This window comes from Anoplopoma fimbria, chromosome 4 (assembly GCF_027596085.1).
Source record: "Anoplopoma fimbria isolate UVic2021 breed Golden Eagle Sablefish chromosome 4, Afim_UVic_2022, whole genome shotgun sequence".
In the NCBI taxonomy this organism is placed as follows: Eukaryota; Metazoa; Chordata; class Actinopteri; order Perciformes; family Anoplopomatidae; genus Anoplopoma; species Anoplopoma fimbria.
In genome coordinates, this window is record NC_072452.1 from 24,893,442 (window position 1) to 25,023,346 (window position 129,905).

Sequence of the window (129,905 nt, forward strand, 5' to 3'; positions counted from 1 at the left end):
CTCCCATTCTCTTTCCCCTTCTGGCTCATTGAATTGTTCATAAATTCATAGGGAGCGTAATTATGTCTTCTACTGTACTCACTCGAGGATCTCCTCATATCTGTATCTCTGGTTTTATTAGGCCATTGTGGGAATTAATGTCGCAAATCAATGAGCCGGGCTGCTTTATGGTAATATTGGATTTGTTTAGAATGTATTATATCACAATATACAGTATATTGATATTTCAATATAAAAAGATATAGACAGTGAAGATTTCGTCTATATTGCCAACCTCTCATCAAAAACTGCAGATGACTGGAAACAAGTGTTCATGGACGCTCAGAATACACAACATGTTACATGGCATTTTGTTTTTATTGAAAACAAATATTCTAATTGAATAAAAGAGGCAGAAAGAAAGACACAAACCCTGAGCTCTAAGTTTCAACACCTGAACCTAAGTTCACTAACATGAATAAAAACATAACGTACAACTTCTTCTGTGGCAGCACTGTGTGATTCATCAAACATGATGATTTTAAAGATGATGTGACGATGGATAAATTCTAAGAAGAAGAAGAAGAAGAAGTGTAACCTCATATGTTGCCATGCATTAATTCTCGATGAGTCCTCGTACTCTCCATTTCTCCTCCTTGACCTCACAGAGCCTTGGCCGTCATTAGTGAACCATTCAAACACGATCTTCTTCTGTTCTTCCTTTCTACTTCTTCATGCTGTGACTTAAATGTCTGTCAGCATAGACTTTACGTCTTGAATCCGAAGGTGTTACTGAGGACCTCTGAAGTGAAAGTTGAATAGCTTGTAGGTCCTTGAGACCCCCTCGCTTTTTTCCATAACACATACAACGGCTGCTAGTTATTTTTATTTAATTATTTAGACTGAAGTGTCCGTTATGCATTTGAGAAAAAGCTGCAAAGCTTTAGAATCAGCTTCTTCTGATCAAAGGAAAAACAAGGTTAAATTGAACACCAAGTTACCAAAAAGTGATTATTTCAATTGTTAAAAACATAGAATTGATTTAAATGTAGGTCTTTGTTAGAGGTAACATAAATACTCTATTTGTTACCCACCTCCCACTGGAATATGAATCCTGTCCAAGTGGGACAAACAATAAAAAGGTGTTCTTACTTTAGAGAGGATTATATTTCTCAAGTAAGCTTCAAGTCTTTGCGTGTTGATTTTGGCACCATATTGTCATTAGTGACAGATTTGAAGGCAGGAAAGTGGTCTAAAAACCACTCGGTATGCTTTGAAATCCTCTCTCCTGATGTAACAGATGTGGAGGTACACATCAGCCCACAGTGAAGTGATTGTACTGGGAAGTACCTTTGTGTCAAAGTGTACAACCAGGTGAATGTTAGGGAGGACCTCACTCAGTCAGGCTTCACAGTTAAGATAACAACATAAACCATTTATTTTCATGTAGATAATGTTGCACTAATGTTGTGATAGATGTGAGGGTGGGTCCATACAAACCGAGGCCGAATGAGTTGGTTCTGGTTTCTGCATTAAGTCACTTTGACAGGAGCTGTCGGGGAGTGAAGGTCGGCTCATGATCTGCATTTAAACTGCGACATAACGCAACAGATTAACTTTTTTTATTACGGCTCGCCTCGCACTAATGGGAACCAGAGGTGACAGACGAGAAGGAAGCTCTTTGGGTGGCGTAGTGTGTGTTTATGTGTTGGTGTTCCACTAAAAACAAAATACAGCTGTTTTGATCTGAAAACCTGAAATGAAATTTTAGTTTTTACAGTATATTCATTCATTTGTCATGTTTGAAATTTACTTTGAATCAAATCATACAGTGTTGGCAGGGGCGCTCAGATCCTGTTATATCCCCTCCAACTGAGTCCAATCCAAATATTTAAACTACTTTATATGTATTTTTTCTAACCCTACAGTAGCTGTATTAGGTAAGTTGGCTAGTAAGCTCTAAGTAGCAAATACAATCCATCAATCAGCCGCTTCCCTATTCAATATTATAAACGAAAACAAAGCTGGTCTCATGCTGCATTCAAAAGCAATGAAAAAAATGGTTGTAATGCGTAGATATCCCACAAAATGATTTGTATGTTATTCACGTTATCATGAATGGTGAAGTGTAAAAACTGCAAATGAATGCACAGGGTTGAGAGGAAGGGGAAGTGAATAGATCCAAAAAATAGCCATCTTTCCCCATGTGAAACGATAAGTCAACATTGATGTTTTTGTCAGGTAACTTGCGTTCTTCATTAACTCCACTTTCGTGGTTATTTTAACCCAATCGACGATCTTTTCCTAAACCTAACTTAGTAGTTTTGTTGCCTTAACTTAACTTAGTACTTCACATCTTTTCCTCAACGTAACCAAGTAGTTTTAAAGTGGAAGTTTATTTTGAAAAGGCCGTATATATTTAACAACCAAACACTGGCACGTTGTTTTTTTTCCGTAGGATTTTTCATCAGATATATTTGACAATACATACAAACATTTAAACCAACCAATTATTTGCTGCTAATGTTTTGGTTGTCCAGTATAGACTGTAAGTCTGAGTTTGACTAGTGTGACTGAAAAAAAAAGTGGAAGATCAAACATTTAATGTGCCAGATGTTTGTCTCAGGAGTTGGTGGAGACCAAACTAGAGCTAGAAAGGAGAGTTAATATTGGACATTCAGCATGTGGACACAACAAATGACTCCAATGTGGTGATGAAGTTGCTCTGTGTCTTTCAGCCAGGGGCGTATCAGGGACATGTTTATGAGAATTTATGTTCAGAGATAGTAAAATAAAAGTGTGTGTTTGAACTCTGACTTTTATTTTCTCCTTTCAAGCAGTTTTTAATTGGTTTATTATTTTAATTAGTCATTAAAATGCCAAAATTCACCTTGCAAATAATTTATGACACCATACTCATAAACTTTAACATGAGGTATATAATCTCTTGCAGACCATAAATCATTATATATCCCATGACCTTGACTCAAACCTTTGAGCACCACAAACTATGAAGGCCTGAATGGTGTAATAGTGTGAATTTTTTGGTAAAACACTCCTAATCAAGTTTTATCAAAATTCTTAATTTTTCTAATACAACTTAGAATATTTAGACTCCTATGAACAGAACATGAAATATCAATATATTCATGCATATTTGTGTTGAATCTGATTTATTATTAACTATTATCAGTAAAATGTGTTAATGTTAATGTACAGAAAATATTTGTAACATTTCAGAAGAAATATGAGTAAACTAGTAGTAAAATGTCATGCAAAATATAAAGAAATGTTTTATTAAGTTTCCAAAAAATATTTTTTCCTCCTTTAATTTGTCTTTTACCTTTTCATTTTATTTCATCTCCACCATTTCTCTCCTCCCACAGTCACATGTTATCCTCTTCTCTTTCCTCTCATCCTTTCTTTCTCTTTTCTTTGCTCTTCCTACCATCCAAACACTCTCCTTCTCATCTTTCGACACCGGCTGATTGGCATCTAGCTCTCTGGATTCAAGCGTGCGATTGACAGATGACAGATGTTAACAGCAGGTCAGTGTGGATAAACAGATCCCACCAATCACAATGACTGGTGAGAGACAAAGATGACTTGCCAACAAACTGTTGGCCTTGAGTACTTAAGTGTCAGCATATATACCTGATCTCCCACCGTCTTTTTTTTTCTTTGATAGTTTAGGGTTTGAACAGTCTTTGGAGACTACATCTTGTACCTTCATGCTGACTTCACACCAGACAAAGAGACAAAGTCAATGCAAAGACTTCATAAGTTGCAAATTTAAGCCGGGGAATGCAAACGGAAATGGTGGAAAGAAATATTGTAGCTGTTTATACTATTGTTTTTTTAGTGAAATTCATGTTTTGCACAGATTTCAAGTGTTAAAGTGGAGTCCAGCTAAGCCAAACCACAGGTCTTTGACCAGTCTCCATTGGTTACCATGCTGGTACATGCTGCTTTGTTGAAAGTCTATTTGTGACCCTGACAGTAGCAGTTTGTCAAAGTAATGTTAGCTCAAGGTCCACTAGCTTTTTCCAGAGTTGGAAGATATTTTTGCATAGATTCAATTATTGTCATTCTTCAACAAAGGGTTGCGCATCACAATGCAAGTTGTTACTATATCTTGCTGCATAAGTCATTGATTGAGGTTCACGCAAACGGCATTTTTGTTCATCAAATTAAAGAAAATGCGTTAGCTTTTCTTTGGATCAAGCCATTCATTTCTGCCATTAATAGCATGATGATTAAAAAAAAGTAACTCATCAAACATTTTAAATGCATATTATCTAAAGAATTTCAGATTGGTGATTTGAGCTGATAGGTGTAACTTTTCTAACACTTGGAAGCAGGTGAGAGGAAGCATCATAGCATCTGATTTCACCGTGTTGGAGACACAAAAAGCTTTGATAAAGGTAAAGTGAGAGGAGTGCCGGTAAATGATTGAGTGTGAAAGTAATCCTCTAACTACTAAGTGAGAGTGTGTGTGAGTTCAAAGTGGGGGAAAATGTGCATTCATGCATGTAGAGAACACAAAGACTATAGAGGGGACAGATGCAGTGGGTGAATGCGGTAAATACTTTTCATACTTTGGACTTTATTGTCCTCTAGGAGAAATGAATCTCCACAGCACTGTACGCGTCAGACAACAATACATCAATACATCACGCAATGCCAGACAACAGGACACACTCAGCCTGCTGTTTAGGCCGGCTATGGCTGCAGGGATCAGGTTTTTCCCCAAAGTGAGCACCTCTGAACCTCTATACCTGGGCCCGGAGGGCAGATGGGGTGAGGTGTTGATTGAGAGGGCGTGTGATGTTCTGTTCTGTTCGCAATGCGTGCAATGGCCTTTATTGTTCACCTCCTTAAGGTTGGGTGTGTGGGCGCCAATTATCCTCACAACCGAGTTGGTTGTTCGTAAGTTTTAGCTCTGGGTAGCAGCGGATAACATGTTAAATGAAGCAGGTTGAACAGTACAGAAGAATGGTCTTAATAATGCTCAACAAGAGGAGATGGGGTGACAACGTAGAGTCCTTTAAGTTTACAGATGGCTGTTTTTTGTGGGTCCTTTTTTGGATGTTGTTAGTATGCTAGTTGAGTCTATTTTCCAAATCCCCTACAAGGTATTTAAAAAGGTCAACATTTGGGATAATGACAGGATGATGAAGTGAGGAGGGACCAATCATAATATCTTTTGTTTTGCTGACATCTAGGTGTAGATGGATACCAAGTGTGTAACTGTTTTAGGATAGTCCAGAGTAGAGTGGTTATCTGTAAGTATAGTGCTCAACACACGACCCTGAGGCGCTCTGGTGTTAATGGTGAGTGCAGGTGATGCCGTCGCACAGCTTGCAGGAAGTTGTAAATACAAAGTAGTTAGAGTTCAAGCTTGTACGTTCCCGAGGCCTGTGTAGTAAAATTGCAATAATTTGGTAATCATCATTTTGTGAAAAATACAACCTTTTGAGACCTAACAATAGTTCTATTGTGAGGAGAAAACCGTGAAAATGTGCTTGTCTATCTCGTGAAAATAATGCAGATGTTCTTCTCTTCCTTCTGTTTGAAAATGAAAGAGACTGCTAAGATATGCCAGGTCTGTCATCTTTTAAATCATCTGTCTGAACTGAAAAATAACAAGACATATGATAAGGCACGTTTTTTCACGTAATCTTTGAAAAAGCCCTCCTCCAAAGGACAAAAGAAAAAGAAAAGAGAGCCACTTTCTATTTTCACCAAACAAGACCCAACTGAAAACTCAGGGGAGGGATAAAATTGGTTTTCTCTGAAGATATTCTTTTCATTGTCAGAGACAGAGTCTGGCCCAGGTGCTTTGGCAGCTCATGACATGTTGACCAACTCTGCTGAATCTGTACACGCTGCTTTTGTCTGGAATGGCGATGGTGTGACGTGTGAAGAAATAATTAACTTTTTGAATCCTGCAGATCTCGTACAACGTGGGTTCCAACGTGTTTTGCACTGAGTACCAGTTGAATATTAACCTTGTTGTTTCCGACCAAGAGGTTGTGTAACGACTAAACTAAGCTAACTACTAGTTTTGCAACTCATTATGTTAATTTTCCATCACTATGGGGTCATTTTGCATCAATTTGTGGTTGTTTTGTGTCACTTTGTGGTCATTTTTAGGGATGCACAGATGCTAGTACTGACTCAAATAGTTCAAATATCCCTGAAAATGAAGCCAATTATATGTTTATATACTATGCATATTATATATACTGGAATTTAAAAAAAAAGATTTACACCTGAATTATAATTTATGTTTATTTTTTTATTTTATTTTTAAAAGCTACTTTATTATTTATTATTTGAATAATGTATAACAATTTAGTACATTTATGTACATTTTTTATTTATATTTTATATTTTGTTTTAGAAAGTTAGAAAAAGCATTTTTTAAGTCAAGCCTGATGTTGCCTTACAAATATAAGAATGATCCCAGTTAGGCATGGGATGATATGAAAATGTCATAACACAATTATCCTGATCAAATATTTGCCACTAATCCCGATAATCATCAAATTATGCTTAAAACTTTAATAAAAATGTAACTAAAACATGCAGCTATCAGATACATTTTACTGTATTGGACACACATCTTTATGTAATGAACAAAAAAACCTTGATATTGATATTTCCTCCAAGTTTTACTGTTTACAAGGTTTTTCCATTTGGGTAAGAGAATAAACCGAGAAATAAAAGTAAAAACATTGGTAACATTTAAATATACTGATTTTCAGTTTGAAATTTCATATTATTCGCATCAACCTTATGTTGGTCGTACTAATCCATGTTCCGATCCTGCACAACAACAAAAAAAAATTTACAGCAAGAAACTATATTGCTCTCTGACAGCACATCACTGATCTAACACATCGAAATCCTTAGATGGTCGTTACAAAATATAATTTAAGGCATGCCAAGCACAATGCCATTACATTTCTTTTAAGAAGGGATTTTCCAGATCTCTGCACCATATCTCTTGGTGGAGCATACTTCAAACATAAGCTGTTGCCAGTTACGTTGTTTTTTATCAAGAGTAACACGTAAACTGATGACTCAAAACTTGGACTTATGAAGATAAAAACCAAGTGCAGGGAAAGATGCTACTGTAGATGTAGGTGAGAATAGATACGTGTTTTTTATTGTACTTGAAAGTACCTTTTGACGTAGGTGTGAGGGGGATCATGGAGCAAAAGAGAAACATTATAAATGGGCCTTCCAAAGAAAACAGTCCAAAAGAGATTTGTACAGTTACAGACAGATAGAAACATGAGGAAGTAGACTGAGAGAAGATCAATCAAGGAAACAAGCGCTAAATCTTTTTCTTTCATCATGTCTAACAGACAGCTCCCATAACTTAACAGGTTTGAACAAACCCGTCACGCCTGGAAATGCTTGGTTTGCCAAAATACCTACTCTCGATATTGTCTCCGAGTTCTGGGGATCAGAATCAACTTGTCGACATCTAAGCTCTTCACCACAGCATCAACAACGTAACAATGAGACTCATGCAACTTCGAAAAAGCTGATTATTCATCTTTGGGAAAGATAGTGTTTAGGGATTGCCAAAATTACAGCTTTCTATTGTGAAATTCCACCCTAAAATTTAATTTTAAGTCATGCTGACAAGCATCCTTGTTCAGGTTAGAGCTTTCTGATGTGAGTGCCAAAAGTCGGTAAAGTTACAAGAAGTTCAAACTGGCATCCTTGTTACTTTGCTAAGCTTCTAGCTGACATTGCCCCCTTTATGTTCTACTGACTAACTTGATTTAGCATTTAATAAGGTAAAGGAGCAGGAAAACTGTAATCTGTAAATCAGACAGCAAGGTCTCATCTGGTTGCAGCACCATGTACTCTGTATATATTATGCTCATTAGGTTGCCATGCAACTATTGGCTAACCTCTTAAGAAATAGAAGCTCAAAGATGATGAGGGGTTGACTGATGGCGTTAAAGAAAGTTGTTTCCAACTGTAAACACACAGGTCTGTGGATTATCTTGAGTAGCAGGGTCATGCTTCCTTGAAAGATTTTTAAATGAATTTGTTTTTGTGCTTTGAGGACAAGTGCCATCTAGTTCCATTATTTTGGAGAGAAGACAGACAGATATCTCTACAGAGGATAGTTCCTAATATTGGCAACTCACACCAAAACCGCCGATATATATCGAAGTGTGATTTTTCGATTTGGGTCAAAGAAACAAAATCAACTTGGATAAATGTCTCTTTTAGCTTAATTTAATAAGAATTAAGATTAAACTTGGAGTGCAAGAAAGTGTCCCAAAACACCGTAACAGCAACTCGCAGTAATGTGGTTCATTCTGCTTTCGATAGCACGACAGCCATTAACCATTAACCATTAACCATTAACCATTAACAAACGCATAATGACATGAAATACAAGATGAGCTTTCCTTTTACTTTGGCGTTGGCTTTGGAGCCGCATTTCAAAACGCTATATCCATCCAATTTGAATGATTTGCGTTGTTAATTTCTTGCCTTTTTTTTTATTTGCTGTGTGCTTTGCTGACGTTTATTGACGAATCTGGTCACTGATGCTCCTATTGATCAGCCACCAATTGTCATTAGCTGGTATTCATTATATCTTTGGTGGTCTCAACTTGAGTTGACGCATCAGTCTGAATTAAAACAAATACAGTAATCATTTGTCTGCTTTCTAGTCTCCTCGTTATTTCGACTAAGGGCGACCTGCTCAATGGGCCAGACACCGCGAAGCTCTGCGTTTCGTCCTCTCTGAACAGCTCAATTGGTTAACAAATAAACTGTAAATTATGTTATTGACATGACATGTGTAACCGGTCAAAAATATCCTCAGTGGTTAAAGTAAACTTCCCAATATAGCGTATTTTCTGGTAATAACCACTAGGAAAACTACTGGACCAAAAGAGGTTGATGAACCATTATGACAACCTATAAAGCTCAGCTGAGGGATGTAATTTTTTTTCAGTTTTCTCGTCTTTCTCTTGGAACAATGTGAAAAATACTTTGACTCATTAATAGATATATTATTCTGGACCTAATCCTTTGGACCGATTTCATTGAAATATTCATTATACTCGTGTTGTGGACCTATTTGGAAAGTCCTGTCTTAGATTTAGTAATTTAAAAGCCTGACATTTGAATGTTTCTGCTAAATTATTGTCGTAAATATCTGACAACTGCTTTATCCCACCCTTAGTCATCGGATGTCTCTGAGATTTTACCCTTGTTTTCTGTCTGAGCTGCTGAGCCCGTTGAAAAGTTTCATGTCATAAGTTATGATGCTTATTTTTTTATGATGGATAATGCTGTTAGGATTTCAGTTTAGAAGATTTAAAGGATAATCCATCGTTGATCTCGTCGGAGAAACTTCAGCTAAAAAACCATGACGTCGACTCTTTCAAAACAGACTGGTTAAGCATGTGGTTTGCATTTCACATTCTGCTAATCATATGTGGTGACTTGGGAATGTGTGTGTTTTGGCTAAATGTTTCTCTCAATGATCTGAGTTCACAGCACCTTAATGCAAAAGAAATCCGACTAATCTTGTGAGTCTGGATGGATTAAAGACGAGGATAAAACAGAGGTGGATTGGTTTTCTTTGGAGCAGACTGCAGAAAAGAAAATATGGGCAAGGTTATTCATGAGTAACTATACAATGTGAAACATTTCTTCAAAGAAATATGTTCTTTGCTTTCATCAGAAGATGTTTTTACTCTAATATAGGAACATATTAGATCAAGGAAAATAGAAACACAGCAGAAACTTCAGACAATCTTTATACACCATCCGCAAACCAATTTTACATTCTTTGCTTTTTATTGTTATTTATTGTTCTTCAATGTTTTCCCTCCCTTTCTTCGTCCTTTGTTGTTTTTACCAGTGATGGATGTTTAAAATGGACGTTGGGTAACTACAACTGTAAATTGTCAAGATGAATGTTAGTGTCATTGACTACTCTATACATGGATAAAGCATTGTCCTTTTTTTTTTATAGAAGTATCCTTTTAAATTAATGTAATAATGTAAATTAATTACTTGTCAAGAATAATTGGTGTAGATCCTCAATTTAGCTGCCACTCAGTATAAACCAATGCAAATCATATAGCTTTGACACCCGAGTGAAGAAGATGGAGCTTCGTTGGAATTAAATGAATTGTTTAAAAGTAAATCAACCAAAATGACCGAAACAGTAAAAGAATAAATAATTAAAAAACATGCTGTTGTAGAACATAATAAGCATTCATAACCTAAACGTTGATTTTTTTTTCCCGCAGTTGTCTAATAATTTAAATATGATATAATATAATACTAACAATCATTCTGTTTCTTTATATAATACTTTAGTTATTTAGTTATTTCTTATTTTTTTTTAACTTTTTACTCATTTATTATACTTCTTTTGATCGTGTTTTTTACTTATGTCTCTTGTTTGCACTATCCACTGTGCTGCTGTAATCCTGTAAATTTCCCCGCTTTGGGACTAATAAAGGATTATCTTATCTTATCTTGTCTTATTTTAACCACAAACCCACTCTGTTTCATCTTCTATAGTCTGTTTCTCTGTTTGTTGTGTTAGTGAGAAAGCCAAAGAGTAATTGAGGAAATAACAGCCATTCAGCTGTAGTGAACTAAAGAGAAAGAAAGTTTGTAGCCTCATAAAAAGGCTAATTTGCATGTTGGAACGGGTTGTTGTGGGTATTTATGCTCCAATATTTAAGCTTAGTTGAGCTGAGTTAAAAGATACAAGCTAATATCCTAACTGAAATGACTCCCAATAAAACTGTCAGGAGGTGTTTGTGTGCGTCTGCAGTGAAAGTGTTTGTGTGTCAGAAAGAAACAGTTGTAACATGATATGATAATGATGAAGCGATTACGGACTATAAAACAAATCTGCTGCAGGATAAATCCTAAAACCTGGTAATGAGTCAGCCTTTTTGCACTTCTGGTTCTCTTGTCTCAATGGGCTTTACTTGGTTTGTCAGCCTGAGTTAACAACAGACCTTATTTCAGGCATCTAACCAAAGAAACCCACTAAAAAGTCCATTATTTTACATTTGACATTAAATCATTTTTTAATGGGTTTTAGGACAGATGCCTGGAATAAGGTCCGTGGTTAACACAAGCTTACGAACCGAGTAAAGGTAAATCTGAGATTTGTTTCAAAACACATCATATATGTAAGAAAATAATGCTGAAAACATATGAATAGACTGAACTATATCAGAATGTGCCTTAAGAAAGTGTCTAAATGAGACCTGATGATCTTGCTAGATAAAAGGTCAGAGGATCAATGGATCTTCTCCACCATATTTCACAACAATCCATCCAATAGTAATAGTTGAGATATCTTCTGAGAACCATGCATGTTTCTCACTAAATTTGCAGCCAATCCATCAGGAAAATACAAAACAATAAGAAGGTCTATAGAGAGAGAGAGAGAGAGAGAGAGAGAGAGAGGCTATTTTCTTCAAATGAACTGTGCTTAGAAATGTTTTGTTTGCTGAAACCAAATTTCTGTCAGTGCCAATATATTTTAGCATCAGCCAGCAATCAATTTGAAGAAAAACAATACTCCATACTACCAAAACGTAACCAGAAGTACCAGTGAGACTTTTTAAACAGGTTTAATAATAACAACAGTGACCTCTTATAATAAAGAGATTAACACGGTTAAGAGAGAAAGAGGAGGCAGATGGTGCTGAGGCAGGAGATGAAGACCGCCCAGATCTCCTGTATGTATGTTAGAGTGTGTGTTTGTGTGTGTGTGTGTGTGTGTGTGTGTGTGTGTGTGTGTGTGTGTGTGTGTGTGTGTGTGTGTGTGTGTGTGTGTGTGTGTGTGTGAACCCAGCAGGTCCCAGGAAGCAGGAGCAAATTCCCAGCAGATCTGCTGGTTCAGACACAGCTATGCTCCACTTAAATGCACAACACACTGTCTCTCTGTCCACCCGTCCATCTGTCTCTCTCTCCTGTCTGTCTGTCTACCTAATACTCTCTGTCTGTCTTCTGTCCCCCTCCCTCTCTGTTCTGCTGGTCCTGCTGGTATTATTATGTTCCCATTCATTCACTGTTAAATATTTTTGTGATTCGCCGCTACTGTTGTCACCTTCACAGCCTGCAAAGACACTCTACTCCACTGTGTTTGTGTGTAAACAGTATCTCACTTATGGGTGGGTAAGATAAAAATCATAACAATTGTACTGAAAATACAAGAATATTTAAAAGAGTAAATATGCAGCTTCACGAACATATCTACAAATATTAGAAATAAAAACACAGTCTCAGTGTTCTTCAATGTTCTCAATATGGAGTCGAGGGTTTCTCCATGAGCCTGAAGACATATTGACACACACATGTTACTGACATCTCTAAGTTAAAAACAGCACTGCCATTTTAATAAATAAAGGTTGTAAAAAGATCTTTAAAATGAGTTGGAATTTACCAGAGCCTACATTTTTTTCCCATTAGTTTTAAACACATTGTTGTCAGTAATTTGGAAGAAAAGTTGACAAGCGCAACATCCGCCCGGAAACTCTTAACCGTATGCCTTTAACAACATTTAGAACAACAAGCAGATCTGCATTCGAGTCAGTCAGAGTATGGCGAGCGCAAAATGAAAAGCCAGAACCTAAAGACCCGTCTGCGGGCTCCTGGTAAGCGACAACAACAACGAAGTAAGACTGGGGAAGACTTGCTCCAGAGTAGTAGGGGATGAGAATTGAAAAGCATCCAACATGCTCACATAGCCAAGATGGAACTAATTTAAACAATGCACACATTTTATTTTTTTATTATTCTATGTATTTTTCATGTTTTCAAATTTCTAGCATGAGAGATATAATTGTGACTTTTTAGAAAGTGTTCGTACAGTGTAGGGCTACACAATTTTACAATATATATCATCAAAACTATGTAAAATGTTGTATATATTTTTATATTTTGTTTCTAACGAGATGATAAAAAACCAGTGGCTGAACTGACATGACACTAAGAGGACCAGAGAAAGAGAGAGGTCTGGTGTTTCCTAGACTCTGGGTACACAGCCCTATCTGAAACAAACAGATTTGCCTAAGAATGAGTTGATCGCCGTCACACATGAAGGGAACTGAGCAACCGAAGGAAGAATAAAGCGTTCATTGTTGTGTTTTAAACTTTTTAAACTGTGCTGTGCAGTTAGCTTTATCAGCACGGAGTCTGCTCTGTGACAAAAAAAGCAGAGAGTGGAGACGATCACAAACATGCACTTTGTTTTATTTTTGCTTTCGCTTCCTTATCAGAAGGGGAAATGTGGACAGTTGCGCTATCTTCTGCCACACAGTGGAAGTGTTGTTCTGGAGCAACAATGCTTTTGCTCATATCACAGACTGTCAGAGTTTGGCATTAAAAACTTTGACGCCGTTTTGCATAGTTTCACTCCAGCAGATTTGCTTTTCAGTGCCGCTGTAGAAGCCCTAATCAGATGTTAACCATCAGTATGACGGAGCAGTGAAGCACACAATGAGAACGCATAACCTGGAAGATAAAAATAAGCTAAATTGATTTAATTGACCTTACGTTAAATATGTTATAATTTAAGCTTCTCCATTAGTTGCAATCACAATTGCATGTATTAAAACACAGCTGGTCAGACTTTGATGAGACTTAAAGTGATAATGTATGTGGTGCCATGTTGTAATGTGTGAGAACTGGTCTGAATCTTGTTTAACTTTATCGTAAATACCCAAATCATGGGATGTGAGCGATAGGAGAATAAAAGAGTGTGTCAGTCATTTAAATTCGGGCAACCCTTCCCCTGGGAGGAAGAGTAGCTCGGTTTTGTCCAGGTTGAGCTTCAGGTGGTGTGTCGCCATCCACTTCGAGATGTCAGCCAAGCACGCAGCAATGCGTGCCTCCACTTGGGTGTCACCGGGAGGAAATGACAAGACCAGCTGGGTGTCATCGGCATAACAATGGTAAGAGAAGTCATGCGAGCGAATAACAGAACCCAGAGATGTTGTGTAGAGCGAGAAGAGAAGGGGGCCCAGAACTGAGCCTTGTGGAACCCCCGTAGACAGCGTGCGTGGTTCTGACACGGCCCCCCTCCATGTCACCTGGTAGGATCGGCCTGTCAGGTAGGATGCAAGCAGGGAGAGTGCAGAGCCTGAGACGCCCATCCCCCTCGAGGGTGGAGAGGAGGATCTGGTGGTTCACCGTGTCATACATACAGATGTATCAACCAAAGACCATTTTGCATCTTCTCCGTGGAATTCATGACTGGGAATTTATGTGCAGGTGGCTGAAATGTGGGTTGGTGATAAGTAAAAAAGTATTTCTTGTCTTGTGCAGGAGCACAAGGCTGCAGCGAGGACATGATAACGCCTGAAAGAGAGTCTTTGTTAGAAACTGGAACAGACAGCAGGGAGGAAAGTGATGAGCCTGCAGAGACACAAGACTTGGCCTTGATGTGTGAGGTACAAACACACACACAAACACACAAACACACACACATTTGTTTGGTTGTTAGTTTGCAGGATATCTAAAAATTCTAACATAGTTCATTAAAATAGACTTCTTCTCCAATTGAATTTGAGGTTTTAATCAGATATAGTAGATCAATTACCCATTTACTTTCTAATATATTACATTTTTCTGGAATTATTTGTGAATTTCTTGTTGACTTGCCCTGTAAAATTCAATACTTGTCACAGTGCAAATACAAACAAATTACTGAGACGGACTTCTGTTGACATTTTCTTTACAAAGACCTCTGGCAGCAGGAATTATTACTCTTGTTGTCAGGAAAAAAGGTTAAGGTAGCGTTATGTTTGAGCCAAAAAACTTTAATTAAAGCAAAGTAGTAGTAAAGATAAGTAAAGATACTTAAATCATCAGCCGAAATTGGTACCAGTCTGCACTGATTGCCTCACGATGTAGTGTGAAAACGCACAAATGATCTATTTATTGCCTCCCACTTATTTCAATTTCATCCTCCGTTTCCAGCTGTCACTCCCAACATCCGACAGCGGGAAGACCGTGTTTATACAGGCGATTTCCCATTGCAATGGCTGTTTAACTTAAGTTTTTATTTTCTAAATAACTATTGTAAACAGTCATGTCAATCTTCCTGTGCATGCATTTGATTGATTGATTTTGGATCGGGCTGATGGAGTTGTCAGACTACATTCCGTTTGTAGATGATTACAGCTGCATAACAGCCGGAGACAATAAATAAATGCTGCTTTCCGGTGTTATACAAAAGAGGGTCAAACACACACAGACATTCACACGACACATATAAACGCAGTAAACATGAAACCTGCAAATATTAGCAGTGAGAAAAACAGTTTCTCTAGGAGTATGTGTCAGTATTGGTTCTGTATGTTAAAGTATAAAAACACGTTTGCTCCGGTGATTGAATGTATTCGTGTTTCCCGTGTTCTCGGTCCGTAACCTTTCCCCTACTGTTGACAGAACAGTCCCCAACGTTTCTGTTCCTAGGAACCAGCTCGCGATCTGTCCCAGCATGCCTCAGTTGACTGTCCTTCACTCCCTCCCCCGTCTCTTTTATCCTGACTCAATCCTTCAGTTTTTCAACAAACGGTATTTTAAAGTTTCAGAATAGATGTGGTATTTTGTTTATTGTCGTCAGGAAAATTGGCACAACAACAAAAACCTTTCCGGGAAACGGCGCACCCGTTAGCTTTTTTTGGCTGCTTTCATAATGTGACTAATTCTCTTTTGCATTGTAGAGTTTCCAAACCCAGTCTGGTCGCGCTGCCGTCCCCTACTTCTGCTACATTGTTATAGCCGATGACAGATACCCTACTGAGCTTTGATTTTCTGCCCAAACCTGATTGTGAAATTCCCCCGGGCTTGAACACGTTTGGGTTCCCAAGAACTACAAAACAATACTTCATATCTATTTTAGGTCTGCACAAAATACTTTGAAGCTTCATACAAGACATTGACATTCAAATTAAATCACAAATTCCATGTCGTGCAGCTGCACTGTTTTTAGGTTTCTTTCAAATCCGGTATTTCTGCCCAGTTGTAGATAATGATCAGGCTACAAAGTCAAGTCCAAAAGTAAAAATGTATTGAAAGAAAAGATAGATGTAATCATTCCATAAAATGAGTTTTTATCCAATGAAATATTCCACTTTAATCCACAATTTCACTGCGGTCAAAAAACTGTTTGCTCTTATGCATTGCTGCGCTGGTGGTCATTATGGTGTCATTATTCTATAGTACATTGTGCAATAATCATTTACTTCATAGTGAAAAGTTCATCCAAACAAAACTTTAAACTCTAAAATGATTAGGCTCAATTTAAACCCCGGTTTGTGCATAAATTGAATCAGTTTATAAAGTGAGCCAACGGCAAATTTCTTATTTTCCCATGAATGAATGCCGGCTCTGTCTTCCAGAGAGCTTCCTCTTCATGTTGGGTGAACAGGGAACACTTCAGCCTGCTGCTGCCTGTATGATCCTTATCAGCCAGCCATGGCAGGCGTTAAGTGAGTTGGGGACAAACACTGTAAATCAAACCTACCCCAATGGGGGTTATTACTTCACAACCTTCAGGGGGTGGGGGGAGGTTAAAGAAATTGAGAAACTGAGGCACCACATGGAGAATTCCTTCACTGCTTTAAGGGTTGATTTTATAAAAACTTTTTACTACTTTTACTTGCTTTCAATATTAGGTACCAGGAAGTGTTTTTGGAGGGTTAACCGGCTCAGATTAGTCAGTTGCATATCCTGTTTTTTTATCGTTGTGTCTCATCGTAGTTTATTTGCACAGGGAAAAGATCTAGAAATGGAATTTCATAAAAGGCTAAGACCACGCACTTTTAATATCATGATCTGCTTTTGTTTGGAGGAATTCAGGTTAACAGCGCTCCAATCTTTATTAGTCTGCAGCAGGGATTTAACTGTTGCATCGCCACAGGAACTAGAATCTACTGTGCACGAAGTTGTGCAACACATGCCAGCGAAAGTATCAGCTCAACTTAAGTTCTGAAGGGAAAGTGGAGCAACGTGTTTGATGGAAGACTATCATTTGGTCCGTGAAATTAAGTCTCTGTTTAAAGAGGAAGATAAGGCTCCAAAATCTTAGAGAGACTTTTGATCTATATGGTGCCATGAAGCATACATTGCAGTTCACATTTTTATTGTCTGTTTTTCTGTAAAAGCGTTCAAACTGTCTTTTCATTTTCTCCTCTGACCCTTGTCCTTTTCGCGGCCCCAAATTCCTCGCCACTTCTGTGTGGAGAGAGCAAAGACATGAAATTGTTGATGGACACGTTGACACGTTTCGAAAAAGGTCAGCGGAGGACTATACGTGACCCTGCAGCCCCAGTCCATTAATGCACCTGCAAACTGGTTCGGTCGACAAGTGGCGACAGTTTTCCTTTCACTATCCATCGATCTGGAGGCGACGGGGTGGAACATGAACAGGACGTAGTCGAACCGATGAACTCGGAGCTGACCCTGCATTCACACTGAGAGCAGCTCAGATGATGGGTTGCTCCTCTCTGATTTGTTGCCGGCTCCAGTTGCATTCTTTTAAAATGGTCTGTCATTCCAGTCAATCTCAAGTTGTGTGTTTTGCTGCTCTTAGGACCTCTTACATGACGTTTACAATTCAACAAATTGCCATAGCTTGTTATTAAGTTCCTTTTTACTTATAGCCTTAGGAGACACAAAGAAGCACTCAAGTTCTTGAGCAATTTCAAAAATATCGCGACCAATCTTGCACGCCAGCCCTTTGGATGGCAGAGTCAATGTTTCAGTCAGCTGTCTTGATAAAGAGCAAACTATCTTGATGCCTATTGGATAAATGTGGCATGAACTTTGGAACAGTCATGGTCCTCAGAGGATAAATCCTCATGACTGGTGAAGCCCTGACGTGTCATCAAACACCAGCATGAAGCCAATATTTTCAATTGACCATCTTGTTCGACTCAGCTGGGTTTTGAGATCAGTGCTAACGTAGCATGCTAACACAAACATGGTAATAGTTGCACATGTTGCACTACCCATGTTGCCATGTTAATTGCAGCCTGATAATCAGACTGAATTCTCTTTCTATTCACTTCATTCAGCATGACTTTGCATTCATGTTGGTTTCATTCAGTTTGGGAGGGTGTTTGTTTCATCTTGCCCAAACCATTTGGCAGAAGCTAGTGGTTGCTAGGAGCAGTTAATGTTTTCATGACAGTCAATAATTATGCTTATTTAAGGATCATTTCTCGAAACCAATTTAAACCTATAAAGCTGTGCTTGTCTAATCCAAACAGCCCTTTTTGTAGCAAATTCAGTCACCAATCCCCATCTTATAAAGCTCCAGTTGATTGTTTCTCCACCCAGGTGGAACAGCAGTCAGAGGGTGTAATTTGAATCTTTGAACAAATTGGAGATGTTGGCAGTGATTCAGAAGTCTGGAAACATGATGTAATCCTACAATTAGCAACTATTTAATTCAACTACTATAGCTAACATGTTAACGGTTACATGCTTCAAGTCGGCATGTTTGGGATGCTGAAAAAGGCTCTCTTTGTTATGTGCATTGTGTCCATTAAGTGTTGTTCCACTATGGCTGGATGTGTGTGTGTGTGTGTGTGTGTGTGTGTGTGTGTGTGTGTGTGTGTGTGTGTGTGTGTGTGTGTGTGTGTGTGTGTGTGTGTGTGTGTGTGCTCTGCTATTCAGACTCATTGCCCTGTCGAGAGAGAGGAATTAGTCTGTCTGCTCTGTTTAATTCCAGAGCCATCACACAGAAAGTGTTATACACATAAATTGTGTGAAATTACTATCATTTTGCGAAAATGTAGCTCTTCTTCTCAAGCTATTTTATTGTATAATTTACCAATTTAGCAAATAAAAAATGATCAAAGATGTTACCGTGTCGATTGAGGACATTTTCTTTCAGTGTAACTGTTTATACAAAAGGAGACTACATCAAAAGCTTGGATGCTGTTTAAACGTCTCTCTCCAACAAATGGAAAATGGTGCGTTTTACGTTTAACAAGCATTTTATTTAAATAACTGTAGCATGCTAAAAAGTAGAGAGTAGTAGATGGTATTCAGTTTGAAAAGCTACAAATGAAAACAGTGTTAGTTTTGATATTTTCAGTTCAATTCCAAAGGGTTCAGGGTGTAAACTTAAAGAAATACAGTTCCTCACCCTGTGTATCCTTGATTTCTGAAAGAACATTTAGTTTGTGAAAGGAGAATCAAAAAGTCCAAGGTGTCCCAAAGAAATACTTGACAAAAAAGACTTTCACAAAAAGAAAATCTCACCTTCGTTGCAAAATATACTTATGAGAAAACAAAACAATACAAACCAACCTTTCCTCTCTTGCATCTCTTCTCTCAAGCAAGTTCTTTGTTTTCATCAGTGGTTTCAATCACTCAACAAACTCTAAATGAGGGAATTTTGTTCCATAAAAAAGTTTATAAATCAATTCACACGTACTTACTCTTAGAAAATGATTGATGCAACAAAATTGAAACAAATCACAGTCCGAAGGTTGATGAAATTACAGCAGTTGTACCCACTCGAGTTTTTTTTTAAAATACTTGATGATGGAGGGTTTTATTCAATTTTTAAAGTAAACAGATATGAGAGTGTAAGTTTCAAGCCTGGACCAGAAATGTGATTTCCCCCATTGCTTTGTTTAACCTCAGTTTGCCTCAGGATGCCTGCAGCACTGCTTCAACAGTCTCTATGTGTGTGCATGTGTGTGTGTGTGTGTGTGTGTGTGTGTGTGTGTGTGTGTGTGTGTGTGTGTGTGTGTGTGTGTGTGTGTGTGTGTACAGTGTGTGTTTGTGTGTACAGTGTGTTTCTGTAATGCACCACCCTGCAGGCTGCAGGGAGTTGCTGGTAAATGATGTCACAAAGTAACACAATAACAGCAAGCATATTAGAGCGACACATTTTGGGTCAAATTATCATCTTCAAGTTTCTTAATAAAACTCCCCGCTGGAAGGTAGGGAATCATATTAGAAACCTAAAAATTATTGATGGTTAGTAGCAACAAAATATGTTGGTTAGCTCACTTTTACCCCAGCAGTCATTTAATATTTAATAGATGATTTATAACACGCTCTACTGTATTTGCAAGCAAATATAAGTGTTTATTAATGTGTAACAAAAGCTCCAAATTGGAGGCTGCTGTGTGAAACAGATAATGAATGACAGTAATAGTAGTAATATACAATATGTCTTCATGGGATAGGGTATAATTGTTGATAAATACTTTACATGAATAAACACATATCTGCTTACAACAACTTCATAATGTGTAGTGATATATTTATTACAACATTCATAAAGATCTCATGAATGCTAAATAGGTGCTTAAAGTTGATGACATTGCGATAAAACGTTAAACTGTCACGGCTACAATAATAATCCCTCAGTCACTACAATATCAATGCATACATTTCCAATATGTGTTGAATCTTGTTTTATTATATGGTGGCATGAGATTTATAGGATCTGCTCCTGTGTGGGTTCCTGGTGGTGTTCAGGCCGTGACTGCGTTAACTCCACCTCTTTCATCGCTGCTGTAACTTTAGGTTACATCTCCTATAGTTTCCAGTTCAGCCTATACTGCTTGTCCTAACAGGTTAGATCTGCTCAGGCTGTAAAGATGATTTTCCTAGAGTAAGAAAGATGATTGAAATGCTTGGGAACGTTTTTACGTTTGTTGCATTCATGCGCCTAATTATTTAATTGAGGTGCACCCAAAAGGCTCGTCTCTCCCACCTGTCTCGTCACAGGACTCTACTTCTCTCTTGATTTATTCCCTCAGTAAACATTGTAAACATGAGTTTATGGTCTCAATCTCTAGTTTCAAGTCTTCTTCAATACAGCATGATGTTCATTTAGTAAATGATGCTCCATTTAGAGTCAAACAGACCATAAAGCAGGGGATGCTTTAGGGCGGGGCTTACTGTGATTGACAGGTCGACACCAGAGACGTATACGGCGTCTCTACGTCACTCCTCTGTATTCCTGATATGGAAACTTTTGTTTATTGGTTGCAAAATAGCCAAGATGGCGACAACCGTAATCCAAGGTGACTCCGCCAAACTCATGGCTTCATGACATCAGTCCACCAACCAATGGGTGACATCACGATGACTACGTCCACTTCCTATACACAGTCTATGATTTCAATACATAAAGCCGATGCTCATGGAGCAAAAAGCACTATTCCCGAACATTTGGGAAAAATTTGAAAAGCCACTCTTTGCAAAAGGCATATATATCTGGCTCTTTTTGTATCTGGTATAAGCTCTTTTAAGACAAATGTTACATATTTTGAATGAAGTTCAGAGTCTCTGAAACTCTGGCTCAGAGTCAGATGAGGCCATCTCCGCCAAAGATGTTGTGTTTCTTAACGATCAATAGTTCTTTTTCAATTTTTAAACTACCAGGATGTTTTAAGGTTGCGACTATTTTGTCCCCTCATCACTGATGGATTTACCCTTTAATGTCAAAACCAACACCATGAGTCACAACTCTTTGATTCTGGGAGACAAAAATCTGACATTTACTTTGTTTAGGTTTTTAGATTTCTCCGTGCGTTGTCACTGTGAATGTAAATGTTGAGCAGTGTGGATGGAACAGCATGACGCAGCAGCAGCAGCAGGTTGCGTAAGGTGGATTTGAGCTTTTCATTTCCTCCAGGCTCTCGTGCTCTTTGCTCAGGTTCACCTGCTGCTGTCGGCTTCGTGCCCACCTTCTGTTGGTGTTTATTTCTGGACCGGCCCTCCTTCCACCTCTCTTACTCCCCTTTATCACCCCCCCCCCCACACCTTCATCCATCTCTTTTGTATCTTACAAAGCCTTTTCCTTCTGATTAATTCCACTGCTTTCTGTTTCCTTTCTGTGCCTCCTCCTCCTCTTCTGATCTTCTCTCTTCACCTCATCCTTCCTCGATACTCCCTCCATCCTCCCTCTTACATTCCGCATAGTCGTTCATTCTTCATCAGCAGTGTTTCGCATCTTTTCTCACCTCTCTTTTCTATCATCACCCTCCAACAGCACATTTATTTTTCTCTTTACACTCCATTGCTCTCCACCTCTTCCATTTCTTCCTAATTTTTCCATTGATACATCTTTCATTGCTTTTCCCTCCATTTACACCATCACCTCTCTCCTCCACCCCCCCACCCTCTCTCTCTCTCTATCTCCACAGGTCCATGTGTTCTCTCCCTCTCTCTCTCTTCTGTATCATCATGTCGCTCTACTTTGGCCTGGAAATACTGGACACGGAGCCTCAGGGAAGCTTCTGCTCACCTTCTGTTGCAGCTTTAAAGGGATAATGCAACGTTCAATACAGGCAATTTTTTAAGGACATTAATCATGGAGTGCAAACATGTCAAACATGTCTCGCTCCTACATGTTTGCAGAGATAATTGTAAGGTTTAAATGTAAAAACTGATTGCTTTAAATATGCGTTAAGGCCTTTTTTTACATAAAGAATGTCAAGGGAAGTTTATTTCTACAGCACATTTCAGCAGCAAAGAAATTCAAAGAGCTTTACATAAAACATCAAAAGACAAAAAGCAGAAAAAAAACACATTATAAAAAGGATATTGAATTATAAAATTGTTCAAATTAAAACTCTTCTTCTGTCATTTTAGACAGAAGAAGAGAATAAAAAATTAAAACAAGCTATAATATAATAAGACAGGTATAAAATACAAGAATGAAAGTTGCAGTGCAATGTCAGACATATTTTAATACGTTTTCAGTCTTTATTTAAAAGAAGTGAGAGTTGCAGATGATCTGCAGTTTTCTGGGAGTTTGTTCCAGAGATAACGAGCATGAAAAACTGAACCATTTTAAGTTTTAACAAAATGACAAATCCTATTTATTATTCCAGTATGTATCACAATGATTATTACCTTTTAGATAATATTTGTTTAGGACCCCTACTTGAATCTTACGTCTCAGTCATCAACAGATTTTTTTCTTGATAAGAGAGAAATTACCTAAAATGACTTAATGCCTTTTAATTGAGCCCTGGTGGTACTGTAGATCAGATACCAGCGCCCACATTACACTCCCTCCTGTTTCTGACCACATTCATGGCCCAGGGGTCGGGTGTTAGAGAGCTGTCTGCAGTGAGTTTATGTGTGGTGTTTACACAACATCAGCACAAAGACTGATTCTGCTCCAAACTACCAAACCATAGCGGCTAATTACCCCTTTCTATTAGGGTGAGATGATTAAAAGTACTATTAGTTACTGGTGGGTCAACATAAACTGAAGTCTGGGCAACACCCAGACTTCAGTTTATTGAATGCAGGAGAAAAACATATCTGCATGGCCAGACGCTACCAAGGGTAAGTGGAATGTTTTCTTTGTCTGTAGTTTGGTTGAACTGATGCTTTTTAAGTGTTTTTTTATTGCTGTAGTTCTATTTGTTGCCCTTAGAGTTCCACACAGGTCACAGATGGCTCTTTTAGGTTCGTTGTCCGATGTTTGTTTGTTTGTCAGTGAATATGAATGTGCCTTTATAACTATAGTGCCAAGAGAGTTTCCCTCAATTCTGTGTTAATTCGCCATTTAATTATTTCTTTGAATTTTAAGCCTGGTTAAAAGTTGCTAATTTGAGACTTTTGACTCCAAATTAAGAAATTTTCTTAATAAACAAATATACTGTACAGATAATAAAACCCATTTAATTTAACTTGCTGCATTAGATGAAGCCACTGACTTTAATCAGCTGATGTGTGTGTGTGTGTGTGTGTGTGTGTGTGTGTGTGTGTGTGTGTGTGTGTGTGTGTGTGTGTGTGTGTGTGTGTGTGTGTGTGTGTGTGTGTAAACGTGGTTTGCTTTGTTCTCATAAAATAACTTATTTTTCTTGCATCCAGTTGCTGCATTTAATGCAAAATCAAATGTCTTCAAAGCACGCATGCTTTGAATACAAAGTTCTGATTTCAGACAGCCTAAATTTAACGAACATATTGCAGAGAAATGTACATTATTAACACACACACACACACACAAACACAAACACAAATATGCACACACCCTAGAAGCTCAGTGCTGGCTAAGGCCCAAAGGCCTGAGCCCACAGGCAAGAGAGGGGTGGGGTGGGGTGGGGTGGTGGTGTGGGGGGGGGACACAGCCCACAATCTGGGCAAATGGAAGGTGTGTGTTTCCGTGTGTAGTTGTGTGTGTGTGTGTGTGTGTGTGTGTGTCAGAGAGAGGAGGGACAGTGTGAGAAGTGGGTGGAGATGGGACTCCTGAGGGAGTGTTGAGGTGTCTCAGCAGCACTCTGGTTCAGAGCCTCTGATGGCACTGAAGTTGAAGTCAGTTGAAGCAGCACTTTAACATCTCTGCACGTGTGTGTGTGTGTGTGTGTGTGTGTGTCTGTGCGTCTTTCTTAACGTTTCTTTTCTCTCTTTTGTTCATGGAATTTACATCAAACCACTATGGGACTACAGCGGTTGTTGCCGTCCTCTCAAAGTTCCTGAAGTGTGAGTGGGGGGGGGAGAAAAAGAGACGGATATTCCTGGAGGACTCACTTAACTGAACCTGAGGTAACTTTTCCTTGACTTCCACCGCGCATGCTGCTTCACTCCACTTCACACTGCTGTTTATTGTGGAGAATAACGCCTCTATTTAGAATTGATATTACCAAACACTGCCCTGGAGTATGTATAAACAGTAGAAGTGCTTCTAAAGAGGAACTAAACTTTTCTTCCAACACATAAATCAGAAAATGAATCAGGTTTTTGCACATTATGCTTCTTATATCATAGTTATGATCCTGCCTTTACACTGAGCATATGAGGTTCCACTGAAGCTTCATAATGTTTTATGTTGTGCACCAACTGTTGCAAAAGAGGGAGTTGGAATTTAAGAGAATCAATTGAGCAATTTACTCTATTTTAGAGAATAGAAAATGTGTGTTTAGTTATTGCTGTGTGTGTGTGAGAGTTGTTTCATTGAGGATTTGTTTGCTTGCGTTTCGGAGCGTTCAGCAGCGGAGGCACATGTCAAAGCATGCAGCTGAGCTCTTGACGTTTCAGAGCTTTGGTCAAAGCGTCACTCCCTTTCTCGTAACTTCTCTCCCCGAGCTGTTTTGCTTCAGTGTGGCATGAAATTGCTCAATCGTACTTTTTGAAGCAATCGATGACGCATGTACCTGAATCTACTCCGATGCAATGACATGCAAAGGAATTCTGTTTTGGGGGGTTTTGTTAAATGACTGTCAGGTGAGCAGCGGGGTTTTCTCTCCTGCTCCAGGTGTTCTGAGGTCAGATTCCTTTGCACATGTAAAAACAGAGGATGGTGTGATTGATGGGTGACAAGATAATTTAAAAGGACTATTCATTTCTCAATTTAAGGGTTACTTTCTACAACGGAAAGCGACGCAAAAGTGGTTGTTTTCATAAACGGTGTGAAAAGAAAACTACACTTTTGACCTGAGAGTTGCCTGAGGACATATTGGGGTTTGATTTAAAGGCATATAATTGTTTATTAATGCCCTATCTCTGATAACACAGTGTAGGTTGCTAAAGTAGGATTAAGTCTGTCTAGTTTTCCCATCATGTGAAGTTTTTGGAAGGTTATTACAGCCAAGGATGTGCAGACCCTTCAGTCTTTTTTGAAATGATCTAATGGGCAGTTTGTCAAAAGCTGAGCCTCATTAATGGCGGCACTGGTTACACAGCTGTTTGGAGTGGTTGAGATAAAGTCTGGACTTGGAGGACGGATGGAACTGCCCGTCATAAAGGATAGATGGATATTACCCTCGTGCAATTAGGCCGTTGGCCTCCTCAGCTAAACCACTGACTGTTTTATGGCCTGTATTGCTGTCTGGCTGAAGCTGCAGGGAGGTAAATAAATTAGCAAAGGAAAGACTGGAAGAGAGTGATGATATGAGGGAGAAATAAGTTAAGGGCACCCTAATCCCAAACACACCCATGCACCCTCTCCCAAACACACCCATGCACCCTCTCTAAAGACACACACACACACACACACACACACACACACACACACACACACACACACACATATCTACCCTCTCCATCAACCCTCATCCCAAACAGTCGGGCCCAAACTAACTGTCAGACTGTCTAATAAGGGAGATGCTGCCGAGGCATTTCTGAGACCCTCCCTGTAATTATGCAATTTGCTCTGAGGTCTTAGTGACCCTTTGGGTGTGGGGATGTATGTGTGTGTGTGTGTGTGTGTGTGTGTGTGTGTGTGTGTGTGTGTGTGTGTGTGTGTGTGTGTGTGTGTGTGTGTGTGTGTGTGTGTGTGTGTGTTAACTTGAAAGGACACCCCCGTCCTTTCCACACAACCTTCCACCTTTCATGACACAACCCTGCTATCTGCGACTCTTGGAGGAGAATCCTAGAAAAATACACTGTACGTTATGGTTTTATAGAGAAGAACACATAATAAGAATCATTTGAATGAAAACAGTGTAATTCACCCTTTGCGAAGTCCCGCCTATTCGAACACAGACGGGCCAATCACAGCGTAGCATTATCAAGGTTTTGACAACTGTCTGGCTTTGCTCCATAAACTCTCATGCAATCGCTCAGTTTTTATTTTATTTTCATGCTGGTTCAGTGGATTTGGAGCTTAAACGTTGTGTAATAGTGATGCTCACTCTCTGGAGAGGTTGGAAGGAGATATTAAGTTTTCTAAAAGGTTACGTTTCTGCCTCAAAACTGGTGTTAGAATCTTAACACATCATTAACTAACGTTAGCAAGTCTATGCTACGCTAGCTACAGAAGGTATAATGAATGTAAACTCAGTTTGTCATCCTGGATTTATCCTTCAAACAGACATTTCATACCCTTCTGTATGTTTCTCTCTGAAATCGCTTTTTAGTTGTATCATAGATTAGATGATATTTATTGATGGAGTGCAGTTAGTGACAGTGTGGGCTCCATGGTAGCGTAGCTCTGACAGCATGACGGCGTAACAGTGAGGGCCGTTGCTTCCCGAAGTGTCAGTTGTGTAAAATGGTTTCATACATTATTCCATTTCTGTTTTTCTAAATTTAATGTTAAAGGGTTAAACAAATAAAGTCCAGTGTGTTTCCCCACACTTACTTTAAATATCCCCAAAACATTTCCATGACTTCACACTGAACTTTTACGAGAGCCCACAGTGGTGCACCAAAACAACTTTTACAGATGCCATGACAGTAAAGGTTTTAGGGCGGGGAGGAGCTACTTTAGTGTCAGTTGGCTTTTTCAAGTCTGGGTCATCGAAGATTTGGGATAAAAATTATTTGTTTTACTGTTCAAAACTCTCTTAAAATCAGCATGTTAGTATAATATAGTATTGTTTACAATGTGTCATATTTTGAGTCTGCTATGTTATATAATAATAATAATAATAATAATAATATAATAATAATAATAATAATAATAATAATAACAATAATATATAAATCAGAAAATGTACTATAAATTAGCATAGTTTAGAGCACAACAGTGTGATATGGTAGCATAGCAAAGCAAAGCAAAAAATGATTTACTTCATTGGCTTTGGTTATATGGTGATATATACAGTAATATGACATACATTTTTCTAATTTTCTCATTCCATTTACAGGTATCCATCTCTTTAAAATCTTTGGTTGCATGGGGTTCCTCTGTCATTTTAATATGAGTTTTACAACAATACGATGCAGCTGCTGAGTTATTTAATTGGCTGGTTCAGGCAAAAATTGACTTCCCTGTCTGGTTATTTTATATATAGAGTATCCTAAATGATTTTTCTGAAAAATGTATGTACATCTACTATCCTCAGACGTTGCCCCTTCATGCCATGGCTCATTTTGTAGTATTGTTTTGCACAGTTTATCACAGCAGAATTTAATAGAAAGCAGTAAAATCAGCAATGTGGAGCTTTTAAACTTTGTTGGCATGAACAGATAAGTCAAAGTTTAATGACAAGCCCGATTATTAGTTGATGTGTGATGATGCGCGCATATGTTAAGTTTTTATTTGTATTTATTTTTAGTCCTGACAGGGTTAAGTAGCTCCGGGCCAAAGCGGCTCAGGGCTGTTAGCACCCCCCCAATATAACCACTCAGATCCAGTTAAAGGCCTCCATGTCCAGGCTTCATAACACGGGTGTGAGAAAGGTCGGGGTTGGAGGCCGCGCCCTTCCCCGACCCCCTGAACCTCTCCGGGCCCGGGGTTAGCATCGTGACCCCCACCCTTACATTATCCAGGAGGTCTGATCTGAAATGACACTCCTGCAGAGGCGTGGGAGGGTTTCTGCAGATGGTAGTTTGAAATTTTATTCCGAGTTATTTAACTGATGCTTTTATGCAGAATACAGCAAATGTAAGCTTGAATGCCTAAATCAGATTAGATTAAATTTGAGGTACTCTGGGTAAAGTTCACTTTTGGTGATCATACTTAAAAACTGACTCTATGCCATTAAACTCAAACCTTTAAGTCTGATACTAATGTTGTATGAAACAGAGGTTAAGGGTCAGAGTCATTAAGCTCAGATAACAGTCATGCAGGAAAAAAGTAATAAAGTGAGAGCAGAGCAGAGCAGAGTGATGGGAGGCAGTTTCAATAAATGAGAATAAGTCTGAGAGGGGGATGAGGGTGGGGGGGTTGATGGAGACTCGTCCAGTTTTTACCTCTGACCTGATTTTAATAATTATCTGGAAGCAGGAGGACGTGTCGGGGAGAAGTGTGGGGACAAAAGTGAAGGCTAGATAGTTTTTTCTGTTCTTATGTGAATGTCAACACCTTCTTTCAACACCAGCCTGCAACTTTCAGTTCTTGCATGGTGGTCTGGCTCAGTAGGCAACAGCTAATTGGAGTATAGGCTGCACTAAAGATGATTGATTTTTTCCCCTGCCACCTTGTAGACCTCAACACAAGTTACCCGCCTCTAGACTAATATCAGAAGGTTTTTTTTAATGTGAAATTATTAGTATTTAGCCTTCTTAAAAATGTGCAGTCCATACTATCTACTGGAACCATTTATTGTGAAAACCTTGCCAATATAAACCCTCCCCACACATGATTGGATGAACACATTGGCTACCATCTAACTTTGCTTCTAATCTACTTAAAACTGCGTTAATACAATTTTGGTCACCTGAAATCAGTGCAACAAGCTTTTAAAACAACATTGATATATTATTACAAAGGTTGGAAATCTTTGGGAATCTCTCCATTTGATTATTTGTGTCGCTATTTGGTTCAGAACTTATTCTCAACACATCAGATTCTGGGGTAAATACTGGGAACTCAAAACAATAAGCGGAGAGACACTAAACGATTCAGTAGAGCTGGAGGAAGCTGGCGAGTCTGTGATCATTATCCCTGAAAACGACACCTCTCACATAGCTGCATGGCTGTGCGGTTGCAAAAGAGTACATACTTTTATATCTATAACATAGTATTAATAGTTATTCCTCAAGTTCAGGAGTTTCCAGAGGCTCCAAGCCACAAATTCATGTATACAGGCCTCCATTGTTTTCTAATTTATCAAACACAAATCATAAAAGGCTGAGTGAATTCTTAGTGGATGTCTTCGTCAAGTTTTGCAATAATATGAAAATTCATCCCTTCCCGAAAAAAGCAAAAGCAAAACATAAATGCCTGAATGATAAATGTAATCTGTTGCAGTGAAATGGACTTTAATCCAACAAGGGATGTGTATGGGAGAATAAAATGACATCGGGATATCAAGACCGCACATCGTGCCAAGGATAACACAAGATGTTTTATAGACAGCAGGCGGCTCAAATAACTGCTGACAGTTTACAGATACCTTCCAGCTATGTAGGGATTATGATTTATTATTATGCTCAAGGACGAAGCCCCTAAACTCAGTTTTTATCCACCATTTATACAAACTGTGTGTCACATCAAACTGATTTAAGTTATAAGACAGCAACGTCTTTAACTGACAAAAGCCTCAAAACTGTTTTTAAGGATGTATTCTTGACAAAAATGACAGTTGTGATGACTTAGATTGACTAAAATTTAACATTTAGAAATCTTTAACCTTATTTATCATCACCAGTTTTCTATAACACGTCGTGTCCTTGGATTGTTGTTGCTCATCACTTCTGTAAAAACTCTTCACAAGACCCCAGAGAACCTTTAATAGGACTTGAAATGCTAAATACCTGCATATCTTACAAAGTGTCTCTGGAAACGACCTTTAATCTGAATGCCTGCTGTTACACCTTGCTGTGGCAACTCATTGTCAAATTTGACATTTTGTGTGTTATTCCACTCTGAATCTTAAAGGAGGTGCAAAACATCATTTGTGCTTTGTAGTCAACAAATTTGGGGCTTGTTTTTATTTTATTTTTTTCCCCCAAGGTAATACAAGAGTGAGCGCTTAATAGGCTGACATGGAGTGAAGCCTATCCATCCATCACGGCTTAATACTGCGGCACAGACTATGGATGTTAATGGGGTTTTTTTATGAATGGGGAGGAAATTGAACTCGGCCATTATGCAAATGAGAAGTAGTCTGAAAGTAAGTTTGGTTGCACGTGGAGGACAACGTGTTTGTACCATCGTGACTGAGTCAGGACAGTCAACTGAGGATAAAGGGAAACACTTTAAATCCCTTATTAAGCTTTACAAGCAGGATTTAAACACCTTATTCACTGTTTACTGCTCAGCTATAAGGATTATTTAGTAGCATTTATTATTTTATTCATTATATTTATATAAACAGTTAATGAATAGCTTCTTTCACAGGATCTTTAATCAAATGTATTATTATTTAATAAACTTGAACATCCCTCAGCCATGCATAAATCATTTAAAAAAATGTTTAAAACCACTCATGATGATCTTGAAGGTTCATTCTTGACCTTTGAAATAGTAGTTTGAGAAAAAAACACTCAAGGCCTACTTACTATATTTCTTCCTGAGCTTTCAGCTTCATTTAGTTGCATTCATCAACAGATTTTTTTTTGCAATGCAGAGTAATGGATTATTTGTAGATAATTAAATTCCTCATTAATAATTATAAGTATGATACAGCTTCATTAGGGGCGACTGTCGCTCAGTGGAGAGCAGGGTCGTCCTCCAATCAGAGGATCGGCGGTTCGATCCCTGACTCCGGCAGTCCATGTCGATGTGTCCTTGGGCAAGACACTTAACCCCGAGTTGCTCCCGAAGGCTGTGCCATCGGTGTATGAATGGGTGTGAATGATTAGAGAGACCCTGATGGGCAGGTGGCACCTTGCATGGTAGCCCCTGTCATCAGTGTATGAATGGGTATGAAAGGGTGAATGATTAGTAATGTAAAAGTGCTTTGAGTGGTCGGAAGACTAGAAAAGCGCTATACAAGTACAGTCCATTTACCATGAGAAAGATACATATCATTAGAAATGTACTGAATATACATAATATATCATTAAGACCTACTTTTACAAGATTACAACTGTGTAATAATCAGCCTTTACCTTCTCTACAGTCTGTTATAAATCCATTAGTCATATTTTCATAGACTGCTCAGGAATGCTAAACGATGCAGGTTAAGGTGAAGTGTCATCAGTGGAGGTGAGCTGAAGTGAACAGGACAACACTTTAACCTTGTTCGCTGTAAAGATGAACGATGTTTGACGGTTAAATATAGACGTATTTCTTTAAAGGTAAAGGTGTGTTGGTCCATCTGTTTTTTAATGATGCCTTTGAAAACCAGCACCTCGGATATTACATTTCACAGCAGCTCCCTTTTCTTTCTTTTCTTCTGGACATTGGGGGTGTATTCACCTAACAATAAAACAGGAAACAGGTCGGTGGGATGAATGCTGTCATAGAAAGAACAGGAGGGGGAATAAAGGTGTATAGTTTTTAGTGAAAAAAAACCCTGAAATCCTTTAATTCCAATATAAGACCACTTTCCTAATCTTTTACCGCAATTTACTGGTGAAGAGCCTTTGTACAAACATATGGAGATAATAATTACCTGCATGCCACCGGGCCGGGCCGGGCCTGCAGTGTGCTCTTGGCTCTCTCAGATCAAAAACCACACAAAAAAAACCCTCCCGGGGTTCACAAAGCCAGATTGGCAGCTCTACGGATCCATGATTCAACATGTCTGTGTTGCAACAGTCAACACACAGGAAATGGGTGACTACCTGCACACTGAGTGAAGTGCTCTGTGCGGTAAAAAAAAGTAATTGGTATACCGGACAAGAACAGACAGAGTCGAAACTAACCACAATTTTAATATTAACTAATTATATATATATATAAATATTCCTTTAAGAGGGAAATCTCACGCACAAAACATGGCACCTTTTCTCAGTAAATGAGAGTTTTGAGTTTTTTTATAGCAACTTTATCGCTAAGTCCCGCCCCTCAAAGGTAGCATAGCATCATCCAACTCCGACAAGGGTCTTTCAAATATCCTATTCTGCTCTTTACACTGCTCATGTAATGGTTTCAGACGTGCTTCATGTTCAGGCTGGTTTAGTGGATTTTTTTTAACGTTGTGTAATAGTGATACTCGTTAGCCGGAGAGGTTGGAAGGAGAAGAAGTTTCTAAAACATTTTGTTTCTACTTTAAAACTTTAGCTTCCATCGTTATCTTTTTTAACCTGTTTTCCCTGCTGAATCAGTTTCAACATCCTGGCTATATCTGCACCCGTCTGTCTGTCTCTCTCTGAAATCATTTTTTCCCAAAATTTGATAATATTTATTCAAGACAGTGTGGCCTCCATAGTAACATAGCTCTGACAGCTTGAGGTGCTAGTGGCAGGGGGCGGGGCTTAGCGAGGGCTCAATTGTTACTTTTGGAACCTGAGATAAATACATTTTGTCAACAAAAACTCACCTGGGAAAAAAATTAATTTGACGTCTCACTGATTTGGGATTTGAGATATTAATACATACTATATTTTGTTATCACAGACAGTACAGTATATTCCGAGGTAGGATATGTACATAACTGGAATAAGTTGCAGGTTGATATTTTTCATGTTTAAGACGATTCTCAGAAGTCACCAAACACCAAACCTTCTTTTGTGCTATCAATGTGTGAAATCTGACACCGAGCTATAAATCACAACCGACGCTGTACTGTAGGTTCCTATGGGGGAACCTGCATAACCAGGTGAATGAGGTACAAATATTTAACTGACAGATATCCTCATGAAATGTGTCCACAAGTATTTTTTGTATTACACATTTTCTGAAAAATGGGTGTGTAAATATGCAAATTTAGCATTTTCTTATAAAATTTTGCTAATTTGCCAGAACAGAAATCTGAATAATTCATGTTTCATTTTGTTGAAATCTTAGAGTCAAAGGTTTTCACAGAGGGAATTTTGAATATCTGTTTGTATCCCTCCATAAATTAGAACATACTGTCATCAGCCATAAAAACAAAATCTGTTTTCACCATGTTTTTAGCAATCAAATGATCTATAAATCATTCTATGAATAATATATGAACAAACTCCTCTGTAAAAATGGTAAATAGGTTAAAAAAAAACTAAAAACAAAAAAAACCACCAATAGATATCATCATGAAACTTCCCCATTTGATTACTTACATTAAGACAATTCTTTTTTGTATCACAAGTTTTCTGAAATGTTATGTTTAAATATGTAAATGAGGCATGTTCAAGTGGTAACTTTTGGTGAATTTCTGAGAAATCGACAGACGCAAATCAGACAAAGTAGTAAAAAAAACAAAACTAAATATGTATTTTGGATGTTTTCATTCCACTAGTCTGAAAGGAGACATGATGATTTTACATCAGGTGTCTAACCTTAGAGACAAAGATCAAGGGCTACCTTCATATGACATACCTGTGATAAACCTTTTATTAGACTGATAATATCATCCTGCATATATATCAGTCCGCTCTACTGGAAATGTTCAATGGAGAAGTGATGAGCAGTGATGATTGTGTCTCCGAGAAACAGAGAAAATTTCCCTGACTTGTGATAAGAGCGGTATGAGAGACGGAGGTGGTGGAGTGAAAGAAAAGCTGCAGATACTATTCAGTCTGTACTGGGAGCCATGGGGGCGATGGTGAAATGTGATCTGGGGAGGCTGGAGCTCAACATGTGGCTGCAGGTTACTACCTGAAACAACCCACACACTGAGGTGGTGTGTAACTTGCATGTGTGATCTGACCTCAGCAGCAGCAGTAATGGCCTGAGGTTTCTGCCCTGCAGCGCTGGATGTTTGAATGAAGCCATGAATGTTTCCATTCAGGTTCAGTCGAGTTTACCGGCCCTTTGAGAAACTCAATGGTAACATGTCAGTTTGCAGTAAAATCTTTTACAGCATTAGTACATTAAATGCAGTAGCAGTGACTGTGGTAGAGAGTTGACTTTTTAGATTTGGATAATAAAATGAAGGCAGTTTTGTTCATTCAGACTGGATTCTTTTATATTCAAATTATAATCTAATCTCAGAGAAAGTCCAGCAAGGTGCACGTCCACAACTCCCTCTGTATGCAGGGAGTCTGTGTTGATGATGAGGCAGGTAATGCTGATTTGTGGGATTTATTACACATCTGACAGCGTTCTTTAGATAGAAATGGAATGAATCATATTTCTGTGTTTGTGTGATTCATCCTCATCTCCTACTTCCATCAGAGCTCCTCTAGTTGGTCATTAAAGGCTTTAGCTGCTGATTTGTCTTCATTTCAGCCTCATGAAAAACACTACTTTAAGCAAATATTTCTTAAGTGTTTATTCTTTGAGTAATGATGTTGACAAATAGAGTCAGCTGCTCTACATCCTCACCTTAAAAGCACTGGGTCATCTGTAAATTCTTTCAATTAAACCACATTTTTTTTTGTTTTTTAATGGCTGATCCTTTTTTAGTACATACTGTAATGCCTTTAGGTATAGTTGATGTGTTCTCTGTGTTAAATTGGCCATGCTAGATATTTGGAAGGAACATTTTATCAAAATCAAAATGCCAGGTATTTAAAAACTGAGGGGATAATCAACATGTTAGCGACCAACGTATCATAAAAAGGTTTGTTTGATATCAGACAAAAAAGAACATTTTAATTTTTGTGCGTTTTCCTACAAAAAGTCCAGCAACACAATTCAATCTATGCTTATTACATGCATATGGTCTTTTCAAAATAAACTTCAGACTTAGTTACGTCAAGGCAACAAAACTACTTAGTTAGGTGAAGGAAAAGATGGTGAAATATCTAGTTAGGTTTAGAAAAATAAACTTTTTAGTTAGGTTTAGTGAAAGATGGTGGTTTGGGTTAAAATAACTACGATAGTGGGGTAAGTTGAATAACTTCAGATCAGGTCGGGGTTGGTGCAAAGTGGGCAGGAAGAAAATATGCCAAGTTACGTAATACTATTAGACTACAGTGTGCAGAGATGAGCTGGTATTTTACAAGAACGTAAATGAAACTTTTGTCAAATCATTTCAGAAGTACGTCAAACTGATCTTTCTTCATCATTTCTTCAGCATCATTCCCACCAAACCACAGATAGATTTTCTGTGCACGTTATTCTGTTTTGTTAACTAATTTATGAAGGAAAGTAAATTATTTATTTGCAATTTGGGTGAACTGACCCCTTAAGAAGAACCTGGATCGCACTTCTGAATTGCTTCATTTGAATTTAGAGAGATTTATTCTGTCCACAGGGATAAGCATATTGAAGTGTATTTCAAAGTCTCTGTCTCAGACCTGTAAGTATTACACTGAGGATTCCTTTACATGCTGATCCTGTAGCTCCATATCTTTGATACTGAGATCAATGTGAAATTTGATGAGATGCTCTGCACATATTGTAATCAAGGAACCAGACACACTGTCGCTCAAAATATGTAGTCCTCTTATTCATGTCTTCATGCAGGGAAAGCTGTAATCTATCAGGTATCTCTATTGAGATTTGAGCCTTATAAAAAAATCCCCAAGTACCAGATGTGAAGCGATTTGAAAAAGCAGCTACTCTAAATTATGCTAAAACCTATTTTAATCCATCCAGATGTAGAAATCAGAACACTTACACTGCAAAACAAACAAAATGTGGAGAACAAAATGCCTCATACCTCTTGCGAAACCCAAATAGTGACCCTGGATGTAGTAATCTGATTATCTGTCACCAAGTTCCCTGACAAGAGATAAAACCCCACATACCTGTCACCCTCCACTGAAACCCCCAGCGCCAGTCTACCTGGAGACACAGACCTGAACGCCGAGTACATCGTACGCGAGCTGTTTTCATAAACCCACATAAATCCTGAGATAATGGATCACACCGGTCTCCATAGCATCACAATATGAATGCACCTTTTCCTTTTGTGTGATTCATTAGGGCTCTAATGGCCTAACAATGGGGTCAAAGGTTTAGAGTCACACAACACATCTTTTCATCGCTCATCTTGGGGAAAGGCATCTCTGACCTGCAGATTGTTTCTGTGCAGATTGTTTCTGTGCAGATTGTTTCTGTGCAGATTGCTTCTAGCTCTGGACGGGCTGTCAGAGTATCAGTGAAGGTCAAACTCTTCTGCCCTCCATTTGTCTCTGCTGTCAGTCCTGGGTGTTGTTAAATCCTAGCCTGCTTGGCGTGGTCGTGCATCAGCCCAGTTAGACTTTAGATCATGTAGTTCCATGTTTCTTGTGCACGTTTTCATTACAGAGCATGGAATCCACAAATCAAAAGGCACATTCACCCTCCAGCATGTGTCAAACCCAACCAGTTGCCAGAATAAATTGTTGGCATTATGAGTTTCTGCAATCCCTGAATCTTGACGTTTCTGAACCAAAAATACATTTCATATCAACATTTCTACATAATCCTATATTTAAAGGCTTGGGGCTCTTTTGCCATTTTAAAACGGCATTCTTTATTACGTTTGAGTTTTGGAAATAAATATACTTGACTAGTTTGAGAAAAAGATTGTGTTTTGGGTTAAAATAAGTATGTTACTTTTGGTTTCACGTGGGACTCGAACACAGGTCTCCGTGTTGAAAGTCCCATCCACCCTAATCTGCTGTTTCTATTTGTGTTTTGTTTAACAAACTTAATCCGGTAGAAAATATTTTCCCTCCAAAATGTTATTGACAGTCCAGTTTCATTGCTCGGGAACTTCATTTTAAAGAAACCAAGCTAGTTAAACCTGAATTAAGGTCGTCTTGCATTCATGAGCTCGTTTTCTTCTTCCCCAATGTTTTCGTCATATAATGAGGTTGATTTTTAAGTTGCTTGATGAGTCCCTTGATTTATGAATGGTGGTGAGAATGGTGCCAAAAATATACTTCAGTTAAAGAAAAGTGAAATTAACGGATTTTGGCACTCAAGTGTGTAAAGTTGTTTGAAAAGTGCATGGTGTAAACTCTTCCCACGTTCCTCATATCTCCCCACTTTGTTCTATTTGATATCAGTCTGAGGGACGACAAACTACCTGCACACAGGTAAACCGTTAGCATAGCCAGGGAATGCTAAATCCTGATAACATCAGTTATGCTAACGTAGCACTGAAGTAATACAGATTAACACTGATATGGTTAAAAGGATTATGATGAGACAGTTTTCTCACAGTTGAATCTGCTCCCAAGGAAACTGAAAGTTGACTAAACCAGACAATATCTGGGTGCTTTTATTGAAAATAAAATAGAATATGTAGTAGACAGAAAACTCTAAATAGACTTTAATCTAATGTGTGAGTCTCCAGCCCTTCAGAACTTATTTTACACAAAAAAACCTAAGAAAAACCTCAAAGAACAACTGGCGGTTTAATTTAAAGCAGCATTCAATAAATGTTTAACAAGCAATACAGATGTTTGAAATCTTCAAAGCCGTGGTTTTCATCTGAGACGCTTCAACTTTATTACAGTTAGTGATCTAAATTCGTGATGCCATTTTGGCCGAGACTCCCTCGTAACAGAGATATTGAAAATTCCAACAGTGTGGGATCTTGATCCTTTGTTGATTACGAAAGCAGCAGTTTGGTGGCTGATTCTGGGACGTCTAATGCACACACAGCAATCAGCAGCTCAGACTTACAGTACACATGCAGCCGTTTACACTCGGATCAGGACTGAACCACCCACTGACATCTGCACGATACAGTCATCAAACTACAAATCCCACCTCATAGCTCTGTGATGACAAAGGCTTAGGAGCAGTAATTATGACAAGTATTTCTTGCTAATATTTGGCCACCAAAGGAATAATTAAGGGGAAGGGTTTGGGGCTGCCACCTGTCTGAAAGGGCTCAGAGGCAACTTTCTGCTGCTGAAACAATGTGTTGTTTAACTTTGCCTTCCTTTTCTTTTTGGGTCAAGGCAAGTTGGGGCAGGAGTGAGATACCTCGCCACAGGCCTCCCCTCCGCTGATGTGTCATTGTGCATTCTGTGTCCATTTTGTATTCTTTATGGAGCTTAGGGGCAATGATTGGTTTCTATTTAGAATATAGTGTAGGTACAAGGGTTAAGTGTGTTTTAGATGTTTTTCTGCAGATATGCAAAGGGAAACAGACAAGATAATTTACTCAAGGAAACAATTTTTGTTATTTTCCTGGTTTATGGTATATTTAAATTATTTTTAATCGTCTCATTCTTTCTTTCTTTTCTACAGGTCTGAAGATGCTTATGGAGTTACCCAAGATGGCAGCTTTAGGAACGGCTCTCCTCACTTTAGCATCAGTCCTCCTGCACGTGGCGAGATGTCAGGGGATCATGGGAAAAGGAAAAGACAGCTCGCCCCTGAGGTTCACGCATCATCTCTACAACGCCACCATCTACGAGAACTGTGCCCCGCGGACATTTGTTGAGACGCCAGTAAAGATGGGCATCGAGGTCTCACGTCTGTCCGGGGAGATCAAATACGACATCATCTCAGGCGACGAAGACGACCTTTTTCAAGCAGAGGCAGTTAAAGTTGGAGATTTCTGCTTCCTCAGGATCAAAACACGAAGCAGTAACTATGCACTCCTCAACAGGGAGGTCAGAGACGCCTACACTCTCACAGTGGCGGCGACTGAAAACACTTTTGACTTCCAGGCGAAGACAAAGGTGTTTGTCCAAGTGCTTGACACCAACGACCTAAAGGCTCTTTTCTATCCTGCCTCGTACAACGAGGCCATCAGGGAGGACACTCCACTTAAGTCAAGTGTGGTGAGGGTAAGCGCTACGGACGCCGACATCGGGAGCAACGCTCGTTTTTATTACTCGTTCACCAGCAGAGCTCATCCTTTTGTCGTTGACCCTTTCAGCGGCACAATTAGCCTCATCAAGAAGCTCAACCACACCCGAACAGAGAGGTACGACCTCACGGTTTTAGCTGAGGACCGGACAAAGAAGATGTCTGGAGTTCAAAAATTTGGTAATGTTGCCAAAGTGACAATTAATGTTCAAAAGATGCCCATGGGGTCTCCGGTTATCAAACCTCCCCCCAAGCCCACAGTATCTACAGATGGCAAAATAACTATCAATGTCCACGTGGAGGCAGGAGTTAAGCCTGTGGAATCCCTAAATATTGTTGGAGGGGATCCTCACAAGTGTTTTGAGATAATCCCTTTAGGTGTTCAGGGCAGTGACTTCCAAGTAATCTCTACAAAGAGGATTATCTGGTCTCAGACTCCTTTTGGGTTGAATCTGACCCTTCAAGCTAAAGACAGGAGCTTCCCGAGTGTACGCTCTCCAATTACCCTAATCCATGTTCCGGCCTATCATTACAGCCCCTTGGCATTTTTAGAGGACACCTACATTGTCACCCTGAGCGAGTTTGCACCACCTAAAACTCACGTGGTTAAGGTTTCGGTCGCCTCGGTACCTTATAATGTCACCTTCAGTATCAAAAATAATCCGGACAGCACTAAATTCAAAATAAATCCCAAAACAGGAATTATCATAACGACGGAGAAATTTGACTACGAGAGTAAGGAGCGATACGAGTTCGATGTAGTGGCCAATCATGGCGATGCTGAAACTCACATAGTGATCGAGATAACAGATGAAAACGACAACAGCCCACAGTTCACACACACCTCCTATCAGGCCGCACTGGATGAAAACACCCCTGTTGGCAGCAGCGTTTTGAAAGTCGCCGCCACAGACAAAGATAAAGGAAAGAACGGCTTTGTGACTTATTCTATTGCGAACGCGGGTCCCTTACCTTTCACGATAGACCCATTCACGGGTGTCATCTCTACCTCCGAAGACTTGGACTACGAGCTGATGAAACGGCGGTACCACCTGAGAGTTTGGGCCTCAGACAGCGGCAGCCCCTTCAGTCAGGTCAGCGAATGCCCCGTTACGATAACCCTGAACAACGTGAACGATAACATCCCTCTGTTTGAGAGGGTGGGCTGCAACACCACCATACCTCAAGATTTACCCGTGGGACGCACAATCGCTGAGCTGTCCGCCATTGATGTGGATGAGCTGCAGCAGCTGAGTTACGTCTTCGAGTCCGGAAATGAGCTCCAGGTATTTGCAATTGACCGGGTGTCAGGAGCCATCACCCTCAAGCAGCCTATTCCCCTGCGGGAGGGTTCGTTCAATTTGAGAGTTGTGGCCACCGACGTCGAACATTTCTCCGAAGCTTCACTTGTCAGGGTAACCGTCACTAACAGAGGCGATGATGCAACGGTCCGCTGTCAGGAAACGGGCGTTTTCAAACAGCTGACGGACAAACTGATCGAGTCAATCAAGCCCATTTTAACCAACCAAGAGGAAGACACATTCTCTGATATTCACATCACCAACCGGCACTCTCCCAAGTTCGACTTGAGCATCCCGGGTTCAATCGACCTGATAGAGGACCATCCGCTGAATTCCACCATAGTTCAGTTCAAGGCAACAGACACGGACACGGGGTTTAATAGCAAGCTGGTGTACGCCATATCAAATGGGAATGAGGACGGCTGTTTCTCCATCGACACTTTCTCCGGTGACCTTCAGTTGGTTTGCCCTTTAGATAGAGAGAGTAAAGAGTTTTACATTTTGAACATCACTGTTTATGATTTGGGAACGCCGCAGACATCCGCGTGGAAGTTCGTTGCAGTAAACGTCATGGACGTCAACGACAATCCCCCTGTTTTCGATCAGCCCAGGTATGTGATACGTGTGCCTGAAAACACAGAGGTGGACTCCATCATTTTTACAGCTCGCGCAATAGATCCTGACGTTGATATGAGCGGTAGTGTCCAGTACTCCCTGCTGACGTCTACCGAGATGTTCAGAATTGACGAAGCGACCGGTGAGGTGACTGTGGCGAGTGGTTTGGATCGAGAAACCTCACCCAGGCACGACCTCAGGATCGTAGCCAGAGACCAAGCCAGACTCGGCCCTCAGTTGTTCTCCATGGTTGACCTTGTGGTGGTTTTGCAAGACATAAATGACAACCGACCCAAGTTTGTACCCAGAGTTTACAAAATAAAGGTTCCAGAGGATGTACCGGTGGGCACCCTCCTCGTGTGGGTTGAGAGTGTTGACTTGGATCAGGGCAGCGGAGGCCTTGTCACCTACAACCTCAAGAATACAGAAGGCGGGATCTTTCACCTCGACTCCTCCACGGGGGCCTTGGTCCTCGAGAGGGAGCTGGACTTTGAGAGGCGGTCGGTTTACAACCTCACGGTCCGGGCCGTCGATCACGGACTCCCTCGCTCCCTCTCCTCTTCTTGCTTTGTGGAGATTCAGGTCCTGGATGTCAACGAGAACCTCCACAGGCCTGTGTTCTCAGAGTTTGTGTATGAAGCCGGCGTGATGGAGGATGCAGCGGTGGGGACAACAGTGGTCACGCTTACGGCTTCAGACAAGGACCTGGGCAGAGATGGAGTAGTCCGGTACCACATCAACGAAGGCTCTGGTCTTGGGGTGTTCACCATTGACGAGGAAACGGGTAAGAAAACTGGTTTTGCTTTCATGTAGTTGGTGGTTGTATTGTTGGTAATTAGTGGAAATGGGGAATTTTCTACGCTTCACTAGGGCTTGAATGGGGTGAGCAATAGAGCCAATAAAACCAGAAAAAGAAGACTTAGATTGATTGTTTTGTTGCATTTTAAAAGTCTACGAACAGCCTTAATTTCATTCACATTTTGAAACTTGCCAGCCAGCAGAGATTTCCGGAAGTTACTAGTCTCTCAACCAAGAAAGCTGTATTTTAAGATTTCTCATCCATGTTGACATGAATGTGGAGAGTTTAGTTCATACTAGACCGTGAAAACAGCAGTTGGCAAACTTACCACAAGTCCTTAAAATGCTCAGAGAAATGATAAAAGTGAACACATACATTTCCATGACAACTGGGAAAAAGCTATCTGCCGATGAAGATCATGTGCTGTGAGTGAAAGCACGAGAAACTGCCACTAACGGACCTTGTGGTGAGATTGGTTTGCTAGCTGTTGTTTCCAAGGTCAAGAGTGACCTTTCCTTCAGATTTATTTTGGCACAAATATGTGTCAACACTATTTACCTCTAAGCAGGTCAAAGGTCAGATTCAAGTTGAGTCCATGATTGTAAACAAAATGTTGCCCACTATAAGGCAGAACAATGACATGACACCGCAATGTAAATGTAGTTGTACAACAGGATTTTTCCTTTTGGATGTTTAAGGCGGTTCATCTATTTTTCCATCAGCGACCTCTCACCAACTCCCCCAGGGTATCCAAATTCAATCTGCTTCTGAAACTTTGTGCACAAAAAGTGGACTTGTGTGTGTATATAATTACCCTGTGGAATTCAGCTTCTTGTAAACGAGAGGAATTTGAGTTAGTTTTGGCAACACAAATGTGTCATGCTGGTGAGCCTTTGGGCACTTAGCCAGAAAAAAATGCAAACAAGCACCTTAAGTTTGATGAAAGTCATCATGATTGATATTTCCTTCGGGGTGGTTACAGTTATTAAATACAAAATTGATTCAAAATGATGAGATGATAGATCCCTGAGGCAGCCAAGCAGTTTGAAACAAGTAAATACTGGTGTGCTGTTCACAAGTGAAACTGTTTTATCTAAGCAGTTAATACTCGTTCTCCACCCTTTTCACGTGTCTCAGGTGTGATTCGTACAACAGAGGCGTTGGACCGCGAGATGATGCCTCACTACTGGCTCTCTGTGTACGTCACCGATCTGGGCACCGAGCCTCTGATCTCCTGGACTCACGTCTTCCTGGAGGTCCTGGACGTCAACGATAACGCTCCAGAACTTTCTCAGCCGGTGTATTTCGCCTCCGTCCGAGAGAACGTGGACACGGTCAAGTCCGTCGTCCAGGTGTCGGCCAAAGACGCGGACAGCTCCTCTGACGGGAAGCTGTCCTTCCAGATGCTGGAATCTCATCGGACGTTCTTCGATGTGGATCCCCAAACAGGTAATTAAGAGTGACTGAGCAGAAATGTTTTCCATTAAAACACAATATGTTTCCATGGAACATGCATAACAGGAAATCAGTAATAATATGACTGGATTCCTCTGGTCTTCATAGACTGCATATAAGAACTGGACATCAACCATTGGTTTGCTGAATGACATTATAAAACCTTAAATTTGGCAATTTCGCCGTTGCTATCTTGAAATATGGCCGTCGCCGTCTTCGCTTTTTTTGCAACAGATAAACAGAAGTTACCGTATTTGAAATGGAGTGACGTAGAGACGCCATGGCAGGGACCTGTCAATCACAGTACCTGGTGGTATTGGATGTAACCTTTTTAAAAACACCTGCACACCTGATGTTAAAATAGAATTCTCATTTCTCTGGTAGATCATTTATTTTAAATATATTTTAGTAACAACGTTTCGGTATGTAGACCTTCATCAGGTTATACTAAATATAAATAACCTGATGAAGGTCTACGTACCGAAACGTTGTTACTAAAATATATTTATACGCAAGTGAAGAAGACAGTGTGCGGGAGTTTTTTGTTCTATATTGTCTACCTAAGGTATTCTTCTACGCACTCGTCATCCTACTGGAGTGCAAAAGTTTTGCTCTTTAAATATATTTTACTAAAATACTTTCTGCTCGGAAATGTAGTCTTTTATTGTAAACTGACTTACTGCTCATTAATTGACATGATATCAGCCTGCTGTCTAAACAGCTTCACCCTCCATCTTTGTAACAAGAAGTGTAAACATTTGATATTTTCAGCACGGCCGTGAAACATGTAGTTGAGGCTTTTACGGGCAGGAAGATATATGTTGTTACTCTATACGGGATGAAGGATGTAATTGGATCAGCTGGCGAAGTGTCATCCTCCAATTTCATAAGCAGTTTGGACAGAAATATAGGCAGCTCGCTCCATTGTCATGGATTTACAATTTGAGCCAAACTCCCCATGTGAATATAAAACATCTGGAGCACCTCTGTGTTTCCTCCCTCACAAATTGTTCCGACATACCTGTACATGTCGCCATGTCCCCATGGCAGATTTACATTCTGATTCAGGGGTATTGCTGCGGCTGTAAAACCCAACAGCGAGTTATTTATTTCCCACAAGGGGGGGTTGAAAAATGGTTGATATGTCTTAATGCACTGTTGCAAGTCTGAGCAGAGCAGAACCGGGGCGTGTCATGGAGAGGACAAAGCTGAAAATGAAACTTAATAATGAGAAAACTCCTTCAGAGGTCACTCACAAACTCACTCATCTGTGGTCTGAAAGGATTTCTGGAGCAAAAACAAGAATAGCATGGTTAAAAAAAAGGCCTTTAAACCCCCCCTCGGGTATTTGCATGTTCATCTTTGACAGTTGCAATTGAGTCACCCCCTTCGGACTTTGAAGTTCAGGTGAATCGGCGCAGCATTAGCGTCGACGCTACAAGCAGCTACAAGCCCTGTCCTCTTTATATAATCTCCAGGTAGCTCTGGTGTTTGTCCACACCCTTAGGCCAATATACCAAAGGATTACTGACAGAGGGCGAGTTCTGCTTCACGGAGACGTCACACAAAGACAGGGAGGACAGGAGGTGTTGAAACAGCCTCATTAAAACAACCTTTTTTTTGTGCAAAAGCAGGTGTATTTGATATACATGTAGTCATGCATACGAGCACAGGATGAAGAATGTGTTTGGTTGAAAGGGGTTATTGTTTCATTGTGTGTCCGCTTTTTACACCAAGGATTTCTCTGATGTCAAGCCTCGGCTGTAGACTGAGGTATTTTGGATGTAGATGACCTGAATTCATAGAGAAAAGCTGTGAACTGTGTTCTTTATTCTCATATTAGATATGTTATGTCTTCCATGGGGGCCAACTTAAAAAGGTAACAGGAATGAATATTGAATATCAGTTTTAAAATGACACAAACCAAAGTGCAAACTTTAAAAATTATACAATAAAAAATGTCAAAAACTTTAAGAAGAAATTTTAAAACTACAATTATTATTATTTTTATTATTAGTTGATTGTAACATTAGCTCAAATTACATGAACTGCTACTGTAACTTCACAGAAGCTTTGGGCTGTTTATCTTGATTTTCCCACGTTAAAGCCAATGAAGAGAAATCTTAATGTTCAGCATACAATTACATTTTAGAGAGACTCTGTGGCAACAATTTGTGTTTGTCCCTTCCCTGGGTCAACCGAATGAATGAAACAGGAGTAGAACGGACATTTACCTTTTCTCCTAGTCATTTGACCAGTTAGTTGGTTAGTAGTTGGTTGAGTGTTATCACAGCTCGCCGGGAATAGATCAGACGCAGCTCCGGAGACAGATGGCTGACTAGTTAGCTAGTTAGCTAACATTAATTTGAATGAGACTCTCCGTTGTACTTCTTTTTTATTTCTATGGTTTTAATAACGTGACACTTTCCCACACACAAAACCAACTCCATAAGAAAATGGTTTTCCCAGCGTTGTTTGGTAAAACTTGACTGGCCTGCTTTACTGGCCCTGACTTTAAACCAATGAAACGGTTTTAGGATGAACTGGAACAAACCAGATCGTAACAACCAAACATCAGTGTTGGACCTCACTGACGCTCTTGCAACTGAATAGGAACAAAACCCTGCACCCAAAAGCTGGTGGAAAGCCTGAAACTTTAGAGTAGGCTGCTATAGCAGCACAAAGCTGCCTTTGGTTTTGGATTCAGATGTTCAACAGTCACATATGGGTACAAAGTTATGAGTATCCGGATACTTTAGGCCATGTAGTTTAAATCTAAATGGTATTTGCATAAGAGATACAAAAACCCTTAAGAGAATACTTTGACATTCACAAAGATAATCTAACTTAACTTTAAGGCAGGAACGCTCCAGCTAAAGTAACTGTCTTGAAAAATCATCAGCGTTTATAGATCGTGTAAATGAGGGAGATTGCTTTACCATAAATAACATTAAAGTGCTGTAGAAACCTCCTCTTTAGAACATGATCCACCTTGTCTGATTTTCACAAATCAACCCACTATAAGTAATGCACAGGTGACTGTATTGTTGAAACCTCTCATGCCTCGACAGGATAAAATGACTCATGGCTGTACTCAGGTTTCTGACTCAGCTTTTGCCCTCCTGAAGCGTGTATATACTTCATACAGCACCCTTGTGTGTGTGATTTTAAACTTTAAACATTTAGTTGATTAAGTTTCAGGAGGGTGGAATTTGTCCTGAGCAACAGAACAACACAAACTAAATCCAGCCCAATCTGTTTTTTTTTTAAATTGTTGCTTCTTCAAACAGGTTGTTGTCTGGCTTCTACAACAGGTTGGTGCAGGAGGAAGGGAGTGCCAAATTACCAAAAAATGACTGAAAATCGGCGTCTCGGTTACGTTGGTTCACTGTGGGGCTCATTATGTGTTTGTAAGCAAGGCCAGTCAAGTCAAGAATGTGTCCTAATGCATTAGCATTTTGCAACTGAAAATTACTCAAATTATGTTGAGCCTCTTATCCTTGAACTGCTGTATTGTTTTGCATTGTGCTTAGTTTTCTGTCAACAAGCCACAAACTGAGTACTGGTGTTCGTTAGATGATAAGTTTGGCAATGTTCTCGATTTGTCGACAGTGCAGACAGATCTAACAGTGTTGGGTGCTACGCCTCCGTGAAAAACGCTGTTAGTCGCCTCTTAGTTAACCTTTAGAGCACGCTCACGTGCACTAAAATGTAAGTGCAGCTGGCCCGATTATGTCAACAGAGCAAGGAGAAAGCTCAGATAACTACACACACAGAGGTCCTGACATGACTCCTCTATGTCTTTACTTAGATAATAGCTTTTTGTTGCTATATTAATGTTCACAATGTTAAATACAGCTTCTTTAAACACATCAATGAGCCTCACGGTTGCACTGGGTGACATGTTCCTTCATTTCCTTCATTGTCCTGCAGCCACAAATACACAGTAGAACACAAAATGTGGATTTATCCGCCCCTGAAATGACTGAAAATGATCTACTTCATAGGATCCACAACAAGACAGAATAGAATGACTCCATCCTCTTTGCTTCACTCTTTCGTGACTTTGAGATAACTGAAAATGTTTCACTTCTTTTGAAACTTTATAAGCTTAAACTCCCGTGTCTTTGCCCTTTAGTTGTGCCATTTAGAGCAAATCCATTTGTTCCAGTCTGTTTGCGTTTTTGTTACTGACTTTTTAAAGACTTGCACGGCCGTTATATTTCACTTCTTGTATGTGAGCTCACCTTGATAAAGTTTATCCAATCAGACTGGCTGCAGCGATCAGATAGCATCGCTAGTAAGTCAGGCAGACGAGTGATTTCCATCTGAGATAGGATCAGATAGGGATCCGATAATGAGGGGCACCTCGAGGGCCCTGCTCTGGCAATTAGTGATGAATTGGGCTGTTTGCTGCTCCTTTCTTTTTAACATTTGCATGCAATTGTTATGTAAGACGATGATTCGGAAGGAAGAAAATCTGCAGACTGCAGCTTCGCAAGCTTGATATGTTTGACTGACTCTTTGCCTCTTTGAAATGCCTCGTCGTTTGAAAAGTGTCCCTTGAAAACAAAATTTCGACAGCGCTCACTCAAAAATACAAATATGCAAAGTAGCAGCTGTGGAAAACTGCCAACTGTCGGTGAATTTAGAGGGAAAGACGAGGGAACAAACAAACAAACCGAGCCCTGACATGCCAGACAACCCTGTTTGTCTTCAAGTGGTTTTTGACAGCAGTCCAGCACGGCGGCTGAGTGAAAACAGGGAGAGACTCGGCTTCTCCACGGATTCCCATGTCTGCACTAATGACAAAAACACGCTTTCTAATGTGCCCCCACCTGTCCTAATGATGTCCTCCCAGCAGGGCTTGTTTGCACTGTCGTAAAAAGGCCTGAACGACCCTCAGCGGGGTTTTTCCCTGACCCTAAAAGAGAGAAGCTTCCACACCTCCTCCCTTCTGCCTCCTTCACTGGGTTCTAACTAATACAGTCTAGAAAAGAGCACATTTAAAAACTACAACGTTTCACAAACAGATTAAATAAGAGAATGTACATGAATTAATAAATAAAAATAGAATCACACAAACAAAGCATAAGATACAAACAAATAAAAACAAATGTGGTTACTCTCCTTTAGTCTTTGTAACCCTTTTGCCACCAAAATTAGGATGTACATTCAGGTTTTTTAAATTCATGAAAACCCACAGAAAGTAGGTGAGAGACTTCTTTCTTATTGCCAGTATTCGAGTATGTCTTCCTGTTTTTTATTCTGTTTTCACTTTCACAACAGGGTTAGTAAACAGGGATTTTTTTAGAGTTGATTACTTACTTTTTTATATACATTACTTATTCATTCTTATTATTAAAACCATATCGTTCACAATGACCAGGGAGGTAAATTTGTGTTTTTGTCAATGGAGTCTTGTAGCTTTGACGAGGGTTTCTTTTTACATCTAACTCTGTGAATCATGGGTTTATTTCAACCAGACCAGAGTTGGTGATTGTTTGAACAGTGGAAAGACTAACCAAGACGGTTTTGATGAGTTTTATTTTGTTTCTGAAGAGTTTGAATGAAGTGTGTTTCAATGATCAGCAAGTAAAAATGAATGTTTCTGTCAATGGACTCTTGTAGCATTGAGGAGAGCATATTTATGAAATCTTTTGTATACTGATAAATGATAATAATTGTCCAAATCCCTCTTGATTATATTTATTATTTAATCACTTAAATGCGCGGAAAAGTGGTGAAAATTAGCCGAATTTCTAATACTCCGATTGCAACCATTTCCACTGCAGACTAAAGCCAGATGTTAGTTGGTGTGAAAGTGGCTTTTGAAAGCTCGGCACCTATTTCACTGCCGACACAGACGTGATGGGTGTGATTAATCAGAGAAAGAAAAGAACAGTGGAGGAGAGAAGAGTGCGTGTTGTACTTGGAGTTCTGCCCACATTCATCACATGTGGACACATCTGGCCTTCAGCCGAACAGAAGTCAACCTGCTGGAACAATAAGACGTGTGGCTCTGTTGTAGTCAGTAGCTGACATTTTGATGTTCTTGTTTCTGTCAACAGATAGTTTTCCTCCTCTGAATTGTTATGTCTACAAAAGCATCCCAGGCCCTTTGCAATAAAAAGAATCTCACCCAGATAGTTGATAGTAAAGTCAGAGGGACTGCATCCTATAATCATTTTGTAGCTTTCCAAACCTGACACTTATACAGTGTGTGGCCAGGTGTGCAGAGCTAAGAAAGAAGACGAGGTTTGAAGTTTTCTGTCAAGGTGTCTTTCAGTTTTAACATAACTGTTACGCAACAACATGAATACCTTTGTTCCAGATACTGAGTGCGTTATCCACATTTGTATGATCGTAAAGGTTATTTTTAAAGACATAAACCTTAGCTGTCAGTGCCGATGATCTCACTTTATACCATTTATATATACATTTTTTGTAGCATTTTCAAAATAAAAGTGCTCTTTTTTGTCTCCTTTTGAAAAGTTATTTTTTTTCTTCTTTTAGAATATATTCGATATAATTATTTGAACATGTAACAAATAATAAGGAAACAAAACAAGAATAATCGATAAAATGTAAAGTAAACTCCAGAAAATTCGAAATAAATAGATAAACATATGTTTAAAAAGAAGTAGGCAGAAGTAAACATGTTTAATGTTCCAAATAATTACTTTTAAAAAATGTTTACCACAGAAACACATAAATAATAATAAGAGAAAGACAAGGCCCCAACTTCATTTCTGTACCTCTTAAAACACATTTTTATATTCATATAGCTTTTTATATTTCAATCATCTTCATGATCGATTAAAGTGGATTTCATGTGACTGGAGGTCACACACGTCTCTTATACGTGTTGTGATTCTGTTGTTACTTTAGAACCTGAATTTATTCCTTATAATAAACACACACACTCACACACTCTTCTATCCACACACTCGTCCACCTGACCGCTGTTATTATGGGTCCATTAACATTAGTCGCCCATAGCTGCCGTAAAACACTTCACTTCATTTATTTAAATTAGATGAGACGAAGTCAAAAGCCCGACTGGGAAATTGACTCACAGCTGCAAACAAAAAGAGATAAAAATGAGAAAAATACATCGAATTATCTGAATTAAAAACATGGTAAACTATAATATGTTTATGAATCTTAAAAAAAACACATTTGGTAGAGATACAGTTTCATTAAGATAATATTCTAACTAACATTTACCATCAAACAAATATATTTAAGTGAAAACATTTCCAACAAACAAGAGCATAGTATTGTTTAAATGCATTATTCAAAGGAGTCTAGTTTATCTTTGACTATGTTCAAAAGAAGAGAGGGACCCATAATAACGATGTTTATACAGGAAGTTTAGCTGGCAGGTTTTAATTGCAGGTCTGAAGAGAAGAAACATCTGCCGAAAAACAAACGACTCCCACAAACAGCTGTGTGTGAATAACCTGTTGAGCCACATAGTTCATATCTTCTGTATTAGAATCAAACCCGATGTCTGCGGTTCAGACATGAACACTGATTCATCAAACCGCCAGTCTGGTTCTGAAGATGACCTGGTTTAATGCTAGTTGTTGTTGTTTTTTGAACATGATAAATCCATGTAATATCAGAGGTTGAGGTTTCGAAAAAAATCGAATGAAATCCAATTTCATAACCAGTTCGACTCTAGAGGAGGTGTTCAGTAAGAGAGCTCTCTGATTGGCTGTACGTGGTACTCCGTCAGGGGGTCCATGAAAAGTTATCAGATTAATTAATTTTAAATATCATGAGATGAAAAAAAAAATATATATATATACAGTTCAGTTTAACAAATAATAATGGAATAATAATTTAGTAATTGTGATATAATGGCTGCAGAGTAGTTAAGGTAAATTTTTACCATCAGACTTGTCTACTCCGAGTCAGCACTACAAAGTCACAATGCACAACTTCACAATGCTGGTTCTGTATTAATCAGCCGTGTAGTAAAATGATATATGTTTCAATAATAGTTACTAATAATTAATTGGGCATTAAAGTTCAGTCTTACAAATGTGGTTTTATTATTGTCAGTTTTATATATCTTTATTTTATTGTAATTATTAATATTTTTTGTTCATTTCTTTGGTTATTAATGATCCATCCCTTAGTGGATTAGCAAGGTGAAAAAATCATGACGACAATTTCAGTGAAAATATCTTGATTTAAAATCTGGAAACAAAATTATTTCATCAAGTTTTAGTGTTTGGCAGCAAAAAAATGGTCTGAAGAGACTCCAGGAAACACTGACATATACAAATATACCGTACACATACAGTTTAATATAACTTTCAGTTAGACACACACACACACACACACACACACACACACACACCAGCAACAACAACAACAGCAGAAACAACATCCATAAACCAGCATGTGTTCGCTCAGCTCTGTTTCTGTGAGATGCACCTACAACAACAGAAACACTGACGCTCCTAACCTTCTGTCTGTTTGTTTGTTTGTTTGTAATTAAAACTCTCACTTCCCACCACTGAGATAAACAAAGCACAGTAACCATATTGATTTGACTCTTTCTGTGTGTGTGTGTGTGTGCAGGCGTTATCAGAACCCTCTCAGCGTTGGACCGGGAGGATAAATCAGAACACATCGTTGAGGTGAGTCCCCTGTAAACACTTTCACTTCCCCTTGGAGTTTGATGCTGAGACCAAAACATATCCTGGTGTTCTGTAGTGGGTCAGAGGTTCTGAGTATCAATAACTTTGGAAGTGCAATAACTTCTACAGGCTGAAAACTTGTCACTTAAAGTAAAAAGTTTGCTGAAAACATGACATCAAGTCTGGATCTTTAATTCCATGTCAGTGGGTTTAATAGCAGGATAAGATTAGGATTTGGCTTCAGAGTCAAAGAGTAAAGATGTATTTTTAAAGCAGCCTGTTGCTGTAATTTCAAGCAGTCATACAGGTGAAAAGAAACCTATGGCACTAGTGGAAACACAGAGGCCAATTTATGAATTCCCAGGAACAGAAGATAGACCAGAATGCACTGCAGCTACAAGAAAAGTTGGGTGCAACACTTTCTCAAATGTAGAAAAGTGTCGCCCGTTTTTTCTTGCAATGATACCAAAAAGTATTTTAAATTCAATCTTCTTCATGTGCTACGCTAAAACATTTAGATATGTTTCAGATTCAAAATAAAGTCAAAGCTATTTTGAAAGAGACTAATTTATACTTTTCTGAGAACGTAAAATGATTTCTACCCATGCAATGCGTCTTTCACAAGATGCAATTAAAAATAAAGTCAGTTTAAATCTCACAGAATATTGAGAAGAAACCTTGGAAACAGTTTGACTCTTAAAAACAAAACAAAACAAAACAAAAATCCGCTGTCTCAACTTAATAAACTATCTTTCTTTGTTGTTTCTGCTGATTTCCTTTGTGGATTAAGTTTCACTGCTATAAACAGAGCTAGATGAGAGTTATTGATTAAGGAAGGAGTGCATGAGGCTCTGAAATTAGTTGAAACTAACTTTCATTATTGTCTATAAAACGGTTGAGTTTTTCTATTACACACAGTTTTCATCTCACTGTAAAATAAAAAAATAACGATGGTAATAATCTTCTCTCTTCTTTCTTCTCAGGTGATCGTATCAGATAACGGATCTCCGTCTCTGCGCTCCACCGCCACCGTCGTGATCCGAGTCCTGGACGCCAACGACAACCGACCCAAGTTCACCGACAAGCTCTTCCAAGTCAAGCTGCCCGAGCAGCGGCAGCGTGCGGGCAAACAGGAAGTGTGCAGGATGGTCGCCCGGGACGACGACGAGGGCTTGAACGCCGTCGTGACCTACAAGTTCCAAGACAACAAGGACGAGGGTTTCGAGATCGACAATGTGACGGGGGTGGTGACATCACAAGGAGATTTCTGGCCTGGAAACTACAGTATTCTCACGGTCGGTGTCCAGAACTTTGAGTTAAATACTTTGTGCTTTGAGTTGTGCATCATTAACGTGTCTCTGAAGGAGGTGTGGAGACTCTAAAGTCTTGACCGAGCCCACCACCTCTTCTTAAGAGACTAAATGACCCGTGCTTAAAGCCGCGTCACTCACACCTGCTCTGAAACCAAACGTCTGTCCTTGTCATCACTCTGCATTGTACAAGCCACAGAGGTTAATCAGCAGCAGAACAAGTCCTCCTTCCTGTGTTGACGTACAAAACAGTCATTAAGAGTTTGTTTCTCTTGATGTTGAACACCGAGGCTGCTGTTATTCTATGTTTTTCTTCTGGTTAAACAATCTGACAATGAACAAAACCAACAATATGTCAGATCGTCTCCTTATATTTAACGACTTTCCTTCAGCTCCAAGCCTATGGTTTAGGTTTTTTCTTGATATGTGTTGACAAAAATACAAATATTGCAGGTGCATATAATTTCAACAAATGGGTCTAAGTCAGGTTTGAAGCCACTCTTCACCACAACTCTTCACTGTATTCGAAATAGAAGAAAACTGGACACTAGTCATAAATGCATAATTTCTTTTGATGCATTTATGACTATTTAACAAATATATTGACAAATACCAGTTTTTATTTCCACTGAGGGAATCTGTTTGGTGTTTTACCCCAAGTTTTCTCCTCGTTATTCTGTTACCAGAACCAGCAGCAGAAAAGAATAATCAAATCTAGATACAATTCCAGCTTTAACTGATATTCTTTTGAAACACCTTTATGCTTTTAGGTGTAAATCCGTAAAATATATAGTAAAACTAAAAATAATAATAAAAAAATGTCTGAAATTATTATAGAAATCAAACTCTACAATGTTACTCTAGTTTGTGATGACATCATGCAGGCGTGAAATTAATTTAAATCATTCACTCTCAATAAATTGAAGTAAATGTTTTAAAAAAAAATGTGTGATGTTTTCCTTTAAGTTCTCCACTCGTCTTTTTCAGTCAAACTCTTATTTAAATATTAATTTCTCTGTTCATTTCCAGATTAAAGCTACAGACCAGGGCAGCCCGCCACGCTCGTTCACGGCGAGACTGGACATCGAGTGGATCGCCCGCCCGCCGCCCTCCGACGAGCCAATCACGTTTGACGAGCCCCCTTCACCTTCGCCGTCATGGAAACGGAGCCTGTCACTCACATGGTGGGCATCATCATGACGGAGACGCACCGGCAGAGGTGGTTCGACATCATAGGTGAGCGGGAAGTGAACGCACACACACACACACACACACACACACACACACACACACACACACACACACACACACACACACACACACACACACACACACACACACACACACACAGATACACAAAGATGTTAATCCAGTGCCTGAGGGCTCTCTTGACATTTTCAGTCCTTCATGCACACTTTCCTTAAGTCTGCATTGTCACAGAAGTGGACCTCGTCATCGTGACGTCACCCATTGGTTTGAGTTCGGCGATTTAACAGTCGCCATCTTGAATTTTTTGGAAAAGATGAAAGGAAGTTAGCGTATTTGGAATGAGAAGGAGTGACGTAGAGACGCCTTACATTCATTTACTCATAGACTTCTACACAATTAGACTTGATTGTCCAACCGGAGGTGTCGCCCCCTGCTGGTCAGTGGAGAGAATGCAAGTTTCACTCGGCAGAACGGGAGGTTGCCGCCTGATTTAAACACGGGGCTACCAGGGAAAGAACGAAAAGAAATGAAACAAAGGTGGGCGGTGTGTGTTCAGCCTGGCTTATTACATTTAGGAATTAAGATTGAACATAAAAACACATGCAATCAGGAGAATGCAAGCAGAGACTATATTACACACCTGGTTTATTTGTAGCCACCAGGAACTGGTGAGTAGGGCAGGTGTAGCCAATTATTGATGTAAGTCTCCGCCCACATAACAGGACGTATAAACACAGGCCTAGTCACGGACATATCTTGTTGTCTGGGGTCCTACCACTTCCTGTTCGTGTTGGCAAACAAAAAAGACATGTGGCAAGTATGTACTGTTGGGCTTTAACTTAACAACTAAAACTGGCAGCTTTAAACCGGTTTCATGCTTTGATTGTAGTCACAGCTTTACATGTTCTCAAAACTAATTTAGCCCTGGTTCCTTACTATATATTTTGCTTTTATGTTTTGATGTTTTGGTTCATAATTGCAATTTTATTTAATTTCAGAGCCTTTGCCAGGTGGCTACATATTCATCAACTATTTTGTTTTCCTTTTGCTTATTGAAGCTGTTCCAACACAAACGAGTAAAAAGATTATTCAACTACGAATCTTGTCTTCTAAGACAAGAGTCTGGAACCTGTTCAAGTCAGGGTGTAAAAACGTAAAATGAATACCCACAATTGTACATAACATCTAATGACGTTGTCAAGGTGACGTTATATTTCGCAGAACAGTGCTTTCCCATTCGTATTTACGTTTTTTAAAGCCCTTGCAGCCTCTCACACTCAACCGTAAACCAGCTGAGGTCAGTTAAGCCAGGAGGGTTCAGGGTTTAAGGCCTCAGGGGGGACATTTCTCCCTGTCAGGGCAGTAAAGGGTCTGTTTTCTGTCAGAGGTGATCATTTAATCCAGAGAAGAGACACTTTGCAGCCGTTGAGAGAAAACCTCAGACAGGAGATTTTGTCGAGGCTCAGAAGAGGTGAGGTGCGAACGTTGGCTTTGACTGAACTCGTTCACCTTGGAAGTAGACCCTCAGCTTCAGCTGATACAGTCGACAAAAAATGATGCTGCCTGAAGATTATTTCTGCCAAATCTTCACATCGTCGCTGTAGATTTAAACTGTGATCATAGTTATGTGTTCAGACACCGTATACGTCTCTGGTAGAGTCAGCGACCTGTCAATCACAGTAAGCCCCGCCCTAAAGCATCCCCTGCTTTATGGTCTGTTTGACTCTAAATGGAGCATCATTTACTAAATGAACATCATGCTGTGTTGAAGAAGACTTGAAACTAGAGATTGAGACCATAAACTCATGTTTACAATGTTTACTGAGGGAATAAATCAAGAGAGAAGTAGAGTCATTTTCTCATAGACTTCTATACAACCAGAGGAGTCGCCCCCTGGTGGACAGCAGAGAGAATGCAGCTTTTAAGAAACTTTCATATTGGTTTCACTCTGCGTCCATGTAAGAGGTGAACGATTAAAACTGATATTTTAGGTTTACAGGATAGATGGATAGAAGATGAATAAATACAAACAAAATCTAAATAAAACAACCATGCCAAGCTTATGAGTTCCTGGAGTGATGGCAAAAGGATGAGGAGAGGAAAAAAGGTCTTCATGTCAGCGGCGTCAGCAGGATGTTTTCTCTCAGCGAGGATTAAATCAGCGGCGTTCCTCCTCTCATCATCTGCCAGATCACCACAGGAGGGACGACTGGCCATTCCTCCTCCTCCTCCTCCTCCTCCTCCTCCTCCTCCTCCTCCTCCTCCTCCTCTTCTCTCTCCTCTCAGACCCGGAACATAGCTTAGTGAAAATTTTAAAATTGGTTCTGCCAGCATGTTTTCCTGCCAGGCGGGACAGCGTGTGCAGAGAAACACCGAGGTTCCTCCTGTTCGGTTTGCGTTGCCAAGCTCCATCTGTGCCAGAACCCCGACAGCTCGACAACAGACATCCTCTGCATCCCCACGGGGACATTCAGTTGTCTCATGGCTGCTGACGCTCGATGCTACGTCTTCTCACATTTAGGTGTTACGTTATGTCACGAAGCCGAGGAGTCCTGATCATCCCGAGGAGTCTGGCAGTACTAACTATAGTTTCAAAATACAGTTTTCATAGTTGGCAGAACCTTCATGCATCGAACTTCTCTTTCTTCTATCCAAATCATTTTTTCCCCTGACATCATTAACTAACTATAATAATAATAATAATAATAATAATATTATTATTATTATTATTATTATTATTATTATTATTATTATTATTATTATTATTATTATTATATAATATAATAATACTTACAGTTTAAAGGACTATTTATGTCAAAAAAATAAAATAAAAAACAAAACAAGGGGACCAAAGTAATAATCCAAGAAAAAAACTCAATGTTTCAATTTTTTTGTAGCTCGTTCTATATAATGTCGATAATAATACTCTAACAGTTTAAAGGACTATTTATGTCAAAAAAAATAAAATAAAAAAACAAAACAAGGGGACCAAAGTAATAATCCAAGAAAAAAACTCAATAACTACAAGAAAATTCAATAATTTACAAAAAAAAAAGATTAGAAAATAATATTATTAGCTATTATAAAGTACATTTTGACTTTGCATGCTTGTTGTGCTGTAAAATGCATTTTTTTAATTAATACATTAAAAATATTTGATTTTGTGTCTGTATGTAGTCACAGACCAAACACTTCAGTCATTGTCAGGAATTATTTGTTAATTCTTAGATTAAAGACATTTCCATTCTGCCATTATGTAAAATTAGCTTCAAACCTTAGTGCTCTTCCTGAGCAAATCGCTTCCTTTGCAGAATATTTGCATTGCAGAAGGGTATTTGCTGTTTTATCTTTTATATATATCTAAATGTAATGTCACAATGGAAAAAGACTTAAGTCAAATTCTTGCATTCAAAAAGTGAAAGCGAATAATGGCCCCTTTATAGATCAATGTGTTACTGCTTTATTTATTGTTATTTCCCACTGAAATACAGCAGAGTAGAAGTATGAATTCTCATTGAATTGAAAAACTGAAGTATGATATTTGTAAAAAAAAATCATTATGTTCTAGTTTAGCAAATATATTACAGAATGTTTGCAGTAGCTCTGACAGCTCTGTGTTCAGTCAGTCACAGCTGAAGTGTTTGTTGTAGCGTTGGATAATTGTGCAGCGGTTTCCTCCCTGTGTGGTCGGCCAACATAACTCTGAAGTAATTATCATTGATGGCCCGTCACCCGTCAGATCAACCTCTCCTCTTTTCTATTTGTAGTTGTAAGAAACATGAGACTTCAACCACCGTTTTCATTTCCATCTGAATGACTACATGATTAAACTGGAGAGCGGCCACTGTATTTCCATTTGGTTTTAATCCACTGTTGTCTGCTCTACATTCGAGTATTTAGATCCTCATCTCGTTCCCTCTCAGATGAGGGAATGTTGTTATCACAGGACTCCTCTCCCACGCAGATATGATCAGGCTGCTTTTACCGTCGTCCTCTCCAGCAGCAGAACCCAGATTCATATCGAGCCTCTCTGGAGACGACTGAAATCAGAGAGACAAAAGAAGACTTCACCCTCGGTCAAAATAACTACAAAAAGGCCTCTTGTGAATCTGCACAAAATCAACATCATGCATTCAGAGCTAAATGGAAGCGCAAAATCAGGATTTCTGCTGGACTGTGATCTGTGTCCCCGAGAGGGTCCTAGCTGGGTGTGATGTGGTTTCCGGATGCGGGTCAGCACCTGCAGGTCTGAGGCCGCGGCTCTCTGCTGGAGGCTGAGGTTCGTCCTCTGCAGGGAAGGGTTGAGCTTCTGTTCTGAGAAGAGTTCAGACACATTTCCTGATGACCAGGACACAATGAGAACAAAATTCTGTCCCTTTCAATAAAGGATCCGATTGCCATTTAAAGGAATCATTCCTTTTTTAAAGTTTCTTTTCTAGAGTTAGAAAAAGAAAGCACTTTGCTGCACTTTCTTTGAAGACAGCTTAACTATTCTGCACAGCTAGAGCAAAAAAAGAGAGAGAGAGAGTATCGGAGGAAAGGACCAATCGATACTGACCCTCACCTTTTGTCTCAACCTCTCAGCAGTGATTTGGAGAGTGCAACCGCTGATCAAATCAGAGGAAATTATGTCCTCTCAGCAGGAAAGTCAACCTGGTTCTCTGCGTGCAGTGCAAGGACAGAACACAGCTGTTAATGTCCCTCGAGGAGACCCTGAGACAGACGGGACAAGCTGAGGAAGTGAACCTCTTTGTGCTTTTGAGCAATTACTGGAGGAAGTTGCAGCAGGAAAGGGCATCTGTTTCATGGTCATTCCAACTCGCCCTGAAGGGGATTTGTTGGCTGTCTGCAAAAAGTTTGAGCATTTTAGGAACAAGACATTCAACTCGGAAGCATATATTGTTCAGAATGCATTAGAATAATTCAGTTGATTTGTAAAGCCCAGTTTGATAAATAATGTCCCAGACTGATCTCTCTAAAGAAACACAGCGAAATCCAGTAAAGCAATATTTGTGGCCCCCAAAGGCTTCGGTGCTCATTAGTGCAACATCATACTCTTCCATCCACTAGGAGCCAAAAAATATCAAGTGTGTCCTGAGGCACATACCATTTTGTGAAAATGATACTCAACGGTTTTAATTGCAACAAAACAACTTTAGGTAATTTTAGGCAATAAAACTACTCGGTTGGGTTTAGTAGAAAATCAATTGTTTTGGTTAAAGAAAGTATGTTTATTACGATACTTACGAAACTTAACCTTGGTGAAGTACGCAAGTTATGTAACAAAAGTACAATGAAATTAGTCAACTATGAATTTTGTTCGAACAGCTGTCTCCTTGGTGAAAGTCCTGTGTTTGTTTGACCCATATATGGCCCCAGACAACCAACCCAGGTGGATTTTACCACTCTTTACACCAAGTCACCCGACTTCCTCCTTTGCTCCCGTCATAATTACTACAGCCACTAGAAGTTGACGTTGTCTTCTTGTATCCGTATCAACGATCAACCATGAGAATAGTTGATAAAGGCCTTCTGCACCTACTAGTTGGTGTAGCAGGCTTCTTCTAATATCAATGAGGCATTAAGATTGTGTTGTGGGGTATTTGTAGGGAGCTTGGATTTATGGCTGGTTTGATGAAAAGTCATGGGGTCTCCTAAATCATTAAGCTTTTACATTTCAAACAGCTAATTATATGGGAATTTGGCCAGACGTTTTCCTACGAGACACTTTGCTCTGGAGAGAAATGCAAAGGATTTGTTAAGCCTGTGTTTATAGATCACCTGTGCTGACGTGTGATGTTGAGTAATGGAAATGTAGAGAGCATCTGACTGAACTTGGAACCCAAAGTTCTTTCTTTTCCCTCCCGTCTCTGATCGACTTTGTATGTAGCTGCGCGACCTCTAAAAATAGCTTACGTCCAATATTCACTCTCCTTTTAGTTCTGTCTTGCTCTCCACCAACTCCTGTGAAAATGATCTTGCTCTTTAGCTGCCAGATGTTCCACTTTCTTCACCTGCTTACTGTGTCTGTCTGCTGTGTGGTGCTCATCAGGAAGTCTACAGTGGGCTTAAAGCAGCTTGTTCGCTGAAAACTGCTCCCTGCTTCGGCTGGAAACGAGGAAATAAATGAGAAAAGGATTAAACCCACTCCACCTTGACCTTCAGCTTTTCATGTGTGGTCCAAGGACAGCTACATATAAGCGATAAATGAGAGGATAATGGACCAGAGGCCCCTCGGCCTGACTTTTATGCCACCATGGTCCAGACCCAGATTCACACCCGGAAGAATGGATAGATTGATAAAAATTGTCACTTCTTCCTGTGGAACATTTGGCGTGCACTTTTTATCTCCAAGTACCATCAGTCTAATATATTTCTGGTATGGCTCGCTCCAGAGGGAATGGAACCTCCAACCATGGCATGAATATCATATCATCCTAGAAATGATCAGTAAAGAATTGCTTTCACAGTTCATCTTCCTCTCTTTGTGCTGAGACTACAGCAGGCGATGAGCATTGCTGCATCTTTCTTTCTTTATTTTTTTTCACGAAAGGCTTGGTGGGCGCTGGCCTGTGGCTTACAGGAAGTAAATCCAGGAATTTGGAACTCTAAGTCGGTTAAACAGACCTGTGTATGCGGCTGCTTAGTCTGCAGATAATTGGGTCATTTAGTGGTCTTTTTCTATCGATCAAGGACAAACGGGAGTAGGCAGAGTGTCTGTATTTGTTTGTGTATGATGTAAGGAAAAGGGAAGATGGGGAAAAGGTAGAGAATTTGTGCTTAAATCCACGTCTCTCTTCACATGAATGCAAAAATGATTTAGAATAAAATTAACAGGCAAAAATGTGCAGCCTCAACCGTCACATTCTTCACATATGGAGAGGTATAAAGCATATTTGGGTGTGTGCTTAGCCCTTCACAAGGTGGACATCTTCATAAACACCATCTGGTCCGAGCAGGCATGAGGTTTACCTTTGTGACGTACATACAAGCAACCTGCTGAGAGAGAGAAGACAGTCATGAAGCAAGAGGAAAGAGGGAAGGAAAGGAAAGTAAAGAGGAAGCAAAGGAGTGAAACAGACGGGCAGAGTGAGTCACTGCAGATTCAAAACAGTGTTTTGGTGGAAGAGGGAGGAAAAACAATCATGCATGCAGTCGGTGAAGAATCAGAATAAACAGAACTATGAGTGCACTGAAAAAACGTATTCCACATTTGAACACCATTTAATTGGCACCAACAAGGAGAAAATAAATTTTAAAAGCCAGAATACACAACGTTGTCATTGTGAAGAAACGCTTTTTTGTTTCACACAATGAGGGATTGTATGCATTTTAAATTCTAACAAATATATTGATTACATTTCCTAGTATGGCCCGCTGATAAATCGGCCAAACCAGCATCGCAGATATATAAGACCAATCATTAACAGACACATTATTCATAAACGTCATTTATCTATATCCCCACACCATCTACTTCTATTGCTCCAACAGCAGGACAGAAAGGAGAAACGATCAAGGTCAAACATTAACTCAGGATGCTCTGTTCAAATCAGACAGACGGGTAGTAAGACAGGTGATGAGACAGACAGTATTGTTGCTGTCTTGGAGGCTCTGGGTGTCTCACTTGGTTTCTCGGCTCTGTCTGCAAATAGGAGCCCATCAACATGTCCTTCTGTGATGGATGGACCCATATGAAAAATCAATTTCTCTTTGTTTCTTTCTGTATTTTAATCAATAAGGTTATCAGAAAACAGTACGGCCAAACATATTTACCAAAGTTATCACAATCAAGCCAGGATGAGATGCTGTGTTGAAAACAAGCCCTGGCACAACATTTGCAACATTACATTACATGAAAAGATAGATTTAGTACAATAATCCATCTTCTGTCAGAGTCAGAGAGCGGATCATTAATTGCAGCGCCCTCCACAGGGAAATCACCAAAACTCTTCACACCGTGGAGGGCGATTCCTGGATGAATCATTCTGCAGAGTCTGACACACCGTCTAAGATATCACATGTGACAGCTGGACACCCACAGACCGATGGAATAAACTTCTGTCTGTCTGTCTGTCTCTCTCTCTCAGGTGGCGATGAGGAAAAGGACTTTGACATCCAGAGAAACACAGGAACAATCTCCATCGCCCGCCGGCTCGACGCGGCTCGGCGCTCAAACTACAACATGACGGTGCGGGTCACCGATGGCCACCACAGCGCCACCACACAGGTGAGAAGAAAACCCCCAAAAAGAGAAAACTTTCATTAAAAAAAAATTCTTATATTTGTAAAAAAAAAAAGTACAAAAGTAAGGACTGAGGAAGGAATGATGGAAAGAATGGTTTTAGGATGAAAACATGGAAGAATGGCAGAAAATATACACAATGAGAATTCTTCTTTTTTTTTCATGCAAGATTGGAAAGTTTTATTTTTTCATTTGTTTTGTCAGATCACGATATCTACCTTGTGTTCACACCAAACTAATTGGCAACGACTACTTCTTCTCCAAGTTTTTGTATCTATAGAAAAGTTATTCACAGATACAAGACTTTTTGCATGTTTTTTAGAAGAAAGAAGGGACCATGAAAGACCACACTGTCTTGGTTTAATGATATGAATAACCAAAATCCGTCCTCTGAACAAGCCACGTTACTTTTCAGTTTAAACCGCTGAACAAAAAAATATCTCAAAACTTTATTCAGGTCCTCCTTCGAGTCTGAAAATCTCTTGTTGGAATCTTATCTTAACCCCTGCAGGCAGTCAGATGTTTTTCTTCATGAACCGCTGCGTTTCTTGTTTTAATGTTGTTCCTGCTGAGCATCCATTTTCTCAAACCCTCTGTGTGTTCCATCTCTCGACCTGCAGGCCTACATCCGTGTGCTGGACATGAATGAGCATCGCCCCGTCTTCCTGAGTCAGCTATACCAGGTGAGAGTCGATCCAGTAAATTTCCATTTGATTATAAGAGCTCACGGGAGACTTACTACAGCAATAATCCCCTAAAGGACATTCTTTACAGATCATGATGGGTGCGTCAGACATGCAATCAGGTGTGAAAAGAAGAAGAGTGCTGTTTGTACTCTATAATCACAGGAATACAAAATTATTTAAAGGGTTGGTTTGGATGTTTTGAAGTGATGTATGAGGTACTTATCCAAAGTCAGTGTATTACCACAGTAGAGGAGTTTGGAGAAACAGACAGGAGCAAAGCGATGTACTGCTGTAGACGTATTTAAGACACCGAAAAGAATCAATATCAGTTTAAGTGTACTCAATATTTAGAATATTTTCAACGTCAGACTGCCTTTCTGACGGGGAACTAAAGATGTTAACTTCAAACTCACCAGACTCCTTTGACAAAAATTCAAAACAGTCATTTTACCTCGCAGATCATGGGAGTTTCTGGTCTACTAATGCCTCAATCAGTTAGTTTGTTTGTGTTATTAAGTGAAGTAAAGGGTAAGTTTTGTTTCACCGAAGTCACAAAATAACACCAACAAACTTAACAGATTGAGTCCGTGGTAGACCAGCATCTCCTGTGATCTGCAAGGTAAAATTACTGTTTTTGTCAAAGGAGTCTGGTACAACCCCTTTAAGAACTTTCATTCTTGTGATTACAGAGGACAGACAGGACTTTTCACACCTGGTTGTGTCTCTGACAAACCAATAATTATCTGAAAAATAAATCCAAACCAGCCCTTTTAAGTTTTTCAGAGGTTTTTACAAATCAAAACTTTCTAGGCTAACTAACTTTCCACCAAAAAGAATACCAGTGTTTCTCAAACTTTTTCTGCCATGTTCCACATTGGTAGCTTAAAAAATGACATCCAAAGAAAGACAAGAGACAAATGTTCCTCACTCAATCTAAAAAAGTGTGTTTTATTATGTAAATTGCTGCAATGGGGCGCTAAGGGTTTCAAAGTACCGTAGGCAGTACTTTATTGAATTCTGTTCTGTTTCTTTTAGACTCTGTAGTAACCAGGAAGCTTTTAGAAAGATTTCTAAAGTTAGATATATTTTAGACAATTTAAATTTTAACACATATTGAGAATTGAGACTGTAATTATTAGAACACCCAACAACCAGTACAGGCCTGCTGTTGTTTTTCCTAATCACAGTAATCATCGCCTCCTCTGGTCCTGTCTCTGAAATTGTTGCTCTAACAGAACGTTTTCTTGTCCTTAAAAAATGTTTTCCGTCGTTTGTCGGGACGCCTTTTTATGAATAAAAATTGTGTTCAAGTTGAAATGTAAAGTATTCGGTTTCCAATCCATTTTTTTCAACCCTGTTGTTTCTTTTTCATTTTAACTTTAACAACCTACCTCCCCTGTTCCTGTGTTTTAAGGTGATTGTTCCTGAGGACACGTCTCCGTGGAAGGACATCCTGCAGATCAGCGCTCGGGACGCCGACGCCAACAGTAAGCTGGTGTTCTCCATCCACAGCAGCCTGCATCCGGACAGCACCAAGTTCTTCCACCTGGACCCAAAGAGTGGAGTCCTGGTGATGACGGAAGAGCTCGACTACGAGACGATCTCCGTCCACACGCTCATCGTCATGGTAATGGCACAGTTATGTCAGTAAAATACAGTAGAGACGATAAGAGGCAGGATATATGATAGAATGGACCCAAACGGCCCAGATATCTTTATTATATTGAGTGAAATATATAGAAACGATTATTCTAACTCATGATAAATAATAGAAAAAATAAGCTTAAATGTTCTTTGCAAATAAGTTTTAGTGAAAATCATTTAAAAGAAACAGCAGACCATTTAAACAACTATCAAAAATGCATCTAAACAAAATAAAAAAAGGTTTAAATAATTAAGATTGTAAATGTGCATGGAAGATCATATTATTTTATATATATATATATATATATATTTTTTTTTTTTTTTAAGTCTTTCTGTTTTTAGTAGTCTCGTACAACCAACGACACAAACCATTTCTTTGCTCCTCTTCAGGTGCGTGACCAGGAGATCCCAGTGAAGAGGAACTTTGTGAAGGTGGTGGTTCATGTGGAGGACTGTAACGACCACTCGCCGGCCTTCCTCAGCCCTCGCTACGAGGCCAGCGTCTCCAGCTTGGCCCCTAGAGGCTCCGAGGTCGTCCGGGTCAAGGCCCTGGACAAGGACAAGGGCAGCAATGCCATCATCAGCTACTCTCTGAACTCCGGTGAGCTTTTTTTAAATCAATCTTTTATTAAAAAATGTTCAGCTTCCCTCTGCTTTACATTCATTCTGTTGCACATAATCACACCTGGGAGCTGCCGCCATTTTCTAATATAGACCGCCGGGACTTGCACCGTGCAGCCGCAGCATTCAGATGTCGAGTACTTAGAGTGCTTAGAGGGTTCAAGGACACCATGATGATGCCTGAGGGAGAGAAAGTGTTTCTCAGTTACCTTGTCGGCCATGATTTTCTGTTTGGGCTTAGAATTTAACCTCTTAGTCTCTCTGGTATTTAGCTAATCACATGTGATCAAAGCAGTTGGTAATGACTCCAACTGCTGCGGTGAAGCACAGTCTGCCTGCTAAGTGTATTTTATACAGCAAAGAACTTCTATTTAGTTAGCTGACTCCAGGGCAGTTTCTCTTGGTAAAATAACACCACTTTTTAAACCAGAAAGAATTCGCCTCATTGCAGCAGAATCAAGAAAATGGTACTTTTAACTGTTAAACTTTTGTCCATAGCGAAGCTGAGAGAAGTTATCTAAAATCAGATTGATTTTATTTGAATTGTTGTAATATTAATTTTTGGACGGGACTTACATGATGAGATGATCAGAAATACCTTTAAAGGCTCAATAATTAACATGTTATTGCTATTACATTATGATTTAGTTTGTATAATCTTTACAAAAACTGAGCAGTGATTTCCAAACTTGCAGCAAGAAAACATCCTACAAATATTGAGCTTTTCCTTTTGACAAAATAAAATTTTTGGACGGAATAATAGATTTACCTAAATTTACCTAAAAGACAAATATATTGTTTATGCAAACCTGTAATACAGATATGTAAGAGATGAAATCAAATACAGTGGTTGACTCACGCAAAAAACCCATAAAAGAACAAGCAACATTTCAGAGATACAAATGATAAGATTGATTATTAGGCATTTTTGGAGTAACACAATGTCCTTTTCTCCCTGCAGGTAACATCGACAACATCTTCTCCATTGATCCTGTTCTGGGCTCCATCACTGTGGTAAAACCTCTGGACCTCCAGCCTCAGGACCGGTTCCACTTGACGGTGAAGGCCACGGATCAGGGTTTCCCTCAGCGCAGTGACCTCTGCTCCGTCCACGTCCACATCCGCATCTCCGACCAAACCCCACCTGCCTTCTCCTCCGATGAATACCTAACTGAGATCAGTGAATTAAGCACCTTCGGAACTCCAGTGGTCACCATCTCGGCTTCCAGCCCCGCTGCAGTGCATTATGGGATAGCAAGTGGCAACTCTGATGGAACATTTCACATCAACCCATACACTGGGTTGATTTCAACCCAAAAGCAGCTTGATTTTGAGACCTGTACCTCCTACAAGCTCAAAGTAACAGCTTCCACGGCGGCCGGAGCCTCGTCAAACACCGTCGTTAACATCTTCGTGATTGACGAGAACGACAACGCTCCCGTCTTTCAGCGGCACGAGTACCTTGGACAAATAAGCGAGTCGGCTCACATGAACAGCATGGTAATGGGAGAAAGAAACACCCCTCTGGTCATCCAAGCCTCAGATGACGACAAAGATTCAAATTCTCTGCTGGCGTATCAGATCCTCGAACCGGAGGCCCTGAACGTCTTCAAGATAGACTCGAGTATGGGCACCATCTCTTTAATCTCACCCGTTGACTTTGAAGCCAGGGCCGAGTATCACTTCACGGTGCAGGTGAAGGACTCGGGGGAGCCCTCGCTGTATGCAACGGAGCCCGCCAAGGTCACTGTTCGCGTCCTGGACCTGAATGACTGCCCGCCACAATTTGCCACCCCTGTGTACGAGACATCCGTCATCTTCCCGGCTGTCAGAGACACAGAGGTGGTGCGCGTCGCGGCCCATGATCCCGACTCGGCGGTCTCGTACAGCATCGCCGAGGGGAATCTACACAATGCCTTTTCAATTCATCCCAATACTGGAGTCATCACCGTGACTAACGTGTCTGAGTTCAGGCCTTTTTATGAGCTGGTTGTCAGAGCCTCCGACGGCCTCTACAAAGACTCAGCTACCGTCAAAGTAAATGTAACAAACCTCACAGAGAGCAATCTTGGATTTCAGCAGAAAGTGTATTCAGCAAGCGTCACAGAAAACCTAAAAACAGTCAAAACTTTGGCGGCACTCAAAGCCATAGGTTGTTTTTTGAATGAGCCTGTTTCATATTCTGTAGTCAACCCAGTAGGGATGTTTATAATCTCACAGTCATCGGGCATTCTTGAAACAACTGGTATCCCCTTTGACCGAGAGGAACAGGATGTTTATGAGGTAGTGGTGAAGGTAGAAGACATGCGAACTCCGCCCAGGACCGCAACCACCCAGGTCAAGGTTTTTATAGATGACGTCAACGACAACGCTCCACAGTTTCTAAACTTGCCTTTTTCAATGATGATTTCTGAAACCTCTGAACCAGGAGATGTCTTGTATCAAGCGACTGCCATTGACCGAGATCTGGGAGAGAATGGGTCCATCATGTACTCACTGGAGGAGGACTACGACCTCTTCAGGATAGATCCTGACGTAGGCGATGTGTCCCTCCAGAGGCCTTTTGACTTTGAAGCTCTTAACAAGTATGTGTTGACAGTCTTGGCTACAGACGACGGCGAGCCCGGTCACAGCACAACGGCGCAGCTCAGCGTTCAAGTGAGGAATCAAACCAACCCCGTTTTCCAGACCCTTCTGTATCCGCTGAAAGTGCCTGAAAATGTCCCCCCATTCACCACCATCCTACACGTCCAGGCCAGGAATCCAGAAGGCTATCGGCTCATCTACAACCTTGAAGAGGAAAACGCCTCACAGCACTTTCACATCGATTTCAAAACCGGTGTTTTGACCGTCGCCGACCCCCTCGACTACGAGAGCCAAACCATGCATGTGTTGACAGTCCGCGCCACTGACTCTGTGACCGGAGCTTTCTCTGAGGCCTCCGTTGAAGTAGAAGTAGAGGATGTGAACGATAACGCGCCGGCTTTCTCAAAGATAACGTACACCGTGACCGTAGAGGAGGGTCTCCCAATCGACACCTCTGTGATACAACTTTCTGCCTCTGATATGGACTCTGGCAGAAATAAAGAGCTAACTTTTCAGATGGTGAAAACGGAGAGTAACGAGACGGATTTCTTTGCGATAGACTCTCATAGCGGGTTGATTGTCACAAAACAGGTGCTGGACCATGAAAACACCAAACACTTTCATTTGAAGATCAAAGCCACCGACAATGGCACCGTTCCTCTTAGTAGTGAAGCCCACGTCTTCATAAATGTCATCGATGTCAACGACAACCCGCCAGACTTCGTGAGCTCCCAGTATGACGCCTCTCTGGATGAAATGGCAAGGTGTGGCCACATAGTCATCAAAATACAAGGTTCAGATCCGGACTCCGGGGCCCTGGATAACCTCAAGTACAAAATCCTCTCAGGGAACGAAGGCCGCTACTTCAACATCAATGAATCCTCAGGAATCATCTCCTTTTCTAATGTCTGTAAGAGGAATCTGGATCCATACTACAACCTGACGGTGGCGGTGTCTGACGGAGTGTTTCAGAAAACAGCACCAGTGAACATTGACATGATAAACAGCAACAGGCATAGTCCGCACTTCAAGCAGAGCATCTACGAAGCCGAGCTGGCTGAGAATGCAGAGGCAGGAACTCGGGTGATCCGATTGGCGGCCATTGATCCTGACGACGGCCCATACGGCAGCGTTGACTACACCATCATAAACAAACTTGCTGATGAGAAGTTTGCCATCGACATTGATGGGCAGATTGTTACGACACAGCCGTTAGACAGAGAGAACCCGGCCCAGAGAGTCATAGCCATCAAAGTGATGGCTAAAGATGGTGGCGGTAAAGTGGCCTTTTGCACGGTCAAGATTATCCTCACGGACGAGAATGACAACGTTCCTCAGTTCAAAGCGTCAGAGTACCAGGTTTCAATTCAGTCAACTGTGAATAAAGGCTCCCCCGTGATCCAAATCATGGCTTATGATGCAGATGATGGCAAAAACGCAGATGTCACCTACACAGTCGATGAAGCCGAAGAGGTGACCGAAGACATCATCGAGATCAACCCTTTCACCGGAGTCGTGAGCGTCAAAGAGAGTCTTGTTGGCATGGAGAACAAGATCTTCAACTTCAAAGTCAAAGCTCGCGATGGCAGCGTTCCTTTCTATAACTCCACAGTCCCCGTTCAACTCAGAGTGGTTCCTCCTGAGGTTCCTCTCCCGAAGTTCTCAGAGCCTCTCTACACCTTCTCGGCCGCAGAGGACATCCCCGTCGGGACGGAGGTCGGCTCGGTGAGGGCGGCCTCCGACATGCCGCTTATTTACAGCCTGGTGAACGGGAACACTGTGGAGAGCAACAAAGACAAAGTGTTCAGTTTGGACAAAGAAAGCGGAACTTTGCTGTTGCAGAAGACCATCGATCACGAAAAGACAAAATGGTATCAGATAGATGTGATCGCCCAAGGGAGCCACAACGGGACCGATGTGGCGTCCTTGGTGTCGGTCAGCATCCAGGTCCAAGATGTGAACGATAACCAGCCGGTGTTTGAGGCAAACCCATACAGGGCCTTCCTGGCTGAGAACATGCCTGCTGGAACCACTGTTATTCAGGTGAGAACGTTTTTATTAGTTGAACTCGATGATACTCACTGTTGGCAGAATGAGAATAATTAGTGTACTTTTTGGTTCATGTAAAAGGTATTTAAAATGGGTTTCCAATACTGACTGAAAAGCCATTTAACACTAAGCTAAATTAAGCTAAACGTGTCTTTGACATATGCTAGCTACCAGGGTTTATGCTGCGTTCACATCGGGGGGAAACCTGTGCAACCAATATGGAAGTACCTTAAACTTGCATTATCTCTACTGTCCACCAGGGGGCGACTCCTCTGGTTGTATAGAAGTCTATGAGAAAATGACTCTACTTCTCTCTTGATTTATTCCCTCAGTAAACATTGTAAACATGAGTTTATGGTCTCAATCTCTAGTTTCAAGTCTTCTTCAATACAGCATGATGTTCATTTAGTAAATGATGCTCCATTTAGAGTCAAACAGACCATAAAGCAGGGTATGCTTTAGGGCGGGGCTTACTGTGATTGACAGGTCTTTACCACAGTGTTGCAACTTTGACTCTTTCACGGTGTGATTTCAGTTCATGAAAGTTAATTGGAACAAGTTGACTACAAGGACATCCATAGTTGTATCCATCTGAGAATAATGCATGAAACATAGGTCAGAATAAAAGGGGTATTTGCATGTTCTGCTGTTATTGCATGAATACAATATTTGCCTAATTTCAGACCCTAATATTTAAGCCATTTATAGAAGTGCAAAGTTAGGCTGAAAACACCTTGGACCAGTATCTCTACTATCTTCTCCTCCAACTGTTATCCTAAAATCTCAGCATATCATTTTAAATGCTTTAATTTGAAATAACAGAAATGACCAAATGCCTATTTTTGACCCGCAGGTGACCGCCAACGACCCGGACATGGACACCAACGGTCGTGTGACCTACAGCCTGGAGTCTCTACCGGTCGGCGCCGCGGTTGACGCCTCTGAGGTATTCTCCATCGATGGAGACAGCGGCTGGATCACCACCATGCAGGAGACGGACTGCGAGGCCACCAGGGTTTACCGGTTCAACGTGGTCGCCACGGACCACGGCGGCGACGTCAAGCTGTCCTCCAGCGTCCTGGTGGAGGTGACGGTGATGGACGAGAACGACAACCCGCCGAAGTTCTCCGACGACGTGTACCGAGGCTCGGTGGTGGAGAACAGCAACCCCGGCGAAGTCATCCTCTCCATGACGACCACGGACGCAGACGTGTCGCTGGAGAACCGCCTTGTGACGTGTTACATCACAGGTCAGCAAGTATGAGTGTAGAGTTGGTGTAGTAACAGTCATAAAGTTGGTATGAATGTGTGCAGAAAAGTGAAATTGTGTAACACACTCACTCAACTTTATGTACTGTTTATTTGTGTGTCTTTCTCTCTCTCTGTCTGTCTGTCTGTCTGTCTGTCTCTCTGTCTGTGTCTGTTTATGAGCCAAATTGCTACGCTGTGGGATTCATCAGGACAATGAGGTGAAATTAAATCTCTGTAAATAGCCCACAACTGATTCATGATGGTACATTATTCAGCCGCAGATTAATCACAAAGAGGAGAAGGTTGAAATACCAACGAGATGCCCTGCAGCTGACAACAAAAACAAAGCCACGGAAAAATGCAAATCCATTCCATTTCCCTCCAGACTGTTAAAGCCAGACCGTTCTTTAAGGAGCTCTGCTGTCATAACAACGTATTTTTTTTTCTCCAATGTGCAGCAGAGGAACATTTGCTTTGGTAGGGTTTGTCTGGTGTTGACATTTGCTAGTCAACCATATACACAAACAAAAGCAAATGTTAGATATTAAAGTTGACGACTAGCGGTTTGATTGCTTAATCATTTAAGTTCTTTTCCATCAGCCCAGAATGTGGATTATTACAGGAAATACTGAGGTTGTCACCAAAAAGTCGTATAAACTTTTACAATATTGTACTTTTTCCTAACATAAACATTCATTCAAGTTAAAGCAAGGAAACATGTTTTCCTCATAATGCAGCAGGTTGTTGTAGAGTATTGGTATTTTAAGAAACCCAACATTTCAGTTCAGCACTTGACAGCTTTAAAGAATTCAAAGAGTTTCCTTCTCGAGGTTGAAGCGTTTCTGTAGCGACTCCATCAGCATACGTCACCTGTCACACCACTGTTTGACTGACTGATGTAATCAGCTGTAGCATTCAGACTGATGGTCCGACTCACCAGTGAGTGTCAGCTGTAGAGACAGAGAAAAACTGTTTTTACCTCAAAGGATAAAAGTTTGTAACAAAGAGAAGAAAACAATAAAATACAAAGTTCCCAGGTGAGTCACCCTAATATTAAAATTCATCCACAAACACAGACATTTGTGAATTATTCATCAGTAAAAACATGGCATCCGAACTCAAAATCAAAGCTGCTGTTTGTATTATAAAACATTACGTTTGTCAGAGGGCAACAGAGAGACACGATAATGAAAGCAAAGACAGAAAACAAACTCTAAACACGAGTGAGAAACTCTGTGAATATTTAAAAGTATACAAATATTACTTTGTCAGAGCCTCATTCTCTTTTCTGTGAACAACAAACTTTACAAAACAGGGAACAAACTAGAAAACATGATTCACATAAACTACAGACGGTAAGAAACATGAATGAATCTCTGTCCATCGTGATACAACATAAAAGGAGGATTGTCAATAATTTTGATCCTCAAAACAGGTCGTCAGTACCAACTATCTGGTTCAAACGTTCAGATTTGAATCATTTTTAATTAGTCATTCAAAAAATATATAAAAAAATATTTTTTTTTACAAGTAATTAATTATTTGTCATTTTTTTAAAGCAGAAACATCAAACAGTTCATAGTTAAAGTTCTCAAATATGAGAATTTGCTGCTGATCCTCATCTTCCATTAAAGTAAATTCCATATTTTTGTGTTCTAAACTGTTTTGAGGACATCATGGTGTCCTCCAGGTTCATGCTTAGTGTTGGTACTGTTGTTGAATGCTAGGGAAGCCTTCGATATGGAGAAAATATTAACAGTTTTCTGATGTTTTATAGACCAAAAGCTTAATTAATTTATCAAGAAAACAATTGGCATATTAGTCTATAGTGAAAATCATTATTTGTAGCTCTTGTTTTCTAAACTTTGTCCATGAATCCCTTAAAAAATGCAGAAGACATGACCTCTGTATCTGCGATGGTGGCTACAGAGCTGCGATTGTCTACCTCTAACTTAAAAAAATATTTAAATGTTTTGATAAACTGTCTACTTACCCAGTTTTCCATCCCAAATGCAGACGGGGATCCTTTGGGCCAGTTTGCCATCATCCAGGAGGACGAGGGCGAGTGGGGTTTGATCGCGAAGGAATCTCTGGACCGAGAGACCAAAGACAGATACACGCTCAAAGTCATGGCCACCGATGGGAAGTCTGAGGCTCCGGTTACCGTGGACGTCCACGTCCTGGACATCAACGACAACAGTCCGCAGTGTGAACAGGTGAGGGAGGACAAGAGCATTTAAATGAACAGACTGTTTGTCAGACACGCTTCCACCACAGAGATGCTGGGTACAATAATCTTCTCGTCTCCTGGGAACAGTTACCAAAAATGCAATTTCCTTTAATTACACGAATAATGTTTGTCAGGAAATGAAGTATATTTATGCACCCTGCCTGCGTCTCAAAAGCCTTCACCAATAAAGAATCTCATTAGTTTCATCGGAGTGTTTTAGTGAAGAAAAGTGGTCAATCTGTGCTGTAAAAACTTTACTATTTTGCAGTAATTTGTTATTGGATGAGGATTCTTTCCAAACTATAAAACCCCCTCATGTCCTCACATATAGTTTGTAGAGCAACGCAGCCCATAATAACAGAACTGAATGGAGTACATCCAGCTCTGCAGTGTCAGCAGTCAGACCCTCTCCTCCATTCATATTTCATCCTGCAGCGCCCGCACACCACCAAAAACACATCGATATCAATTCTAAGAGGAACGTCTCTGCACTCCAGATAAGAAATGGAGCATTATTGTGATTGTGTCAAGTATAAACAGAGTCTGTTCTTTCAGTAAGCTTTAAGCTGTGGTTGTTAATGGAGTATTCGTTAAATAACAACTATATATTATTAATATATTGATTTGAGTAAGCATCAGCTCAAAAGATGAGAAGATGATGAAACACTAATCCCAGTTGAGGAGTTGCTATCATACACTACTGATAATTAATTCAAAATTTCAACCCAAACTGCTGTACAACATTTCAAGACCTGCTGAAGTAATATTTATCATTATTTGATGCAATAACATATAAATGTGCCAATAGATAGGACTGCAATCCTTTCATACTTCATATTTAGGAATATATTTGTTTATCCAATCTTTGTAACATTAATTTTAATTCGACAGACAGAGAATTTGTGGGAGGTAAGTTGTGGATAATTATGGAAATGTATCGTAAAATTTAAAGGTACACTGCTTTCTGTTTGTAAACTGCCTGCAGCATCAAATATGTCAAAAAAAAATGAAAGCCAACCCCAGATTCTAGGGGGTCAAAGGTGATATTTGAAAGGGTCTTAAAACATTTTGCATATTACACCTTTTAGAGTGGCTGTTTTAAAAGGATGTATTTTGAAATGTATCTGATTTCATAGTTAAAATTTAAAGAAACGTACATTTGCATACTATTTAGACTCCAAAACCTTTGAAAACAAATCAAATATACATATTTGCAACATTGTTAGGCATTTCTCTTTTAGACAAAAAAAATACATAGCCATTTTCTTGCTAGATTTAGAGACTTTTGGATCTTCTGCTGCAAGATCTTTATTGTAAAATAGTTGTCAAAACTGTTTTTTCAGCTGGATAATTTTCAAACCCAGCCCACTCTTTCTGTTTTCTCAACATTATTTTATTCATGCAGCACTCAGTAGCTTGGCCGATAAAAGTGCTATGTAAATGCAGTCCTGATTATTGTTCTTATCCTCTCGTTCCAGCTGGTGTACACAGAGGTGGTGATGGAAAACTCCCAGTCCAGCACGTTTGTTCTGAAGGTTTCGGCCTCGGACCCGGACGTGGGAGCCAACAGACAGATCTCCTACACCCTCCACGGACCCAACTCAGACAAGTTCCATCTCAACCAGAGGACAGGTACGATGGCGCCTGTTTGGGGTCAAAACACTGGAGTGCTCCGTCCTAAGTGTTTGAGTTGGTGATACCATCGGCACTCAGATGGAGTGCTGAAAGGAGCCGAAGACATTTCTATTGTTATTTTTATTCTCCTCACATTTTCCGGAGCAGCTCACCGACATCCATCACACTACATTTCTGTCATGACATCTTTCTCTTTCACTTTTTAGTTTTTCTTTGTTCCAAATGTTTTTTTTATTGTGAGGCATCATTTTCCAAAATAACAAAACAAAGTATTGCTCTGCTTCTTTCCCATATAAACATTTAAACATCATGTCAAAAGACAATAAAAAAAATACATAATAGAAATAAAAAATATTTATATTTAGAAAATAAATTGTTAAAATAATAATAATAATAATAATAATAATGCAAGAACCATAATAAATAATAATAATAATAAAAAATATATATATTAAATCTGTAAGATGCATTAAAAAAGGGTATGCAATTAATATAATGTATTTAATATTGTGTTTATTATGACAGGAAAAATGACTAACCAGGTGATAAACTTATTTTTAATATGTATAATGACTTCAGTGTCGTGTCGTTTGCTCCCCAGGTGAGCTGTTCACTCTGGCCCCGTTGGACCGAGAGAAGGAGGTCGAGTACAACGTGGTGGCGAAGGCGACGGACGGCGGCGGCCGTTCGTGTCAGGCCGACATCCGGCTCACGATCCAGGACATGAACGACAACCCGCCCCTCTTCTCCTCCAGCCACTACGAGGTCACCGTGTTCGACAACACCACCGTCAGGACTCCCATCGCCGTCATATACGCCAAGGACCCGGACACCGGTAAGGTTATTAAATGACGCGTTCAGGGTTCTGTGGAAAAAAAAGTAGACAATAGAGAGCGTTGTGACGTTTTCCTCTCAGGTCGAAACATGCTGCATCAGCCCCTTAGTCATGGTATCAGAGATCCTTAACTCCACTAAAGCCTCACACACAGGCTCTCCTTTGTGTGAGCACTGTATTCATTCTAAACATAATAAAAGACTCAAATATTCCCAGCAGAGTTCTGTTTCCGAAGCACCCACCTGGTTCTACCCAGCTGCACCGCCAATTATTTGCTTCTCAGAGATTTAAACCGCTTGAACCCTTGTCTGCATTAGCCTCTAATCATTATGCCGATTATAAATTAAAAAGCTTCTGTTTGGTGATTTAACGACTTTTCATCTAATGCCAGTTTTTAATTTGTAATTTGTCCAATACTTTGGTTTGTTTACAAATACCTGAGATTACCATAAGCCTCAGCTGTACTCAGATAATTAACAAATGTTAGAATGCTGACATGATAAGCTAGGAGGGTGAACATTATTTATGATTATATTTTTGCTAAATACCTGCAAAAATAGGCATGTTGGCTTCTCACATATAACTAAAATGGAATTATTCTCCATCTGACTGTCCTTTGATTTCTCGCTAAACTGTTCATCCGATCGATTTCACACTTTGCAGATGTATTTGCTGATGACTCAAGGAAGTGTAGTGTTGAGGTTTACGTTACATGTATTAGTAGTGCATTATGTAGACACTGTGTAGTGCATTGAGAGGGGGACTGTATTAACTGCTACAACAAGCTCACTGTCAATCGCCCGCTGCAGTAGTGGAAGTGTCTTAAAGTTGCATTCTCTCTCCTGTCCATCAGGGGGCGACTCCTCTGGTTGTATAGAAGTCTATGAGAAAATGACTCTACTTCTCTCTTGATTTATTCCCTCAGTAAACATTGTAAACATGAGTTTATGGTCTCAATCTCTAGTTTCAAGTCTTCTTCAATACAGCATGATGTTCATTTAGTAAATGATGCTCCATTTAGAGTCAAACAGACCATAAAGCAGGGGATGCTTTAGGGAGGTCCACAAACCAATAGGTGACTTCAAAACGACTACGCCCACTTCTTATATGCAGTCTATAGTTTCAATACTATTTAGTATGATAGTACGTCAATGTCTTTGTGAACTTTTGCACCCAATTGATGTTTATACACCAGCCTTGCTAGAGGATACAACACTGTTATAGGGGGTGTATTGTTCAAGGAAGTGAAGTATTGAGTGTGAAGTTGTTTGGATGAGTGTTTCTCAAGAAATCTGAAAGCAGGAACACCGGAAGCCAAACAGGCTCGTTTTTTAACACCAGTACTGCAGAATATGAGACCTGAAACAAACTCAAAGAATCTCCTAGTTTAGTTCTGTAGTAGCTGAAATACTAAACGGCATAAATTAGTTTCTTTTCTAAACTTATTTGTCTCTTCCATGTTTCCTTTGTGCTGTTATTCATGATTTTCTTCGTTTTTCTCACTCAAACACATTTGTCATTCTGTTAGTGTTTTTTAAAATCACTTCAGTGTTTTAAGCTCTGAACAAATCTTAAATCAGTCTCTTCAGCCTGAAGTTTGCTGACGCAGTTTGGTACTAATTTCCAGCGCTGTGTTTGAATGTTTTATTCATGCGTTGGCTTTGATGGTTGGTTGAGTTTTTATTGGTGTAAACAGCAAAGTCAGATAAAAGTAAAGTAAAACGGACTGTTTCCCTCATCTGAAACCATCTGTGGTGCTCAGTCAGTGTAGGAGTGTGTGGCGTTTGACACACACACACACACACACACACACACACACACACACACACACACACACACACACACACACACACACACACACACACACACACACACACACACACACACACACACACACACTTTATTAGCCACAGTTCTCACAAGAGGATAAATAAAAATACACAAAAAAACACCCACCAGTACAAATATCCTGCACGTACAAAGACTAATACATACATGCTTTTGTTTGTAAAGAGATGGACAAATTCAGACAGGTACACACACACACACACACACACACACACACACACACACACACACACACACACACACACACACACACACACACACACACACACACACTGACAAACAGAGCAGCTAGAGAAACAGGAGCAGACAGAACAGGTCAGCCACTCCTTCAGATGTGCAGCAGCTTGTCTTCTTTCATTACAGACTTTCTCACAGAATACAATGACTAATGAAGTTTTCTCTTTTTTTTATTTGCAAAAGAAATGTACCATTAACACATTACATTGTCATTAACTGCAGGTTTCCCAACATTTAGAGACAGAAATCCAGATGCTGTTGACTCGGTAGATTAAGTTAAGAGCCCTCTTTATGATTATTTGAGTTTAATACAGAAAATGGTAAAGAATAATCAATAATTTGATACATGTATATCACTATCATCCTCCCTAGATTCATTCAGAATGAAACATTTTTCCTCTTATGGACATTTCACATTCAGAAAACATGAGGAAAGAGAGGATTTTAAATGTTGGCCTTAGCGCCATCTTAAGGCCAATTAATAGTCTAAACAACAAAGTTCAAAAATGCATCCCTCCTCCAGAGCTTGCCAAACCCTTTTTTTGTTGAAGCTCCTTTTGAGTTAAAGATGTTGACCTTTAATCCCGGCATTCCTTTTAGTTGGTGTAATTATCTGGTGATGTTATATGTAACATCTGTTGCCAAATGTTGCTCGTGATCTCTTGAAGGAAAACTCTTGCAGGGCGTGTGGATTATTCTTTTAATGAAGGAGCAGGTAGAACCACTGACTGCCTTTAAGATATTAAGGTTTATGTCCATATTCTGAATTAGACAATATCATTTCTAAGCTGTTTGAGGGCTAAAAAAAGAATATTCCCGTTTTCACGCAGCAGTGCATACGCAGATTACCGTAAAACGCCTTCCTCTTTCAATCCATCAACCACCTTCTTGAAAAGGTTGACGTTCAAAAAACCTGTTGATGAACAATCTTTTTCATAACGTTTAAATGTGGGTGAGTTTCTCTTTCGGAACAGAAATTTGGACTTTTTCTTTTGGACATACATGTCAGTAAAAACCCCAACTGAGACCGTACACTGTATATAAGAAGTGGACGTAGTCATGGTGACGTCACCCATTAGTTTGTGGACTGACGTTTTGAAGCCTCGGGTTCAACGATTTAGCCGTCACCATTTTGCATTTTTGCAACCAATGAACGGAGCTTAACATATTTGGAATGCGGAGGAGTGACGTAGCAATTTCTTACTACATCTGCAGTATTTAAAAGACATAATTTAAAAATAGGAAATATGAAAAATGTACAATAAAATATGATAAACAAACAAATAACAGTCCGTTAAAACAACAATGTTATTTAAATTTTAAAGTGTATATTTCTGATTGATAATTAATTCATCCTCCCCTAGAAAGAAAACCTCCTTTTGATTTGCATCAGTAAGTGATTTTCATACTTTTGTTTTGGAGAATGTCAGGAGCGCCGGAGCCTCCGGGAGCCTCCAGAACACGGAGCCAAAAAACATAATTCTTATCTTCAGTAACGACGGTGACATTTTATTCAAAACGCAATAATACGAGGAGGAACATTTAGGCAGTTGTCATCCCATCTTTTTTTTAAATCACTGTTTATCGTATAAAAGATGTTTTGACAACAATATCTCAGCAGTGTTTCATCCTTTGTTCATAGAGCTGAAAGTTACATGCTTTGACATCGTGTCCTCACTTTCAATCATAAACACCACTCTCAGGGATCCAGATGTGGTGTCTGATAACAATGGTGCATTCCGGAGCTAATTTGTTTCCCCTCTCAAAGAAAAGAGTCCATGTTTCCTGCAGCAGCAGGTCTGAAAACGGCCAATACAGAATATATTTGTGATGACTGAAACAAACTAAATAACTTATCAACCATTTGAACCCAAAGCAGTTTCGGGACGTTTTTTCTTTTGCTCCTGTTACATTTTTCATTTTTGGCCAATGCAATATAAATCTCCTGCGCCTCTATGGAAACAACTCCATCATGGCTAAAACTAGAGAGAACTCAAACATGTCTTTTGTGTACTATAACACAGTTACAATGCCATAAATCATAAAAAGGAAAAAAACAGAAGTTGAATTTCTTTGATAATTTTAGTCGAAGTTTCACTGAATTGTTGTCACGTGACTGTTGGTCTCAGTCGAGTCAATCATGGCTTCCGAGTTGTGCTGAGAAATGCAGAATTTAATGTTTTTTACAGCATCTTGTTACTTTAAATGGTTTACTTGGTATGGTTTACATGTAGAATAAAATGTTTAATTTTCTTTTTTAAATATCAAAATTTGAAGCTTTATTTCAGTTGCGTTTTACGATGGAAGCAATAGTCACATATGGTGTGTTCAAGGACTGTCAGAAAGAAAAAAATCAGGACAATTAAAACAGTTTTTACAGATTGTGGCTACGATAAACAGTATAGTTTTGGTGATTGCTTAAAGAAAATATGCTTTTCCATCCCGTCGGCAGGTTTTAGGGTCCAGAGGGTTCAAAGTGTAATATTGTTCATTCATAAATAAAAAGTAGTAAATAGTCAAATGTGGCACTTAACCTGGTAACTTTGTATTTCCTAATGCCATGTCTCTACTTTCACCTCCTCCAGGTATAAACTCTGAGGTGAAGTACTCCCTCCTGTCGGGCGACAGCGGCTACTTCTCCCTGGACGAGTTTTCTGGGATTCTGCGACTGGAGCGACCCCTGACCCCAGAAGCTTCGCCCACCTTCGAGCTGAAGGTGAAGGCCACCGATCGCGGGCTGCCTCGCCATCTCTACTCCGTCGCCACGGTGACGGTGGACGTGGTCTCCCTGGACGACTACCAGCCCGTCTTCCTGAGCTCGGAGTACACCGCTCAGATCCCAGAATCCCTGGCGGTCGGGTCGGAGGTGCTGAGCGTCTCGGCGCTGACGAGAGACGGCGGAGGGCCGGACCCCATCGTCTACCGGATCATGTCGGGCAACGAGGACGGACGCTTCCTGCTGGACACACGGACAGGTTAGAAACATTTTTATACTTTTATATTCTGTCTGTCTCAAACTTTTACACATCTACAACCCCCAAATAAAAAAACCAATGAGACACGTCTCTTGTAGCAACCTGTCAATCACAGTAAACCCCGCCCTAAAGCATCCCCTGCTTTATGGTCTGTTTGACTCTAAATGGAGCATCATTTACTAAATGAACATCATGCTGTATTGAAGAAGACTTGAAACTAGAGATTGAGACCATAAACTCATGTTTACAATGTTTACTGAGGGAATAAATCAAGAGAGAAGTAGAGTCATTTTCTCATAGACTTCTATACAACCAGAGGAGTCGCCCCCTGGTGGACAGGAGAGAGAATGCAAGTTTTAAGCTGCTTGAAATAAGCTGATGAGAGCCGTGAGAGTGAATTAAAACAGTGAAGGTTTTAAACCAAACCTATGAGCTGAAAGATGATAAAACCCTCTGTAGTGTTACGAGGAACTGCAGAGTTTGCATCATCATAACAGTAAGTAAGTTCTTCAACATTACACATAATTATGTGACCTATTATCAATATAGAAATATTGATTAATGCAGTTTCAACCATTTCTTCCCATTTACTCCATGATGTTGTGCCCTGTTCCCTTTACTAAAAAAAGATTAAATGTTAGAGGAGCATGCTCATCTGTCTTTTAGACCTTCAAAGATTTATTATAGCAAGAAAAAAATATATATCAGTCATCCTTTGAATAGGGAAACTGAAAATGTTAAAATAGAAATGAGAAATGTTAAGTCAAATAACAGAAATTTGAAACATTGCTGGACGATCTCAAAGCTCAGTCTGTGTTTGTTCTTAACGAGAATCACTATCTTCTTTTTTTTTTGTGCTATAAAGCAATTTTCAAAGCAACAATTACGACTCAAAAATCCAGCTGGTTGTTTTCACGGCACCAAGTTGCAAAAATACCATAATTAAATTTCCCTCCGAGGCGGCCAGTCTGCTCAGCATTTGAGTCACAGCTTCACAGTAATTAGTATCGTCTTTAAATACATATTTATAGTAATATTTTGTGTATTAATATGCAACACCTTTTAATTGAATGTCACTTTTAAGTAGCTACATAATTTATAATTATCAACTGATGAAACACTAGATGTTATCACCTCTCTGTCTGTTTTCCCATTTAAAATAATACATTGTCTTCATTATAATTTTAGTATTATGATCTTATTTTTTTTTTATGCCTTTATGCTTGAGAAATCATTTAGTTTGACTTCTTCCATAAAAAGTAAGAGTTTGGTTTGAAGAGCTTGAAGTTAAGTAGTTTGTTGAGTTTTTCATGAGCTCCGTTCTCTGCTGGATTTTTAAAAAACTTGCAGGGTTCAGGAGTGAACTGCAGTCTGCTCCCTCCAGACGTTGTGGGACCAACTCACGGCTTCCTGCCGATAAATCATTAAAGTTCAGAGCCGAGTCATTGAACACTGCACACTGCGTTAGGTTTCATTATTTCAGGAGAGCAGAGAGTCTGAAAGGTTTGGAAAAGTAGGAGACGTGGCGATCAGAATCTCGGACAGATTCTGCCGGACAGATGAACAGACTCTGATGGGAATACGTTCGACTCGGCAAGGTCGTTGAGATTCTCTGTAAAAAGTGAATTCATTCAGGTTGAACTAAAAGGGCAAAACTATAAATTGGTATCTAGAAGGCCCGTCTGAGAAGTGTCTTGGGATGTGAATCCAATATCAAACAGTCTGTTTCTGCTCAGAAAATTAATCCAAACTGTAAGTAATCAGAGCAAACTCAGTCAGTCGTTTCAAAGGGATGATTTAAAGGGAAATATTAACAGTTTAACCGTCTTCGTCTGTTTTTGGAAGCTTTAAATGTGTAGTAAAGTAATAGCAGGATGAGGAGCACGTTACCTTATGTTCTCTGTACAGCTTCTACTGATCAGTAAATCCCCTGATCAGCCCTTTTTGTCTTTTACTCTCAGTATGTAGTAACACTGGGAACTGAACCAGCCACCCTTAAAGTATCAAGTGTCACGGCTACAATAACCCAATTTACTTCACCGCCGAAGTTCCATACTTCAGTACAGCGTCTCTGTATTGTTGAGTCAGCATTCGTGCAAAGACCTGTCAGTGATAGTAATGAAAATTCATACAGAGCCCAGTATAACACACACACACACACACACACACACACACACACACACACACACACACACACACACACACACACACACACACACCACACACACACTGTTGCCTTAGAAAATTGAATCCAAGCTGTGAATCTTGTTCCAGAAATGATCAATCACATCACTGTAGTCTAGAAGACTCGCCCCTAGAAACTTATCGCCTGAAAAACACTTTTTTTCCACGTGCACATCCCCCACTGAATGGAAACGACCGTATTTTGTTGAGTAGAGACGCTGTTTTGTCTCCAGTAGTGGTAGAGACCTGTCAATCACATTAGCCCCGCCCTAAAGCATCCCCTGCTTTATGGTCTGTTTGACTCTAAATGGAGCATCATTTACTAAATGAACATCATGCTGTATTGAAGAAGACTTGAAACTAGAGATTGAGACCATAAACTCATGTTTACAATGTTTACTGAGGGAATAAATCAAGAGAGAAGTAGAGTCATTTTCTCATAGACTTCTATACAACCAGAGGAGTCGCCCCCTGGTGGACAGGAGAGAGAATGCAGCTTTAAGACACTTCAGCATCAGCTTCACTTTGCAGAACCAGAGGTTACCGCTTGGTTTTTACCCACCAAACATTATAAAACAATTTAAAATCTTCAGATAGATCAATTCTTTAACAATAGAACATTGATATCTATGTTTACTGTGGACAAAGTAACTGAATGGCAGCGGCTCCTCTGGTGCAGTTTGCGGACTATACAATTTTTTGTTTCCCTGAGTGTAAAGGCTTTTTATTCAGGGCCTTTTTTGCCCTAAATTTAATGTCCGGATGTTTACTGCACGTTTTCCAACAGCCTTCACATATGATTAAAAAGTTAACTTCAAGGTTTTAAGATGCAGATTGTTAAGTTTAGGCTAAGAAGGGTGAAAACATGGATTCATTTCTTTCTTTGTTTGCAGGGAATTCAGTATGTTGAGGTTTTTATTTGACACTTTCTCTGAAATTAAAAATCTATTTCATGCAGGAAACTGGAAACATTTTTTACTTTAATTTGCCAGAAATTAAATTAATTAAGAGGAATCATTACCACAAGCAAAAGTATAGGTCACCTGTTGAGAGGAAGTGTATTCATTATAAAACTCACTGAAGGTTCATTTTTAATTAACTTTTTTTTCCCTTGTTTTTTTAAGCAAACACAGAGAATGACTCACCAGTGTTGATCATTTATGAGTTTTGTTTTTTTGAAGTCCACAGAACGTTTCAAAATGATTAAATCAATTATGAATGTTCTGCATCACCAGGGAGTCTCTCGAAGGATGAAGTTATGATGCGAGTTGTGGAGCGTAAATCTGACAGCGGCCCTGCCAGATGGAGGTGACGGCTTAATGTGTCGGATGAATCACAGCAAAGTGTTTTACTCTGACACCAGAATGACAATGAGACAAACTGAGTGCAAGACTTACCCATTTTAAATCCAGTAGGAGAGAGAATATGAATACATTTAAACAGATGCAGTCAAAAGGATGTTTAATGTAGGAGCTGGAGATATAACTTGTCTTCACAGATATTTGCATGTGTGCAGAGTCAAACATTTAGGGATGCATTTTAATTGGTCTCTAAGAAACATTTGCAGCTGACACAAAAGTTTTTTTTTTGCAGAAAGTGTCATCTTGAGTTTCAGGCCTTTTTTTAGAAACCAACACAAAAGGCGCTCTGTCAGACAATCAAATACATGTAAATGAACATTCCTGGTGGACGTTTATGTAACATGAATCCATATCTGGTTTCGCTCTGACGGAAGATTAGATATTTGCCTCTTTGTTATAAAATCCTTTCTCATCATATTTAGTGTGTTGGCATCTGATCGGCCTTCACACTCGTGGATCTGTTTCACCAGAACTTGAAACAACATGGCTGTTTTCATTTCGAATTGTGGTGTCATGCGTGTTTTACACCTCAAGAACGAAGGGCATCCTTGGAAAGTTTGCGTGTTTGTTTTTAAGTCCATCTGGTACGTTGGATGTAGGGATTCAAGGAAAAAGATCCTCACAAGTCCACATGAATATATATATATATATATATATATATATATATATATACACGTACGTGTTTGAGGAGTACGGCCCAATCGTTTTACGAGAAAAGCTTTCAGTGTTTTAGTTTTGAGTGTGTGTGTGTGTGTGTGTGTGTGTGTGTGTGTGCGTGTGTGTGTGTGTGTGTGTGTGTGTGTGTGTGTGTGTGTGTGTGTGTGTGTGTGTGTGTGCCAAACAAAGTCATTATGTTGACAAAGACAAATCACCTTCAATCGGTGACTTCATTCTGAGAAGTTGTGTTACGCTGTAAAGACACCTGTACACCTGTACGGACTCTTATTGACAGAAACCTGACAGCACAATCAGCCTTTACACCTAAACCGGACACCACCATAAATCATACAATTTTTATCAAAAACACAACGTTGTTGGTATCTTAGTTGTCGATGGTGTAGAACACAACATTCTTTGGCTTTGCTCACTCGTGTCCTCCTCCATTCATCAGCTTTATTGATTGACGGGTAAATAAAGCCGAGCTCAAGCTAACAGTGAATTTAAACGATCTGATGAACCACAAAGGAAACTATGAATATCTCCAATATCATTTTTTCCCCCATGTTCAAACAAAAGTTTTGAATTAGGAATATAAAGTGTCGGCCCTTTTGTAATACATCCATCTCTCTAAGACACACCTAAGCTTTACTCTTCCAAATTGTAATAACGTCAGTGAGCAGAAATAAACACTCACCGCTCCGTCTCCTGACAGTTACTCTTTAATTATCCTTCATTCACCATACATCGTTAAAGCCACAGAAAGAAGCCGATCCAGTGACTCACATGATCTCACAGAGAAACGCGGTAAAACCAAGATTGACCAGTAAAGTCAAACAATGCCATACAATAGTCCCTTCTTATTGATTTGCCAAACGTCCCACGCTGACGGGACACACCCAGAGATAATAACTGGATTCAGTCTTTCCCTTTGATAACCTTTACTTTGGCGGCCTCTGAATATAAGTGGGGTCGGTGCAGTGGCTCGTTATCCGCCTCGAGCTTTCAACTGGGCAGGTTAGGGTGTGGGAGGATCCCATCGTGGGCCCTCGTTGGGTGAGTTTCCTTGGCGTTATGGTTCTCTGGAAAGGCCCGAGGGTGAAGATGTTTTTTGCAGCTCTGGTCTCGACCATTCTAGCTTCCTTGACCTTGACCTTGCCACTTCAAGAGTCTCACAAATCCTGTGGGGAAACACTGGGAGGTTTCTTCGGATCAGAGCTTCATAAATTTGACTCGTATTGGATGAAGAATGCAGAAAACACCTGTTCAAATTATGTGTAAAAAAGAGCAGCAGAGCTTCTCTGGGATTAAAAAGAACTGCAGAGTAAGAACGTAGAGAAGAATGTTAATGAGACATTGATAGAAAGAAAAAACTGGAGCAAACCCAACTTACTCTCTGTGGAAAAAGGGTAAAAGAATATCAAACTGGATCATTCTGTCTCATGCTGGTTGAGCAAATCTCCTTGATCTCAGAGAAAAATCAATGTAGTGAGATCTGAGCTGTGAGTACGAGGTGAAAATAATTTACATGTTATAACCTGGAGGTGTTTCATCATTCCCCTAGTTTTAAGGGGGGGGATTGGTTGTTTTTGTTGGACGCCATTTTGTTCTGTCTTAATGAATTGTGGCTCAGCAGACTGGCTGGCAGCCCAAGCAAACACCCCAAAACACGCTGCAGGATGTGAGTCGACAGACACACTCAGAGGTGTCCTGTCTCCTCAGACCTTCTCAGAGTGATAAATACACTTTAGAACAACCTGGTGTATGAAAGCTGGCAGCCGCTGGATCATCGGAGTACAAATTACATGTTGAGAGTCGGTTTGTTGGCAATCGAGAGAGCGATGAGTTTACGAGTGAGTCAGATGAAATGATACAGTGAAACTGGGACGGTAAAGCAAGACAAAGAGAGGCTTTATGTAAAAGTAAAGAAAATAAGGTTTATTGTAGGACGACTTGGCAGGCTGCTGAATCTTCAAATAGTTAAAAATTTACAGTACAACAGTACAAATCTCAAATATATTCAATTAACAATCAACCAAAAACAAAAAAAGCATCAAACTCTCATAATTGAGAAGCTGTACCTCATACATCCAATCTTCCCTGATCCTCTCTTTATAAAATAACACTGTACGTTGTGTATTGTCTTTACCAGACCTCCAGCTCAGCCTTACGTCATTCATATCCACTAGAAACCTCACCGCAAACATTCAGTAACGAGGCTCAGAGGAGGACAGAGCAGGAGGTGAAAAGCTCTACGTGTGTCAAGTGGACCTGACGCATTTGACTCCTTAAGGACTCTGGACGCGTCTTTTATTGCCGCCATAAATCGAACTTAAACTTCACATGTGGAAGACGGATAACACACGAAGACAGGCAGCCGGCTGTGGAGAGATTTATCCTCCATGAGAGGTTAAAGTCACGGCTCCACTGAGCTGACACAAGTGGGAGTTCACTGCATATGTCACATGATGCCACACACACACACACACACACACACACACACACACACACACACACACACACCTTGCCTGTTCCATTAGAACATCCATTCTAAACAGTGTGGTGTGTCTGTCTCTACATAATGTCATGTGCAGCCGAGCGGAGCAGCATCCCGCTAGTTTACATCCAGAGGAGATGATGACAGTACAGATGTGCGATAGAAAGGCAGCGGCGAGGAGAGGAATGTGTGGAATACATTAGGTTTATTAGCACCCGCATGATAAACGATAGCATGGGAACACGAGCTGCGTTCCACATCGCATACTTTCACTGCAGCTGCCCTTTCAAAGGACTTACTGTTGCATGCAGGATGCATTCAATTCTACTTCCTCATAACGGCACCTTGATCTTTGACCCTCTTGCTCATTCATCAGCAATGCAAAGGATTGTTGACGGGTCTCTACCACAGCAATGCAATCCTGGTATTTTTGACATACTATACATACTAAATCTTTTTTCCTGGCATTCTAAATATTATGGTAGTGTGGGTGTTGGAATGCAAAGATATACACATAACACATAACAATGTTACATTCTCAGTGTCCTGTGCTCAATGTTGGCATGTAGCTCCAGTTATGTAAACACACTAAAGTTGCTGCTATTGTGATGAATGAATTTTAATTTATGTCAAGAAAAAAATACCAGAAATACACAAGTTCTAGCTTCTTATAAGTCATTATTACTGTTTTTCTTAGTTAATTCAATTCTGAATTGAATATATTTGGGTTTTGGGCAGATAGTTGAACAAAATGAACTATTTGAAGACTCGATATTAAAGCTACTTGTTGCTTCATGTTTTTGTTTTATAATATCACACATCAGTGTTTCTTGTAGCGGTATGTACATTTTTTGGAGGGTTTGGTCCCTGATGTCATTAGTTAATAAACCAGTTTCTCTCAAATCTTGGTGCAGTACAGTCGCTAGTGCGATTTTGGTTGACTTAATACTTCACCTTTCTGTTCTGGTGTTGGTAGCTACTTCAGGAGTGAACAGACTGTATGCGTGAGGACATAACCCCACCTACTCCCTCAGTCTCTACATCCACACACTCAAAACAACACTGAGGTCTCGTCCAGACTTTGTAACAAAGTTCTGTAACTTTGACGAGTGTTCGGCCGTGCAACATGTATTTGTAATGACAGACCCACCGGTGAATCTGAAGAGCAGCACAGAAGGAAAAGCAAGACCTTGCACATTTTTTTTTATAAATCCCACAGTGTTTGTACAGTTGGTGAACTTTGTGCTGAATGTTGTAGATCAGAGTTAACTGTTGAAAAGTCAAAAGATTTCATCACCCCTAACAAATCCTGTCACAAACTCTAGAACAATGTATTTCTGTGATGTTTTATATTAATTTAAACCAGAGGGATAAAAGATGGAAGAGATCTCACGTTCATTTTTCGTGTTTTTTGCAGGAAAAGGTCAAAACTTTACTTCATCTTCTCACATTTATCGATGATATTAATTGAACTCTCCTCCTCTCTCAGGCCTGCTGACCCTCGTGGCCCCGCTGGACTTCGAGGTTTCCCGGGAGCACTACCTGTCCGTGGAGGGAAATCGTGGCAAGTCGTCCCTCAGCGACATCACCACGGTCATCATCAACGTGACGGACCTGAACGACAACGCGCCGGTGTTCGGACGAGGCGACTACAGCGCTGAGATATTGGAGGATCTGACGCCTGGAAGCCTGGTGATGAAGGTAAGATGTTTGGGTATAATGTGTGTGTGTGTGTGGGATCTTTATAGATACATACACACACATACACATATGAGGGCTGTAACGGGTCAGTTCATGCCCAACAAAAGGTACAGTGTTCTCTGTCTGCAGCAGCATGCAGAATACACAGAAAGTAGATTGATGCATGTTCACAATCGTACTTTAGCATCTTTAGCTGAGGTTAGCACAGCGAGCTACTTGACATGCGAGTTACACAACTCTAAACAGCTGGAGGACTCAGCTGCTGGTTCCTGGTGAGCTACAACAGAAACAGAGAGAGAGTTGTGTTTGAGACGAGGACGGTGTGTTGATGTTTCTGCTGCTTTCAAGCTGTTTGATTTTCAGTTTCACAGTCTAAGAGATGCTTTTTCAGTTTTAGAACCTGTTGTGACCTGCTGCTTTTTGGGTGAAACGTTTCTTTGTTCTGATATAGAACACGAGAAAAGAGTTTACCAAAGTTGCAAAATGTTACTTCAATTGAAAAGAAACGTATCTATATGTTTTATTTTTTTTCTGCTGTACCGAACTTGCAGAAAATATATAAATATATGTTACAAACTCGTTAAAAGCTCAACAACCCACCCAGAAACTGAACCGGGAACCACAGCTATCTAATAAGCGGTCCTGAAAAGAAACGGGGAAGTGAATGTTACATTGATTAAATTACTTAATGATGAATTGTTGACCAATATCCATACTTCATAAACATCAATGATCTTTAACTGAATCACTAAATCGAATTGGACTTTAAATGTCGAAGGACATTTCTCTGTTTTCCTCTCTGTCAGCATGCACAAACACATAAGCGACATGCATGAAGGCACATATCAAAGGTTTTACAAGCAAATATTAGTTTTTTATGATCTCATTTGACACATAGAGAATACACACACGTGTTAGTGACATGACAGCGTCTGACATCTGTAAACCTGCTGGAGATTCAGGTCATAAAAAAAAAAACCACAAAAAGGTTTAGAACAAACAGAGAACTCATGAAAAGAAAATCACATTCACTGATTATTCCATACACACAATAACAACAGGTCAGCGTGAGATGATCTGGAAACCTGTCCATGATAAACATGTGTAAAAAACACACACACACATCTGTCAGCCGTCACCTTTCAGGCGAGCCGAGGCGATAACGCACCAATAACACAGCTCAGTGACTCGCTGATGGTCCGACCTCGGCTGGCTGATGGGTCTGTTATCACATGGCTCCATATTTGACATTTTGCTCCTCCCGTCCGCTGTTTCCATCTCTCCTTTTTCACCATTAAACTGCAACACATCACAGTTTGAAATGTTTTAATTCTTTTGACTTAACGAGGCGAGAGAGTCGTCCATCAGTGGGAACAATTAAAGGATTCATGAACTAAAGCAATAATGACAATAACAAGCAGAGAACATTTTATTTTTATTGCCAAATATCTGAATCTTAATGAGTCATCTACGTCTGTAATTGAGCCCAAAAGTCGTTTTGAAGAAATGAAACAATCTGCCTTTGAAGATTATTGTGTACATCCTGTTCCAAGAATTTTTAATTTACAACTAATTAACAAATATCTAATGTGTTGTGGCACGAAGTCTCCATGACAACAAGGCAATATCTTTGTTTTCAAGTGAAAAACAAGAACATTTAACCAGAACCAACTGCACATAAACACAGGTGTTGGAGGTATGAGGTTACAGCAGCAGTTCAGGTAAACACATTCACTGCTTTGCTAACAGAGTTTCTTGTTTGGATGTAAATGTCTTCACCCCCAAGGAACAAAACTCAAACCTTTGAATTATGTGTTTTTAGCCGGTGTCAGAGGTGCAAGTGGTGGATTCCAGCTGTTTGTGCAGAAGCAACAAAATATTATAATGACACCAGCGTCATACGGTGGGGCCCCGGGCACAGAAAGTTTTCAAACATACGTATAGAGCAGCCTTTATGGCCCTGCACCTCGTTTTCTCTACTGGGAGGGCACCCTAGTGGACACTTTGTCATGTTTTCTCCACTGGAGGAGCATCCTAGAAGGCACTTTATCATGTTTTCTTGCACATTGGACCATTTGTCATGTTTTTGGAGGAGCATCCTAACATTTGTTGTTATCTACCATCAGGGCATCCAAAAGGGTGTTTATTTTAGACAAACGGAGTGGTGATGAAGATAACCATGACCTCTAATCTTACTTCATTATCGTTTTGCATCGTTGTTGCTCTGTTGGGTTGTATCTGTTGGGTGCTGTCTGGGTAAACATTGTCCCTCACCTTTTCCTCCCCTCCCTCTCTTTACCTCCAGGTAACAGCCAGTGATCGGGACGGTCCCATCAACAACCTGCTGCGTTACTCCGTCGTGAGCGGGGATCCTCTGCAGCAGTTCTCTATTCACCCTCGCAGTGGAGAAATCACTGTCCGCACTGCTCTGGACAGAGAGGAGGTCAGTGTGAATCAGATAAATCCAAATGAACAACAGCAAAAGAAAGACACTGAGATTAATTTCCAGAAAGTAAAAGAAATAAAAAGGGAAAAAGGTGGAATAAGAATTAAATAAAATACTAACAAATGTTGCCTCTGTCTCCTCTCCAGGTGCCTCATTACTCTCTGACGGTGCAGGCAGCAGATGAAGGTGATCCTCCTCTGTCCTCGGCCGTCCTCATCACCATCACTGTCAACGACGTCAACGACAACGCACCCTTCTTCTCCCAGGTCAACCACAGTCTGCTGCTGCAGGTACGACAACCAGAGCATCTCCAACATGTCTGATCAACAGGATCTATGTGTTTACATGGTGATAATCCCAACACAAAAAAATCTTTCTCTTTAGTTCCACCTCAAAAATGTTTGTAGCTTGGAGCCGTTCAAAAAAGTGTTGGCCCCATGCTGCCTGCAGTCGAAGAAACAAACCACTGCATCAACAAAAAGTCCACAAACAATATGTAAAAAATAATAAATTCACCCAGAAAGCCCCAGAAATAATCGCCTGCTCATCAGCTCCCACAGATAACATCTGACGTCCCGAGAGGTGGGAAGCAGCAGTTTCATTCATGTGTGAAATTTGACAAAGCAATGGAGAAACATTAACTCTCTTTTACATGAATATAAGCAGAACATGCAACTCCTCACAAAAAGCTAGTTTAGTTCATTACTTCATGTTGTGTTCGTGACCTTAAAAAGCCTGGATATTCCTGGAGCAAGGCTGTAAAACGTCTACCTGCTCTGCTCCGGACAGACTAACAAGGTGATAATGAAGACAGATGCTCTAACGATTGACGGTAATTGGAGAGAATCACTGAAGATGTGTCGTCCTCTATCAATATATCGTTCTTTGTCGTTTATAACAACTTCTCCAGTGAAAATACGCTGACCTGTAAGTGCTGCTCCTTCATGATGCTGAAACTTGGAAAAGGGGGATTTTTTTCGAGACGGGGGTTGCAGGACAGCAGCCGCCGTGGCGTCGTCTATACTAAAGACATTACACGCCTTTGTTGGACTCTTTGTCACCACTGGACGCTTTTTTACGACTAACACATCTGTTGTAGAAAAGTGATAGGCTGTAGTAGAAATTGAGTATTTTTTGCTAAAAGCAGCAGATGGACAGGTGGTTTGGTGGCATCTTCCAAGATATATTATATATATATATATATATATATATATATGTATATTGTCTTTATTATTATAAACATGAAAGACAACCACGACATGAGAGAACGATTACAACTTGAACAACAATTGAAACAAAATCCTAAAGACCTCTCTTTATTTTTCTGTCGTAGATGGTTTGACGTGACTCGTTTTGTTTCAGGTTCTCAACCTCTATTTCCTCTTCTTCTCCGTTTGATTGGCAGATCACAGACATCTTTTGCATATAGAGCCAACTTTTGACCAAACAACAGCAAAGTTCATTCTCTCCAAACCAGTTGATGGAAATGAACCTAATTCACATTTCTTTTTTGTGACATTTCAAAAGTTTGCTTTACAATTGAATGGAAACACGACTGTTGCTTTACTCTCTGCTGCAGCCTCTGTTTGACCATTTCTTTGTGCTCGTGTGAAGTGGATTTTCTCAGAGTCAGATAGTTCAGACTGCAGCATCACGAACTGATGCAAAATGACGAGTTTTAACCTGAGTGTTACTCCAATGGACACAAATTCAGCTCAGTGAAATCTCCCTTTATTCCTCTCGGTATCTGTATTGGCCATTTACACTTGATCCACCTAGAGAACCTGTCCATGGAGGTGAATCTCCTCCAGCATTAATGTGACCCTAACAGGGAATCAAACACCTCAGCTGGTATTACTTTCTGTACGGACTCACACTCTGATGAAACCATTCTTTGTGCCTTGTGAAGCGTGCTCTAATTGAAATTTGAAAGACCACACCGGAGTTGCATGTTTTAGCCCATTAACTCTAAATTGCTGCCCATTTCCCAAAGCAGGATGTACGTTTTTTAGATTGATAACTCATCTTCGTTCTATTAATGTCAGTCAGCGCTGGGAAAATCTGAGCCTTTGGATAGGTAATCCATCATGGTGAACAATAAAAGTACTTCAATATTTGTTTATATAAAGTCGTGCTCTGTGGAAGTAAAGGAGCATTTTGGAACCTTGGTACTTTGAATGTACTATTGAGTGATGCTGATAAAGGCAATAAAATGTACAGAACATACTGATAGTTGATCTAAAAATGGAACACAAAGCAATGGAAAATAAGCAGCAGTGATATCTTAATTAGGTTCTCATAGCTAAAACTGGTATTTAACTGTTTCCCCTTTATCGCCTGTAGGACATAAGTCTTCAGTGAACTCCCTCTAAATGAATGCAGTCTAATAGAATACAGTCTTGCTAATATTTTATATTTTACCACCCACTTTATATCAAATAGCTCAGACTAAATATTCAGTATATCTCTGAAGAAAGATTCAACGGCACCATAAACTTCAGGCTCCTGAATGACCATGAAGTTAAATCAACAGTTTAAATCAAAACTATCTGGATTTATTTCAAGGTTTCTGCAATAAAAATATAATTAAGAGAAATATTTCATGTTGAAGAAAAACCCTGAATTAACCCACCTGGTCTCCTGCAGGAGGGCGAGTCGGTGGGCAGCGGCGTCCTCCAGCTGGTGGTGACGGACAGAGACACGCTCAGGAACGGGCCGCCCTTCTCCATCCACATCGTCAGCGGCAACGAGGACCGCCGTTTCCACGTCGACCAGGGCGGCCTGCTGTCGCTCTCTGCTCCGCTCAGAAAGAAGGTCAAACCCCATCACCAGCTCAAGATACAGGTGAAAACTCTTTATGCTTAAATATGTGTTTGATTTATATAGAAGCTCCAGGTTTCCCCTTCTGGATCCTGGATCGCTCACCTGTTTTTCACTCTATATTAAAGGGATAGTTCGGATGTTTTGAAGTGGAGTTGTATGAAGGGCAGCAGAAAAACACATTTTAGAGACCTTAAAAAATCAATATCAGTTTAATTGTACACTATATTTAGAATATTTTCACTTCTTTATGTTCCTGAAGTGGAACTGAGGTCATTATCGATGCTCTCTTCAAAGCAACCAGACTCCATTAACAAAAACACTCATTTTACTGTTCAGAACACAGGAGTTGCTAAGGTAACGCTGCCTCTATCAGTTAGTTTGTTTGTGTTGTATTGTGAGTTTGGTGAATTCAAACTAACCCTCTAAAACACCAAATTCACAACAACAAAACACACTAGCAGATGAAGGCAGTGGTAAACCAGCAACTCCTGTGTTCTGGGTGGTAAAATGTCTGTTTCTATAAACTCCACATCCAAAAATCCAAACTATTTCCTTCAACCTGTTCAACTTTTTTTATTCCATGTTCTTTCCTACGCTTCTTTTTTCTTCTTCTTACACTATTCTATATTCATATCTGTCAAATCTCACATTTCACTCCATGAGATTCACATCTTGCTGGCATCTCATGAAAATAAAATGAAGACCTCACACATAGTTATACTGTGATGGAAACCTCAAAGAGCTTATTGTATTCCTGGTTCAGTGATAAAAAGCTGCACAGCAGAGTGTCCCTAACGGCCTTTTGTTGCTGTGCTGCTGACAGTACACTCAGAGATGGAAGTCACACTGGCAAACACCAGAGGAAGTGGTAACGAGTTATTTTCATGTCCTGCTGTGGTTCAGGAGTGATAACGCTGTATTCACAGGCTGAGAGTCCTGTGGTGCTTTAGGTTCACCGGTGAGCCAAAATGTCAGAGCTTTGACTTCAGGGTACCTTATGTTATGCATTGGATATATAGACAGGTATCAAGAAAAACAAGTCCTATTATAAAGAAAGTTCAGAACATTCAAAGTTAATTGAATAATGAAAATAAAAAAGGTTATTATGAGATCACAGCTTTCGATGATGTTAAAGATAATGAATTGAAAGTGTTTTTTGTACAGCTGAATAGGCATAATAGTGGGTTTCATTACATTGATTTGTTTTTGCAGGCTGATTCAAATGTTTTTGGATTGAAAACTGAAGAAAGATGATATTTCATTTAAGAAATCTGCCTTTTTTTTCAGCTGCTCAATTTAAAAAAAAGATCCACATGTAACATTAAGAGTATCATCTAAACGACAAAGTAATAAACGTAATCAAACAAACTCGAAAATTAAGCCTGTGAAGCAAGCAGCTGGAGAGCTTCAATTGTAGTTTTAATAAAAAGAAAAATATATGATATCAGTCTAATCTTTGTGTTTTTTGTGCTCTTCATCCCCCGTCAGGTGACGGACAGCGGCCACCCCCCCCTCTCCTCCATCTGCGTGGTCAACATCAACGTCACCGAGCAGAGCAAGTACCCCCCCTCCGTCGTTCCCCTGGAGGTCTTCATCACCACCTCCAGTGGGCTGTTTGCCAACCGGGTCATCGGCCGGCTGCACGCCTCGGACCAGGACCTGCAGGACGTCCTGACCTACAGGCTGGTGTCAGAACACCCGGACGGGGGGAGGTTCTCCGTCGACCTCGCCGACGGCAAGATCTGGGCAGACGAGAACCTGAAGGAGGGTTCCTACTCGCTCAACGTCAGCGTGACGGACGGGAAGTTCAGCGTCTACACCGGGGTCAAAGTTCACGTGTGGGCGGCGGACCAGAGGGCGCTGGACTCCGGTGTGACGCTGCAGCTGGACGATTTGTCTCCGGAGGAGTTTCTGGGCGACCACTGGAGAGGCCTGCAGCGCTCCTTGGGACAAGCTCTGGGTTTACCCAGACAGGAGCTCCAGCTGGTCAGCCTGCAGCAGATACCCGACGCCCAGATCCTGGAGGCCCTGCTCATCTGGAGGCCCCCGAGTGGACCCGCCCAGAATCTGCCAACCAACAGACTCGCAGGTGATCCATTAATATTTCATATATGTTTAGTTAAAATGTCACAATGAGGCCCTTAACTAAAGTACAAGACATATAGATTGATTCTGGGATTATTGTACTGCAAAATGTGGAGGAAATATGATATTTTTCTATAATTTTTATTTATTTTTTCAGATCTTTTATTCGATTCTGAATCACAGGATTACAAAAATCAACTACATTTAAGGAAAGGAAAAAGTTATAAAGTTTAAGGGAAACTGCAGATTTTCAACCGGCTTTGTATCATTGCCAATTTGGTGGTTTATGCAAATGAACAATGTGTTTTAGCCCATTGTTTGGCTAACTGCAATAATAATATGAATATAATATAAATATGCCCTAAATATTACGTAGATTTCCATAAATATATGATAGAAATTATGTGTTTTAATGTTGAGGTTTGACCAGAACGTTACATAAAGTTCCAGAGTCAAAACTATGACATTGTAATATGACTTCTCTGCTAAATGAGCCCCCAAACACGTCTCTAATTATCTTTAAATGGGGAAAAAAATAATCTCAACTCCTTCCAAAGATGAATGAGAATGAAACAGAGAGGAATGATTTCAGGTGTGTTTCTTCATCTTCATTTGGACACAAAGTAAGTCGGGTGAATCCCGGGAGATGAAGAGTCTTTGAATGTGTCTTCTGAATCCCTTTGATGTAGGTGTCATATCGGACATCGAGGACTCTCTGGGCCTCAGCATCCTCAGGGTGAGCCACAACGGGTGTCTGGGTACCGGCTGTCCGCCCCGAGGCTGCAGGAACGCCGTGCGTCTGACGACAGAGAGACTGAGCCATTTCACCACCGCCAGAGCCGCTTACATCACCCCGAGACACAGCTGGGAGAGCGTCTGCCCCTGTAACGGTACGTCTGTGTGTGTGTGTGTGTGTGTGTGTGTGTGTGTGATGATGTGAGCATGTGAACCACGGAGGAAGTTGCAGCCTTTAATCTGCAGGAGTCACAGGTTTGAGGCTCAGAGACAAAGTGACACACAGCTCATCATCATCATCATCATCATCCTCTCTGCTGAAGAGCAGGACGAGACTGAAGCAAATTAAAGCTTGACCTCCATCAGAGTCATTCCAGCTTACGCTCTCTACTCTCCTACTGATAATAATAATAATAATAATTATAACTTTATTAATATAGCACCTTTAAAAACAGAGTTTACAAAGTGCTTTGACGGACAGAGCAGCAAAAAAAAAAAAAAAAAACAGAAAGCTCAACTGTGAGGCCAAACAAAGCAACACAAACTCTGATAAAACAGTACAATAGTTGAAAATTAAAACCAATTGATATGATAAAAATAAACTAAGAAATGAAAAAAATAAAACAAAAAACATAATAATAATTTAGTAAAATAGAATAATAATATCAATGATAAAATAAAACTTATGTGGATGTAGTCGTGCAACAAAAAAATAATCTTGTTCTATCCTGACGGAATAATTGATTAAAAACAATAATTTATACATCAAAAGTACAAAATAATAAAAGATGATGTACAGCAAAGTAAAAGAAGAAGCATTTGCATGAAAAGTGGCCAGTTGAAAGGCTCAACGCAATATAAACTAATTCAATTCATTAATAAAAACAAAACAAAAGGATAGAAAAGCAATTATAAGACAAAATATTAAAAGAAATGGTTAGATTTCTGGATCCGTCCATCGCCATTTGCGTCTTTTTTTTTTCATCCTTTTCTGCTGTTGAGCTTCTCCATTTCCATTGTGGACAAAAACAGCAAAGTCAAAAGTCAATTTACTGACTGCATGTTTTTGGTATGAATACGCTACAAACATGATTTGATTTGGCGTCTAATGTGGATTTGTGTCTTCTCAAACATTTGGTCTTTAGTCTCTTTACATTCTGTAGTTGAAGCGAGCTGCGTTCTGAGAGTTTTCATCACTGAGATGTCAGGTGTAGGTTTTAGGACGATGTGATTAAACTCTCTCTGTTTTTTTTTTTACTCGTTTGGATTAGAAGAGTTTCATCTCTGGTTTCCCCTCAATTCTTCTGGACTTTCCAACCATAAACACCCATCCTCCATCAGATTAAATTCTTTTAGTATTTTCATGTAATTCGATGAAGATATCTGTTTCTGTCAGAGATCAAAGACTCTTCTTCTCATGACCTGTTCAAACACAGTAAACTGACGGAGTAAATCCCCAAGTTTTCATATCCATCACTCACTGGCCCTCAGTTAGCTTCTATCACAGCCGACAGAACATCTAGCGGCGCCGCTTTGTCGGATCGTCCTCGCCGTCATGTGTTGGCATTCCTGTGAGGATTAGTGGTGTGAGGACACAATACAAATCCTCTAGGGGCTCCTCAGGATGAACACTCACTATCCGCCTGTCTTCTTCCCTCTGAAACATCTTCTCAGTGATTTATCGCCGCCGTATTTTGACTAAAACGGAGACCTCTTTAGTCCTAAGAGACTTCGGTGATAAGGAGATGTCGTGTGTGGACGGAGAACGGGAAAGAAAAACACAAGTATCTTTAAAAAGCAGTCGTACAGAAGGTGTTGGACTATAGTTTGTTCAGAACTACATCTTGTTGTTTTGTATTTTTCAAAACTTCTATTGAGGTTTTTGAATGAAGCTTCAAAAGACGTCATCAAAACCTCAAACAAAATCCTAGAATCCTCAATTTGAATAAAGTTATTTATCCGGTTAAATGAGTTAGTCTTATTCTAATAAATCATCTTTCTCTTATGAATTGAACTCATCAGTGCTGCCTCCTTTTGTGTGCAGAAAGTGGGAGAGCAAACTGTTTTTACTGGTGTAACTGGTGTACACAAACAAATGGGTGATTCAAAAAAACAAATTTCAGAGAGCAGAAGGTTTAAAATAATGACTGGATTCAAATCCAACTTCAGGGAAAAGTTGTTGTTTTTATTAGCAGACTTTGAGAACATTTTGTTCCTGAACTTCCACAGTCTTAATTAAAGTTTCATCTTAGAAACACTAAAAGAAGTTTAGTGTTTCTTTGTCTGGAGACTAATCTGCTCCCTTTTGCTCTTATAATTATAATTGATGCATCCATTCATAAATTCACTCATCCTTGTTATGGATCTTTATGCTTAAACTTCTACCAGACTCCAATATTGGCAATTTATTTTCCTCTTCATTTTTTTTCAGTCTTATTATTACATTCAGTTTACACCATGTTTCATCTGCAGACTCACTGATCACATTGATGGAACGGGAAAGAGGAAAAACAAGCCATGCTGTGAGAGCGATAAAGTTAAAGCCTGTTTTTTCTTCAAGTTTTGTGGCCTTGAGTTTGAATATAAAAAAAGTTTTTGCCTTTTAAAAGCTTCATTAACAAGAACTTGAGGGTCTTCAGTTTTGAAACTTTTAAAAAGAGTCGATCTGAAGAGTTTAGTAAATCAAGACACTTTTTGAAGACGTTCAACAAAATACTTAATTATTTTGTAGTGCCAATAACTTCATATGAAGTTGTTTCTTTTTTTAAAGCTGCCTAAACACATTATTGAAAGTTACATTTAAAACAATATCAAACATCTGCAGTTTGTCTTTCACATTAAATACACCTCATCGTACAGCGGTTTCTATTGGTTTCTCTTCATGGATAATTGTCAGATAAATGGTAATTTATGATGAAGTGTTTCAGCAAGGCTTATTTATTTATTTATTTATTTATTTATTTATTTATTTATTTATTTATTTATTTATTTATTTATTTATTTATTTATTTATTTATTTATGTATAAGCTTATTCGCCAGATACAAAGAGATAAACATTGTTGCAGAGGAGCCGTTATTCAAGTTGGAATAAGCTTCTCAATTTGTTTTCAATCAGACTTTTCCAAAGCCCAACTTGACATCAGGTTAATCACATTATTTTGCCGACATGTATAATTGTGTTTGTGCATTAACATAAATATGTGAATCCGGTTGCATACAATTCAATTCAATTCAATTCAATTCAATTCAATTCAATTCAGTTTATTTTGTATAGCCCAGAATCACAAATTACAAATTTGCCTCAGAGGGCTTTACAATCTGTGCACATGCGACATCCTCTGTCCTTCCCTCACATTCACAGGAAAAACTCCCCTAAAAACCCCTTTAACAGGGAGAAAAAAGGAAGAAACCTCTGGGAGAACGACAGAGGAGGGATCCTTCTCCCAGGATGGACAGAATGCAATAGATGTCATGTGTACAGAATGAGCAGCATAACAGAGATACAACACATTCAATGTATATGACATAAATGATTCATATAATAAGACTACTTATAATAACAGCAGCAATTATTACAGTAGAATTATAGCCATGAAAATAGGGATAGTAATGTGACTAATAATAATAATGGAAGTAGCAGTGGGTGTCAGTCGGCTCACAGCAGGAGGCACGACTACGGTCCAGGTACCACAACGATTCATGGAAACCTGCAGAACGAGAAAGCAAAAGGGCTTCAGGGTGGAAGTAAAGCTAAAATGCTTAATGGTACAGGTAATAGTAATAGTAATGTGACTAGTAATAGTAATAATGGTGGTAGCAGTCGGTGTCAGCAGGGCCGTAGCAGGATGCACATCCACGGTCCAGGTACAGCCATGATTTATAGAAGCCTGCGAAGATAAGATAAGATAAGATAAGATAATCCTTTATTAGTCCTGCAGCGGGGAAATTTGCACAAAGACTCCAGGGTAGAAGCAAGTCAATAAGCGTAATAGTACAGGCAATAATAATAGTAATGTGACTAATAATGATAGTGGTAGTAGTAGTGGGTGTCAGCAGGGCCTCAGTAGGTGGCACGATGACAGTCCAAATATAACCCAGATTCCTGGGAACCTGCGAGGCGAGAAAGCACAAGAACTCCGGGGAAGAAGCAAAATCAGTAATGTGCATAAATAGGAGATTAATACATAAAGAAGGAGGGAGAGAAGAGGAGAGAGGAGCTCAGCGTATCCTAGGTAGTCCCCCGGCTGTCTAGGCATATAGCAGCATATCTAGGGGCTGGACCAAGGCGAACCTGAACCAGCCCTAACTATAAGCGCTATCAAAAAGGAAGGTCTTAAGCCTGCTCTTGAAAGTGGTGAGTGTGTCTGCCCCCCGGACTGAAACTGGAACCTGGTTCCACAGAAGAGGAGCCTGATAACAACACATGTTCATTATCAAACACAATGTTGTTTCAGAATCACATTTTGTGGTTAAAAAAAAAATGCAGATCAGCTCATAACAAACTCCTTCTGGATCAAGTTCTATGTATTTCTTTCATGGAGCTACTTCAAATCACTGAGTCGTGTTTCTCCTCTTCATCAGGGTGTTCTATATCTGTTGTTTTTCTGTTTCAGAGTCTGCAGTGAGGTTCGATGGTAAATCTTACCTGAAGTACCTTCACCGGATGGACGAAGACAACCAGGACTTCAAACTGTCACTGAGGTTCAGGACCTTCCAGGATCAGGGCCTCATTGTGTCCACCAACAGCACCAAGGACTCGGGGACTTTACAGGTATTTATCTCTCTGAGGAAAAAGAAAAAGAAAATGTATTTTGAAACATTTATGGAAGATGTTCTTCTCAAGATTTCCCAAGTCACTGATTTTTATGAACAGATGTCTTTTTGTTTGCTCCAAAAGTTTATTATGTTGCTTCTGTTCCTGTTGTTTCTGAGCCAATCAGCTGGTGGACTCTAACTCCATTTACACAAGTACTGTTTTGAGCTACTTACTATTAGTGCTGGAGCATAAAAAGTTAGCAGTGAAGCATAAAACCCCAAAATAACATTGCATTTATACATTTAAGCTCACAGATTCAGGTCATTAAAAGGACGCTCCGGTCTTTTTTGGGGTTCTTTAAGGTTCTTAATACACTCTCTAGCTTTGCAGTAGTGTTCATTATGTATTCAAAATGTTTTGTTTTAGCTTCAAAATGCTATTTTCCCCCGACCTTCTAAAAACGTGTTCTTTCATGATGCATGATGACGTTGCTACATATAAATATCCTAAATTACTTATCCCTGGCTAACGGTGGTCGGCATGCTTCCAGTCCTGAGGAGCAGACAGGAGTAGCAGCGTGGAAGCTAAGAAATGTACTTCTTTAGTTTGGATCAGAAAGTCAAACAATAACACAAACAAACTAAAATTACAGTTTTTCTCAATGGAGTCTGGTGGCTTTGAAGAGAGTATAGATAAGAGCTTCTGTTCCCGTTGGAATGGGCTATTTGACAGCAAGTTAAAGAGATTAAATATTCTAAATACAGCTTAAACTGAAATTGATTGTTTTAGGTGTCTGAAACAGCAGTACGTCCTACATAACTGCTTTTTGCTAACAGCTGAGTTGTTTTTTCTCTTGAAAACCCCAGATAAGACCGCAGAAATAATCAAATACGTTGTACCGGTACTGTTTATTTCCATCAGTATGTGTTTGCTCCCATCAACACTGCTGCATTCATTTAAATCTGGTTCAAGGACAAAGCAGTAAAGAAAAAGACTACGTTGTTGTTTGTTCTGTTCACACGAGACATGAAGCTCTCCTCTCTGTCGGTCTGTTGGAAATGTCACAACGGCTCAGGGTTAATCAGGCTAACGCAGCAATCAAACAAACAACAATTAACATTTATAATTTATTTGAAACGTGTGTGAATATTTGTTTTTATTCTCCCCTGAGCTGGTTGGTAATTTATTTTGCTCGTCGAGTATTTGCTGCTGCGGAGAGAATAAATCTCTTTCCTAATTTCAGATGCTGTTGCTGTTTGACACTAATTTACTTTAACAATGCTCAAATCTGAGAGCTGCTGATTTGATCTACGGAGCTCCCTCTGGTGAACGCCGTCGACAAGTGAAGCTTTAAAATCGATAAACAGCTCCAGCTCAGATTCACAAATTCTACTGGATGTTCTGCTTCACTGATATCATCTCAAATGTCAATATTTTAGTTGCTACTTTGCTCCAGCAGTCATGTCACCAGCATTGGTGTCACATTTTTAATATTTGATATCTGGCGAGTCTCGAATTTTGTCTCTGATCTCAGTTTTGTGTGTTCACTGCAAACACAGATCCCAGAATAGCAGGAAACTCCTCTGTGTATCTGGGTCACCACTGTCACGTATCATAACAGCACCTGTTGACACTCTGGAGCTATGCAAATGAAATCAACTTTATTTAAACTTGTTCTGTTGTGGCAACGCTGACATTTTGGACCATGTTGAAATGCCAGCTGTGTCCTGGACCTTTTCATATCCTATTCGCTGAAAAAAGAGAAGCCGGCGTTTGTTTATCAAACCTGCAGGTTCTCTCTTTGTTGGGATTTATCGAGGGAAAGGAAGATTCATCCGAGCGATGCGATATAAGGTCTACTGTACGATATGAAACAGGCACGTTGGAAGAGAATGATGGATTGATGTAGTCTTTGAACGACATGAATAATTCTGATAAGAACTTGAAATGTAGCCGCATGCTTCCTCTTGTGGGCTCTTCTCATTTGTGTGACATCCTCGTGCACTCAGGCAGAATATTCTATCATTTTGATTCTTGGATAACTTCAAACGCAGCGCTCCGTCTTTCCCAAGTTTCTACCTTCACGGCTCGTACATGTGATAATAAGAATGGCTTCAAAAGGAATTTCTTAACGTGGTCATCTGAGGAAGCCTGAAGCGTTTGCATCCGCCTCTGATTTATGGAGCGGTGAAGCCCTGATGCTGTAGACCTTCTGTCCCCAGTGGAGCTTGACTTGACATGTTTCCTGCGCTACATCGTCTGTGCTGATACTGTAAAATCATCAGAGCGTCAAACTGTGATATCTCTCTACAAATATCCACCCATAAATCACACAAGGCATGTGGAATAGATTAAAAGACAGGCGCCTCGGATGTCTCCCACTTGTTCCTCTGCAGCCCTGTGTGCTGTCATTAATCCAAGTGAAGAATTCTGCCAGTGATAACTCACCTCCTGTTTGGTATTTCTCACCGTCCCTGCCACTTGGGGATCGAACTTCTAGCAGGTCTCTGAGCAACCTGTCCACGCTGCACGAAAGAGTTTCATAGAAAAACATATTTTCCTGCATGAATTAAAGAAGCGGATCAATAATGCATCACGGCCCTCAGTGTCCATTGGGGTTGATGCTTAGCAGTTTTGAAAACACTCTCACTCCGTCCGTATATTTAACACGGTAAGATGTGAGGAGCTTTTCCGATACATGAAGAGAAAAGGATTAGATTTTAAAAAAGGAAACTGCAGGCTTAGTTTGTAGGAAACATGAAGAGGCTCCCGCTGAATAGAAGCGTTGAGCGCTGCGTTGTGTTCAGAGAGAACATGAGGAACATCAGGAAAATGAAGATTTAGATTTGAAACACAAAAGAATTGTCAACATCTTCTTAGTGCCCGAAGTCTCCAACAGGCCGAATGTGAGAACTAAATAAAGTATTATTGGTCTTTTGAATCTCTTGTTTAATAACTGTAGGCTTATTTTGAAAGCACATTGGATCAATAACACAACACATGGCAGGTTGTTGTTATCTCTCCATATTATTGCAACAGCATTTGAATTGGTCAGAGTTGGTTGAACATTTTGACGATTATATTTCGACATAAAGACTCCTGACTACCTGATAAAAAACTGAAATAAAAATGCTGTTTAACAAATATTAAATGGCCTTTTACATTCAAACCAATATTAATAAGTCCACTTTTAACTAAGACGTCTTCTGACCTGCAAACCAACGAATCAATGCTTCCTGGGGAATATTTACAACAATTCAACGAAGAGATCAATACAACAATCAGCTGTCGGTTTAATTTAACTTAGCCACATTAGAACTAACTTGATATATTAGTTGAAGCTAATAAACTGCAGTATCAATGTGAATATATGAATAAAAAACAACATCAGTGGTTAGATATTATGGTTCACAATGACACAGTACGAAACGTTTTTACCGGTAATTTAAATGGATTAAATGCAAATTATTTTAAAAAAATTGGGGCAGTTATGGTTTTCTAAAAAGCAAGAAAATGACATTAAATAAAATAACTATTTCTCACTATACCTGAAGCTCTTTCTGATAGAAAATAACTCACAAGACAGTTTACATAAGGTGAGTACAGATTAATAATGAGCCTCTGATTAGCTGATAAGAGGTCATAAAGCCATAACTTCTTCTTCTACAAGATTAAAAGCTTCTTATCTTGCTAACTCGCTCTAGATATTAATAAAGTTTCTTACTGACCCTGGTTTTTCCTCCTCAGCTGACGGATGGAGAGCTTCACTTCAGGTTCAGCTGTGGAAACACTTCCCCCGGTTCGTTGCTGATCAGATCTGATCCGGTGTCAGACGGCCGGTGGCACAGCGTCCTGCTGGAGGTCAACTCCAGCGCCCTGCGGCTGACCCTGGACCAGCAGCGTCCGGCCTCCATCACCCTGACCGAGCCGTGCCGGATGTTGAGCTCCCACGGCGCTCTGCTCTTCGCCTCTTCGGATCGGGACTCTGCCACTCCAGAGATCCACCGGCACCCTCATAACTTCACCGGCTGCCTGGAGGCCCTGGAGCTCAACGGGGAGCCGATCCGAGTGGGGGACGCGTCGGAGTGGGCCGGGTCGGGGAGCAGACGGGTGTTTGGGGTTTACCAGTGCTGCAGCAGGGCCGGAGCCTGTGACGAGGACCCCTGTCAGAACCAAGGGGTCTGTGAGGAGGACGCCGGCGGAGGTGAGTCCACTCAAGACTTAAACTTAAAGGGACAGTTCACAAAATCAATAAATACATATATTTCCTCTTACATGGAGAGCTTAAAGTCAACGTCAATAACTGGGTCAAGAGACATTGCTGTTGAGCTTTTCAACGATTTTTCTTTATGCTTTGAGCACCACAAGCAGACTTCCATTCATTTCCATAATATCAGAGAGAAGGCAGACACCAAAACAAACCATATCACTAAACAAAACTACAGGTAAGAGGACAAATATGTATTTCAGATTTTTGAGTGAACTGTCCTTTAAAAACATCTGAAAACTTTTTTCTCTTGAATTAAATTCTGATATACCCACGTTCTTTAAATCAGTGAGAAAAGGTCAAACAAACACACAGAAAAATAAAAAAATCTCCCACATGAAACAACAACAACAACTCTTCCAAAAACTCTTGGCAAAAGAAATTGGTGCATTCATTAGATCACAAAGTCCCTAGTTAAATTTCCGGTTGTCCCTTTGGTCGCATTTCATCTCGTTTGCTTTCTCTTCATATTTCTTTCCGACTTTTCATGTCATCCATCAAAATAAAGGGAAAAATAACCCCGTTAAAATCGACTGCTCCGTCTGCTCTCCAATAAAAATGTTCCCATGTTTTTAAAAAATCTTTTCGCATCACAACTGGTACGTTCTGGTTTATTCCCACCACACCTGTGTACCGTACCACTAATTAAGGATGTTTTTCCACATTTTAATGGGATTTCTTGACTATAAATATGGGACCAAAATTATCAGTTAGATCCCCTAGAATTCAGTACTTCTTAATACTACACAAGGAAGAAGTTAAAAGAATTTCAGTTTTAGTGGAGCTGCAGTCGAGCCATAAAAGATTAGTTCAGTCCTGAAATTCTTTATGCTTATTGCCGTTTTAGGTTGTCACTAACTGACCGAATGCATCAGGTCTTGTCGAAACACAAAAGAGAACAAAATTGAGGTCAAAGATGCTTGCAGTGACTTTTTCTTTTTGCATTCTGTTTCACAAAAGACGACGTCTGGTGTCTCGACTTATTCTTCATTTAAGAATAGCAGCTGATATTACATTACATTACATTACATTACAGTCATTTAGCAGACGCTTTTATCCAAAGCGACTTACAGTCAGTAGTATATTACATATCATTCACCCATTCACACACTGATGACAGGCTACCATGCAAGGTGCCACCATCAGACTCTAACTAACATTCATCATCCAGTCCACACTGATGGCAAGCCTTCAGGAGCAACTTGGGGTTAAGTGTCTTGCCCATGGACACATCGACTGCCGAGGCCGGGTATCGAATCACCGACCCTCTGATTGGAGAACTACCTTACTCTCCACTACGCCACAGCCGCCCACGGAGATAAGGAGACCTGTGATTTTACAGCCAGAAAACCAGGAGCTTTAAAATGATCATTATTCTCATGAGTCTCTATAATATGTTCCTCTTTCTCTACGAAGCTGGATATGAAACCAAACAAAAAGCCAGAAAAGATACGGATCTATGTTCTTTGGAAGGAACGGTGTAAATCAAACAAACCCCAAAGATTTTTATCAAAAACCAGCGGTCCTTTTTGTATTTCTTTAGCTGTGAGGTCACTGAACTTCATAACTTCTCGTTGTGCTTCAGTCCAAAGAGAAAACGTTCAGCGTTGGCCCTGCAGACACAGGACAGAAGGTTAGAGCGAAGCCATTACTTCTCTCAGGACTTTATTCATCATTCAGTTATTATTCGGGAGCAAATTCTGTTAGGTGTGATGCCGAAAACAACAAATACAGATTATTTCCCAAAAGATCCGTCCAGGTCAAAGAAATGTGATCAGACAGGCGGTGAAAAAACAAAGAGGATGTTTCTTTATTTTAATGCAGAATATAAAGTCGTCCCACCGACTGTTTTTACTGAGAGATCAACTCTGTTTGTTTTCTGAGATAAAGAACAAAAGGGTATTAACAGAGCAGCTCAAGATAACAAGGTTTCACTTATTATTATTATTATTATACAGGTTTTGGTAAACAAAGAAACATTTACTACTTGAGAATGTGAAAGTTTCTTGAACTTCACAATAAAAAATAAAAAAACTACCTTTGATACTCAACAACTAGAGTTCAGTTGGTACTTTTTTTTTTTAATGGAGGGTAATAACATGAGAATAGAAATGCTTGTGTCATTGTTGCATTACATTCTGGTTTAAGACGGTCTAATACTGGTTTAAGGCAGTTTAATACTGGTTTAAGACACTTTAATACTTGTTTCAGGCAGTTTAATACTAGTTTAAGAAAGTTAAATACTGGTTTAAGGCAGTTGAATACTGTTTTAAGGCAATCTTATATTGGTTGAACGCATTCTAATACTGGTTAAAGACAGTTCAATACTTGTTTCAGGCAGTTTAATACTGGTTTAAGGCAGTCTAATACTGGTTTAAGACAGTCTAATACTGGTTTAAGACATTTTCTTACTGGTTTAAGGCAGTCTAATACTGGTTTAAGGTAGTCTAATACTGGTTTAAGGCAGTCTAATACTGGTTTAAGGCAGTCTAATACTGGTTTAAGGCAGTCTAATACTGGTTTAAGACAGTCTTATATTAGTTTCAAGCTCCTGTGGGTGTAAATCGTTCTGTTTCTTTCTCTCAGGTGGTTCTGTATTCATGTGATGTTTGAACTTTAAAGAAAGCACAAAAACATGATGTTGACTGTTGAAACCATTTCCAATAACAGTATCTTTTGTAGCTGCTGGTTGTTGTCTGTTTTCGACCCGTTATCCACAGAAAGAAGAGACACGACTACACTAAAAGTTCTCCCTTTCAAACATCAAAGACACTCATGTTCTCCTTCTGGATCAGGTCGAACTTTGCTTTGATTATTCGCTCTCTGGAGGGTAAACCTGATCAGTCGCTGTGGTCTCATAGGTTACGGTGTGTTTTATTTACTCTGCAGAGCCGCGCTGCAGGTGTGCTGGACTCTTCCACGGCGCCCGCTGTGAGCTGGCCGACAACCCGTGTGCCTCCCAGCCGTGTGACCAGGGCCGGGTGTGCGTGCCCAAACCTCAAGGTTACATGTGCAACTGTTTGCCGGACAACACGGACTCACGGTAAACACACACACACACACATATTGTTTGTGCTGTGTGATGCTTCCTGCAGGATGTGATGATGCTGATAATATTTGATATAGTTTCACTTTTCAGAAGCTTTTACAAATATTCAAATTCTAAGTCTTCTTTATAATAAAAATGCTGCTGATCTGGAAAGTTGATCCAATGCAGAAGCTGCATTCTCTCTCCTGTCCACCAGGGGGCGACTCCTCTGGTTGTATAGAAGTCTATGAGAAAATGACTCTACTTCTCTCTTGATTTATTCCCTCAGTAAACATTGTAAACATGAGTTTATGGTCTCAATCTCTAGTTTCAAGTCTTCTTCAATACAGCATGATGTTCATTTAGTAAATGATGCTCCATTTAGAGTCAAACAGACCATAAAGCAGGGGATGCTTTAGGGCGGGGCTTACTTTGATTGACAGGTCTCATTTTTGTCTTAGATAATTTAACCCTTTCTCAGTGTGTTTTTACTTCATGAAAGTTTATTTTTACATTTTGGTTGGCTAAAAATGTCTTATTCAGCGTTCAGTTACACTTAGCTTTCTTGCCATCTCCACCCTCTTGTGTCACAAGATCACAAGATCAATAAATTGAAGAAGATAATCAGCTGCAGCTGTGACTCTCCCACATCACGTACACATACCTAAAGCATAATTGGACACACGGATGTGTTATCATGATGCCAACATGGCCTCCTAAATACAAACGCCAGCACGACCCTCATTATATGCAGCATCACGCGCACTGAATTGCAGGCTTGCATTCTGCAAAAGCGTGTGTGGCCTTTACTTTGTATGCATGGATGATTGGACACACACACACACACACACACACACACACACACACACACACACACACACACACACACACACACACACACACACACACACACACACACACGTGTTCATCAACCAGCTAGTTGTATTCCACTCACACCACCAACTGACAAAGAGAAGGGTCACGTTCGAACCAAATCACTCACATTTGCATATTCCTCTGTTCATTAAGGCGCCCGTGGGAGTGCGTGGCTCCTCCGGGGGGGATTAACAGCGCTCCGTGTTTCAGGTAGCGTTTGTGAATAAAAGATTTCCTCCTACGGATCCTAATTACAGGGAAATGGGAGTCCGCTGTGTGACGTGTAAAAACACACAGATATATGTTTTATCATGCCGATGTGGTCCCATAACTACCTCCACGAGGCCGTGCACATAGGAGGGAAATGTGTATTTTGATTGAATATTATCCACGCAAACCAATTTATCCAAACTGGGTCCAATAGACAGAAAAACACAGGACTTGACAACTCAGCTCATCAAAAACCTTTCGCTCGTTCCAAAAGCAAAAATCATTGGATGCAGTATTTGGCTGTGTGATGTACTTTCAGCGGCGTACAGCAGAGGAATTCAACACCTGGGAAATGAGTGGGTAAAGCTGAATAACACCAGGCAGGTTCATGTAAACCAAAATGATAGTTTTTTTTTTGTCAGTGGCTCTTAGCAATCAGAACCGATCTTCCGGGTTATTTTTTTTTTCCATGTCTGGAACTGGAAAACAGAAGGCCGCAGTGAAGCTCTCAGCATCAAGGGGTAAAATGTAACCTTAACACCCGGGGTCGGGTTCGGATGAAGCCTCTCACATTCACAGACACAGCAGTTTGGTCACGAACGCACACTGTTTAGACAGAAGCTGCTTGATTTTTGGCAACAATCTGGACAATTTCAAGTCAGGGGAAAAACATTCTGGCATTTTAATTAGTTATTTTAATCCTATAACAATGTTATTACTGTGCAGCCTGTGAAAAAAATCACTAACTTTGGTTAATTTACTGAACTTACAAACTAAATAATCTTACTCAAGCCCTCCTTACGAGCTTTTAACTGCATCTCGCTGTCTTCAGCAGACTTTTTCACCAAGGCAGACTTGTTCCACGCACAAGTGACACATGTTAATTGTTAGTATTTTAAATGTTTAAATACTTTATATATGAAGTGGACGAAGTCATCATCAACACTTGGTTTGAAGCCTTGAATTTGGCGATTTCCCATCTGGGAATACGGCCATCATCATCATCATGTCATTTTTGTGTTACCAATGAACGGAAGTTACCATTTAAGTTACTATACAACCAGAGGAGTCGCCCCCTGATGGACAGTAGAGAGAAGACACTTCTTCATCGACTTCACTCTGAAGTTTGCCGCCTGATAACCACGCTAACAAGCTAACTGTTACATAATAAATGTTAGTATGTTGATGCTACATTAGCGTACTATCATTATCCTTTATCTTAAAGTGTACACAGTGAACCAACATCCGATAAATAACAAGCACACTATAAGAATACAGCATCTAAAATCTAAAAATAAGGATCATTCCACTCATCTCCTAAATCAACTTCCTTTCCTCCTGCAGGTGTAACAATCAGACAGAGTGTTGGCCCAATCCGTGTCCTGAAGGCTTTGACTGTAAAGTCACTGACGGCTCCATCCACTGCGACCCGTATCCAGCGGTCAGTCAAATGAGTTATTTACTGTTTAGGAGTGTGTTTTTGGAGTGAAATGACCTTTACAGCAACATCCATACAGGGTTTAAATGAATGCTCCTGCGTATCTATCAGGTGTCTCCAATCATCGGCTACGTGGAGATCATGGAGATCAGTGCCAGCGTGCTCGGGTTGCTCTTCTTGGTCGGCGGCTTCGTTTGCATCAGGAAACGTTACGTTCATCAGCAGAAGAATAAAAAGCCCATCTGTGTCCAGGACTCCAACGGGTACGAGGAAGTGTTTGTGTCTAAAGTCAAGTTCAATATGTCATGTGCAATTAAGCTTTTTATTACTGTTCAATATCGCTGCCTTTATCTCTTTTTTAATGTAGTTTCTAGTAGTCTGTGGTGTTAGTATTTCTTCTTATATTTTACTTTATATTTTTACTCGTTTATACTTTTGTTTTGTTTTTTCAATTTTAGTTTATGTATTTTACTAAATGTTTCTTACTCTTATTGCCATTCTATTCTACACTGGTGTCAGTATTACTTTTTATATACTCAATATTTATTATTCTGTTTATATATGTTTATATTCATACTTGTTTTTTTTCTTATTCTTCTGTTGTAATCTCTGATCAATCTCAGGCACAATAATTGACATTTAGATGATATTAGTTATATCTAATCTTATTTTAAAAGTCCTCAACATATTCCTTAATTTCCATAAATCAAGGTTACATGTTGTTGGAAGAAAATATACTACACTAGACTCTGATAGGGACAACTACTAAACTGAACGGCCTTCAATCAGCGTTCTCTTCCAGCAGCACACATTTAGCATTCCTGACTTTCTGCACAGATTTTGCCAGAAAGCCTTCATGCATCCAGTGAGAATCCAAACAAGAAGTAGCCGACCAGCAAGAGAAAGTAACCGGAGATGAATTTCAATCCATCAGAAACATAGATTGATCTGCTCCTCAATTTTTGAAACTTCCTTTTTTTCCATTCTCCTCCAACATCCCAAACATGTAGTTAAAGCTTGATTAATCGATTTGAACAGCAGCACATCTGACACAACAAACCTTTGTTAACAAACAGAAGTCAGCTGGTTAAAGAGGCCAGATTTACATATCTGTAATAACTCTTAATATTAAACTAAAAAGTAAAACACTCCTCTTCTCTCCCTCAGATACTTCCAGCCCAGTCTGGCCAAGAACCTCAAATCCAACAACCAGGAAGTCGAGATGACCTCGCTGGTCGGTCCCATCAACGACCTCGACAACACGCCGTTCAGGTCTCTACGCCCACGCAGTCAGATCGTTTCATCGGGAGGCGGGGTTTCCATACCAAAGACGCAGGGGCCCGTGGTGTGCAGCGTTGCCCCAAACCTCCCCCCCAGGCCTCCGTCCAGCTCCGACAACGACTCCATCAGGAAGAACCACTGGGACATGGACTACGAAGGTATTTATGTGTGATATGTTTTACCTCTATTCAAGGTCATTGTAAACGAGAGTTGGGTTGCCAGGCGGAGCGGTGCATCATGGGAGAAGCATCGGACTGCCTGTAGAGCAATCTGTCAACCCCGGACGCTGATTGAAACTCAGTAATTCCTCGTCTGAAACACAGACGAGGAATAACAAAGTGATTCCTCTGTTTCATCTTTCATTGTATTTGTTCTCCACGTTCTCACTCTGGGATAGATTCCCTCTCTCTCCTCTTTTCACATATATATATATATATATATATATATATTCTATGCTGGTCTCATTCTATATTCTGTAATACCCTCCTGTATTGACCGTCCTATTTCCTCTCTGCTTTTTATTGCCCCTCTCCCATCCTTTGTATTTATTACTCTCACTCCCCCACCCCTTCCATTTCTCTCACCCCTTTTTTCGAGAAGAAAATTGAGCTTCAATTTAGCCAATCTGTCGAATGGTTTATGCCAACTTTGTGCAATAAGGAGCGTTTTCAGAGTCCAATGTTGAACTTTTGTACAAAAGAAAATGAGAAAGTTTGAAGATAAGAATAACAAATGTTCCTGCATGAGGCCAAGTGTCTCTCTGTCCTGTTTGGTTGTTTTTTGACCTCCCCCGTCTCTCTATTCTTCTCTCGTTCTCTTCATCTTCGTCACCTTCCTCCTCGTTCTCTCTTCATTTATCCCTCCGACTATCTCCCTCCGGTCCGTTTGTCCTGTTCTCCTTCCTTCTATCACACTCACTCAATCTCTCTCTCTCTCTCTCTCTCTCTCTTTTATGTGCAGCACATGTTTTATTCCTTTATGCAACAGATCAATAAGCTGTGCTGTTATGTTGTGTAGACGGATGAATGGCGTCAGGTCAGGTGTTCGTCAGGTTCCCCTCCCCAGACGATGCTTCTCCGTCTCGTTGTTAAAGGGGGGAGGCAGCTGAATCCTCTACGTTTCTCTTTTTTTGGTTCGTCCTTTGACCCTGATGATAAATCAGAATCCTTAAAGGCCCTTTGACCACAGATGACATGTTCTGCGTGTCCACGATGCTCAAAACCGGTTCAAAGAACTGGTTGATATATTAAATAACAGGCTTTCATTATTGAATCAGAGCTCCATCAAACTGCTGACCATCATGAAGTGATTCATGAAAAAGATGCTGAAGAGAGAAAGAGAACGGTTTTGTTCTAAAAAAGAATAAAACCGTTATTATATAGATAATAACGGTTTTATTCTCTTATTGTCTCAGTTTTAGCAGACAATCATTTGCAGGATTGTACTTTTTTTTTTTAGTAAATCATCCACTTTGAAGCTTCTTCTTCTTCTACTACTTGAATACTTGTTTAGTATGTGCAGGCAGATGAATGTTGTTCACCTAAATATTTCATTTATTATAAATATTTATTGATAATAATCACTGATCTGTAGTTTTAACATGCAGAAAGTTTCAGATAAAACCCTCAAAAATAAAATGTAGCTGAATTTCATCTCTAATAATCAGATTTCTGCCGACCAAGATCAGTCTCTCTTGAACTTTTCAGTTATTTGCAGCATCAAGTCTTCATGTTTAGAGAAGAAGAATTTCATCTTGTCCTTTTTCAAGGAAAAAAAAAACTTTAGAAAATCATACCAGCTCAGCAGCCAAACAAAACCAAAGCGAACCCTTATGATCAAGGTGTTCATTTGTACTTTGGTGAATGTTGACAGTTATGATTTAAATTTTCCCTTTTATGCCCTGTTTCGTTGATTAATTATGAAGAGAGGCCCAGAGGCTGCAAACATTCATCACTCCACAGCTACAACACAAAGACCTTTACAAACTCAAACAATATATTTGCATTTTAGACCTTTCTTCACATTCCACGAGGTCGTAAATTACTTTTCAGGGCTTTCTTTTCCCATTTGTGCTTGAGTTTTGAAAAAAGGAGCTTCAGGTGAAAAAGTTAGTTGGAAGGAGAAAAAAAAATCGTTAAGTGAACAAATTTAGTCTGCAGTTTATTATCAATGTTTCGATTTACAGCGTAAACTAAGAACATATCAGCCCAGTTTTATCAAACCTGCACCAGCTGCCAGTGACTTTAGGATTGATTTTAAAGTTTTTATACTGGTTTACAGGGCTCCTAATGGTTTGGAACCGGCCTACATCACTAATTATTTTTAGTTTGATATCCTTAACTATGTGGAATTCTCCAGCCTCTTTCCTTTTTCTTTTTTTTTAATCCTTTACATATTTTATTCTTCTTATGCCTTTTCTTTGTTTCATTACTTGGTTTAACTTTCAGTTTATTTCTATTATTATTATTATTATTATTATTATTATTATTATTATTATTATTATCATAGCGGAGTGGTTATGGAGCACACCACACCTCATCCTCCTTCTCTCCTCCCCCCACATGTCCTCTCTGTCTCCACTATCACTGTCAAACTCCGGCATAAAATGTCCCAAAAATAATCTCCAAAATAACAAAACTGCTACCATTTCACTCTCACAACGTGGACGTGCAGTTTGTCCCGTCTGAAGCTTTAGAGCGGTAGTGATAACAACTGATAACGGACATGAACTGGCTGATAAAGTGTCAACAACTAGCTTTATTTTACAAAAAGCTAAATAAAGATGTTATCAGTGATTGTATGTGTCTTTCAAAACATCTTTTCAATACATCTCTCTCTGAATCTCTCTCTCTACATCTCTCTCTCTCTCTCTCTCTGTTTGAGTTTTGTTTCCAGTCTCTCCTCGTTACTCTCTCTCTCATTTTTCTCTCTCACTCTCACAATACAACCATCTTGCAGTCTGCTTTGTATTCTCAGTAACAAGTGACAGCAGGAGGATTTTGAGTTTTTTTTTTTTTAAATGTGCCTTGTTAGTTTGAGATTTCAGAGACAAAGAGCAGGAATTTAAAGTGGTAATCCTCAAGAATCCTCAGTTTTTTTGTTTGTTTTTGGATTTTGTCTCCCATCTTTCCTGCTAAGTGCTCATCATCACTGCAGGGAGTTTTCCTGTCAGTCACACAGCGTGGCGCAAAAAAAACACAATCACTATTTGATTACGTCAATGAATGAAGCAGCTTTCATGACGTGAGAGGAGGAGTGTTAAAATGTTTCAATGGAAGTGTCAATACGATAAATTAGTTCATGTACTGACACAAGAGATAACTTTATTTAATGCATTACAATATTCAATACTTAGACTTATTAAAATGCTGTTTAAAACTTGTTATTATTGTTTAAATCAGTAAATATTCCAGACAGAGAAACAATGTTTCATCAAATAACATCAGTGAGCTAAAGTTTATTTATTTATACATTTTGATAAGTGCCCAAGAATAATCAATATAATCATATTTGTTCATTATAAACAGATCTATTAGCTTAAATGCCGTTATCAAACAGTCGTGACATTTATTATGTTCTACTGTGTATGTGGGACAAAGTATTTCATCGATGTCAAAGTACTGACTTTTTTCAGTTGTAGTTCCTTCAACAGATATTCTCAAACTTATCACGTCAAGAATACTTTAATCAATCAATTGTTTGGTCTTTAAAATGTCAGAAAATAGAGGAAAATGTCTAGCATAAATTTCTAAAAGCCAAATGTCAAGTCATCAACACACAAATTTGAAAAATGCAAACTACATTTTCTTACTTTTGCTTTTTTTGTACAATCAAATGTTCAAAACTCTCAAAGTGATTTCATTTACATTTATATGACGCAGATAATTGCTGGAGCAACTGGAAGTGGGTTGCTTGTAAAATTACAACCATTACTAGTTGTTGATCCTTTTTTCTGTCGATCAATGAATCGATTAATCACTAAACGTTCTGAATGTATTCGTGTCACAGCCGCTTTGAGAATAACTGGGTTTATGTCGATAAATACATGAAGGTGTGTGTCAACAGCATGTTTACTGCTTTCAAACATTGAACAAAGCTAATTTACACAGTGACACGTGAGTTCAAATGATTGAATACACAAAGAACAGTGCTGTGTGTTCACATAACTCCATGAAAGGCAGAATAACTGAAGTATGAATCACTGCAAGGTCGTCAACGAGCCAAAAAGACTATTCACCTGCCGCTGTTAAAAGCTGCAGAAGATTTAAAAAGTCCGCTGGGTGTTACATCTTGATAGAACATCAAAAAAGGACAAGATGAGGATGTCAAGGTTGGGGATTTAGCTCGAGATTAGTTTCAGGGAAATATTTAAATAATGAAGCGTTTCGAGCTCACAGAGGGACGTACAAAAGGCCAGAAGAGCTTTTTTTTTATCAAGGCCGCCCTTGAACTGTCTTAAAGTTAATTCTGTTGATCCAAGAGGAGAGGATTATTGGACTTCTGGATCAGTCACTTTGTCTAAAATATCAAAGTATATGTGGTGACTTTAGGACAAACACCCTCCTTCCTGTTCTGCTAACGAAATCCAACGCCACTTTAAATTCACAGTGAAGGTATTTGTTATGCAAAATACTGAAAAGCTTTTCCTAAAATCCCTCCTGCTCAGCAGCAGCTGTCCCCGTGTTCACCGGCATTAACCCGTCAGAGGTGATATGATTAGAGCTGATCTCTGTGTGGAAACTATTCAGGACTCACTGGTGAACTTCTCTCCCTGATGAACGAGGACTTAATGAACACTAGTGTCTGTTTTTTCCACAAGTAAATTTACACAATTTACAAGTAGATTATGAGGTCGTTCAAAGAAGAGTGAGTTTAAAATGAAAGCTAGGCAACTATACCAGAAGATATTTCTGTTGCAAATATTTAATATGTTGGCCGATAACTGACAGAAGTGTTGGATATAAATATGTATAAATGAGCCTCAATATTCTAATATCGCTCTGGCTCTTAACCAAATGTCTATGTCCATATGATCTTGCCCGTGAGTACTGAATTTTTGATTCTGCCCACTAACAAACCTTCTAATTTGGCTAATTATTCACTCAGTTCATAGAATGACTCAAAAAAGGGCACTTGCAAATACACAATGTGATGTCTTTAAAGTGCTTGTTTTGTCAAATATGCTTAATTTACAAAAGACAATCAGAGAGAAGTGTCTAATTATCATATTTGAGATGATAGAAAAGACAAATGTTTGACATTTTTGCTTCAGAAATGACTTAAAATCTAAGTCAACCATTGCCTAATAGCTCAGCACTTCATATATGTGTTGATAAACACTTGAGATCCTTCGTAGTGATGGAAGATGAACAGATAAAGTAGTGGTTCTAAAGGTCTGTCCTCTCTCCTCAGTCTACCCAGCAGACCCGGACTACTACGGGCGCCCAGCGGTCCAGGAGTTCCCCCAGTTTGACATCGTAGAGGACACCTACACCCCGTCCACCCTGGACTCCCGCAGGAACTCTCGATTCGGCGGCTTCCCGTTCCCACTGGACCGCTGCGACCGCCGGGCCCCGCTGCCACCCTGCTACAGCAGCCAGAACCTGGACGACTTCCTGGGCCCCGACGGGCTCCCGCTCCCCAGCTCCCAGTGCCCCAACGAGTACACCGCCATCAGCTACTACCCCACCCAGCACACCCGCAGTCTGGATAACGTCCAGGGCGGCTACAAGAGGCTCAGCATGCGTCTGAGCGTGGCCATGCCGTCGTACGCGGAGCAGGCCGAGCCGCCGCCGGCACCGAACCAGGCCCAGCCTCAAACCAGACCGGCGGGGCCGAACCCACGCAGCTACGACGGCTCCAGCATGGTGGAGAGCGATTATGGGAGCTGTGAGGAGGTCATGTTTTAAGACCACGCTTCATCTCAGAGCCTACGTTCTTTTTTTTGTTTGTGGCGGTTTGCGTCCTTTTTCAGTGATTATTCACTTTGAATTTCATACCGGAACCTAAACGGTGCGAGTACACGCCACTACGACTCCATTCTAAGGCAGCTTTGTGTGCAAGTGCACCTCTCACTGGGAGAGCTGAGTCTTTTTTCCTTTTTTTCCGCAGATGAAAGCATCAAGAGTTCAAGATGTCTTTCATTTGTTTGACTCCTCGCAGTAGTGTAGTCTTGCTGTTGTCAGACTATACGGAGGTTCTTCAACACTCCTCGGAGAAAGTTCAGCACAAGTTCATCCCTTTGACTGAGAGGCGCCGCCGAGAGCGCTCGTTAACTTGTTAGGGTTGTGAAATCGTGAAGAGTGTTACGGACGGTTTCAAAGTCAAAGACGCACAACGTTTTTTTTTTTTAAGCTGACACGAGACAATCTGACTCTCAGGAGAGCAGAGGACTCTCGTTTCCAAACAACCTCTCCTGCATCTTCACTTCTCACTCTAAAAACATGAATGCGAGCTCGGCTGAACACTGATACCGTGTATGTATACTATGAACCGTACGGTGTGATTGAATGTGAGGACAACGCGGTTGCCATGACAACGTCCAGCGTGACATTCATGCATCAACGCTCGTTCAGAAACGCCTCTCTGATGAACGCCTGATAAAGAGCTTTCATGGAGGACTGGTGCACTGTATGAATGGTAAACAGTGTGTATCACATTCTGCTGCATGTCTGCAAAACACACACACACACACACACACACACACACACACACACACACACACACACACACACACACACACACACACACACACACACACAGAGGTTTATGTGTGTCTAATGTTGCGCCACCATTTCCAATCTAAAAAAGGTATTAAAAATGACACTGAGCACATTTCACACAGGATAAACATTTGGTTGAACTCTATAATCTGCTTCCCGTTGCCGTCGGTTACAACGAAGAGGGCTGGATCCTCATAAACAAGTGACGGAGTCGATGTTAGTGGTGAAGTAGATGTGTTTTAACTTTGAGTGTTACGAGTATCAATGCTGTTTTCATTACTGTTTATTCTGTAGAATCTAAGCATCTCCTGGTGGACTGCAGTATTATTTGTGGCGGTGTTGTTTCTCGTGTTTTTTCCAGGAACACTTAATGTGGGGCAGTAAAAAAAAATGTCTATGCAGCCATTTTAAATGGTGCATATATGCAAAGCCTCAGATGAAAGGAAATTTTGTTTGGGGTCAAGGGCTTGTTTATGCATTATTAAAACATATTCAAAAGCAAATGGATTTTACTGAATAGTAGAGTCCATGTTTATCCCAAACAACATTTTCTAAAACAAACTGTTTGACAGTTAAGAACCACAAATTAATATAATTTTATCAATTTATCAACATTTCCTTTAAAATAAAATTAAGAACAACAACAAATTCTGATAAGGCTGGAACTAGTATTTTTTTTTTGCCTGTTTTTACCTTAAAAGTGGCTTTTAAACAATTCATTTTCTTTTCATTTCAGCTCTAACTTCTTATTTTTCTGTGATTCATTCATTAAGAAATAAATTAATAAAAGTAGGAAATTAGGACAATGGCAACTTTGTTCTTTATGGCCTAGCTGTAAAATCCCTCCCATCAAAGCAAACACTCTGGAAATATTAATATATATATACATATATATATAACTGCTGTTTTTACTGCATTTGACAGAGTTAGACTAGACATTTATCTCACCTTCTACCCTTTGTTCTAAGCTAAGCTAAACAAATCACAGAGCTCATATTTATCTTCTCAAGTTTGGAAAATAGAAAAGAAAAGCTTAAAGCAATACATTGTACAAACTACTACTGTAACCACTCTGTCAGAACACAGACACTCATGTTAATTCAATGTTCTGAATGAAAAAAAATATGGGTTTTAATGTTAAACTGACAATTTTCCATCATAAATTCAACAGTGTATTTAATTTGCTTTTGTTACTTCAGTCCAAGCAATGTAAGGTTATTTTGTGCGCAAAAAGTGTGATTTTCTGAATATCAGGGAAAGTGTTCCATAACCCAAAAAATAATCTTAACCAGGCTTTAATAATTGCCTAAATATACTCGCTAACCAACATTTTCATTTGAATGAGTTTGCTTAATCAGTGTCACCTCAACTTTATTCAGATTTTCAACTTATTTGTTAAATGTGAAATCTGAGAATGTGTCAGTAAATCCTCGGTTTAAATGCCATTGTTGGTAATTGTTGCTGTTGCTGTGGGTTAACGTACAAGGTCTGTCTATCACTGGTGGTTTAACTGTGACTGCTGTTTTGGAAAGAACGTTTTTTTTTTTTAGTACAAAAAAACCTTTATAGTGTATTGTGTTGTACATACGATCTTTATCTGTGGTAGGCTGTTGTTTGTGCAGAATATGGCTTCAATTGAATGTAAGTTACATTTGTTTTCACTCATAAAGTTTATTTTTTTATCAATGTGGGCCTCCCCATGTTTTGCCCTGTTGTTTCTCTGTGAGAGATTTTATTAAGATGCCGTCTTTCTGTTTTTGTTTTTTCAATATTGTAAAGAGAATATGAATAAAGGTATTATCTTCTATGAAAAGTGTTTGAAGATATCAGACTTCTTGCTTCGTCTTCTCAGCATCTGTCACAACAGGTGATCTTTAAAAGAAACGACACACATTTCTGTAGGATTTCGTCACTGTCTGGAATAAAATGAAGTTAAGCCTATATCAGACAGGATTAGTGTTATCAGAGGAAATCATGGGTGAGTCAAGACAGTCAAACCATTTTCAGGTAAGTCTCAAATACATCAAATGAAAAATTCACTGGGCCAGACAGTTGGCAGCCTGATCAATCAGCATTTGACAGGAAGAAGTAAAGATGATGACAACATTAAGGAGCACTTCTAAGTTTGACTTTGCTTAAGTGAAGATTGAGACAAAAACTGTGCATTTAGCCATATTTTGTTCTTCATGTTTAAATACTTTGTGTTCCAATTGGTTACATTAGGAGCACACTTTAACTTACATTTACTTTACATTAAGAGTAGAAAGACACAACTAAACTCTTATTTGTGACAACTGTTTGGACCACTGTATCAATGCAACATAATTCAAATAGAGAGGGTTGGAAAAAAAGTACAACAGAATGTATTGTAAAAGAAAAGTTATAAAAAAGTCATAGTATAGTATGGCAATACTAAAAACTTCATATTATGGTATATTGAAAAAGGTCATAGTGTAGTATGTCGGAAAAGTTAAAAAAAAAAAGTCATTAGTATGTCGAATTTTTTTTTTAAAAAGGTCATAGTGTAGTATGTCGAAAAAAGTAAAAGTATAGTATGTCAAAAAAGTTAAAGAAATGTAAAAAAAAAAAGGTCAAATGTAAAAAAAAAAAAAGGTCATAGTATGGTATGTAAAAAAAAAAAGGTCATAGTATAGTATGTCGAAAAAGTTAAAAAAAAAGGTCAAAGTATAGTATGTCGAAAAAGTTTTTTAAAAGTTTAAAGAAAAGGTCATAGTATGGTAATTTTGAAAAATGTAAAAAGGTCATAGTGAAGCATGTCGAAAAAGTAAAAAAGGTCATAGTATTGTATGTCGAAAAAAGTAAAAGTATAGTATGTCGAAAAAGTTAAAGAAATGTAAAAAAAGAAAAAGGTCATAGTATAGTATGTGGAAAAACAAAGACCATAAAAAGTCTTTAGTATGTGAAAAAAATAGTATAGTATGCCCCAAAAAAGTGATATAAAAGTCGTAATATAGTATGTCAAAAACAATCATAGTATAATACGTCAAGAAAAGTCATAAAAATGTCATAGTATAGTATGTCGAAAACTTCAAAATGAAGTCATAGTATAAGTTTGTCAGAAAAGGTCATAAGAAATTCATAATACAGTATGTTGAAAAAAGTCAAAGCATAGTATTTCGGGGGGGAAAAAATGTCATAGTTTAGTATGTTGAAAAAAATCATGTTGTAGTATGTCCAACCAAGTAAGAGAATATTACGTTTGGAAAAGTCATTAAAAAGTCATAATATAGGATGTGGAAAAAAGTTATATTAAAGTACGTCAAAAAAGATAGTAAGATATGTCCAAAAAGGTTATAAAAAAATCATAGTACTTAGTGGAGAACAGACGTTTGTGTAGGAGAGACAGAGAATAAACGAGATAAAGGCAGGAAGACACAGCTGTCTGGCTGTCTGAGATTTTCTGAATACTTGGATGAAAGAATCTTTGTGTGAAACAGAGAAACAGAGAGCGAGAAATGTGGATGCTGAGATAAAGACAGTTAGTGTGGCGGTGTATTTCATCACAACAGAAGAAGCTCTTATCTGACCCAGTCAGCAACTTTCTGCCAGATACTGACGCTACCTGATAAGGAGTGTGTGTGTGTGTGTGTGTGTGTGTGTGTGTGTGTGTGTGTGTGTGTGTGTGTGTGTGTGTGTGTGTGTGTGTGTGTGTGTGTGTTTCCAGACTTTCCTACGCTGTAATTGCTGTTGCCCGGAGGCCTGAAATAAATCATCCGACTGAAATTATGTGTTTGTTTGTTATTTTCTTTGGTGAACCTACTTTCCCTGAAACTACTTCTTCTTCTTCTCCATCAAACTTCTGCTTCAATTTAGTGTTTCTAATGTTGTCCCCAAATTCCTTTGAAGAATCAAACACCTTCTGCTTTCAAATTCTTCTGTAGCACTTTCAAAGAACAACCCTTCAGAATACTAAAAGTATCACATGTACAAAGTACCAATCAAACACTGTTTTTTAACGTGTTTTGGGGAAAGTGAGACTCAATCATGACCCAATGCTAAGGTATAAAAGGGTCAAAAACATCAAAGCTTGAGAAAGGACAATAAGTTACCAATCTACTAGGTCTTTAAACCTTCAACAACTACAAGCTGTCGGTGCTACGTCACCACGGAGCCCACTAGGGCTGTGTATTGGTAAGCACCTCACTATACAACATCTATCGCAATACACGTGTCATGATACGATATATCGTCATACCATACGATACATATTGCAATACTCTTTGTTTTTATGAAAGTGTAAAAATAAAGCTGGAAATACAACATGCTCTATACCACCTTGACAGTAGATAACATGTTCATAACTCAGCAGGCAAATTGCATCAAAAACTACTTAAAATATGTGGTATGTGTGTTGCACATAGTCACTCAGCGGAGAACCCGGTGGTCGAGTCAGGAGGTCACTGGTCTTAGCTTGGAAGTCAATGGGCAGCGACATCGAGCGTTACAGGAGCGGAGGAGGAGGTTGTTTGACGCACACACAGGGATTCGAGGCAATTTAAAGATAATTTTAAATCCATTTAAAACAGGATTTCTTTTTATTTACCTATACAGTATGTCAGATGGATATATAGTAGTGAAAACATGTTAAAAAGATAAAGAGTCAATGAAATTAAGGAACAAAACAGTTCCTGTAAAGCTGCGACAGAAATGATTCACTGTAATCAATAAAAAGCAAACGCAGCGCATGTTCACATTCAGTATACCTTCAGTTACTAGCGTAGCATAGACGTGCTAACGCTAAATAATGATGTGCTAAGGTACTCTGCTAATGTTAGCTCCACAGGTTCTTATGTAGAAATGTAAAATTTTAGAAATGTTTATCTCCTTCCAACCACTTAAGGTATTACACGTTTATACATGACTACCATACCTTCCTTGCCCCAGCTTACACACACACACACACACACACACACACACACACACACACACACACACACACACACACACACACACACACACACAAAGACTCATAGCTAGTGTGTAATGACAGTTCCTGTCTTAAAACCACAGCTGTGGAGCTGCCCTGACCTTCCAAGTCAGCTGTCAATCACTCTTTCCCTCCCTTTCATTCATGCACACACACAAACAAACACACACACAAACAAACACAAAAACACACACACACACACAAACAAACACAAAAACAAACACAAAAACACACACACAACATTGCTGGTGTCAGACAACAAAGGTGTTAGTATGTCAGGTGATATCATATTGACCATGACACAATAAAAAGCAACATCCTAAAGAGCATACTAACCCTTACCCTACCTAATATTTAACCAGCTTAAGTATTTGTATGTCTCTCAATTTATTAGGACACTAATAATTTAAGAGGACACAAAAGCTTATGGTACGAATGTTACCTAACACACAGCATTAAAAAAATCAGGTTGTAAAGACATTTATAGCATTGGTTTTGTGTCATTTGCTGTTCAGTCCCAACTGGTGGCCTATAAAAAGGTGTCTCATTACCAAGGTGTCAAGAAACATCTCATGATGAGTAAAAGCAAAGAGCTCTCTCAAGACCTTCACAACCTTATTGTTGCAAAACATACTGATGGCATTGGTTACAGACGGATTTCTAAACTTCTGAATGTTCCAGTGAGCACTGTTGGGGCCATAATCCGGAAGTGGAAAGAACATCATTTCACCATAAACCGGCCACGACCAGGTGCTCCTCGCAAGATTTCTGACAGAGGAGTGAAAAGAATTATCAGAAGAGTTGTCCAAGAGCCAAGGACCACTTGTGGAGAGCTTCAGAAAGACCTGGAATCAGCAGGTACAATTGTTTCAAAGAAGACAATAAGTAATGCAAGTGGCCTGTATGCACGCTCACCACGCAAGACTCCATCGCTGAAGAAAAAGCATGTTGAAGCTCGTTTAAAGTTTGCTGCACAACATTCAGACAAGCCTGTGAAATACTGGGAGAATATAGTCTGGTCAGATGAGACCAACATGGAACTCTTTGGATGCCATAACACACACCATGTTTGGAGGTCAAATGGCACGAACAAGCTTCAACATGCTTTTTCAAAATGAATGCTTAAAATATACATATTTAAACAATATAAAAACAATGTTTAAATTATGCATTAAGCATTTTAATAGTTTCAGTATATTCTAATTTATTTAACACAGCACTGATTCTAACTGCAATGAAGGGCTCAATCTGAAGTATAAGGCTGTGATTGAAAACATTCACTTATCACTCATTAATTAGCAATTCTGTAGCATTGTCTAAATGTCTGGTAAGAATGATTATTCCATATGTTGGACTGAAAGGATCCAGTACAGATTCAAAAGTAACTGGGGAAAAAAAAAGGTACATTTAGAAAGGCTGGATAAAAGGAATGAGAAGATAATGTTTGGAATTGTTTAGGTTTTTTTTTTTACATTGCCATTGTTTTGTTATACAGTATATAGGCGTCAGAATTCTCTGCGTACTGCTTATTGAACGAATTGCGGACAAATATATTTTCCTCAAGATCAAAAATATCGTTTTGAATGTAAAACACTCAGATTAATTGTTGATAAACTACCTAACTGCTTGAAACAACCTATTTTTAAAAGCAGCATGAAGTTGTGTGATATTTAAATCGTTTTCCACACCTTTTCTGTAACACACCTGGTGCAAAAGCGTAACACTGAATACGTAAAACATTTCCCTGAACAGCATCAAGGTTCATACACCAACAGGCGTGCTTTAGGTGTGTGTGCGTGCGTGTTGTGGACCTGCTTGTATGTGTGTATTCATACTGTAGATCATTATTATGAAGAAAGCTTACCGTGAGTGTGAATGGAATTGATGAGACATCAAACATCTTTAATTATTTCAGCACCCCAGGTGTCATCCTCATTATCCACTTACAACGGCCAGCGTGTGTGTGTGTGTGTGTGTGTGTGTGTGTGTGTGTGTGTGTGTGTGTGTGTGTGTGTGTGTGTGTGTGTGTGTGTGTGTGTGTGTGTGTGTGTTATGAGAGATGAGTTAACATTATCCTGCTGCTTTTACGCAGGAGGAGTGAGTCAACCAGCCCCGAGGGTTCATCTTGATCTCAGTGATCAGACTGAAGCAGAGCTAATGACCTGAGCAGAAAGAAGAATTATTTAAGTAAAAAAATGGTTAAATATTCAGCATATCGACATTTTATATATTGAAGCAGATCTACAGATAACCATAGTTACACTAAAGGATGAGGCTGAAATGATTCTTTACTGTTGTTATTATCAACAAATCCCATAAAAAATACTCTCCAAAATGTCTGATTGTTCTATAGTCTGTGATACTCAATATCTCATACTGGAGATTTAAAAAATAGTTTTTAGTTATAGTCGAAAGAAATGCTCAGTGATCACTGTAGATTTTTTAACATTAATATAAGTAAAAGTGCATTTGTTTGGGACTATTTTAGTGTCGGATGATTCCACACATATTTTTGTTGACGTCTGCTGCAAAAGTCTTTAAAAATGCAATAATTTAATATTTATAAATATTAAAAAATTCAAATTGATGTTAAATTATTTAATAATTCATTTTTAAATTTAAGAAAAATGAAACCCAGTGAGGAAAATCTTGTATTGTATATATATAAAATATATAACTATTATTAAATAATCTATATATACAATATTTGTATAGGGGAAATTAATTTTAAACATATGAATGAGAACCAGGAAGAAGACCATGACGACACCGCTTCACAGCAGGAATACGTGTGCAAAATACAAATTATACACGCAATAAGGTTGAGATCATGGTACCATTACATTTATATATGATTCACATAATTTTCATACTCATTAAACCTTTCAGTGACCCTTTCTTATCTGTGTAAAAGCATCTGCATTCATTATTCTCTACTAATGTATTCAGTTTCACATATCTGTTCATATCTGTCTAGTGTGTAAATGATTTAAAAAAAAAAACTGCACACATATCAGAACATAAATTATGAATGGTTCATAGGCTAAAGAATGATCATATATGTGCAAATTTGGACATGTGGATTAATATCTATACTCATATTTATCAAACAGGTATATGTCTCTTTGTGTGTGCATCATAAATGCTTTGGCATTAATGACCTCCCTTTCTGGCTCCTATACACTCCTGCATCGCACTGATTTCTGGAAATCAACGAAATCATACATGGCTCTGCATTGGCATGCACTGTGCATGTGTGTGTGTGAATAATGTATGTGTGTGTGTGTGTGTGTGTGTGTGTGTGTGTGTGTGTGTGTGTGCGTGTGCGTGTGTGTGTGTGTGTGTGTGTGTGTGTATCCACAGTCATCAAGCGTCGTCAAACTCTCGTTGCACATGAATAAATCTGTTTCCTGGAGAAAAAAGCCGATCAGATCTCACACTGTTCTGCTGTGACTGCAGAAGTAATGAGATGAGGGGACAGAGGACGGGGTCAAAGTTCAGAGAAAAAATCCATTTCACAGCTCCACACGTCGCACTCCAATCTGCTGGGATTTCTGGGAAACAGCCTTAAAATTGCACCTCATTGTCTTGCACCTATAGGACTGTTTACAATAACAACCAGTGATTTACTGCTGAAAAATGCTCCTGAATTACATTAATAAATCAATAACAGAGGTCGCTAAAAGTGTCACCTCACATAGGTGGTTATTCATAAGAAACACCTTCCATGTTGGATATCAGCGGGTCATCTATTGGGCTTTATGATACATGCTCTACACGGCAAATATAAAAGCTACTTATGTAGTCTTCATTATTTAACTTTTTTATATCAAGCATAATAACACATAAATTGTGCTATATGAAGAAATATATTATCATTTATATCATATCATCACCCTTGCTGGCACCTTTGTGTCTTTATTTCACGATTTGATATTTGTAATCAGAAGATGTAGCATCTGTCAGCCGTTTCAAAAGATTCTTTATGGTGTTTCTTATTTGTTATACGGTGTATTTGTTTTGTACTGTGAATGTAATGTCAATTTTGTTTGTTATATTTGGCGGCAAATAAGTTTTATTAAGGCTTTCTTATCAGACTGATTCACTCTCTAGGTGACACAACATTTGATACCTTGCAAAAAAGTTTTCCTACTAAAGTATTAACATGCCTAAGGTCTTTTCAAAATAAACTTCCTGTTTCACATGAATCAATTTAGTTAGGTATAGGCAACAAAACTACTTACTTCGGTTAAAGAAAAGATCAACGCTTGTGTTAAAATAAATACAGAATTGCCGTTACTAAAGTACGAAAGTTACCTGACAAATAAATCAACGTTGACTTCTCTTTTCACACAGCGATCTCCTGGGTGAAAGATCGTTTTTTTGTTTTGACTCATTTCCCTGTGCAGGAATTGCCGGTCTGGTTCATAATTACAAAGATTATGTTTTGATGATTTTGTGGGATATCTACGAATTACAGTGCATTACACTGTACGAGAACAGCCGGCATTAAGTGTGTCAATAAATCTGCAGATCCTTATCGTGAATAAAATCCATACTCTCTTATT

At 39.6% G+C, this 129,905-nt stretch overlaps 1 protein-coding gene across 1 annotated transcript; it reads left to right on the forward strand.

Annotated features, from left to right (window-relative positions):
* The first annotated feature begins 38,580 nt into the window (after nt 1-38,580).
* Nucleotides 38,581-119,663, forward strand: fat2 (FAT atypical cadherin 2). Its single transcript, XM_054597164.1, is given in 29 exon segments — nt 38,581-41,833; nt 42,986-43,297; nt 51,902-51,960; nt 52,944-53,255; nt 54,300-54,408; nt 54,411-54,506; nt 62,570-62,709; nt 63,345-63,407; nt 64,825-65,037; nt 65,445-65,655; nt 66,637-70,304; nt 71,164-71,560; nt 73,578-73,777; nt 75,270-75,423; nt 76,028-76,261; nt 80,932-81,321; nt 89,510-89,721; nt 92,027-92,164; nt 92,314-92,457; nt 94,814-95,011; nt 96,479-97,079; nt 97,765-97,965; nt 102,425-102,582; nt 106,315-106,771; nt 109,724-109,877; nt 112,293-112,389; nt 112,498-112,649; nt 113,554-113,825; nt 119,080-119,663. Coding segments are annotated over 29 exon segments (13,092 nt in total). The 3' UTR covers nt 119,577-119,663.
* Nucleotides 119,664-129,905: the final 10,242 nt, after the last annotated feature.